This window comes from Puma concolor, chromosome B4 (assembly GCF_028749965.1).
Source record: "Puma concolor isolate L17-30 chromosome B4, mPumCon1.1.hap2, whole genome shotgun sequence".
In the NCBI taxonomy this organism is placed as follows: Eukaryota; Metazoa; Chordata; class Mammalia; order Carnivora; family Felidae; genus Puma; species Puma concolor.
Genome location: NC_141673.1, coordinates 136,489,214 through 136,633,392, shown reverse-complemented (window position 1 = coordinate 136,633,392; position 144,179 = coordinate 136,489,214). Strand labels below are relative to the sequence as shown.

Here is a 144,179-nt window from a genome sequence, read left to right as displayed (position 1 = left end):
CTGTCCTCTCTTTCCCTCCAAGTTGGCGCCTTGCTCTAGCGAAGCAGATGGGACGTTGGGGCTCCTGGCTTCAAGTCAGAGGGTCGTCTCCTTCTCCTTCTCCTCCCCCTCCTCCCCCTCCCCCTCCTTCGCCTTCCCCCTCCCTTCTTCCCTCCCTCCCCTCCCCCTTCTTTTTCTTCTTCTTCTTCTTCTTCTTCTTCTTCTTCTTCTTCTCCTTCTCCTCCTCCTTCTCCTTCTTTTTCTTCTTAAGCTTCAGTATTTATGAATCACTGCGAGCCCCAACACAATACACCAACACAATTCTGTGCATTCGGAGGGGAAATAGTTCCCAGAGAAGTGGGGGAGCTGGGCAGATGGCTTCTGGGGGACCTTCATTCTAAGCAGCTTTATAAGCGAGGCGTTTCATTTAGAAGTCTGGACTTCCCGGGGCGTCTGGGTGGCTCCGTCGGTTAAGCGTCCGACTTCAGCCCAGGTCATGATCTCACGGTTCGTGGGTTCCAGCCCCGCGTCGGGCTCTGTGCTGACAGCTCGGAGCCTGGAGCCTGCTTCGGATTCTGTGTCTCCCTCTCTCTTTGCCCCTCCCCTGCTTGTGCTCTCTCTCTCTCTCTCAAAAATTAACATTAAAAAAAAAAGAATTCTGGACTTCCTTTACTTTGCTGTCATCCACATTTGCCCAGGAGAACTTGCAGTGATCATTGGGACCCAGTGCGTTCCAGGGTTCTGGGTTATTCTCTCTATCCCAGGGCCAAGAGAGGCCATGTTCCAGGGTGCCTTGGCCTGACCGAGGATCTCATGTGACATAGCTGTGGCCAGGGGCCTCGGGTCCAGAAGGAGAAAAGAACAAATCCATAAGGCCTGGATGAGTAGACTCTGCACTGAGGATGCACGGACGTCCAAAGTCACCCACAGCCCCAAGTTCACATTTGACGGTGTTTTGTGTGCATGTGTGTGTGGCTAGCTTGGTCAGATGATTTCCTCTCCCTGCACCCCAGCGATGGGAATAAGGGAGGTGGTAGTTCCTGCTCAATGTAACTCATGAGTTTGTGTAGACATCAAACGGAGGAACGAGCTTGAAAGACACCTTGGAAACGCCAAAGTCCAAAATGCAACGCGTGATTTCCATTTTCTGGCTTTTTCAGTTTTTCCCCTTCTTAGTCTTTAGCACACATCCTCCTTTCTCTCCTTCTCTCTCTTTGCTGTGCTTACATGGCTTTTGCACACTTTTTAAAAATGCTGGCAAAACCCTTCTCACCCTTGAGCTCCAGCTGGCTTTGTGTCCCACAAAACGGAGCAAAGGACTTTGTACAAATCACGTGCCCAGTGGCTGTCGTGGCACCGAGCGGGACCCGGCAGTGATCTCGGCCGGAGGCACGTGCTTGCGACCTAAAGATCAGGACGGGCTGTCTGTCCGTCTGGACTCCGGGGCTTCCGCAAGGCAGTGGTATTCTCCAGATTCACAGCTCTGACACGAGCAAGCTCCTGGTCTGTTCTAGGTAAAGTTGTTGGCTTTACCTGCCCATTCCCCCAATTTCCTTTTCAAACATCACTTGATTAACCACAATATACAGCCTCTGCGGGAACTTCTGTGCAAAGAGCAAAGAAGCTGCACTGTCGATTCCAAAGTCAGGACCCAAAGGCGTTGGGTCAAAGGAGGAAGATGGCTTGAGCTTCCTTCAGGACACAGAATGCCAGTTCCTTTTTCCTTTTCATTTTTAATGCAACCTTTTTATTTTAGAGAGAGAAGGAGAGAGAGGGTGGGAGAGGGCAGAGGGAGAGGCTTCATTTTGGTTAAAAACAGAACAATAGCGTGAGTGGCGTCAGGACTTTATCCAGCCAATCCTTGCAGCACCGTGATTGACTCACCTCTGCAGGGAGGAGGTCAGTTCTCACGCAGCTTTTTCCCCAAGGGTTCACGCGCTCCGGAACAAGAAGGAACAATTACTCCACCAGTCATTTTTAGCAAGGCTACATTTCTTATACCATTTAACACTCAAAAAAAAAAAAAAAAAAATCCGGCACTAGTGTTCTGTTCACAGGAGAGCAAGACAGAAACCAAAAAGTTGAGAGAAGATTAATAACACGTTAAAGTCACCAATGAGGGGTGGCAGAGCCAGAATTGTAACTAGATTCCTGCTTCATTTTACGGTTTTTTTAATAGTTAATTTATCCATGTTTTAAAATGTTTATTTAATTTTGAGAGAGAGGGAAAGAGTGTGAGGGACGGAGGAGCAGCAGAGAGAGAGGGAGAGAGAGTCCCAAGCGGGCTCCGAGCTGTCAGCCCAGAGCCTGACGCGGGGCTCGAACTCACGAACCGTGAGATCATGACCCGAGCCGGAATCAAGCGTCGGATGCTTAACTGAGCCACCCAGACGCCCCTATAGTTAATTCATAAATTTATTTTGGTTTCAAGCACAAGAAGAAGAAGTTATGCTGTTCACGGTACAGAAATATTGTAATTTCAAGAGTGTAAATGCAAAGGTCCCCAAGCCTTTTCCCTCTGGCGTTTGCCTAAAGCCACCTTGGGTTCTTCACCCCATCGTTCAAAACGAGATGGGAGACGGTTTGAGTTGCTCCAGAGCTAAGCACAGGGATAGCTTGCCTGGTCTACACCGCAGCCCCTGTGTGTCAATTTGATAAAGAAGGTTCCTCAGTAATGGAAAGTCAGCTTTACAAATCGTAAGCTTTGGTGAAGTTGATGGTGATCATATGATCAGAGCAGACTTAAACATCCTGGTTTTCATTTATAAATGCAATTTATAGAAATTCTAAAAAAATTCTATCAAAATTGTAAAAAAAAAAAAATTGAGACACTAACAGGCAACAAATCCCTTATAATTGCTACAAACCGCAGGTTATGGAAGACTGGAAAGTTTTACATTTTCTTCCCGCCTTCCTTTTTAAGTCCGTAATTGGCATCACAATTTGTTTGCCAAGAGTGCTATTTTCCTCATATTAGGCTTTTTTACCCTCATGTCACTAAAAACTACATGAAAACATTTTTATGCCTTTCAATATGGCAGAACATGCCATAATTTATTAAACTATTTTCCCTGTCGTTAGTTGGTTACTTAGATTAATTCCTTTAAAAAAAAAAAGGGCACAAATAGCCAAGTCTATTTTTGCTTAGTACACATTCCCAGAGTAGGATGAATGGGACGGGGAAGGGACAATTTGAACGTTCGCCATGCAATATGTTGTCAGCAAATTGCTTCGCAGACAGGCTGGCACGGTTTGCACTGGGAAGGTGGATATTCTCCTTGTGGGGTGCCAGGGCGCCCCAACAGCGTGGCATGCACCCCTTCGGCTCTCTATGGTGATATTCCCGCCACCTCCTCCACGATCCGGTCCCTTCACCTCGAACATCTGTTTCCTGTCTGAACGGTGACACAGCTGGAAGAAGACGTCCCAGATTGCTTCCAGAAATCCGTGTCCGCTCTATAGCACAGGCGTGGGCACCCTTGTACGCCGGGCAGCTCCCCACACACCCCCCAGGACCCCGCTGTCCACATGATGTGTCTGTGCTCTGGGATCTGTCTGGCTCCCCCTCCTGTACACCTGTCTCCTGAGCAGGTGGATGGAACCGGGCACATCTCCCAAGAAAGCCAACCCCAAGGACCCTCCTCCTGGCCTCCCCCATGGACCTCTCGCTCGGCCTCGCCCTTCGGCTGTGACCACAGGGCGTCTGCCTCGCCTTACCTTCTCTCCCCGCGGTGGGACTGCCCCGATGTGTACGTAGACAGCTCTGGATTGTCTTCCTGGGGAGACCCCGTACTTTTAAACCCCAAACACCAGGAAAGTGGTCTGTGAGGCCGTTCTGAGTTCCGCCTAGGTTTGAGCTGTAGGCAACCATGTATCCGAGCGGTGAGGGCCGTCGGTGAGGTCTGCATCAGGATGAGGGCTGGCGGGTGTGGTGTGGGGTTAGGCAGTGTAGGCGGGTTACTCGGCGGGGGTCCCTTTGATCCTGTGATTGCAGATCGGATGGCAGCACAGGCTGGGACTTGGGCCTTTCAGGATTCCAGCAAAGGAAAGTGTTGGCTAGGAAGCTGGCTCTTTGTCAAGGGTCTTGAATCTAGCAGCCGGTTTGTGATGTGAATGGAGAAACTGATGCTCTGGAAAGTCTGACCGTTAAGGGACCACAGACTCAGGGTCTCTGGGTCAGTTCTGAATTGAGGGGGACGGCTTCCTCCTTGAGAGCCTTCCAGCAAGATCAGGCTGAATGGATCTGGTTACACTTGTGAGCCACCTCTTGTTTTCAGTCCTGTGATTTTCGAGGTCAGTAATATTACTTCCCAAGTTGTGGAGAAAAGGCAGCTTGAAAAAAAAACGGGACGGAATGCCAATGGCTTAATATACACTGTTCTACTGAATCACGATCCTTAAGTCCATCTGAAAGTCTCATGTTCGAATAAAAAGTCAGGAAGTGATTTTCATTCTACAATGAACAAATATGTGGCAAATTATTGATCGGATAGAACTTACATCTTTTCCAGGTTAACTGTGTCATAACCTCCGAAATGGAAGGAAATGGTACAATGACTAGGAATTAACTCTATCCTGTTGCTCCTTCAGGCAGGACGGAAGACAAAGCTGGGTTCCATGGCACTGAAAGCAGGGCCCGGTGAGGAGGGGAGAATGAGGGGCTATAAATACCCGGCTGACAGAACAGCAGATGGCTGGGTTGGAAGTGGATGTCTGCGAGGGGAATGTGCTAAGTGGTGCTAACATATGCTTCCTCAAGGCTCTGACCTGCCTGTTTCTCAAAGGCTTTATTAAACGCTCGGAAAAGTGGATTGGGAAGTCGTTACAGTGAAGGAAAGTTAGAAAAAGAAGAGAAAAAAGGAAAAAGAAAACAGAAGAGAATGGAAAGAAAGGAAGAGAAAGGAAGGGAGGGAGGAATGAAGGGGGGAAGGAAGGAGAGGAGGAAGGGAGGGAAGGAAGGGAGGGAGGGAGGGAGGGAGGGAAGGGATTTCCGGGCACCTCTCTCTCTCTCCCCATGTGATTGATTTGTATTACAAGTAAGCATTATTTATACAGAAACATATCAAAGCATCCCTTCAAATTTCCTGCCCGCCCCCCCGTCCGTGGCCACCATCCCCACTGACAGCAGATGACAAAGCCAGGACAGTGGCTAGGCCATAGGCTTGCGGTTTGACCCCCACAGGGACTTCCTGTCGACCCTCATCCTGGGAACCATCCCCCCAGGTACCCATGGTGCAGCCCCGTTGGTAAGAAGAACACCACAATTTGGAGCTGTTCATTCAATACAGAAATACATTCCCAAAGTGAGACGGCAGGTGCACTGATGTCGGACGGAGACTCAGGTTTCTGTTTGGCTTGAATCAATATCGTCTTTGACTGAGAAGTCACTGGTTGACCTTCCTGAAGTTTACCCTTGGTTCCCTGTATGCTCAGCCCTCGAAGGAAGGACGCCTCCCTTCCCTGCACCCAGCCTGGGGCTTCCAGCTCCTTATCCCATCGCACCGTTTCCGAACGTCTTGCTGGATCGTGAGTTCTCTGACGGCACGAGTCACGTTTTCTCTTTTAACCTAATGCTCGACGGCGGCTGACAGAGCAGACCACAGACACTCGCTGCTTGTGGAACCAGAGCCTGCGGTAGACCGAACGCACCGTCTTCTCTCCCCAGTGGGAGAGAGTCTCCAATGGGCTGCGTGGGGCTGTCTGGCCCTGCCGCATACCCGGGGGGGGGGGGGGTGTGCACGTCGCACTGTGAGGCCAGGGCTCCATCTGTCCGTAGACGCAGCTGGAGGGATTCTAACACATTCATGACACCCATGTGGCATGGATTGGGATTCTCTCTCTCTCTCTCTCTTTCTGTCCCTCCCCCACTTGTGCTCACGCACACTCTCTCTCTCTCTCAAAATAAATAAATAAACATTAAAAACAAAGCCAAACCACAGTGAGAACCACCTCACACCTGTTAGAATGGCTATTATCCAAAAGATAGGAAACACCAAGTGTTGGCAAGGCTATGGAGAAAGGGACCCTTTGGGCACCGTTCGGGGCAATGGAAACTGGTGCAGCCACCATGGAAAACAATACAGCGCTTCCTCAAAAAGTTCAAAACAGAACTACCCCACGACCCAGCAATTTCACTTCTGGGTATCTATCTGAAGAAAACAAAAACACGAACTCAAAAAGATACAGGCACCCCAGTAGCCAAGATATGGGAAGAACAACCTGTGTCATCGATGGACGAATGGATAAAGAAGAGGTATATGCAATGGAATATTAGTCACTTGTGAAAAAAGAATGAAATCTTGCAACAACGTGGATGGACCTTGAGGGCATTGTGCCAAGTGAATTAAGTCAGAGACAGAAAGATAAACCCATATGATCTCACTTATAGGTGGAAGCTAAAAAAACAACAACAATAAAAACCCCAAACAAAAAAACACCAAGCTCATAAATACGCGGAACGGGTTGATGGCTGCCAGAGCGGGGGGAGGGTGGGGGAAACGGGTGAAGGAAACCAAAAGGTATAAACTTCCAGTTATAGCATAAATGTCACGGGATGTCATGTACAATACAACATGGCGGCCATAGTCACAAATACTGTATCGCATGTTCGAAAGTCGCTAAGAAAATCTTAAAACCACCACAAGAAAGAAACTCCTCTCAGTATGCATGGGGATGGGGATGATATTAACCAGACTTATTGAGGCGAGCATTTCATGATATGTACGAACAGCAAAATCATCATGCTGCGTGTCTGAAACTCATATAGTGTTGTATGTCCATGGTACCTCAATGTTGAAGCGTATTTTTATATATTCCGAAAGCACATCCAGCAATTTGGAAACGCACAGGTTACCATCCCTCCGGAGGCTGTTTTCCCTTCCTGCACAGCCACCCCCCCCCCATTGTTTGTCTGATGTTAAGTATATCCCAAGACTGCTCGATACAATGTCTTGTTTCTTAGGGCAGATAAATGCACCACTTTTTAACAACATGTTGTTATAACCTTTGAGATTTCCAGCTTGGACAACAGAGAGCTGTTTTCTCCCCCATGTAGCCAGGCGCTGGATCAATAGAGTTAAAGCATAATGACTCTCCCTGCTTTATTTTAGTAGGTTATCTGATACCATTCGCTTTTTTAGTCTTAGTCAATATAGGTGTCTCCCGGGAGGCAGAGATGCTATCTTTTTCGGAAACCCATTTCTCCACAATCCCAAAGAAAAGGCCGGCCGGGACAAAGGATCCGGACGGGAGCTGGCAATTTTTCCAGAGGTTCTCAAACGAACAGCTCAGCCTAATTTGTATCATAATAATCTCCTTTGCCTCTGTGAGCTGTGGCCTTGGAGCCCGTCACCCGGGGCTCCCAGCTGCGTGGGCTCTTAGGACTGTGTTTTGTAAGAGGGTAGCACGTTCACACTGCTCCACGGAGGCACTGCGGCACATCGCTGACGGCTTGGGGACAGATTGTAAAGCTCGGGAGCAGAAATGAGCACTGCGTTATCAAACAGGAGGGGAAAGAGACGCTCTCCCACAACCCTGGTTGTCTCGGGTTTATCACATTGTGGGAACGCCCTACCTTTCCCCTCCTCGGTCCTGAAGTCCTTCACTCCTTCCTTCTTTCTCTCCCTCCCGATGTCTTCAAGGGCAAATTTGCAGTGATAAGATACATTTTGGAGCTGCCCCATATGACTGAGAAAAGGAGATTCCACCGGGAATAATGGCCCTCGGATCCCGTCTCCTCGGGATTTCAAGCTTAATCCAGTTTTAGAGAACCAGGATTCGTGGGCCATTTCTTCTTCCAAATCGGACTTCCACATCCACCACGGCAGTGGTCACCAGGAAACCTGGTCAAATGACTTCTCATCAACGATTAAAAAAAAAAAAAAAAATTCCAAGAAGTATCAACAGTATTTTTGTATGCCTTATCCTCATGCGTATATGACCATGGTCATTGTCTGGGCTCTCATTCTGTACGTGGGTGACCGAGGCAAAGGGAAATGGCCGCTCTGAAAGCCATAAATGGAGTATCTAGAATGCACTGTTGCTGGACGAGGTCCGGTATGGCTGTGACAACAATGTAGGAAGTGGGGCTGCCCTCCATTCGAATCCCAGCCCCGACGGTAAGCAGCTGTGGGACCTTGCGTCCCTCATTCACTGGAAAGGAAGAGGCTGAGTTAGGTGGACAGGGCTTTGAGGTGCTAACATTTCCTGGTTTCTGGTCGCATTTCCCATAGGACAAAGGGCATGCATTTCAACACTCTTAACAATTTGATGGGGCGCCTGGACGGCCTCAGTCAGAAGCTTCCCACTTCACCTTGGGTCATGATCTCACAGTTCGTGAGTTCGAGCTCCCCATCAGGCTCTCTGCTGTCAGCACAGAGCCCACTTTGGATCCTCCCACCCCCCCCCCTGCCCTTTCCCTGCTCACGCGTGCACACTTTCTCATGCTCTCTCTCTCAAAAATAAATAAACATTAAAAAAATAAACATACTTACAACTGGCAACTTATCTGTGCCATGAAATAAAATACTTTTCTCGTAATATTATAGTTTGCAAAAGGGGAAAACTTCTATCAGGAAAACTACACGGTGTGTGAGTCACCAGTGAACCTCTGGAGAACTCTACCTGCCAAATCATCATCTTTCGTGGCTTTTCCATGTGGACAATGTCACCCTCCTTTGTCTCTTGGTGTGAAATGATGGATGAAGAGGGTTGTTTTCTGATGCTGCGTTCTTAGCATTATCGCGTCTGGTCTTTCAAGCTGCTTTTTCTCAAACATTAAGCATAAAAGTGTTAAAGTTGCAACAGCCTCCTTGTCTCTTCGATGTTTACGAGACAGACATTCTACTCATTGGTTCCGCCTCACAAATCGGATTGTTTTAACCACTCGGAGATGAGAATTCAGCACCCAGGCCCTAGAATAAATACATTCGAAGAAATTCATTTCGTTTTAAATAAAATCTTACCGCTCTGTAGTTGTCTTCACCTCCTGGTAAATGTCAAACAACAAAATAAAACATGGGTTCCTTTACCACCTTTTTCCTAGATATTGCTGGATTAGTGTTTCTTAACTGGGGGTTTACGCATCGATCGTGTCCTGAACAGTATGAAATGGTTTTGAGTCCTCGGAATAAAGTTTAGAAGACTCATGTGTATGTCTCTACCTATAACTTTTTTTTTTTTTAACTTAGAAATTTCAGGGTTTTCATCCTATTTTTATTTTCTTATTAATTTTTTTCATATTTATTTATTTTGAGAGAGAGAGTGAGACAGAGCACGAGTGGGGGAGGGGCTGAGAGAGAGAGGGAAACACAGAATCAGAAGCAGGCTCCAGGCTTCGAGCTGTCAGCACAGAGCCTGACACGGGGCTCGAACCCACGAACCGTGAGATCATGACCTGAGCCAGTCAGACGCTTAACCCACTGAGCCACCCACGCGCCCCTTCATGCTATTTTTAAAGGAGACCATGACTCCCTCCAGGACAGGATCACTGGTCATTGCTGAGGCAGTAATTTATTGCCCTTGACTTTTTGACACTTCTGTTCTTTTTTTTCCACTTCCCTAGCTGACGGTAGCTGGATTACTTGAACTGCACTAAGGTCTTCATTTGAACTAGCGAGCGCCTAGGCTTAAAAAAATACCCACATTTCCGAACAGTCCACTTTGTAGATCAGAATTGTTCCCAGTCTGTGGAGATGGGGAATTCTGTGTACTTGGTACTAAGGATCTCTTTGCGACCCATTTGGCACAAAGTTAACATACAGCATTTACGAGTCTTAAGAAAATCCTTTTGTAAAATGAATATATACAAGACTGGATATCCTGGGGCCTACAATCCTTTTAAAACTGCAGGTATTTAGGGGCGCCTGGGTGGCGCAGTCGGTTAAGCATCCGACTTCAGCCAGGTCACGATCTCGCGGTCCGTGGGTTCAAGCCCCACGTCGGGCTCTGGGCTGATGGCTCGGAGCCTGGAGCCTGTTTCCGATTCTGTGTCTCCCTCTCTCTCTGCCCCTCCCCCGTGCATGCTCTGTCTCTCTCTGTCTCAAAAATAAATAAAAAACGTTGAAAAAAAATTTAAAACTGCAGGTATTTGGGGAAGATGGTTCTGTTCCCTCTTTTTCTCGTGACGAAGCCAGCAAATAAATATGCCACAAACCCTCTTTTTTGCTTTACAATTGAAATTATCAAATCAGACCATTTTAGGACATTATTGACACCCTTCTTTTTCTTTCTTTTTCTCTCTTCCTATCCTGCAGTTTTGAAATTCGACTGAAGTTAAGTATATAAAGTGTCTCCAAAATTCAGCACAAACTGAGTAAATATAAAAAAAAGATTTAATGAATGGAGGAGCCTGGGTGGCTCAGTCGGTTAAGCATCAGACTTTGGCTCAGGTCATGATCCCACAGTTCGTGGGTTCGAGCCCCACGTCGGGCTCTGTGCTGCCAGCTCGGAGCCTGGAGCCCGCTTTGGATTCTGTGTCTCCCTCTCTCTCTGCCCCTCCCCCACTGTGTTCTCATTCTCTCTCTCAAAAATAAACTTAAAAAAAAGATTTAATGAAATAATCTGACCTATATGATGCAACGCAATTTATAATCTATGCCAGGAAGCTTCCTCTTTCTTTTTCCACTATCTACAAAATCATCTGTGTTCTTCTAGCCTAATTAATAGTCATTTTGGACTGTATTCTTAAAAATAGTTTCCAAGTGCATACTGGGACCCACAAAAAACAATCAAGGTCATCCTGTAGAAACTATATTGTGGAAGCTTCAAGGGTACTTAATTCATGTCTTTTCTGGTCACCTCCTGAGCGGCCTACACAGGCGGAAAGACAGGAAATGGCCTGTCCTGTGACCTGTTCACTTGCATTGGTGGTTGGGAGTCTCACCGACAGAATAGCGAGGAACCAACATGTGGACGATACAGTCCAGCTGTAAAGTACACCCTGATTTAATGTACAGGAAGTCGGAAGAGGGCTGAGTTGGAGTCGCTGAAGCCGTTGAAGACAGAATTCTAAAAATATACTTGGCAGAGGCCCAGGCGGTGGAGAAAGACTAGAAGTTAGGGCAGCAACATAGGAAAAGCTCTCTTGGAAAGAGTGAGAACCCACAGGAAGGAAGGGACGTTGGGCAGGGGGATAAATCTGGGACAGATAGAGACAAGGGTCAAGTCCCGTCCTTACTGATACGACCGCTGTTAGAGGCAGGGTGGGTGATGAGGAGGGGCCCTGGATAGAGTAAGAGTCCCTCCAGGGTCAAGCAGTGTCTGAGACACCAGGGGCACATGGAAGGTTTGGACTGGTACAGTGGTGGAGAGAATGAGAGAGGATTAGGTGGTGAGGAAAGGGAGAGGGAACAAGGGAGGGAACAGAAAGGAGTAGCCATATTCCATTGGAAATGCCACTTGTGAGCAAGGCCCAATAGGGCCCACCTGATTTGGTGGCCTTTGTAGGCTCTGAAATGCTCCCGCGGGTGTGGTAGCTTCACATCCAAGTACAACCCCTCAGAGATGTGGGGATCCTCCTAAACTAATTTCCTTCCTGGGACCCAGGGCTGCTTGACATGGGCAGACATCTTCACTCGCTCCTAATCGGGGCATGACCAATAAACATCAATTAAACAGAACTGAATTTCCTCTAACGTAGTTTATAAGGATGACCTTAGTTTTTTTTTTTCCCATGTGGATTCCTTAACTTGGACCCTACTCTAAAACATGGAGTCTGTTTAAAAGGTACCCTTGAGGGGTGCCTGGGTGGCGCAGTCGGTTAGGCGTCCGACTTCAACCAGGTCACGATCTCACGGTCCGTGAGTTCGAGCCCCGCGTCGGGCTCTGGGCTGATGGCTCAGAGCCTGGAGCCTGTTTCCGATTCTGTGTCTCCCTCTCTCTCTGCCCCTCGCCCGTTCATGCTCTGTCTCTCTCTGTCCCAAAAATAAATAAACGTTGAAAAAAAAAATTTTTTTTTAAAAATAAAAGGTACCCTTGAGGCACCTGGGTAGCTCAGTCGGTTAAGCAACCGACTCTTGATTTCAGCTCAGGTCATGATTTCATGGTTCATGAGATTGAGCCCCGCATCGGGCTCTGTGCTGGTGCATGGAGAGTCTCCACTGCTTGGGATTCTCTCTTGCCCTCTCTCTCTGCCCCTCTTGTGCTGTCTCTCTTTCTCTCTAAAAAACAAATAATAGGTAATAAACTTAAAAAAAAAAGAGTATGGACCAACCACCTCACACCCATTAGGATGGCTATTATACCAACAAAGCAAAACGTGGAAGCCACCCAAATGTCCACCAACAGATAAGTGGATGAGAAAAATGTGATATATACATGCAACAGATTGTTATTCAATCTCAAAAAGGAAGGCCATATTCTGATGCGTGCTACGCCATGGGTGAGCCTCTAGGACATCACGCAGGGTGAGAGAAGCGACTCGCACAAATACAAATACACTATGATTCCACTTGTACGAGGAATCTAAAGTAATCAAAGTCAAAGCCGCAGAAAGTAGAACGCGGGTTGCCAGGGGCTGTGGGTGGAGACAAGGGGGACTTACTGTGTAATGGGGACAGAGCCGCAGTTTGGGGGCGATGAAAACATTCTGGAGATGGATGGTATTGATGGCTGGCAAATGATATGAACGTACTTCATGCCGCAGAACTGAACGCATAGGAACCGTTAAGATGGTGAGTTTTATGTTACGTGTATTTTACCAGAATAAAAAAAAATGGAAACAAACAAACAGAAAAGGATATGGTCCAACATACCTATGTTGTGTGGGGTCCAACCCAGCGGAAGGGCCCCCTCGGCCCTCTCTCCGAGTCTGACTGATGGACCAAGCATCTCAGCAAATGCCCTGTTAAGCACTTAATTATTTCTCTTTGTTACTGGCTTTTAAAAAGATCTTTTAATACAACAGTTCTACTGTCTCTGATAATTACTCTGTCTCGATAACTCTGTTAAATCTAATGAGGCGTGGCGAGCTCTGCTTAACAAGGCAACACATCATTAGCTTCCTGCCTTTTTGTCATCTTATCTCAATTACTGTACCACCAGGCGACACTAACCTGTCACTTGCCATTAGCCAAACAGTGCAAAGTGACCCACCTCGGGTCAGTTAGTAGTGGTACTTAATAAACTTCCAGGGGCCACTCACAGACCTGCATTTTATCCTGCCCACAGTGCAGGTTGAAATCGGTCTAAATCAGCTTTCCGCTTACCGTTAGATGCAGTCCTCTTGCTTCCTCACCCTCTGCATCCAGGAGGTTCTAATGCTTTGTCTCAGAGAGAGAAGCAGAGACAAACAGTGCAACGAGCCCTGGGTTAGTCAGAAAGCGTCAGGTCGCTCTTGCTGTTCACCGTCTGGGTGGCTTTGGGCAACCCGTTTGATCTCTCTGCACCTAATTCTTATCCCCAAACAGCATGCTGATGAGGGTGCTTTGAAAGGTAAACGAGTTCATTGCCGGCTTGGTTACAAAGCCACATTGGCCTGGGGAAGACAAGTGAGAGCATCCCCTTAAATCTACTTTTGAAATGAGTGACGGTATCAATCAATATGGAGCCAAGTTGCCGCCGAGCCTCTCTTTCCTCAGATCTTCCTTCTTCCCTCCCCACACTCTGTACAAGGGCCACCAGCCTCCCACTGCATCATTTCCAAACCATCTGGGGGATCCTGGAGGTGTATTTCTTTATTCAGCCTCTACCTATAGCCTAGGCAGTGTTCATGATGGCCGGTGAGGTAGACACGGTCTCTGCCTTGGGATGCTCGTCTCCTCAGTAAGTGCGTGCTCTGTGCAAGGGGAACAGCAGCCGTGGCTTCGTGCAAATGCTACAAAGAGCAGAAACCCCGCTACGTCCCACTTCTATCATCCCCCCGCCCAGAGCAGTGCCTGGTCAAGGTCAAAGTTCTAAATCCGGGACACTGGTGGCCTTTGCAGTGAGCTCAGTGCAATGAGGAGGTGGAGGACAGTGACGACACAGAGGTACCATTTGGAAGTTGTGTGTGTGGTGTGATGGAAAAGCACAACAGATTTGGTATCGACACACTCAGTCTTTGTTGGCATTATGCCCTGGACCATTATGAAAAGGGAGATGATAATGCCTCTCAGAGGATCCATGAAGACACAGACTGACGTATCTGACGATTATAGACTAGAAATGACTATTGGAAATATTTTTATCGATTGTGGTAATTTCCTTGAGTTGTGGACCACCAAAAATAATCACTGATGATAGAAAGGGATGTTTTTAAGTGAAATATGCTCCATGAGAATAATGAAGGAAACCGTCATTTCAAGAACTCTCTCCCTCCGCCATCTTTTTATGCCCATATTTGCTTTGTTTCCAAGCCCGTTCTAAATCTGATTCTACAAACGGACTTCAGAAGCAAGACCCCAGGGAAGGCTCTCCATCTTATTGGGATTACTGATACAATTTTGAAACGAATTTGAAACACACATCTTTACTAGAGGGCTGGTTTTTGCCTGAGCACGTAGACTTCTTTCATTTTTGGAAGATACAGTGTCAAGTCACTTGTCATCTGTCACGCAACGCTTCCAGGTTGTCATGTGGCGAGTTTGACCCGTTTACAATAAATATAACAGGCTACATTTTTATGCCTGCAAGTCTGGAAAAACCACAGGACTGTCACCTTCAAAAGTTCCTTCCCTTGCCCAAAGTAGAAGACCACAGGGAGTGGGTAGGAGTGGGCACAAGGTACTTTGAAAAATGTCACAGCAGTGGGTGTTCTCGTTGTCATGAGACCCGTTGGTTCTCGGGATGCTCAGGTGCCTGGAGAAAACCCACGTCTCTGTTTTCCCCACTCCTGCTTGCTGTGTCTGAACATTGCTTCCTTCTGGTCTGTCCCAATGCCCTGGGAATTTCTTTTTCCCACAGAGGGAAAAGGTAAGAAGTGTGAGATTCTGGTCCCCGCCCCCCCTCACCATGAGTTAGTATGTCCTGTTCCAAAGCAACAAAGTCCCCCTGCTCACTGCTCACAACCTCACATGGAAACTACAGCTGCAGCTTGGGTCTTGATTTCCTTATTCTTTTGCTCCTTTGTCCCCAGGACACTCGCCCAAAAGAGAGCTGGGCAGGCCAGGAGCTAACCTGAAGGCTGCTGGGTCAGGATGGACCCTAGAATCCCATCTGCCTTAGACCGTGAGCTCCCCGAGGACAGGGACCACAGCTGCCCTGTTCCCCTCTCGTGCACAGTGCTCAGTGCAGGACCTTGCACCAAGTAACACATGGCAGGCGTTTCTTGAGAGAACGAAGGGCTGAAGAATGAATGCCTGCCTCACAGTCCCTCACCTTGACCTTGAGTACTGTTCCCACCCAGAGGTGTAGACTTGGACCCACCTCTGTACCCAGAAGGTCCTCCATTAAGGACTTCTTGAGAACATTGAGTCATGAGTAACCCTCGTCCCCCCCGGGCCACCATGGCACCCTCCACCTGTCCAGCCATTTGTATTCCTTATAAACTTCATACACTCACTCAGTAATCCATTCTTTCCTTCAACATGATTAGCTTTGCACCTCCCATGTGCCAGGCACTATGGTTTTTTTTAGCACATAATACAAAGTTCAACAGGAGATAAAAGGTACAAACAGAGACGGCTCCCCCTGCTGGTAGCCCTATTTGCTTGTGTTTTATGCATAAACAAACATAAATATACAAATCTTGCTTTGTGTGTTAGGAAGCGCCCTATCTACACACTCTTTTGAATCTGGATCTCTCCGTGTCTACACACAGATATCTTCTTCAATATGTTTTTATAGCTGGGTAGTATTCCATTACTATACATTCTATAGTTGAACTTGTTTTCTACTGCTGGGAGTGTGTTCACTCTAATTTTTTGTTACTGGAGTGTAAACAAAGTCACAGTGAATTTTTTTGTGAACACACTATGGTACGTGAGCAACTGAGTCTGTAAGAATAAAGGCCCCCAAGTATGATTGCTGAGTCCGAGGACAAGTGTGTTTGCGTTGGAGGGGGTCAGAGTCCCTTCAGTAGGAGTTTATATTCTGCACCCCTCCCCGCAATGTGTAATAAGGTCCCGGCACTGTCACTGGGAGTGGGTACGCAGTGAGGACCAACACAGACAAAAGTTCAGCTCTTATGGAACATGCGCTCCAGTGTGGACAGCCTGACAACCTTCAAGTACAAATACAAAGGTAATTTCCATCTAGATGAAATGCAGTGAAGACAGGAAAACCTGACCCTAAGGCAGAGGGCTGTGTAGAGTGGTGGCTGGGGGTGAGCCATGCTCCATAAGGCCCCAGGGAAGGAAGGTCTGTCTCGGGAGATGACGTTTGATCCAAGACACGAACGCTGAGAAGGAGGCAGCCACGAGGTCGACCATGAGATCATGAACATTCCAGAACATCTGAGGGGACAGCACGGCCATGATGATTAGGCTCCTCCTGGGGAACAGTCTCTGCCCGTCTTGCCCAGATTGCCCCCAGAACAGGTGGATTAACCAGACACATGGCTGAGTTCTGAGATTCCTGTGACACATTCATCAAGGGCCACTGGATGTAGTTCTCCATATTTCCAATCCGAAGAACATGTCAAGGTGGGTGAAGTGGGGAAAAGGCAAGTTCACTCTGTGGCTTGAAATTGGATCTTTCTGTGGTTCGTACATAAGCTATTTTTCCCATCATGTTATTTAACGTTCCCAGAATCTAGTGGATGTATAAATTTTTTAGCTGTGCTCGTCAAAAACCACATAACCTAAAGTTGACCATTTCAACCATTTTCAAGTGTGGTGTTAGGTTATATTCAGACTATAGCAGAGTCTTCAAGTTTTGAACTAACGAAATAAGCGGAGGCTGTGACAAAGATGGAAAGTAGGTAAAAATAACTAGAAGGTGCAGGGGATTTATGTGTGCACCTGTGATCTCACAGCTCAAGGGAAATCCAAAGAGGGGGCAGTCGCTTGTCATCGAGGATGAAACTGGGGGTCCCCGGAAAGGTCCTTCCTCCGGCTGGTTTGGGATGAAACAACAGGCTTACACCATTCCCATCATCACCCATCTAGGTTCCCATGGCCCCCCATCTAGGTTCCCACCATCACCCATCTAGGTTCCCACTGCCCCCCCCGTCTAGGTTCTCTCGGCCCCCCATCTAAGTTCCCACCCCCCCATCTAGGTTCCCACCGCCCCCCATCTAGGCTCCCACCACCTCCCATCTAGGTTCCCACCACCCCTCATCTAGGTTCCCATGACCCCCCATCTAGGTTCCCACCATCCCCCATCTAGGTTCCCATGACCCCCCATCTAGGTTCCCACCATCCCCCATCTAGGTTCCCATGGCCCCCTCATCTAGGATCCTTCCCCCATCTAGGTTCCCACCGCCCCCCCCATCTAGGTTCCCACTACCCCCCCATCTAGGTTCCCACAGCCCCCCATCTAGGCTCCCACCACCCCCCCATCTAGGTTCTCACCGCCCCCCATCTAGGTTCCCACCACCCCTGCATCTATGCTCCCACCATCCCCCATCTAGGTTCCCACCACCCCCCCATCTAGGCTCCCACCACCCCCCCATCTAGGTTCCCACCATCCCCCATCTAGGTTCCCACCACCCCCCCATCTAGGTTCTCACCGCCCCCCATCTAGGTTCCCACCACCCCTGCATCTAGGCTCCCACCATCCCCCATCTAGGTTCCCATGGCCCCCCATCTAGGCTCCCACCACCCCCCCATCTAGCTTCCCACCATCCCCCATCTAGGTTCCCACCACCCCCCCATCTAGGTTCCCACCATCACCCATCTAGGTTCCCACTGCCCCTCCATCTAGGTTCCCACCGCCCCCCCATCTAGGTTCTCTTGGCCCCCCATCTAGGTTCCCACCCCCCCATCTAGGTTCCCACCCCCCCATCTAGGTTCCCACTGCCCCCCCCCCCATCTAGGTTCCTCCCCCCACATCTAGGTTATACAATCGCTGCCCTTTGTCAAGTCCTACAGGGCCCTTTCAGGCTTGGGAAAGAATCGCACCTTTTACTCGGCTATGGAAAACAATTAATGGCATTAAGTAAATGACTGAAATGAAATCGACTCCAGGCAGGCGGTCTGTCTCAGGGGCTCCCCTGTCGCCATGTGCCTCCTTGGATAGGCAGCCAGGCAGTCACAGGTCATAACGGCCCCAGGTTCTTGCCAAATCGGGAGGCTACTGACCCCATGGCCGAAGTGTATGCCCCTGTGTGGTCTCCGGCCTCCCGCATCCCCGGGGGCGATTGGAGAGAAGATGAGAATCGGATACTTTATAATTTCATGACAAACGTATTCGTCAAAAGATCTGCTAGAGAGGCATCCCGTCATCCTTGTAACTGAAAGGGCTGTATCCTGAGTCCTCCTTTATGGAGAAAGGATGCGATAAAAAGTAGCCCTACTACAGAGAACTGAAACGGGAAATCTACTGAGACGCTCGCAATCCAAAAGTATCCAGGAGCGCGATCCTCGGTCCTCGGCCAGGAGAGAGAGAGAGGACCCACCGTCCTCTTTCCCTTGCGGTTTTTCAGTTTGGTTCAGGTGGCCTCCCCACCCAAGTCCACTAGGTGGTGCCAGCCGCCCGTTTATCTGCAAGCTGCGCTGCGCCGGGTTGAACCCAATTTTGAGACTTGAAAGCTAGAGGGCAAGAGTTCCTTAGGAATAACTTATCAGTTAAGAAAGATAATGGATTAACTAAAGGTCCCTTTGGGCACAGAATGCCCAGCAAGATCCCAGTCTTCGGCCCGCAAGGCTCGGCTTGCCCCCCCCCAGGAAGCGAGGCACGCGAGCGATTTTGTAACATCCTGGAGGTGGACGGAAGCCATCAAGGAAACAATAGAAGATTCTCGGGAGCACCCTCTGTAAGTCGCAGCAGGCCGTGCCGTTGCCTGGACAGCCCGCGTCTGCTCTGTGAGCTTAGTTCCCCGGCCACCGGCCACCACGACGGGAGGAATCTGGCGCGTCGGGTGTGTCCCCGGGGTGGGCTCGGCTACCCCTGCGGGCCCAGGAAAGCCGGTCGTCTGGAAGTCAGAGAGCCCCTTTGGGAAACATGTGATGTCCCTTTTTGGGACCGGTGCTCATGTTTCAAGGCCCTTCCCGGGTCTGAGCCCCCGGGGCCGAGGGCCACCACGAAGCGTGCATCTCCACGTGTGGGGCAGCTGTGGCCACAAGGAGCGCGCGATCTTTTTCCGTGGGTCCCTGGCTTCGGCCCGCGGCCACCTGCACGCTCTCCTTTGCTTTCTCCTGCCTTTGTCGCCTCCCTCTCTCATCGGGAGCTTGGTTTTTACCCGTTTTGTGACCTGTGGCCAGAACAGTCTGCCCTTTCTTTCTTCTGTGATTTTCCTTTTTTTTTTTTTCCTTTTCAAGGGGTCTTCTAAAATATTTTGGGGGGTGGGGAGGCACGGGGACTGGTGGTTTCAGATTCACAAAGAATCACTCTCGCCCGTTGGGGGGGGGGGGCTCTGATTTCCAGACCCTTCGCGCCTGTGACCACCTCCCAGCCTGGAAGCGAGGGGGGTCAGGGGGTCACCGCGGCTGGGGAAGGGGTGCCGCTGGCCCCTCGGCCGATGAGATGCAAGGTGACAGCTATTCCCGGACCACCCCGCGCGGCACGTCCGCCCGCATTAATGTCAGCATCGCAACGGCGACGCCTCCGGGCCCCTCCGGGAGGCGCCTCTGACACGTTCCGGAGCCGAATTCGGGCGAACGCGCCACCCGCCCCCACTCCTGCGCGGCCTCCGGTCGCGTGGGCCCCGGCTTTCACCTGCTGAGGCAACCTTATGACATCTGTTCCACCGTTTGGCAGACGTGGCCTGAGTTTCCCAAAAGCACTCGTTTCGGTTGCTTTCCAAAACTGATTTTACTTTTGGAGTTGAAGGGGGGGGGAGGGGGAGCGGGAATGTTCCATAAGGGCAGGATTTCGCAGCCTGAGGAGGGTCCTCGCAGAGTCGGCTGAGTGTGTTCGTGTCATTGAGCCAAAGAGATGATAGAGGGAGACAGAGACAGAGAGAGGCAGAGATAGGAGAGAGAAGGACAGACACAGAGAAACAGAGACAGAGAGACAGAAATGGAGAGAGAGACAGCGAGAGAGACGGAGACAGAGATAGAGAGACAGAAATGGAGAGAGAGAGGGAGAGAGACAGAGATAGAGAGACAGAAATGGAGAGAGAGAGGGAGAGAGACAGAGATAGAGAGACAGAAATGGAGAGAGAGAGGGAGAGAGACAGAGATAGAGAGACAGAAATGGAGAGAGAGAGACAGTGAGAGAGATGGAGACACAGATAGAGAGACAGAAATGGAGAGAGAGAGACAGTGAGAGAGATGGAGACACAGATAGAGAGACAGAAATGGAGAGAGAGTCAGCAAGAGAGACGGAGACAGAGATAGACAGAAATGGAGAGAGAGAGAGGGAGAGAGACAGATATAGAGAGACAGAAATGGAGAGAGAGACAGCAACAGAGACAGACACAGAGATAGAGAGACAGAAATGGAGAGAGAGACAGCAAGAGAGACAGAGACAGAGATAGAGAGACAGAAATGGAGAGAGGCAGCGAGAGAGACAGAGATAGAGATGGAGAGAGAGACAGCAAGAAAGACAGAGACAGAGATAGAGACACAGAAATGGAGAGAGAGGGAGACAGAGATGGAGAGAGAGACAGCAAGAGAGACAGACAGAGATAGAGAAACAGAAATGGAAAGACAGCGAGAGAGACAGAGACAGAGATAGAAATGGAGAGAAAGGCAGTGAGAGAGACAGAGATAGGAAAGAGAGATGGAGAGAGACAGATAGAGAGACAGAGATGGAGAGAGAGACAGGGACAGAAAGAGAGACACGTGACTGAGAGATGCTGCAGAGCGGAAGAGGGACAGCCGGGCTTCATACTCCGGTTTATGGCTCATATCTGTAAAGGGAATCTGAAGGCACAGTTTTTCAGCTTACTTCGTAGAGAAATACTTTGTAAAGGTGAGCTGCTTGCATATTTTCGGAGAAACGAGCACTAGCTCCCCGGGCGGCCGCAGTGTCCCCGGCACCTGCCTGGGGAAGGACGTGCGGGCGCGGCCGCGGGCTCTGCCCAGACCAAGCGGGCAGTGGGAGTGGCTACGGGGTCCGGCTCTGTGAGCCGAGCGAGGCAGCAGAGCGAGAATTCTGAGCAGAAGAGCAAATACACATCTATTCTGCCTTTCAGCGCCAGAGGACTTAGGAGACTGTGTGTACCTCCTTTCGAGGCTCTTCTCGAGGTCGGGCCCGGTGTCATCCCGTGAGCACTATTCTTCAACCCGAGAGCACTCTGCTGGCCCGCCGGCCCCGGGAGAACCCGGGGGACCGGACTGACGGAGCTTTGGCCCTTTCGTGGGGGAATTTGAATATTCAGCTGGAAGTCACATTAGAAGACGCTCTCAGAAATTTCTCCAGAGGTCTTACTTGCATTCAGTGATTTATGCATCCCCGAGGTTTGGATACTCGTCCTGAATAAGCCGCTTTAAAAGCAAGAATGATTCGGGGCCCCCGGCTGGCTCAGTAGCTTCGGCATCCGACTTCCGCTCAGGTCGTGATCTCGTGGTTTGTGGGTTCGAGCCCCGCGTCGGGCTCTGCGCTGACAGCTCGGAGCCTGGAGCCCGCTTCGGATTCTGTGTCCCCCTCTCTCTCTGCCCCCACCCCACCCCCGCTCACTCTCTGTCTCTGTCTCTCTCAAAAATAAATAAACATTAAAACATTTTTTAAAGTAAGAATGATTAATTAAAGACCACCTCGTCCTATTTGCTTTTAAAAAAGGACCCCCCCCCCCCAACAACAACAGATTTGTTGTCTTGTGCATTGGTTTCGATACAATGGGCTCACTTGATTGGAATGCCACATGCTTCACATGATTGTCCTGAAACCGATCAGGCCCCAGGGAGAACCTCAGTGACCGAGGAGGTTATGCAAATGTCCCCGGGGGAGAAAATGAAGATCGCTTCAAAGGTTTTGGTCTTGTGAATAATAACAGTAAGAAAGAAGCCCCCACAGGGTCGTAGGGGACAGGTTCAGGCCTTCTGTCTTTACATCCTCGTCCACGACTTCCTACCTCGGTGAATCTGAAAACATTATCTGAAAACGTTGTGGTCAAATTCGGATGTTTCTTTTTCCTTGTCTCCTGGCATGTTTCTTTTTTTTTTTTTTTAATTTTTTTTTTCAACGTTTATTTATTTTTGGGACAGAGAGAGACAGAGCATAAGCGGGGGAGGGGCAGAGAGAGAGGGAGACACAGAATCGGAAGCAGGCTCCAGGCTCCGAGCCATCAGCCCAGACCCCGACGCAGGGCTCGAACTCACGGACTGCGAGATCGTGACCCGGGCTGAAGCCGGACGCTTAACCGACTGCGCCACCCAGGCGCCCCATCCTGGCATGTTTCAAGAAACCAAAGGAAGAGAGGGTCTGGCCAGGTTTGGCCACTTTCAGTGTGGAACTGAGGATGAAAAGAGTTCCATCCATTTCCAGAGGATTTTTTTCTCCTAATAGATTATAATCACCTTGCTTTTTGCTCCCGAACATTCCAAATACGAATGCTTCGGGGGGGCATTTTTTTCCCCAAGCTTGTCAAATAAGCTCTAACACAAAAGACGTTGTTCTTATTGCTAACTACACGTGAAAGTCAAATGAGATAAACCTCACTTTTACTTCCCCAGAAAGCACCAAACTGCAGAAATATTTACTGACTTTAACATCAGCCTATTTGTAAGACGCTGTTGGTTTCGGTCTATCGACGTTGGCCAGATTTCTGGTTTTTCCTCTGGCTTGCTGATTCATCTGAGGGTGTCTCTTAAGCTCTGCACGATTTCCTCATTTTGTGAAAATAAAATGACATTATTACTTATGAGCAGAGTTATGGTGAAAGCAAATAAAATAGAAATATCGTCTTTTAATTCCTTCTTTGAAGTCGTTGGGACAAACTTCATCATGTAGATAAAGAACCGTAATACGTATTCTATGTCCACCTCGTTCTTTCCTACAAGTTTGCCCATGTGAATGGCCCAGCTGAATGCACCTGCAAATGTGTGATGCAGAACAGGACATTGTGAACTCGAAGGGTACAGCATGACGGCGGCATTTAAGGAAACGTATTTCTTGGGGGCGCCTGGGTGGCTCAGTCGGTTAAATGTCTGACTCTCGATTTCAGCTCCGGTCATGATCTCACAGTTCGTGAGATCGAGCCCCCCGTCAGCACAGAGCCTGCTTGAGATTCTATCTTTCTCTCTCCCTCTGTCCCTTCCCTGCTCTCTGTCTCTCAAAATAAATACACATTTTTTAAAAAAGGAAACGTATTTCTTGGTTCTAGAATGACTCGAAACAAGTGATGGGAGCCCTTTTCTGACACTTTGCTGACATCTCCCCATCAGATCTTACTGAACAGGAACCCCGTTCTCTGTGCACGTACAGCCTCTGTCGCTAAAACATGCCTCTGTCCTTGTAACCAAACTTAATTGAATTTTGTACGTAAATAATATATGTAATGTATTTAACTGTCACCACTTGCAATGCAGCTGCAAACTGGCTCTCATTAGCAATCATCAATGCTAAGTGCATCTATAATTGATTCCTGGTCTTGCCCCCATGACACTTTTTTGAGCAGGAAAACCTGATGTCATGGTGATAAGCTTTTCCTCTTCCTCGATTCTCATTTATTTGGCGAATAGCTTTTGATATTAACTGAACCCATTGTTAGGAAAACAGCTCAGCCCGTTTTCACTGGATATGCTGCCTTGCGTGTTGCCTTTAATCTGGGAAAGTGGATTGGTCAGTTCCTTGGAAAGCTGTGGAAGAAACGGTGGTTGTCGCAAATGAGACAAGCGTTCAATTCAACGGACATTGATTGGGACCAGCCACTCCCCGCCAGACATTGTGCCGGGTTTAGAACATACAGAAATTAACTGGTCTCTGCTCTGCTTTTGGATTTGAGAAAAAACACAGACATCTGATTCTCCCACCCCGCCCCATCCTTCTCTGTTGATTTCTACGTATAATCAATTATACTAGAAATCTGGCCAACGTCGATATGGGAAAAGACTGGATCGTTTAAATAAAATGGGATCGCCATTGAAGAAATGGCTGCCGATATAAAGCCTTTGAACTTCTTTGAGCCAGGGAAAGAGAAGCCACACTTCCCATGGCAGAGACTCACCCATGGGACTTTTTTTTTTTTTTTTAAATTTTTTTTTCAACGTTTATTTATTTTTGGGACAGAGAGAGACAGAGCATGAACGGGGGAGGGGCAAAGAGAGAGGGAGACACAGAATCGGAAACAGGCTCCGGGCTCCGAGCCGTCAGCCCAGAGCCCGACGCAGGGCTTGAACTCCCGGACTGCGAGATCGTGACCGGGCTGAAGTCGGACGCTTAACCGACTGCGCCACCCAGGCGCCCCACCATGGGACTTTTTAACGGGCAAAGCGTATTGAAGCGTGGGTCACAGGCTCCTGTTTTTTCCCCTCTTTATTTGGTTACCCAGCGAATTTTGTCTTAGATGCCACTGTGGGAATACAACTCGTACGGCCCAGGCTGGAATTAGGATCACGCCAGGACTATTCCCGGTGGGGTTTGGAGAGGATGGTAAGGGGAGATGAAGTGCACTTTGGACAGAGTTAGTCTTTGCACCCCAGAAAGAGACAACGGTGTGGAGTTTCTGTTTACTCAGAGCTTCAGCTACATTTGCCTGGCCCTGTGGGCCTTCATAAAGGTTCTTTGTCAGATCACTGCTACTCCAGTGGTCACTTAACAATAGGAGTCCCGGAGCTAAAATGACCAACGTGCCACATGGGGCAGGGTTCACTTGCAAAGAGCACCCATCTACGCAGGGAAGGATTTATTACAGGGCGATCACCGACTCCCGGGATCGTTGGTAAGACTGGAGAAATTGGAGACACTCTAGGTGGAGTTTCCGGGAACTTCTCCCCAGAGTCGCAAGGCAGAATTGGGCCACCAGTCAGCTGTCTTTCTGTCACTGTTCCGGCCGCAGCTCTGGGAGTTCCCGGTTCCGGCCGTGTCACACGTGCCAACACAGAGCACTCCATACACCCTGCCTCTGTCCCCTCCACACCAGTTCAGAATTCAAATCCCAAGCAATTGTTTCTGTTTGGCCCAACGTAGGTCTCATTTGGGGCTCTGTATCGTCAGGGCTCTGGAGAGAAAGAGAACCAACAGGATGTGTTTACGTAGAGTAAGGGATTTCTTTTACGACCTCGGCTCGTGGGATCATGAAGACTGGCCAAGTCCCAAATCCGCAGAATGGGTTGGCAGAGCGGGAGCCCCAGGAAGGGCCGATGACGCAGATGGGGTCCGGGGGCCATCTGCCATCAGAATTCCCTTTGGCTCAGAGAAGGGTCAGTCTTTTTTTGTATTCAGGTCTTCAGCTAACGGGATGAGGAGACCCACATTGTGGAGGGCAATCCCCTTCCCTCACAGTCCGCGGACTCAAATGTCAATCTCATCCACAAACACCCTCACAGACACATCGAGAATAACGTTTGACCGCATACCTGCGCATCACCATGGTGCACCCAAGTGGACACTTAGAACGGACCATGGCACGCCCATTAACAGATGTCTCCCTTCTCTACTCGCTGCAGTATGGAAGGCGCCCCGGAAGGAGGCTGGAGCGGAGATGTGTGAGCCAGCGGGCAGAAGCTGCTAGATCATCCTTGTGCGGGTAGAATAACTCTTTCCGGTTTACGCACGGAGTCTGGAAAATCCGAGATGTAAGCGTCTGTCGCTGTCCTTGGTTTTAACGGAAGGCGAACAATTCTATTTCAAGTTCGGTCCTAGATGTGGGGACAAAAGCAGCCCCATTAGAAGCGTGGCTGTTAAGCTACCAAGACAAAAGCAAGGCCGTGCAGCAGCAAAGAAAAACTTCCAGAAAAGATTCTCCTAATCCAGTTCGCGGGTGTTCCCCGGGGCTCCCGAAACCAAGGATTTGAAGTTTCCACATTTCCCATAAATAACATAGACGTCTCCTCATTTCTGTCCGTTTCCCCAAATTAACATAAAGTGAGCGACGTCCGAGGGTTTTAGCTTCTGTCAACCTTCCCGCCAAATGCCCTCTCTTCGGGAGATCACCTTGGGTCCTCGCGCTAGAATGTAGACAGTGAACGCTCAGAGCATCTGTCCCGAGCATTGACTAGTGCTTTAGATACTCATCCACGTTTCTATTTTGAAATGTTTTCATATCTGTTGTATTCTTTGGTCTTCATGACAACCCCTGAGGGGTGTGTGTGTGTGTGTGTGTGTGTGTGTGTGTGTGTTTCAGATGAAAAAACTAGAAGTTCAGGTCCATCGAGAGCTCTTGGGAGCACGGTGGTCGGTCCCGGAGGTGGCAAAGCCCATGTTCTCCTCACTGCCCCACCCTTATAGCCTTCATCCCGCATTCCTTAATTCCAGCACTATCCATAAGACACCAACTCAGGTAATCTCAGCCTGGGTTCGTGATCTCCTATTTGAGCCTCTTCAAACTCGTTGCAAAATCTGCCAAGCGTTAATCCTTTTTTTCTTTTTAACGTTTGTTTATTTTTGAGAGAGAGACAGAGCATGAGCGAGGGAGGGACAGAGAGAGAGGGAGACACAGAATCGGAAGCAGGCTCCAGGCTCCGAGGTGTCAGCACAGAGCCCGACGCGGGGCTCGAACTCACGAACTGCGAGCTCCTGACCGGAGCTGAAGTCGGACGCTCAACCGACTGAGCCCCCCAGGCGCCCCTCCCAAGCTAATCCTAATTCACTCCCACGGAAATGTCTTCTAGGTGTCTATTCAAGTGCGCTCCAATACACTGCTCCTGTTTTAATATTTCTCCCACGGTCCCACAAGGGGGCAACAACAGTCCTCTGAGTGGACAAAAATTCCAGCACAGTCTTCCTTGTGACAGTTGGTCAAGCATTCTTTATTCACCGCCAGACCAAAAACTCAAGGAAATTTACTAGAGCTGGCTTGGCAAACATTCTGTTTTAACTCACTAGTCTGAACTGTTTTCTTATCAGAAGCATGTCCATGCTACATGGAAGGTTTATTTCCCTCGCCCGCCTCATTCTTGTCTCTGCACCATGTTTGTTTGCACCGGTATTTCTTATAACTCGGTCCCTCTGATGTGTATGAGCTCCTCTCCTGCTCTCCTCAGCTCCTCTCCTGCTCTCCTGCCTCTTCCCAGGCCTCGTGGCCTCCTGGGTGCAGCCACCCTGAGAACTAAGGTCGTAATAATGTGAATTTAATGCCTTAAGCTCCTCGGAGAAAGGGGCCTTCTTTGTATTCCCCATAAGCGCTGTAAGATGGTGCCATCTTGTGCCTGTGTGATTGGGTAGGTGTCTTCTGCACGAAGCAGGCCCTTGAGCCCTTGTCGACTGTATAGAAGGAATGAATGAGTGAATGATAGCTCTACAGGAAGGATGGACCAAGAGGACCAGGGACTCCCGAGGCCAGTGCCCGTTTTCCACGAAACGATTGTTCATCCTTGGAAGCCATGTGCGTCTCTTGAAGCCTTGACATCTCTGTAGATAATAGTCACAAACCTCATTGCCTATCTCAAGACCTCAGTGAACTCTCTTAAAGTTGCTGGAGCAGTGGTTTCCAGCCCGCAGTGTGTGTGAATCATCTCTGAAGCTTTCAAAAAAAAAAAATTCAGATGCCTGGGCCTCACTCCCGGAGATCCTGACCCAGTGAGTCCCTCCTGGGGTGACGTGTAAGCACGTTAAGGGTGTATCTGTGCACCACACGATAAAAATCACCGTCCTAAAGGAGAAGAACAAGGGGTCCAAGCGATTGAAATCTGTAATACCTTGAAAGTAGTTCAATTTTTGTTCTTCCTTGTGGTAAGCTTTCTGCTGAGAAAGATGAGTCTATTTTTTATTTTATTCCCTATGCGGAGAGTACGTTTACTACACTTACCCTCAGCCAATATTTCCAGTCCCATTCCCTGACTGAGGCTTGGCTAATTTGTAATTGCTTCCCCTGAAATAAGCTGAAACCATGTCCTCTTTGGATATTAAAGCGGACTTCTAGAAAGTTACGGAAGACTGAAGGACATTCCGGTGGATCCTCCCTAATTCAGAGCAACGCTCGCTAACACCCATTGAATGCCTCCTGTGTACCAGGGCTTGTGCTTCTCACCTGGCATTTTCTCACATAAGCCACATAACGGTCCAGTTTGGTACAGTTTCTAATCTACACCTTAAAGATGAAAAAAGGCAGCGGTCCCCAAGGCTAAGTGACTAGACCAGAGCTAAGGCATCAGGGCTCGGAACATGTTCAACCTCCAGGTTCTCAACCATTAGGACCATTCTAGTTTGTACTGAAAATTGCCTTTCAAAAGCGTGCATTTAAGCTTCCTTTAGCTGTCTTTAGAATTTGTTGCCCCTTTTTGTTGTTGTTAAGTCAAGAAGGTGGAATGGCAAAAGGAAGGAATGAAGGAAGGGAGGGAGGGAGGAAGGAGAGAATTGGGGAAGGGGAAGGAGATGATCTTTTATCGTGTTCTAGGGAGCAGATAACTAGAAACTCAGTAGACCCAGCAGTGAACTGCAAGCTGAAGACCTTTCCAGATGGAAGGGATTCTATTATTTTAGGTGGGGACTGAATACGAACTAATTTACAGTTTCCCCACACAGACCTTATCAGTTCAGAATGCCTCCTCTATGCTTGCCAAAGACCCCAGTTTTGCCCTGAGATTTTACGACTGCCTTACCTAAACGAAAAAAGATCATGAATGTTTACAATTAGTCATGGCATCGACACATCAGAACAATGCAAAAGGCACCCCGAGACCTGAAATTGGAATCTTTTTTTGTTTTTGCTTTTCGGTAAATATAGGTGTGTCTTCCTCCAAAGCCACATGTCAGACATGGCAACCAGCTTGCTGGAGAGGTTACAAGAGTCACCTCTTGGAAGCCGGCTGACGTGGATGAACCTAGAGGGCATAATGCTAAGTGAAATAAGCCAGCCAGCCAGATGGGCACAAATATCACATGATCTCATTTATATGTGAAATCTACAAACATGTGGAACTCATTAGAATGGTGGTAACCAGAGGTGGAGGGGTGGGGAGAAAGAGGAGGTATTAATCAAAAGGCACAAACTTTCAGTTACCTGCTGAGTAAAATCTGGAGGACGAAGACACAGCACGGTGACCATAGTTAATTGTGTATCGTGTATGTGAAGTCCACTAAGAGAGTCGATTCCGAGGCTTTCTTATCCCACACGCATAATTAGTCACCTACACGAGGAGATACAGATGTTAGCTGGAGGGTGGTGACCATTTGACGAGGTATACATATATCAGAACATCACGTTGTACGCCTTAAATAGATACGTTTTTTGTCAAAAGGAAATTAAAAAATTGAATTGCAAAGAAGACTTACGTAGATAAGGTTCTAACCCTGCCACTTACCTCTCTGAGCCACAGGGACAGGAAAAAAAGTTTAAATAAAGGGAAGTGGACCACTCATGCTAATGCAGCCTCAGTGGGAAACATAGCCTGAAAAACAAGTTGATTGGCATCATCGAAACTGAAAAGACAACGTGTATTCAACCAAAATGTCACTTTACCCTTACTGCCTTCTCAGATGATTTCCTGCTGGAGTTCTGGTACCAAGTAAAGGGTGGATGTGGGGTCTGTTCTATTTATCGATTACCTGTAACAGACCATCCCAAAAGTTAGAGACTTAGAACAATAATAATATCTATGTTGTTCCTGGTAGCTTGTCTCTGCTCTGCTCTCTGTCCGCTGGGGCAGCTCAAAGACTGGAGCTGGAATCTTCTGAAAGTTCATTCACGCACATGTCTGCTGATTCTCACTGGCGATGGGCTAGAACCTGGGCTGGGCTTTTCTGCTGGAACATCTACATGTGGCTTCCTCACAACATGGCCGCCAAGTTCCAGTGGTGAGTCACGACATGGCAGCTGGGTTCCAACGAAGTCACCACATGGCGGCCGAGTTCCAATCGTGAGTGCCCTGAGAGAGCCAGACAGAAGCCACACCACTGCTTATGACCTAGCCTCAGAAGTCACGCAGCATCATGTCCTCTGCCCTCTATTCGTTGAGGCAGCGGCAAAGGGAGTCCCACCCAGATTCAAGGGAAGGGGAAGACCGTATATCTTGACGGGGGCAGTGGCAACACTCTGGAATAGCATGTGGGACTAGAAGTATCACTGTGTCCATTTTCGGAACTTAAAATCTGCCTCGGAGTCCATTGTGTGGAAGTGCCCAGAGAGCCCCATGGAGGCAGAACCTCCTCTGAAGGTAGATTGCCTCATCATCGGGATACGGTGTCCCGCTGCCCTCCTCTGCTAACCTTCTGTCTGTTCTGGGAAGGGCTGTCTTCTCAGAGCAGGTGCTGAGCATTTCTCTCTCCTCTTCACTCATGCTGTCCTACCATCTTTCAAGCCTCGGCCATACCAACACCCATGCCCTCCTCGGCTTCTCTAGTTCACAATATCCTCTCCATCCTCTGAACTTTCACTCTATACACTGACCCAGCGCTACATACAATTCCTTCTATTATGTTCTTTCTTTCTCGTGTTCGTGTCCGCCTCTTAACTAATAGTAACCCCTTGGCATCTCTTACACTGCCCTCCACAGAGTGGGCGCTCAATACATGGTCTGTGATTACATTACCCATTCATGGCATCACTGTAAAGTTAGGTCTCCATGGGTTACATAGCCACACGGAAGAAAATTGCAACCCCGTGACCTATTTAAAAATGTGACATCTCACTCGACTGCCGGTTTGCCCTTCAAAGACAAGAAAATAAATGTCAGATTTGTCTTCCTGTTTTTCCGATCCTCATGCAGTCATGGCTCTGTACCTCCGGGGATGGGAAGAATTGGATCGTTTCATGACTGCTGAGATTTAAACATAAAAAGCACCGAGGCATGTCGTGGGGGTGGTAGGCAAGATTCCCAGACCAAATTAATACTGGTTAGTTCGGGAAGTAGGTGACGGTGAGCGGTGGCATTGACCTGTTTAGAAGAAATTCGAAAGCCTTTCCAACCATCCACTCCCCCTGCCTCGGCTCTACCTAGCAATGCTTGTGCTTTTTCGGAGGCCATGTCCATTGACTTATTGAGGCTCTGTTTTCCTGATTGAGTGAATGTTGTATCGCTTTCCTAACCTGAAAAGCCCAGTGGGGAGAGAAATTGTGTTCTGTTTCCTCTGATCTCTTTGCCTAACAACCCTGCTCTCAGCGGCCTTCTAAATGTTCCTGGCAGAGCGGAGGGGCAGACCCTCCCTCCCACGCCGAGGACTTGAAGAATGTGCCCTGATTAGAAGGGAGAAACAGACCCTGAGATGTGCCCCTAGAGGTGGGCACCCTGGGTGAGAGAGAAGGAAGAAGGCTGATTTCCTGAGATGAATTATAGCCGTGAATGGGTTGGGGGGGGGGTGGTCATGTCACGTATGCAAGAGTGGAGAACCCAGAATTTAGTTCTTTTTGATTTAGAACGTAATGTGCTGTTTTCGGGGTCCTGCTTTGCCTTTCAAATAGTGTTCCGTCTGTTTACTATTACAGTTTCTCTGTCACAAGGCAGTGAAAGTCTCCTGGAAGAATGTCAGCTTCAGGAGAGATGCACACTTACACCCCATATCCAAAAGATAATAGATCTTTTTTTCTTTCTCGGTTGACAGGTAATGGCTATGGTTGAGAAAAGGCGAGAGAAGTTTTATTTTAGCAAGGTGAGCGTCCTTGTCAATTCCTCCGGATTTTTTAGGCAGAGGTTGAAGTTCAAGGAGAAGCCTCACTTTATTTCAGTTTTGTTTGCACTTTTGAGGTGAGGCTCCTGGAGGACGGAGGAGGTCTGTTAGGAGAAGACCCCAGGGCATGTCAGACAACACCTTGCAACACAGAGGGCGTGGGGATGCCTGGGGGTAAGAACTCAAAAGCATCACGGGCGAAGAAGAACAGGGTGAACGTAGGACGCGGTGTGAATCCTCCTTCCGTAAAAACAAAACTGTAGATTTTGTTCAGACGAAGGCTGAACCCCCCAAAACCAGAGCTGTCTCTCTTCTCCTTGTTCGGGGTGACTGTGCCTCTACGTCTGGCCCTTGAGATCCGCAGCCCTTTGCTGTCCTGCTGGCCCCGGAGACCAGGGGGAGGGGGAGGGGGCTGTCACGCTGTTGCCGCGGCGACCCGCAGTGTTTCCACAACACGGCCCTCCCTCCCTCTGGGCAAGCCGCCTTGGACATCTGCCTGCCTGATGCTAGTCATGGAAAGGGATCCAGGACCCTTTGGGAGTGGCATTCTGGTTTTTGTGTGCGAAAGTTTAACTCCGGCTAGAACCAGGGAGGGGCGTGAGCACGGGCTCGAGGTCTAAGGGGGACGGTCCCCGAGGAAGACGTGAAGTTGCTCGGGGAGGGGGGGAGGGTATGGCCCGCACTCCTTTCTGGGGGCTGTGCGGAAAGGGTGAGCGGCAGGGGGTCTGTGTCCCCGAGACAGAGGCAGCTGCAGGGGGAGGAAGGAGAGAGAGAGAGACAGAGAGAGACGAAGGCGGGGAGGAGGCAGAGACCAGTGCACAAGCTGTGGCTGACTTTTGGGGCTTGGAGCTGTCAGCCTTTCTACACGATGGGGTGTGCCGGCGGCCTCGTCCCCAAGGCCACCCATCTCATGATCCGACGCCTCCCGCCGTCGCCTCACTCCGTCACCCAGAATGACAGAGTGTCCGAATTTTTTCCCTGAGCCTTCCCAGCTGGTGAAGGATGAAATCATCACATACTTCCTTTTCTTCCCTATGAAACTGCAAGTTCCCTGTGGACAGACACGCCTCTTGCCCATGCTTGTAACCCCTAACTAACATGTCCTGTGTGTACGTAATAAGGGGCATAGCAAACAGTTGCTTAAATCGCGTACATCAGACATTGTAACGTTCTCAGGAGACAACATCTACCGGAAAGGTACCGGACACGACGCCACGGTGCAAATTTCGGAGCCCCTTAGTCTCCCAGGAAAGTCCGGTGGCCGTGCAGATGATTACCCCCACCCCCCGCCACCCCTGCAAGGTCCCACTCTTCCCATAGAATGCATAAGACAATAATTTTGTAAATCTGTAAGCAATAGTTGCTTCTTTTCTTTTTTTAGACCCATCTTTTGACGCGTGTTTGCGTGGGGTCCTCCGTTCGCTACAGTCTGGTGAACACACTTTCACTGAAGAAACGCCGTCTTGATTCGCATATACAACTAGCAGCCTTAGAAACGTGGGTGTGTGTGCATGTGTGTGTGTGTGTGTGTGAGAAAGCATATAATGCGGGGTCCACTCTCAACAGACTGTTTGAAGAGTCGAATGAAGTTCTGTGAACGATAGACGCAACGTTGCCCAGCAGAGCTCTGGAACTTACCTGCCGGCACTGAAACGTTATACCCTTTCAGCAGCGGCACCCCATCTCCCCTCCCCCAGTCCCCGCAACCCCCCCCATTCTGCTCTCTGCTTTCCTGAGTGTGACTATTTTAGATTCCCCGTGTAAGTGGAATCATGCCGAATTGGTCGTTCTAGGACTGGCTGATTTTACTTAGTGTAAAATGTGTGAAGTTTCATCCATGTTGTTGGACGTTACAGGATTCTTTTTTTTTTTTTTTTAAATTTCTTTTTTTATTCTTTCTTATTTTTGAGAGGGAGACACAGATTCCGAGGCGGGATCCAGGCTCTGAGCCGTCCGTACAGAGCCCAATGCGGGGCTCGAACCCACGGACCGTGAGATGGTGACCCGAGCCAAAGTCATGAGTCAGATGCTTAACTGACGGCCTCCCAGGAGCCCCAGTAGTTCTGTTTTTAATTTGCTGAGGAACCTCAGTACCGTTTTCCACGGAGCCCGCCCCATTTTGTGTCCTCACTCCCAGTGACTGTATTTGCCTTTCGTGTTAGTGGATTGGGTTAGTGGTTTGATTCTGGCCGTTTACTCGCTCTGATGAAATGCCCTGTATCGAGTGCCCAACATCCGTCAGGCGTTCAGTAAGGCTGGCGCCTGCCTTTCCTGTCGCTGCTGCTAGGGACCTGGCAGCACCCACGGGCAGAGATTAGAGCCTGGAGCCTCGTGCTGGCTCGGACCCACCGCCTTGCGTGGGTGGCCATCAGGGAATCGTGTTAGCGTCTGCCATCTGCGAAGAGGCAGCGACGGCTGTTCCGGCATCCGAATAAGACGCTATATTTAAAGCCCTTGCTGATTTCAGAAGAGAAGATAGCTCAAGACCCCAGGTCATTTCTCCACTGTTTTCAACACAAGTCAGGTGTGTCTGCTACAGAGACACTCACAGCAAATCACCAGGAAAACACTTGAGGCAATGAAGACACGAAGCCCGAACCATCGGTGTCACGATGTGTCAGTGTTTGGCCGTCTGCTCCCTCGGGCACACGCCCAGCTTTTGACCCTGAGTCGTGCCTCCCTTGTGGCAGCCTTCAGAGGGCTTTGTTTCGTGGCCAACTTTCAAGAAGTTGAACAAGAAAGCTTTGCACCCCGCCCTCATTCTTCACCGTCCCTGGGCACGCAGCAGCTCGGCTGGGGGAGACACCTTCCTAGCAGCGGATTTCAACTTGGGTCTTTCTCGGTCTGAGAAAGTTCAAATTCTGCCCTCCTGGTCTCCAGGGGGAGAGAGAAGTATGAGGCAGAGTGGGTGGGGAAGGGACAGGTCAGGACATCCACGACTCGATGTGTGGTCTGAGGACAGCCGCCGGGGCTTCCCCTGGGAGCTTGTTGGGAACGGAGACTCCCAGGTCCAACCTCTTCCAACTCAAAATCAGAGCCCACCGTTTCGCAAGGTCTCCGGGCGATCCAAGAGCAACTTTCATGCTTGGGGAGACTGGCTTGGAGAAAAGCCCGAGCAGTGGTGTTCCGAGCTGCGAACGGGAATGCGTCCTTGACCGAGACAGAAAGAGTTACTCACTGTCAGCACCGAGGAAGACAGAAAGTTCCAGAAGGATACAGAAAGCAGGGGGGTAGCTCTAAAGCAGACAGTCTATTGTAGCTGCAGATTTCAGGCAGATTAACGGTCTGAGTAGGCGTGGGGAGGGGAGGCGGGGTGGGCCAGGAAGGCAGTAGTGGGCGGGAGAAAGAGGAAAGAGAGAGCAAGTTATTTTCTTACGAGTTTTAAAGCGATACACAGCCAGGATAAAAAGTGTGAACACCACGTAAGAGCACAAAGTAAAAATGGACATTGGAAACGCCTCCCTGGTCACAGACTCTGGAACCAAACTGCTGGGGCTTGAATCCTGACCCTAGCGCTGGCCTGCCATGCGATCTCGGGCAAATTACTAGCTTCTCTGTGCCTCAGTTTCCCCTGCTGTAAACTGGGGACAAGGGCAGAGATGTTGGTATGTGTGTAAAAATGCCTTCAAACCACATCTGCACACACGTTTTATGCATTGGCTATTAGGATTCTCACACTTCGATGATATTTCACATTTAAAACTTTGATCCCTTCGGTATTTCAGCATAAGGAGTAAGGAACTAAGGAATTCATTTTTCTTCCAAGCGGTTAGCTAGTTATCCAAACATCGTTTATGGAGCAATGTCTTTTTGCACATGTCTTATGGGCTGAATTGTGTCCCCACAACAGAGAAGTTGATGTCCTAACCCCCAGTCTCTAGGAATGGGAGCTTATTTTGGAGAGACGGTCACTGGGGGTGCAATTAGTCAAAGTTTTTTATTTGTGGCGGGGAGAGGCAGAGAGAGAGAGAGAGAGAGAGAGAGAGAGAGCGGATCCCAAGCAGGCTCCATGCTGTCAGCACAAAGCCCGATATGGGGCTCGAACTCACCACCGTGAGGTCATGCCCTGAGCTTAGACCAAGAGGCAGATGCTTAACTGATTGAGCCCCCCAGGCGCCCCGAAGTTGTAATTAGTTGAGATGAAGTCATGCTGGGGCAGGGTGAACCCCTTAATCCATATGACTCGTGTCCTTATGAGGATGGGAAAGACGGGGACACGGGGGTGATGGGCGGCAGTGGACAGAAGCAGAGACCGGAGTGATGGGGCCACACGCCCAGGAACACTCGGGGCGGCCAGAACTTGGACAGTTCAAGAAAGGACCCTCCCTCAGGGGTTTCAGAAGGAGCAGAGCTCTGCCAGCCTTGTTCGTAGGCGAGCACCTCTGGGTTAGTGATACGTTTTGTTTTTTTGTTTTTTTTCAACGTTTTTTATTTATTTTTGGGACAGAGAGAGACAGAGCATGAACAGGGGAGGGGCAGAGAGAGAGAGGGAGACACAGAATCGGAAACAGGCTCCAGGCTCTGAGCCATCAGCCCAGAGCCTGACTCGGGGCTCGAACTCACGGACCGCGAGATCGTGACCTGGCTGAAGTCGGACGCTTAACTGACTGCGCCACCCAGGCGCCCCAGTGATACGTTTTAATGACCTGTAGATCCAGTTTAGAAGAAAGACATCGTCAACCCTCCCCTTTTGTTTTCCAATTTAGAATTTTGGAGACAAAATTTGATATCTTGATACTGAAAGGGCCAAATCATTAACTAGTACGGACCGTTGCAAAAAGTCTCCTACTTTTCTGAGAGGCTGAGCCACCCCACCCCCCCACCGTCAGCCCCGCCGCCCGCTCCAGGGCTCCTGACACGGATTCTCTCCACCGTGACCTCGCAAACAGGGAACTGAGCACCCCCACTGCCGTGCCCCCTCCTATGCTTTGAGGGAGGTTTCTAAAACCTAGTGGGATGCTATTGAGGATTAATAAGCCCTACCGACGGATGGCACTGAAAACTATTCTTGCAAAATACGTCTTCGTTCCTCGGCTTAGGACAATGTTAATTGTGTTAAGGACTCTTGGTGGAGCTGGAGAAAGCAAACGCCAATGCCAGGTTCTATTTCACTTGAGGAAAGAAAATCAGATTAAAATAATGAATGACACTCCAAGAACTCCGAGCTTTCCTGGGGGAGCTAATGAGTGTCCGCGGTCTTAGCATGAGACCCCCTCGGTGGCATAAATAGGGATGCGTTTCACAGCAGCCCAGCGTCAGGAAATATGCTTTTAATTATCACTTAAGATGTAACCTGTCAGAGGGATTAGGATCACTTGTATTTAATGAGAATTGATTTTCGGATTGCATTACCCAGAAAGCTGAGGATAATGGAACCCCCCGGTGCCTTCCTGAGACCTTAGTCGCCACATGTTTCTGTGCCCGTGCTGTCCCGCCTCGGCAGGCACCAGATACAGGATCTGCCCGCGTGCGGCCCCAGGCGGAGGCCGACTCATTAGCCCTGGACAGATTTCTGATGGAGACTCCGCAGAGCTGAACCCGGCTCACGAGTTTCTCTGCAAAGTGGGGGAGCCCAGGGAAGATTAATTACGGGGTGAACTGTTCCCTGCAGTCACAGACTGGCCCCGTCCCCGCAGGGCTATTGTGCAGAAACCAGGACTGATGGGAGAAGCGTCTAGGCAAGCAGTGCCCACCTCTGACTCCACCTGTCCCCCGTTTCCTTTCTGAACGGGCCACGCCAGGTCCTGGGCAGGCAGGCCAGGCGCGCACAGGCAGAAACGCAGTGAGGAGGGAACGATGTCTCGTTATTCAAATGTTCCCCCCCCCCCCCCCCCCCCGTTGAACTCATTCCCCTATCACAACCCCCTTCCCGTTTTTCTTGCCATACCCTTGTGGTCCCGCCACAATGACTGACCCAGTAGCTTCTCTTAAGCTGACTCGGCAAACATCTGTTTACCTTGCAGGGAAAACCTGGAACATCTGTGAACAGATTTGGCTCCCTGCTTTGGAAAGAAAACTTCTTTGGTTGTTTTTTTTTTTTTTTTTTAATCGAACTATATTTGACATATAACACTGGGTAAATTGAAGGTGTGCAGCCTGTTGGTTTGAGACATTTCTACGTGGCAATATGATTGCCGGCATAGCGTCAGTGATCACATAATTACCGTCTCTTTTTTCGCGGTGGGAGTAATTAAAGTTTACAGTTGTAGGTGGATATTGTTGCCTGCTGATGGTCTGGCCTGTGATTCCTTTGTTCAAATGGATATCCGAGAGGTGTTAAAGGCGTAGTAACATTATCCAGGACCTTTGCTTTTTCTTTGACGGAATCAGAAGGGTTGAAAGAGAGTTGGACGGGGAGGAACTTTTTTTTCAGTGTGAGATCCCATGTTGAATTTTATGTCTGCAAAAAACCTAAAAGAATGGTGATGTGTGTCCCTATATTTCGGGAAGTGATATGATCCAGGCATAATTGTGTGGGGACCGTGCTGGCAGATTACGTAGAGGGAGGTCAGGAGAAGGTGGCGGAAAGAGCCAGGAGGCCCCGACGATCAAAGTACTGCTTCTCTCGCAGAAGAAACGGAGCTCTGAAAGGGAAAATGGTCAGACCTGAAATCAGCCTCACGTCCGTCTCTTGGTCCCTTCATGTCCCTTTTCCCGCTCGGTGTGTATTAATTTTCTCCCATGTATCAACACCGTGAGACATGCTGGAGCCATGGAGATAAAGGGATCGCTGTCCTCGAGGGATTGTGTAGTTGGATGGAGACAGAGCGGTATGTGGAGAGCTGGGTGGGGGCAGGGTGTCTTCTGGAAGTCACACGACTCAGACTCTAGGAGACAGAGAGCAGCAAAGGCAGAAAGTGGTTACTGGGGTACCACCATGATGGGGTATTCTTTTTTTTTTAATTTTTTTTTCAACGTTTTTATTTATTTTTGGGACAGAGAGAGACAGAGCATGAACGGGGGAGGGGCAGAGAGAGAGAGGGAGACACAGAATCGGAAACAGGCTCCAGGCTCTGAGCCATCAGCCCAGAGCCTGACGCGGGGCTCGAACTCACGGACCGCGAGATCGTGACCTGGCTGAAGTCGGACGCTTAACCGACTGCGCCACCCAGGCGCCCCTTTTTTTTGTTTTTTAAGATGAAATTTATTGTCAGATTTGTTTCCGTACAACACCCAGTGCTCATCCCAACAGGTGCCTTCCTCGGTGCCCGTCACCCACTTTCCCCTCCCTCCCACCCCCTCTGATAGGAAGTGGAAAGTAATCGCAACCAAACTGACACATTTTGGAAAATAGTACACAGCATCCTAGCTGCTTAGGGCCCCTGACTTTCTGGGCCAAGGGCACTTGTTCCCTAGTTCCTGGTTTTGTCCACGTAGAAGGGGAATACCGGCGCTCAACACCAGGTGGCGCCAGTGATCAAAGTTCCAGAGCCCGGAAGTGGCGATGTCTCCATGAAAAGTTGAGCGCCCAACTCCAGGAACGGTTTTGCTGAATGGCCTGATGTGATCCCCTTGGGCGTCCCCAGGGTGGGTGTTGGTCAGTGGCTCCCACTGGGCTCATTCTGTCCCCCAAGGTGACCTTTCCAAGCCAAGGAGTGGACTGGGCCGTGTCTCCTGAACTTGCCGACCATGGTGTGTGTGAAGGTGGCCACCAGGCTTGTTCTGCTCATTCTAGGCTGGACCACAGTAAGAATTTGGGTGACGTCTCTGGCCGTCCCGTGGGCCGACGGTCAAGAGAGTGGTGAGGTTTGTAACCAGACGGAGGATTGGATCTGGCCAATTTTTGGCTCCCCAGGCAGTGATTATAGGGATTCAACCAGTCATTCACACCTGAACCATTTCCTAATCCTCCAGGGGAACAGAAACCAGCCCGTTTTACTCATCTTGAAGCAGTTTTGGCGAAACACGTCAGGGCAGACAGTGACAATGCAACCTTGGTAGAGCTTCAAGGCTGGGAAATTTCATGGATTTCGAGACCTCTCTGTGCTTCCGTAACCATAATTGAGAATTGCCTCCACTTGATTTCAATGCACTGGCCCCAAACATCCCTGCCTCATTTGCTGTCAAATTGTGAGCTATCTGCTTACTGTGCAGTTTCCATCACGTTGTCTGATGACAGGAAGGAGTGCGGGGGCGGGGGGGGGGGGTTAGCTCCCCAGTCAGAGGCTGTCGCGGTGTCAGTGACGATGACCTCAAAATGGACTCTACTGCCTTGTCCTATGGTGATGTCACCCTCCCCGCTAGCTCCGGAGGTTCCATCGCACTACATCCCAGCCCCTCAGTGGAAGCTGGTCTTCATGACACTCACTGTGCCTTTCTTCGTCATCGTAGGTGGGTCCGTCATCGTAAGTGGGTCCCCGTGTTTCTGAGAACAAAATGGAGGAGCACAGCCAGGCATGCGGTCAGTACAGGAAGCTGGCGTCTGAGCCCCTCCGTTCGGGATGGGGTAGAGGCCGGCAGAGCCCTGTGTCTCCATGGCAGAGGAATGTCTCTCGAGGATTGGCGTTTCCCTCAAGGAACCCGTAAGGCAATAAAGCGATCTGACCCTTAAGTGGAGGAAAGAACCTCTGAATGTGTTCAGAGAGTGCAGCACGAGGTCCACACCAGAGGTTTGCTTTGTTTGTTTTCAAAGGATTCTCCCGGGGGCAGGGATCTCTCCTGGCTTCCTGCGAACAGCCCGGAACCTTTGGCCACTTGAATGCTGTCCTGGCGTTTCCTGTCCTTGAGATCCAGCCTCCAAAGGAAGCAGGCATGATGGCAAGTGGACACTAACATGATTGGCGGCTGTCACTGCCACGGTTCGGTCAAAGGCCAGGAAACAGAAAATAGTCTGTCTTTATTTCAACCCCAAGGGCGTCACTTATAGGAAGTAGAATGACCCTTCAGCTACTTGGAGCCTTCAGACGTTTTTGGTGTCCTCCAGTCGCTGTGGTTCTCCACCATACACAACATCCTCGCCTTTCTCCCCGAGCAACTTTAGTCCTAACGATTGAGCCCACATTCTCTCCTTACATTTCCTTAGCCGCTAGAAACTTCTTTCACCGGAGTCACATCGGATGACCAGGAACAAGTGGTTGGAACAGTTGAAAGCGAGCTGGGTAGAGGGGAGCGAACTGGAGACACACGGACAAGAAATCATAAACGCGCTCTGCCCTCATTTTCCCCTTCCTTCTCAGACCTTACGATAGACACATGCTTTACCCTCTATCACAATCCACCATCAGGATTTTACTCAACAGATCCTCTGTGTGTGTGTGTGTGTGTGTGTGTGTGTGTGTCTGCCCCTCCTCTGCTCACAGTCTGTCTCTCTCTGTCAAAAATAAATAAACATTAAAACTAAATAAAAAATAATTTCAAGAAAGGAAACAATAATCACATAAAACCTTGCCACCCAAAGCTAATCACTATTATTACTGGGGCACATGTCTTTCAGGTCTCTTTTCAATGACTTGTCTATGGCTTTCTTTTCCATGAACGTAGATGAACATTTTCCCATGTCATTTGGGCTTTGCATAACAAGACGCCCTCGTGTGAATGTATCACCATCAACGTCACCAACCCTCTCTGGTTAAACACCTGAATCGTTTCTAGTTCAGTTCCATCATCGTCCGTGGATCTCCTGCCTACATCGTGATGATGTTTACAGACCACCCCCCTTGACGCAGGTCCCCGAGTCGAGGAGTACCGAGGGTTTAAGGTCACGCTTATGGCCAGGTTGCCTTAGCCTGTTGACACCCATATTCCCTCCCGCCATCGGTGGATGAGGGCGCTGGATTTCCTGGGATGACTCCCAGGAAATTCTCTGTCTCACGGACACGAGTGCAAGGCTTCACGTGGAACGCAGAGTGGGTGGAGAAGACTCACGGGGAGGCAGGAACGCTTGCCCGTAAGAGAAGGACTAGATTCTCCAAAGTTCCACGAAGTTTGGGGGTCCTGAGTCCCAGTCCTGCCCCAACCAGCCGCACGACAGGCTTGCACAACTTTCCTTCCCCGGGCCTCGGTGTCCTCTCTCGGCAAGTGGAGCGGTGACTGAGGCAGCAGGCGAGCGGCATTGAACATCTCTGACATTCCGCTTCCTGCTCCGGGCCCCCAGCGTGGGGCAGCCACTGGGACTGCACTTGGGACTCCATGTGAGAAGCGGGTCACGAGAAGAGAGCCCCGTTCTCGGCCGAGGCCCGTGTAGAGCGTTCCTCCCCTCGTAACCCACGGGGCCGGAGCTCAACCGCGATAAGCAGCTTGGAGGGCTCTGAACACATTTACCGCCACCCCGGCAGTCTCCTTCCAGAGCCCAGGGGACCAAGTGGCCCCCGCACTTGGGACCTGCCTAAGGTTTTCTGCCTTTGGTGGACGAGACGGGGACCCACGCCTCCTCCTTCCTCCCTGAGTGCTTTCTCCCTGTGGTTGCCGTCGAGTTACACGGATTTAGGAGTGTACAGACTGAGCCATAACCACACAGTCTGGACTGAATTGTGTCCTTCCCAGAATCCACGCGTGAACTCCCTCCTCCTCAGTGTCATGGTATTTGGAGTAAAGAGGGAATTAAGGGCAAATCAGGTGATGAGGCTAGAGCCCTGATCCAAGAGGATTAGAGGCCTTGTAAGAAAGCTCTCTCTCTCTCTCTCTTTTTCCTCCATAAGAAGACACAGCGAGAAGGCGGCTGTCCGCCAGCCAGGACATTCTCACCAGGTGGGTAGTTCCAGGGTCAGACTGCCTGCTGGCGGGCAGACCAGGGGCGGCTCGGTCCCGTCACTGAACCCGGTGTTCTCCTGCCGGAGGCCCAGGCTTTAGGAACAGCGGGTGGAGACAGAGTGTCTCCCACAGGACTCAGTCTAGGAACAGAGCATCCAACCCCGTCACCAGCCCTCTCCCTCTCTGGCAGGTGGTCCAGGGAGTCACATGCTTCGCTTGCAGCGGAGGGGGAAGATGGGAACAGGATGAGGCAGCCTCCACACCCACACCTGGCGCCTTCTCCCAAGTCCTGAGGACCCGACAGCGCCCGGAAGGCCCGGCAGGCCCGGCAGCCAGCTGACCGCGCCTTGGATGCACACGGGTGTCTGTTGTGTTCTTCAGGAAGGCTGCTTGGGAACAGGTGTCCTCGGTGCCCAGAGGTACTCGTGGTGATTCCAGCCTGACCCTGGAGCCCCCGAGGGTCTGTTCTTCAGGCTGGAAGGTAAAAGAGAGGATTTTTTCTTTTTAAATCATGCTAAAATATACATAACACAATTTTCACCATTTAAACCATATTTTGTCATGCTTTTGATGCGGACTCTTAGCCGATCTTTAATTTAAAATTGTCTGCATCCGGGGCGCCTGAGTGGCTCAGTCGGTGAAGCGACCAGCTGTTGGTTTCGGCTCAGGTCATGAGCTCGTGGTTTGTGGGTTTGAGCCCCACGTCGGGTTTCCACTGACAGTGCGGAGTTGACTTGGGATCCTCTCGCTCTCCCTCTCTCCCTGCCCCTCCCTGCTCCCTCTCTCTCAAAATCAATAAATAGAAAAGAGAAACCTCTGAAAAAATTCAAAATTTTTGCATCCATGGTAGTAAGTAAGTTTCATCTATCATTTTCTCTCACCGTGCAATATGTCGGATTTTTCTATCAATGTTGTGCTCACATTTTTTGTCCGTTGTGGTAAAAGCACTAACAGTGTGGGCGAGGATGTGTCCATTTAGGCTCCGTTGTGACAACTGTCCCACTCTGTCGGGGGGGGGGGCGTTGCCAGTGGGGGGGCTGTGGTGTCAGGACCAGGGCACAGATGGGAGCTCTCTGTGCCTTACTCACAATGTTGTTGTGACCCTAAAATTGTTCCAGAAAATAAACTCTAGTTTTTTTTTTAATTTTTTTTTTCAACGTTTATTTATTTTTGGGACAGAGAGAGAGCATGAACAGGGGAGGGGCAGAGAGAGAGGGAGACACAGAATCGGAAACAGGCTCCAGGCTCTGAGCCATCAGCCCAGAGCCCGACGCGGGACTCGAACTCACGGACCGCGAGATCGTGACCTGAGCTGAAGTCGGACGCTCAACCGACTGCGCCACCCAGGCGCCCCTAGTTTTTTAAAATAACATGGAATTTACCGTCTTAACCACTTCCAAGTGCACAAGTCAGTGGCGTTAAGTTGTGAATTAGGTTTCCTGAACTTTTCCACCTTGCAGATAGGAAACCCTGTCCCCTTCAAACAGCTCCTCCTTGTCCCCTCTCCCCCAGCCTCTGTTAACCCTCACCCTACTTTCTCTGTGAGTTTGACGATTTTCAATACCTCGTGTAAGTGGAATCACACGGTCTTTGTCTTTTTTGTGGCTGGTTTGTTTCACTTAGCACGGTGTCCTCAAGGTACATCCACGTTGGAACATAGGACAGGATTTCCTTCCGTTTTAAGGCTGAATTTTATTCCACTGTATGGATAGGCCACATGTTACCTATCCATTTATCCATCAACGGACACTTTGGTTGCTTTCAGAACTCTTGGTGTTTGTAAAAATGCTTCTATAAACGTCATTGTGCAAATGTCTCTTCAAAACCCTATTGTTGTTTTTTTTAACGTGTACTTATTTATTTTGGGGGAGAAAGTGAGTATAAGCGGGGGAGGGACAGAGAGAGAGGGAGAAAGAGAATCCCGAGCAGGCTCCTCTCTGTCAGTGCAGAGCCCGATGCGGGGCTCGATCCCATGAACCGCAAGATCGTGACCTGAGCTGAAATCGAGAGTCAGAGGCTTAGGGGCGCCTGGGTGGCTCAGTCGGTTAGGCGTCCGACTTCGGCTCGGGTCATGATCTCACAGTCCGTGAGTTCGAGCCCCGCATCGGGTTCTGTGCTGACAGCTCAGAGCCTGGAGCCTGCTTCAGATTCTGTGTCTCCCTCTCTCTCTGCCCCTCCCCTGTTGATGCTCTGTCTCTCTCTGTCTCAAAAATAAACGTTAAAAAAAAAAGAGGCTTAACCGACTGAGCCACCTAGGCGCCCCTCAAAACCCTGTTTTGGCCATTTTTTTTTTTTCATACTTGAGTGTTACTGGCTTAGCAAATTTCAATCCCACAATACAGTGTTGCCAATGTGCTCACCATGTTACACATCGGATCCTCAGTCCCGGTTCATCTTATAACCGGAAGCTTGTGCCCTTTGGGTAATGTGTTCCCATCTCTCCCCCTACGCCCACCTGGCAGCCTCTGGCAGCCACTTTTCTACTCTCTCGTGAGTTCGACTTGTTTGTTTGGTTTTGGTTTTTCTAGACTCCGCATATAAGCGGTACTATACCGTGTTTTGTCTTGTTCTGTCTGGCTTATTTTGCTTAGTAGCAACGCCCTCCAGACTCATCCATGTTGTTGCAAATTGTTTTTCAAAGCTGAGTAATATTCCGTTTTCTGTAGCCACATTTCCACTGAAAGACCCTTCGGTTCTTTCTGTGCCTTGGCTATTGTGAGTACCACGAATGCAGAGAGCAGGTGACTCTTTGAGATCACAGGTTCATTTCCTTCAGGCCTAGACCCAGAAGCGGGATTGCTGGACCTCATGGTAGATCTATCGTTGACCATCTTTTTAAGGCAAAATTCAGTGGCGTCAGGTGCATTCACGTTGCTGTGCGTGGATGCTGAGGACCTTGAGCTTAAGCACACAAATTCAGACTCACCCCAATCTCCAGGACTAGAAGGGGAAACATGGGGTGCTGTGACTCTCCCTGGGGGAAGAGCTTCTCACCAGCTTGTCTGGGAGGGTTGGGCAAGGGACGCGTTGCCAGGGTTGGGGGGGGGGTCCCATCCCCAGCCTCCGGTCACCACTGGAGCTGTCTGGTCCAAGTGCTGGTGCACGGGGGCAGAAGGGGGGTGCTTCCTGCCACCCGCTCCCTCCCTCCTCCCCCCACCCCTGCCCAGGCCCCAGGGCAGCCCCCCCCCTCTGGCTGTGTACCTGCCCCTGCAGACCCATTAAGGCACCAGACCTGTACTTGAATGGCCTGACCTGAGCAAAGTTGGCTTCCTGCCTGCCCCTCTGGAAACACAGAGCGCCCCCACCCTGGGCTTCACAGCCCCGTCTCCCCGGACCCCTCCCAGCCGCCCTGCACTCTCCGCGGGGTGCTAGAGTTTCCAGGCGGGTGTGGGGAAAGTGCCTCGGGTTTATCAGAGTTCATCTGCCGGTCTAACAGCAGGCGCCAAGCTGCCAGCATCAGTGCGACTCGAATTTCAACCATTTTCTCTGCTCAACACCTCGCTGCCCCCTCCCCACCCACATAATAAGTCCATTCTTTCCAGCCAGCCCGGCGGGCCGCAAGGGCAGCCCAGGACCTCCCGCGTGGGGACACAGGCTTCACGGAGCCTTCCAGACCGTTCTCCCCTTTCGGCCCGCACATTCTGTAATCCTAGCAGGCCCAGGTAGAGGGGCGCCCGGGCCCAGTGCCCATGGCGCGGGCCTGGCCGTACTGGCTGTCCGCTCACGGGCGGGTGGCCGGCTCTCGGCCGCCACCATGACCCCATGAGCGGGAGAGAAGAGGCCTGCCTCTCCCTGACCCCCCCAGGGAGGTCTGGGAGCTGCTCTCCTGTCCCCCTGGAGGAAAGCAATTGAAGAGGGGGAGAGACACCGAAAGCTGGGCCAGGCATTGTACCCGGACTTAGGCTCTGCTCCCTGAGAGGGGAGTGGGGTCATTTGAGGACCCGCACCAGACAAGTTCGGCTTCAATCACAGCACGGGGCCCTTCGCTCGGCCCGTGCTGTGGCGGCCACCGAGATATGGTAGCCAAGGGTCCACGTCAAACAGCTTTTAGGAAGAGAGTCACCTGCAGTTAGCTCTTGTTTTGAGAGAGAGAGAGAGAGAGAGAGAGACAGATTCTGTATTTTGGCTTTTTTTTTCATGTTTTGTTTTGTTTTGTGTTTTGAGAGACAGAGTGCGAGCAGGGGGAGGGGCAGAGAGAGGGGGAGACACAGAATCCGAAGCGGGCTCCAGGCTCCGAGCTGTCAGCCCAGAGCCCGACGCGGGGCTCGAACCCACGAGCCAGGAGATCACGAGCTGAGCCGAAGTCCGACGCTTCACCGCCTGAGCCCCCCAGGCTCCCACACCTCATTTCACTAGCTGTAAGCCCTGGTGTTTGTGTTCCCACCAGGAAAGTACGCTGCCACCTTTGGACGGCCATTTAGGCTATTTCTTGGTGTCTGTGTGTTTGCTTTTCACGTTAAAAACTTTTTTACCTTTAAAAAGCAGCAAGGGGGGCGCCTGGGTGGCTTGGTCAGTTAAGCGTCCGACTTCGGCTCAGGTCATGATCTCACCGCTTGTGAGTTCGAGCCCCGGCGTCGGGCTCTGTGCTGACAGCTCAGAGCCTGGAGCCTGTTTCAGATACTGTGTCTCCCTCTTCTCTGCCCCTCCCCTGTTCATGCTCTGTCTCTGTCTCAAAAATAAATAAATGTTAAAAAAAAAAAAATTAAAAAAAAAAAAGCAGCAAGGAACATCCTGCACACGCGACTTCGCAACCCCACGGGGGCTTCTGAGAGAAGGTCGTGAAAGGAAACCGACATAAAAACAGATGCTGTGATCTGGGGGCACCCCTAGGCTCCCGACGGTGGTGGCCAAGGTTCGCATCCTTCTTCGTGTCCCTCCCCCTTTGCGTCCAGCAGCTGGGCGGGCGGCCCCCACAGAGGCAATGGGGGCTAAGCTCCTTGCAGGTCTCGGGTGTGGGTGAGGCGCCCCGGACGACCGGAGGGTGGGGAAGCAGGAGCAGGGGACACGAGGTGGGTGTCGCGGGAGACCTTCTCCGGCTACGTTGCCTTTGGGCTGTGGGCTCTTCGCGGCCCCTCCCCACCCCCGCGCGGTCCTCCCCGCGGCCCCAGAGCCAAGTGCGTGGCTCCTTCCGGGCGCCCGGACCACGCAGAGCTCTGCTCCGGCTCCCTTGCCGGAGAAACTAGGACGAGACGTGTCACCTGCGCACCGCCGTGGCCGTCTGGCCGTGGAAAGGGGAAGTTCCACAAGCCCCCGCCTCCCCAGCCCCAGTCCCGGCAGGTGCACCCGTGGCTCATTAATCATGGCCACAGCCGCGGTGTCTGGGCCTCTCCAAGCAGGAGTGACGTCGAAAAGCCACCGAGGGTGCGCGCGAGTTCTGTCGCGCTCCATTTCCGCACATCTAATGGCTGCGGGTTGGGACCCCCTTCCCCAGCCGCTCCTACACCCGAGCTCCCCGGACAGACGTGCTTCCTCGTCCCGAGCTGTTTCTAAGGAGAAGGGAGAAGGAGGGGCCCGGAGCGGTCCCGTGGCCTCCGGCTCAGCACGTCCCAGCCTGGTGCCCGGACCAGGGTCAGAAAGCAGCCCAACATTCACACCGCGGACATCCACCTTCAGAGGGAAAAGGCGATGCTGAAGTCACGGCCCCGGGGACACCCCGCACCATCCTGTCTTCTCCTTGCCCCGTGACACTCGGCTGAGCCCCACGAGCGGGTGCTGGACGCAGGGTCCCTCGATCCACCAGAGTCGCAGTGGAAGCCACCTTCGTGTTGTCCACAGCATCCCGGCAACACTGGACAAGCAAAGGCACTGTGGCCGGATCAGCCTATGCCCAAAACGCAGCTCTGTAATGAAGGTGAGACACTCAAAGTCCCTGGATTTTAGTTCTTCTGCACAGCTTATTTTCCTTTTCTTCAGTGTTTTTTTTTTTTGTTGTTGTTGTTGTTTTATTTATTTTTGAGACAGAGAGAGTGTGGGTGGGAGAGGGGGCAGAGAGAGAGGGGGGGAGACACAGACTCCGAACAGGCCTGAGCTATCAGCACTGAGCCGGATGCAGAGCTCGAACGGAAGAATGGCGAGGTCATGACCTAGGCCAAAGTCAGACACTCAAACAACTGAGCCACCCAGGCGCCCCTCCGCAGTGTTTTTATTAAGAATAAATAAGTTTTGGGCACCCGGGGGGTTCAGTCAGTTGGGCGTCTGACTTCAGCAGGTCATGATCTCACGGTTTGTGGGTTCGAGCCCCGTGTCAGGCTTCCTACTGACAGCTCGGAGCCTGGAGCCTGCTTCGGATTCTGTGTCTCCCTCTCTCTCTGCCCCTCCCCTGCTTGCGTGCTCTCACTCTCTCTCTCTCTCAAAAAGAAATGAAAACATTAAAAGATGCATATATTGGTTGAGTGAATAAGTGAACGTGTTTGTTTTGAAGCATTTTGTCTTCTGGGGAAGTTGCAGGAACATTTAAGACGTTACGGTCCATCAGTTATACACCCAGGTTTCTATAATGTTTTTATCACAAGTCCTCAAAGTACCCGATTTCAAGTTTTCCAGGCAGGCGGAGGATGAGGTTAAAAAGAATAAAGAGTCGCCTCCAGATTGCATGGGGGAACTTTCAGTGTCTAGAATATTCCTGGGCTCCAGCCTTCTTCAAAGGCAAATACACTTCACCTCTGAGCCAAGCCTTCAGACTCTGCATTGATTCTACCTTCCCCTGGAAAGGTTCGCTTTTCCTGTAGCGTCCGTGTGAACTCTCGGGTAGGAGCTGGCTTTCGGCAGCTTTCTCTCCCTCCCATTCGTGGGGCTGGACGAGCCCAGCCGTGTGAGGCCAACAGCGGTGGCAGGTACACGGCTCATACATCCATTCCCGCTCAGGTGCCGGGACTGGTGTCTTTCCTCCATTTCAAATAGAACTTATCTTTTAAAAGCACACTAGAATGTATTTATAATGTATTTTGTGCTGATGGTGCAATTTCATGGACGTATCCGTGAACTCAGTGTGTGTGAGATATTCATCTTATATAACCAGAAATTCCCAGTGAGCAAGTCAGGACACTGGGCCCCCCTCCTGCACAAACACAGCTGTTGTTTTGAGAAAATAATATGATTAACAGAGAATTTTCAGGAAGAATGCTGTGTCCGTAAAAATGCATTTTGCCTGGGTGGCTCGGTCGGTTTGGTGTCCAACTTTGGCTCAGGTCACGATCTCGCGGTTTGTGGGTTCGAGCCCCGTGTCGGGCTCTGTGCTGACAGCTCGGAGCCTGGAGCCTGCTTCTGATTCTGTGTCTCCCTCTCTCTCTGCCCCTCTCCTGCTTGTGCTCTATCTCTCTCCCTCTCTCTGCAACCCCCCACTCATGTGCTCTCTCAAAAGTATTTTTAAAACATTTTTTAATTAATTTTAAATTGGCCTCCTATGAGATGCATACACACACACACACACACACACACACACACCCCTTTATTTGCAAAAGTCAAAACAGAAAGGACTGTTGCTAGAACTTCTTCCTTTCTTCCCAGATCCTGAATTCCAAATACTTCTATTCAAGAGACAGACGCTTTGAGGATAGCAAGTTTGCTTTTATTCCTGAGTTTGAGGTGACGCCAGAAAAATGAAAGGAAGCGTCCCCAGACGAGCGGTCAGGACCTTACCTTCATTCTCAGGATCTCCCACGCGGAGCCAGAGGCTGATTCGGACGGGGTCCCCGAGGAAGAGCCCACAGGGGACCTAGGGGGAACCTGAAGGCAAGTCCGCACACAGGTTGGTAGGAGGAAAGACATTCAGCAAAAGAAACTAAGAAACCAATCGCACAAAAGAAGCAAAGGCTCCAGGATTTCGCGAGAGGGAGAGACTGACACAGCCACACTCAGAGGCGGGAATGGGTGGCGGCAATGGTCGCCAGATCCGCCCCCGTAGACGTGCCGAGGACAGAAGCGGACTGTGATGAGTCCAGCACCTAAGAGGTAAAGGAAAAGAAAAGCGAGGTTTCAAACACCGACCACCCCGCAGACACAGCACATGGAAGAGGGAAGGCCAAGAGCCGGGTGGGGACAACGGGGTCAGAGCAGAGGGGACCTCAAGGAGTGGTTTGTGGAATCAAGAGGGCAGAGCTGGGGGGAGCGAGAGTCTGGAGACTCTAGGAAGAAAGAGACAAACGGAAGCACCTGCCCAGGGGAGTGACAAAGGAGGCAGCCAGCTGCACCCGGAAGGACGGGGCGCGGAGACGAGGGCACGGAGACGAGGGCCGCGGGACGGCAGCGCCGCTGTGATGGGGCACGGAGCAAATGGGAGCTCCTGGCAGTTTTCTCAGCACGACAGGGGACAAAAAACTGGGAAGCCATGGGCGAGGTGGTCTAGGAGGCTGGAGCAGAACGGAGTGAATGCTGGGGCTGGGGGGCGCAGGGGAAAGAGGTGACCCCAGTTGGCCAAATGCCAGCGGGAGCCCTGGTGGCGGGAGGGGACCCCGTGCCGCTGTGACTCTGCCGGGCGTCCTCTGCAGCCAAGAGCACAGGGCCAGAGAGGGGCATCGAGGTGGTGAGGGACCTGGGACCGTATGGAGTGGCACCCACCGGGGCCTCAGTGACCGCTGGATTCGTGCGACAGTGGGCGGGGGGAGAAAGGTGCTTCCGTTTGCAAGATGCTCACAGCTGCTGGACATTCTAGAAAACTCCGCTGGGTGGCGGCCTCTGTATACTCCCTTCCTCCCGCGGCTTGGCGCTCTCGGCCATCTCTGGGATGGTTTCCCGGCCTCCTTCCCGCCTCCTCCAGGCGCAGACGCCAGCCCGCGGCCCAGCTCTCACCGTACTGCAGGGCTGTTTCCACCCTGGCGCTCCTTCCCTCTCCCGCCCTCAGCCGTCCCCTCCACGGAGGCCTGAACTTGGTCTTCCCCTGAATCCCCGGGTCTGGAACGTTGGATCCCCAAACACAGCGGCGTCATCGAATGAATCGTGCTGCGTTTATTGCTTGGAGGTTCAGGAAGTACCTTCATCTGCCGCAGAAAGATAAAGATCAGAGGGTCTGAGTGCACCCCTTCCTTGTGCGGACGAAGAAGCCGAAGCCCAGAGAGGCCGCCTTTGTTTCTTCTTTCTCAGGCCTCCCAGCGCCGCGTGTCACGTTCCGTGTCTCTGCTGCTTCTAACCAGGGACTGTTCCCTTCGGCACGTGGCGGAGCGCGGTGGGAATCTAAACAGGCTTGGGCAGGACCACCGGCGCTGGGGTGTGGGGGGGGTAGACAGTGCCAGAACCACGAGCCAGAAAGGCCGCTTGAAGCGCAAAACCGCCCCAGAGGCAGATGTAAGAAGTACCAGCTAGACGCGGCACGTGCACACGAGGGACCCGATGGGAAGGTGGCAGACGCCCTGGGATGTCAGAGTCCCAGAGGGATAAGCCGCTTGTCTGTGCGTGTGACGGTTAAATAAAGGGTCGGGAATGGTTGCTGCGTGTCTGCCGTTCTGTACAGTAGTTTGTGTTGGTTTAACGTGTCACTCGCTGCTCCGTTTACGGCTATTTCACGTAATCCAGAGATTTCTACAAGCAAGGGTGCGGTTGGATTCATCAAGGCTTTTTGTCTACAGCCCTAACTCCACGATCCCTCAAAACATAAACGTAACCACATGCTGTGTCTTTACGTTTCATTCTCCTAGTTTAAAATTTTTTTAATGTTTATTTATTTTTGAGAGAGAGAGAGCGTGCATGCGTGCGTGCACGTGAGCGGGGGAGGGGCAGAGAGGGAGACACAGAATCCGAAGCAGGCTCCAGGCTCTGAGCCATCAGCACAGAGCCCGACGCAGGGCTCGAACCCACGAACTGTGAGATCGCTTAACCGACTGAGCCATCCAGGCGCCCTGGTCTTAATTTTTTTTTTTTTAAGTCTCTTGAACGTGAACTATCTCGTGCCCTACTTATTAAACCGACTAAAATAAATATTTAAAGTTACGTTTCTAAGTCTTAGCCTAGCCGTGTGACTTTATTTGCTGCTTTTTTTTTTTTAGCTGGATCACGTTCTAATGGTTCCAAGTTAGTAACTGCACTGTACATGTTGTGGGTGGCTGGACGAAGAAGATAGAATTTGCATTTTGGATTCACTGTCTCAGTCGGCTCAGGGTGCTATTCCAAGAATGCCATAGGCCGGGGGGCTTAGACTGGGGGGCGCTTAACCAACAGACATTCCTCTCCCACGGCTCTGGAGGCTGGGGGTCCAGGGTCCACGGGCCTGCGGGTGCGGTGTCTGGTGAGAGCCCTGCCCCTCGTTCACAGACAGACGCTGACTTGGGTCTGTCCCCGCGTGGGGGAGAGCAGGAAGACCACCTCTGCGGTGTCTCTTCCTACAGGGGCACGAATCCCATCCGGGGCCCCAGCCTCGTGACCTCATCACCCTCCAAAGGCCACCACACTGGGAATTTAGGCTGCGGCATGTGAATTCTGGGGGGAACACAAACATTCACTGCATGCCGTTCACTTCGGCCGAGAGATAAATTTCAAGAAATAAATCCTGTCTCTTAATCCACCTATGAGGACACAAGACGCAATCAAAGACTCGGCGTGATGCCTGAAAGAAGCAGGGAGGTGGCCTGTCCCGCTCCCAGCGTGCCACCGCCCGGCTGTGATGGAGTGTCACCGAGGTTTATGCGACCCGCCCCACCCCCTCTAGCCGGAAGTAGTAAATCACCCAAAAGTCCCACGGAAGAAGATAAGGCACCCAGCACGGGTGGGTAGAGAACATTCCGTCCCTTTAATTGGGGAAATGGGACGCTTTGAATCGGGAAACCCTTAGGGAGGCACCTGCTCAGAGGTTTCTCTTCCTCAGATGAGGAGGGGATACGGATCCGGGGGCGGGGGGGCCCTGCTAAGACCCCAGTTCGTCAGCCGCTTGGACGTGCTAACACGGCTGTGGTCAGGATGCAACTCCTCTGGCTGGAATGTGGTGGTGGCTGATGTCATGTAACTGCTTACTCAGCACCACTCCCCACATTTATACGGGAAAGAAATGATGGCCCGGACGGTGAGGTCACGGTGAGGTCATGGCAAAGCTAGCAAGTTCAGCCTGGCCCTGTTTTAGGTCTTCCACACCACGTGGGGAAAAACCGCGCAGCTGCGCTCTGCCTCGGTTTCCCCACCTGAGAAGCGAATTCCTTTCTTCTGCATTTACTTTTTTTTAAAGGCTTGCAATGCACAGCACACGTGACCCACGGAAAACACTATGTTTTCCAATCAGATTACGAGGTCCTTAGCACAACGTGAATGTGGAGATATCTGGAGATACCGCGGTCTCCAGCTAAGAACGCTTAATGATAAATAACTTCCGCAATAAGAAGACGCAGACAACAGGGGCGCCTGAGTGGCGCAGTCGGTTAAGCGTCCGACTTCAGCCAGGTCACGATCTCGCAGTCCGTGAGTTCGAGCCCCGCGTCGGGCTCTGGGCTGATGGCTCAGAGCCTGGAGCCTGTTTCCGATTCTGTGTCTCTCTCTCTCTCTGCCCCTCCCCTGTTCATGCTGTCTCTCTCTGTCCCAAAAATAAATAAACGTTGAAAAAAAAAATTTAAAAAAAAAAGAAGACGCAGACAACAGAGAGGAGGAAAAAGAAAAATGGGATTTGTCTGAAGTAAAAACGTTAAAATAAAAGCTCAACCTTGAGACTTGCGTATAGGAGAGTGAGTGAGAGGGGGGGTCCCCGGGGGGATTAGTCGGTTGAGCGTCCAACTTCAGCTCAGGTCATGGGCTCCCGCTTCGTGGGTTCGAGCCCCGCATCCGGCTCTGTGCTAACCACTGAGAGCCTGCTTCGGATTCCGTGTCTCCCCCTCTCTCTGACCTTCAGCAACTAGTGCTCTCTCTCTGTCTTTCAAAAATAAATAAATAAATGTTAAAAAGATGTTAAAAAAAAGCAAGAAAGAAACCAGTAGTAACCGGGAGTTAACTGGTAACGTGTAGTAACAGCCCCTTCTGTAATCTGTTTGGTTTTTTTGGTGTTTATTTTTGTTTTGTTTTTTGGTTTTTTTTGAGAAGACTCCACGCCCATCACGGGGCTCGAGCTCACAACCCTGAAATCAAGCATCACGCGCTGCACCACTGAGCCGGCCAGGCGCCGCCCCCCCCCGCCCCTCCCCCCACCGCAGCCTGGAGGCCCAAACCCGGACGGCACCGCAGGCGCGGCCCCCGGAGAGCTCCAGGGACGTCTGCACGGCTGGGCGGGGTTTACATACCGGGAGGCCTCCGGGGAGCCCGCCCTGCTTCACACCCCTCCTCTTCCTCTGAGCCCCGAAGTACGGACGCGTCTGTCCGCGGCTGGGCTGGTGTCTTCGCACCTCGGGTATGAACTCCGGCAGCGGGTCTGGGAAAACCCGAGAGCTGGGTGGGTTCGCGCGGCGGAGAGCGAGCGGGTCCCCGAGACGGAAGGGAAACGTCCCCTCCCTCCCCCCGCCCCCCCCCCCCCCCCCCCCGGCCGCCCTCAGCCCGGCTTCCCCCCGATGACGCGACGGGCTTCACGGACGGGCCCACTCACTGACCTCTCAGGCCCCCGCCACCGATGTAACCTTTCCCTCGTGGGGTCGGACCGTCTGTCCGGAACAGCCGCAGTGCCCCCCCCGCGTGCCCACTTCCTGGCTCGGCCTCCCGGACACGTGGGACGGCTGCCCAGACTGCCAGCGCGGCTGCACCTTCGCTGGGAACGTGGGCAGCCCCATGAGGCCCGGTGCCGGCCCCACCTCCCATCCCAGTGCCGCGGGGGCCTGGTGGGTCACCTCCCCCGGGACCGCGAGCAAATGAGGCCGGAGTCACGACACAGGTGCAGGAGGGCCGAGTGGAGCACCGGCCGAGTCTCCAGCTCCGGGACGGGCCACGAAAAACCAGCCGCGCGGGGCTGTCCTGTTTACTAGCTTTACGGGAACGGACAGAAACACATCAGCACAGCCGAGCGGCCTCTTACAAAGCCCGTGGAGAGAAAGATGGTCTCTGGAATGCACGTTTTCGATTTTCAACCAAATTTTTTTTTTAATGAAAGCTCATTTTCAAGGGCAAGATATCACAGCAGAAGAAAATCCCCTCCTAAGAAAAGCCTGAATTGCTTACAATGATCACACCTACGAGCTATTTGCATGACCCGGGCCCGGGCCCACGGCAGGCTCCCCTGAGGCGGAGGGTGGCCACGCACGCGGAGGCCACGGGAGCTCAGCGAGGGGAGATTCCGAAGCGCTAACGGCAGGCGAAAAGCAGAGTGCCCAAACGTGGCCCTTGCCACCGAGGAGAGCGGCTTTGTGGCGACGTTCCTTCACCGGTTCCCACACGACAGGCCGTGAGAGGGACAAGCCGGCCGGCCTGATGCGCGCGCACCGGGCCGACGAGGCGGCGTGACCTTTCTCCTCGGTGCTACCCTCTCTCTCTATCACGGCGGCGGGGGGTGGCGGAGGGGAGGACGCAGAAGGAAAGACCACTGTCGCCCCAGCGCCCCGCCCCTACGCTTCTCTCAGGCCGACCTGGGGCCTACGCGCCAGCAGGGGTGGGTCACGGGTGGCAGTCAACCGTCGGGAGGCCGGGCGCGCGCCGGCCACAGGAGCCGCACCGTGGCGTCCCCGCGCGTCCCCGCCATGCACCCTTTTGTTCGGGCCCGGCGTCAGAGCCCCCCGGACGGTCCCAGGCCGAACGCGGTCTCTGAGTCAAACGGGTGCGCTGCTAGGTAGTCCCGGTACTCGCCGTCCAGCAGCCCGGCCGCGTTGCTCCCGGCGAACCAGCAGTCTACCTGCTCCTCCCCGTTGTAGATCCTCCTCTGCTTCCGGACCACCGGGACCTGGTGCCCTCTCACCTTCAGGACCGTCTCCGGCCCGTCGCCCGCCCTCGGGAGCGGAGGCCGGCCAGGGCCCGGGCTGAGCCCGGCGGGCTCCTGCGTGAGCGTGGCGTCCCGGCTCAGGAACTGACCTAGGAGGACACAAGAAAGCGCCGGGTGTGAGTCGAGTGCAGGCCGCCCTGGGCTGAGGAGCGTCAGGCCCGAGGAGCCCACCGGTGGCGGCCGGCCAGCGCTCGGGGTTACCCGAGGTGGGGGGCGGGGGCGGAGGAGCTCGGAGGCGGGGGGTCTGGCTGACCGCGGTCCGAGGTCGGAAGACTCGCACCTTCGGGTGTCAGCGACGGGGCGCGTGTTGGGAGGGTACGGACGGGGAAGGGGGGGCCCCAGGTGGCATTCAGAGCGGTCCCCCCCCCCCCCCCCCCCGTTAACACTGGGAGGCTGCCGGACCACTAGTACAGACGGGGAACCAGAGCTGGAAGGACAGCAGGGGGGGAAGGGCGGGGCGTGCCCTCTCCTCCGGCCACAGGCCCCTCCGGACCACGCATTCGGTGGGCAGGGGCCGAGGGTGCTGACGGCAGTCTGTTCGGTCTCCTCCGGAAACACTCGGCAGAGTACCGCAGGTCACGTGAGGGCACGGCCGAGGCCAAAGGAATCCCGGCCTGCGCCCCTGGCCGTCAGGCCGGACCCTACCCGTCCAGCTCCAGTGCCAGGAAATCCTGCTTTCTAACCAGGCCCTGGCGGCGGCCGCCCCGCACTTGTGGGCAGAGGGCCCACGTGGGACCTCGCGCGGAAACCAGAGGACACGGCCTGCCGCCCGGGGCGGGACGGGGGCCTCACGCCCGTGCTGGGCGCGGACTGCCCTCCGCTTGCAACTTCCCGAGTCAGGAGCCAGACCCCGAGAGGATTATCCCCCCAGGTCTCGGCCCCTTCTCCCAGGAGGCCAGTGACAATTCGTTTATGAACCCCTCCCCGTCCCAGAAAGTCGCCAGGAGGCAAGACGTGTGATTTCACGACTGCGCTTCTCACTCAAGCTAAAGGCACGGGCAACAGGAGCTTCGCTCTGGGAACCTGACGTCTACGCTCGACCCGGCGTGAGGGCGGCCGCCCACCTAACAGTCCGTGGCAGCTGCTGGACAGGCCTCTGCTGCTGGAGATGTAGAAGCCCAGGTGGTCCCGCTGGTAGGGGGCCGGCTTTTTGTACAGGTGAATGAGGACGACGAAGGCAATGGTGCCCTGGATGGTGACGGTGACGTTGGCGTTGGCGGACACCGACACCTCCAGCCCGCGGCGCCCCACCACCGCGCTCCGGTTGCACGGGAGGACCAGCCTGTCCCCACCGTCCAGGATGACTCTGCTCGGAGTGATCTCCAGATACGACCGCTCGGGCTTGTTGGCGAGGATGGTGATGGTGCGGAAGTAAGTGCGCTGCTTCTTGTGGCCGCCTGGGGGAGCCGGCGCCCCGATCAGCTCCCCGTTCACCGTCACGCCTCGGAGGCAGAGGGGAGAGGACAAGGGTCAGCGGACCAGCCCACCTTCCAGCCACCTGCACGCGAACATCTGATAGAATCTCCTCCCTCCTCTGGCCTTGACTCTGAATCTCCGGCCCCATGAAGTCTGACTCCCGGGTAGGTAGGGGCCGCTCAGTCCTACCGAGTGAATGAGCGAACGCGTGAATGAGTGAAGGCAGGAAGGTATGAACCTACCTCCCCCATCTTTCCCGTATCTTGGGGTGGGGGCAGCAAAGAGGGGGCGTGGGTCAAGATACCACAGAAGGAGGCGTGCATGTCTGTTTGCCTTTGTCACTGGGTCTGGTTGTAGTGACGAAAGTCCTTCATGGCCCTGACGCCCATTTCCTATCCGCTAGTTTCCGCGGATCCTGATGTGGCGATCCTGTGATGCCACGGGCAGTGTGGGAGAATGTGAAGATTAACATCTTTTCTAGTCCAAAAACTCAGGTTCTGCACCTCCTAGGTGGGTATGCCTGGATAAGTCACTTTAAAAAACAGCCTCGATTATCACATCTATAAAATGGGCACGTAACACAGATCAGATCCCAGGAGGTCGCACACGCATAAGATGTCGACTGCCGTCAAGCTGAACTCCATTCTTCTTTTCCTTCATCGTCACTAACACCACGGCGGCTTTCCTAGACTCATGTAGGCCCTACGTTTCTGCGCTGTCCCAGTGGACAGCTGACAGAAGATTCCACGTGGAGCAGCCAGGCCTGCATGAGATGCTGCCTGGTGAGGGTGTAATTGGCAAGACTCAAAGACTTCTATCTAATGAACTCTTGTCTTGCTCTGCTTTGGGGATAACCTTCCTCTAAATCTTGGCTAGCGGCTCCTTAGACATTCCAGGAGAAAAGTGCCTTCCCTGGGACAAGGGGTAAGGGGGACAGGAGAAATCCCAGCCAGGTACTTCAGCCTCAAGGCTCTAGGCATCACCTTCTGGCGGTTTCCCATCTCAGACACCACACTGAACACAGGAACGCCAGGAAGGTGGGTGGGTACCTCCTAGGAAGGTGGGTACCTCTGGGGAGGACACAGGCAGGCCCCTATCTCACTGCTGAGCCCGAGTGAGGACAAGCTGACATTTAGCTCGAAGGCTAGGAAACCTCGTGAGAGCACAGGGCGGGGAAGGGGCCCCGGGACCGCACATTATGTAATCACATCGCACGGTCACCGGGCCATGGGACGCTCTGTAACCTAGCCTTCCAGAAATGCATCCTCTCAGAACTGAGAAATGCCATGTAGCCAGCCCTCGGGCACTGTTACCTGCGTGTGAGTCGAGAGCCTTTCACACACTGACCTCCTTCACCCAGCCGCTCTACAGACTGAAGGAGATCAGAGCCCTCGTTAGCTCGGTGTTCAGTGCTCACAGAGCTGTGGGCTTCGCATCCCCGTCGCCGAGGAACCGGGAGAGAGCACTGCGGGACTCCAGCCCTCCTGCTGTTCGAGTCCTCGACTGGAAAGTCACGACGAACTCCACAGGACCCGTTCATTTACAAAACGACTTCAGATCCATTACTGACAACAGCCTGGTGGGGCTGCCCGAGGAAGTACCACTGTCTCCGTGCTACGAGGAGCACGTGTGCCCAAGGCCACGAAAGGAGTCACGTGAGAGCAGCGCTTCCAACCCACGTCGTCGTGACACCGCGCCCCACACCCAGCCCACTGCCGTCAGTGTGTGGTATGTCCCCTTACACACACACACACCCATCGCAAGGACAGAGGGGGCTGTGATACCTACCTTAACCTTGCCCAGAGGTCACAAGGGAGGGAAGAACTTACCAGAATCCGCGTGATCAGAGACGAGCCTCAGGATGTCCCCCGGCTGCCCGTCGATGTTGAAGCAGACGGTGAGATTGCTCAGGGGGAAATCCACGACAAAATGGGGGTCTCCATCCACTGCCAGGCCAGCAAGAAACAGGACAGAGAAAGAAATTTACCGGGTGCTTTTCGCGTATAAACAGTCCCCTCTGATTTCTCCGAAGTCAGTTAGCTAGCCTGTCCCTCATCCTCCGTGTCTGTGTGAGGAAGGGGCCAGGCGGCTGAGGCACCAGGGTTACCACGCGTGGAGTCTGTGAACTCAGGTCCCCGAAATCCAGACACGAGGCTTTCGCCCCACCGCAAAGATCATTTCCTTTCTCTTTGACCTCCTGTCCCGGGAAGAGACGTGGTGACAGCCCTCCCACTCCTGTGACAACGCCACGGCACTGGAGACAGCGACATACGTGGTCCCCGAAGGACAGTGGCAACGGCCAAGCCCGGTGCATGGCGGTGACCAGGAAGGGTGCAGGGTCACTGGGGGTGACAGTGGAAACCCCCACCCTGGGGCACGCCGACTTAAACGCTCTCCAAAGTTTTGCCTACAGATGAGACCACAGAGCGTGGCCAGCCCCTGTTCCTTCCCACTGTCCTCATGGTCACCTCTGCTGAACATGAACAGCCTCGCCTCGTATTGTCCAGACAAAATAGTTCCCAACAGTCCACAGCAATTCTCCTCCCTCATGAGACGGGACAGTTAGTCTCCTTCTAACTTTCATGCCAAACACAACGTGTCTGTGAACTCGTTACGTGCACGTACCCGCACGTACGTGAGCATATGGTCAGTGTTCTCAAGTCACAAGCAAATTCATGTCCTTGGTATGACTGCTGAAAACCCCTTTGTGTCCCCAGGATGACTCACAAAGGCCCATGGAAGAATCTGGCTGATCTCACCGTGCAGTGACCAAAGCATCCTATGACTATATAAACAGATACAAGGTACTGGTCTTTTACAGATGGGGGGACCCGGGACGCCCATAGCAGGTTAACAGTGCTGTGCATACTTGTGGCACTCCCTAGGTCTGAACACAACGATGTGACAGTTCTTAGAGGGTTTCTTGTGCTCAGGCCACATCACTTCTACTCAAATCATCCGGATCGTTCTACAGGGAAAGACACTCCTTATTCCAAAAAGGAGAGGGAGACGTCTGAACGTCATCACTCCACACGGCATCCAAGAGGGAAGTTCCCTCGCACTCCACAGAGCACGTGTGCATTAGGAAGCGTGCGCTCTTATCCGTCGGAGACGGCGCGCACCCCCTCCGCACGGCTAACCTCGGGGACGCTCCCAGCTTTGTGAACCTGCGCGTCCAGCACGATGGCAGCGAGGCGATGACAGAGACTCACCGAGGAAGACGTGTGCCCTTTAAGAATACAACCCTGTCTTTGTGTTGTCATCCCGTCTGGATTTTTATTATAATCCCAGAGAGCCGGCCAAAGGGCTTTTCATGGTATTTTTATTTGTCTTTCCCTTCTAAAGCCAAAGATTAAAATAATAATTAGCAGTCACAAACCCTGTTCGGGACGCCAGGAGCTGGAGCCTGAAGGCCTCGGAGGTCTGAAATGAGTACCTTTTAACTCAGTAATGACGAACACGCGCCCCACTGTCCGTCCCTCCTGCCCTCAGAGCCGCCGGGCTCCCGGGGCCGTGCTGGCCACGGTGTTCCTGCAGTGGTTTAAGGACCACCCTGTTCCTGGAGCTGCCTCACGCTGCTGCCTTTTGCTAACCATCTGAGGGTTGAATAAAGGCCGTGTTCTAGGTGCCGGTACCGTAACTGGCTTTGGGGATGCCCGGTGCCCTGTACCACCCGGTGCCCTGCATGGTACACACCTCAGCCCCCCAGGGACACACGGCCACATTCTGTTCTTTACCTGATGTTTTGGAGACTTTAATTCTTGGGGTGTATGGTTTCTTGAGAGCAGGTCCTAGAAATCAGAAGAAAGAGAACCACCCGTGTTATTAAGGAGGACACGGATGAGGGGAGAGAAAGACAAGAGGTCTGGGGTGAGTGAAATACAGCTTTCAAAGGTGTTCATGGCAATTTAAAAACATCATCTTTTTTTAAAGAGGGAGCTTGGCCTCACGACATGAGTGAGGGCGTAACACGTGGAGGCTTATTTTAATTTTTTTTCCACACTTACTTAGTTTTGAGAGACAAAGAGAGAACATGAGCAGGGAAGCGGCAGAGAGAGAGGGAGACACAGAATCGGAAGCAGGCTCCGGGCTCTGGGCTGTCAGCACAGAGCCCGACGCGGGGCTCCGACTCGTGAACTGTGAGATCATGACCTGAGCCGAATTTGGACGCTTAAACCGACTGAGCCACCCAGATGCCCCTAGGCTTATTTTATTCTTTTGTAAATAGATAATATTCTATTAAGTTCTACCTAATTCTCATATTAGCTATTCTTCCTAAGACTTCTGCCCATGTAATAGGAGAAAACATTCTATTGTATGTAAGATGCAGTTATGGGGTGGAGGGGAGCAGAGTTGTCTAAGGGAACAGAGTCTCAGATCTGCAAGATGAAACAAAGTTCTGGGGCTACATGAGTCTACTTAACATGACTGAACTGTACAGTTAAAAATGGTTAAGAGGGTAAATTTCATGTTATTTTTTTTGCCACAATTTTAACAAGCATTTAAATACAAAAGTGTAGGGGCGCCTGGGTGGCGCAGTCGGTTAAGCGTCCGACTTCAGCCAGGTCACGATCTCGCGGTCCGGGAGTTCGAGCCCCGCGTCGGGCTCTGGGCTGATGGCTCGGAGCCTGGAGCCTGTTTCCGATTCTGTGTCTCCCTCTCTCTCTGCCCCTCCCCCGTTCATGCTCTGTCTCTCTCTGTCCCCAAAATAAAAATAAAAAAAACGTTGAAAAAAAATTAAAAAAAAAAAATACAAAAGTGTAAAAAAAAAAAAGACAGTTAAGATCCACATATAATTATAATCTGAACTTTTCCATAAATTTCCAGGTCTACAGACCTCACGGCCGAGGGTGTCTAACATTTGTAGAAGGCTTACTATGGACCAAACACTTGTACATCTTTCCCTGGAAGCCCTTCAGGGAAATCGTTAGTGTCTGTGTTTTACAGGCCAGGGAACAGAAGCCCAGAGAGGGTCAGGAACCTGCCCGGAGCCACACAGCCGAGCCGAAACGGCGGTGTCTGGGTCCTGCCCTCACGCTCGCTCTCAACCAGGCCCGGGTGCTTCTCAGAGTTGAGCGCACGAGGGACAGGTGAGGCCGCACTTGTGGGCCCTGGGTTCCTGTCCCCTCCCTCTCTAGGAGATGTGAACTTGGCAGGAATGTAATAATCATGTCGCGCATAAACACCATGCTGTTTGCCGCCGAGTGGGATCACTGCGGATGTTCGCGCTCTGTGTGGGCTGAACTACTTTTCCTTTTCTTGTGCTTGTCGCTACGAATTTCCCCCAACAAAACAGCACGAGACTAAACTCTGCACTTTCTGTTTGGGCTCTGAGAGACCAGTCGAGGATGAATTGTCTCGAGAAGCGACAGCACAGCTCCTCACGTATGCTCTCAGGACAACAGAAACCATGCATCTGAGAGGAGAGTTCTCTCGCCTTCCACAAAGCCCAGTGCGTGCTCAAAGGAGTTAACGTTCTCCCGCTCGGGGCCCGTGTGCTTCCTGTCCGCACGGCTAACCTCTGGGCGCCCACGGCTTGTGAACGTGCACGTCAACACATAAAATGGCATGGTCCCGAAGTACCTAAAAATGTAGCAGGGCGGGGGCGCCAGGGTGGGTGGAGTGACCGAGCTGGGGTCACGATCCCAGGGTCGGGGCATCGAGTCCTGCGTCAGGCTCTGCGCTGTGCACGGAGTCTGCTTAAGATTCTCTCTCTCTCCCTCTCTCTGCAACACCTCCCCACTGGCTCTCTGAAAGTAAACTTTTAAAAAACGTAGAGGGGCACTCAAACCGAGTACCGTATCCGTTTATCTGTGTGTTCACCACGCTGCCCCGTGCTGCCTCATCCGTGGCGGGCCTCCAGTGCGCGAGTTACCAACAGACCGACTTCACCTGGCGGCATCATTTCTGGGACAAACGCCACCTCTGCTCTGCAGAGACGCACTGGGTGCATCGATACAAACACGAGGGTTTACCACGGCCTGTGCAGACTGGCGGGCAGGTGGGCGTCCGATTCATACAGACTGTGACACGGGAGGGCAAGGCGGACGGCCCGGGTGTGTACGGAGTGTGACACGGGAGGCCCGGGCGGCCAGCCCAGCTGACGCGGCCCACGGAGGGCTGAGCACGCACGTCGGCTCCCCACGGCCGCCCCCTCCAGGCGGGTTACCTGGCTGCGGGCTGGCGCCTCGCAGACTCTGCATCACGGGTTCGGGGCCTGTGGCCGCGGACATGCTCTGTGCGTCCTCCGGCTTGTCCGTCTGCAGCCCCGACCTCTTCAAGTGCATGGACGTGACCGGGGTGAGGAAGCGGGAGGCCACGGCCAGTGCCTGCGCCTTCTGCCTCAGCCGCTCCTTGTCCCGCTCGTCGCTGCTGTGCAGCCAGGCGCTCAGCAGCTCCTTCGTGCTCAGGTAGCTCCAGAGCCGCTGCACGTGGTTGGGGTCCCCGTAGCCACCGCCCTCGGGCCTGGCGCTTCCCGCCACGTCGTTCCCCACCTCCGGGGGCTCCACGTCGTTCCCCACCTCCGGGGGCTCCACGGGCACGTCCGCCTTCAGGACGACAAACTTCTTGCTGTTGCTGGCCGTGACTTCCACGTGCAACCGCTCCACCGTCCTGTGGGCCAGCTTCCCGGCGATGACGATCTCCGAGCCGTTGAAGTAGTTGGGGAACAGGGTCCTGGTGACGCGCTCCACCGCGGCGGGGGGGTAATCGATGCGGATGTCGGACAGCAGAGGGGTCCGGATCTCGTCATAGAACCTGCAGCGGAAGGACAGAGAGAGTGAGGGCCGCCGTGGCAGCACAGGCCCTGCTTGCCAATGTCGGGGGGAGGGATCTGCTTCTCGGGGCCCTCAGTGCAGCCCTCCCCACAGAGCACTTCCGGCAGGAGTCCAGGCAGAAGCTGCTTGAACACCCCTGGTGACAGAGAACTCACTCTCGCACTGGCTTCCCACCCGCTCTCAACTGCCGTGACGAGGCAGAGGAGCCCTGGGAGTAGACTGCCGCCTTCCTTCCAGCAGCTTCCACCCGCGATGCCCGTCCCGCCTTCCTTCCAGCAGCTTCCACCCGCGATGCCCGTACCACTGCTACAGCAACACCATGTGTACGATCTGATCTAACTCCCCTTCCGCACTCAGATGCTTGACAAACGGCCGTGAAGTGTGCGACTGCCGTGTGCTCCTGTTCCTGTGCACCTCACCCCTCCCCCGGTTTCAGGACTATCGTCAACGGGATAGGATTTCAAGAATCCCCAGCTGAGGGACCTTGGGGTAACTTCCCTCTGTACACACCCACGCTTCTCAAAGGGCCTCTTAAAACCCGGTTCCTTAGAACCCGGCACATACTCCGGATGCACCCTAACCGGCCCGCTCTCCTGGAGAAATCACCTTGATGCTGACACTAGGCAGGCATGTAACGGATGCCGCCTTCGCTTGCCTTAGCTTTTCTCCCGGTTGTTACATGGCTGCTTTTTGCTGAGTAAAGGGACAGTCAAAAACCTCCTCCCAAAGATCTAGACAGCAGAGGCGGTGGAGGCCATCTTAGCCACTTCCCGGCTGTGTGTCTTGGGACATGTGACTTACCCTCTCTGAACCGGTTTCTTCCTCTCCACGGTTGCAACGTTGAAGTAACTGCTTTGGTAGACTACTGCCCCCTCTAGCCCATTCTCCTTTGTTCATAACTGAGTTCTAACCATCCAGCTCTAAAGTACATCTCTCAGCCTCTACTGTGGCCAAACACGGCCATGTTCTCACCAACGGAACCGGAGGAGGAGCGATCAATACAACTTTTGCAATGCTTGCTTAAAATACAATGGCTTTCTCTGGTTTTCTTTTCTCTCTCCCTCTTTGGGGCTGGAATACAGAAGTGACAGTGACCTCAGCTCAGGGTTGCAGGGTTGCAGATGAACCGAAGGGAAGGACCTGGGGTCTCCGAATGACTTCATGGAGCAGAGTCCAGTGTCCCAGATATCACAGGAGAGAGCCACCTGCGTGGTTGCTTAGCTTAGACCCTAATACACCTACTCCTTGGCTTTCTGGGAGGATCGCAGGACGTAACGGATGCAGGAAAGCCTGGCACACCGTAAGTCCTCGAGAAATGCTGGGCACTGATACTGTCTTGGTGACAGGGCAGCGCAGCTGATGTTGCCACGTGATTGCTTTTGCTCATGAACACGCTATTAAATCTTAGCCCTGGTATACAATGCCCTAGATTCCCCCTCTCTGAATGTAGTTGTGAATAATTTTGAAAATATGGGAAGCAAATCTGTGTTTGTATTTAAATCTTTTGATGGAAACGCCGGTGGGGGGGGGGGGGATGGTGACTAGCCCCTTACCAAGAACCCACCTTCACTGCCCACCTTACAGACCTCCAGTTAGACTGATCACTGGTGAACGTTCCTTGAATGTGGCTATCGAACAGCTGTAAATCTACCAAAACCTCACTTTCCTTTGAGCTCCCTGCTATATGCGAAGACGATCCAAGGATACGATGTGGAACTGAGAGTCAGTACTCTCTCAAATCAACAGCAAAGTCGTACCCCGGGTGTGGCCATGTGGCATCTGAGGGAAGGCTCCGGGCGTAATTACAAGACCTAAGATCTAGTTTTTCCTCCACCTCAAAAAAATAAGCGCGTCAGTGGCCAGTCTTCACCAGCTCACAAAAAGGAGACAGCGGGACCTCTCCTGCTTACGCCACCTGTGAACTCACAGCAAATACACTAGCAAGCGTGCTGGTCCCCTGGCGACGACACGAGAAAAGGCAAGAACAGAGTCGCAACCACGAGAGCGGACTGAACACCTAACGTGCAACAGCCATCCCGCCAACAGTCCGCACGGTTTTCTCACTAAACTCTGTCAGCCGACCGTACCCCTCACGTCACAGACGAGGAAACGGGGCGCAGACTGGCTCGAATCGTGCCTAGAGTCACAAAGCAGGGCCAGGACCTGAACCCGGATCGACCTGGTTTAAAAACCCCTTCCGACGCCACCCAGTGTGATGGGTTCCGGCCACACGGCCCCGCACCCCCTTCTGAGAGCCTGAGTCTCACTGTCCAGCGCGGACGGACCCGACGAGCTGTGAGCCCGCGTCGTCCTCCTCGAGAACGTGCCGGGTGAGGCCGCAGTTCTCCAGCGACAGTTTCTCCAGCAGCTTGAAGTCCACGTCGTTCCCGATGCCGATGGTAAAGATGCAGATCTGGCCCCGGGCGGCCTCCCTGGTGTTGTTGAGGATCCTGAGGGTGTGGGTCTCCCCGACGGTGGGTTTCCCGTCGGTCAGGAAGATGACGAGGGACACGCTGCGGTCTCCGACGTCGTCGTGAGCCACGTAGTCAGTGAGCAGCCTGATGGCCCTCTGCAGCGCCCCGTTGATGTCCGTGCCTGGGGAACAGCAAAACAGGCCGGCTCAAGCCCTCGTGCTGCACACATGCACGGTCAGGCACGGACACCCCGCCACGTTCAGGCGTTAGCAGGAGTACGTGCGTGGGAGGGGGTCACCCGCACAGGCGGGTGATGTCAGCTTACATAGCCTGTCTGGACACTCGCCAGCGTTTGCCGAATGGACGGAAGCGGCACGGGACTATCCCCCCGTACAGAACTCCCGAACGTATGCTGGGGAAGGTGCCTTGGCTCGAGCCCCTCACTACCTGAGCATCAACGGCTCCCACTCCTTTCCTGGGAAGAGCTCTGTAAAGGGCAACCCCAAAGGGGTCGGGTACAGGAGTTTGGAGGGAGGGCGAGTCCCACAGGGAAAGAAAGGGCAGCTGGGGAAGGCCTCTGCTGCCTCTCCTTTCTCTGCTTCCCGCCCCTTCGGGTTACCTCTGCCTATCAGAACCCCCATGAGGCAGAGGCTTTAAAGTTTATGCCTCCCGTCCCCACCTCTGCCCCTGCCATTTCCCCTTCACACAGCTTGTCGCCAGCAGCTCCGTCAAAAGCCAGGGACAGTGTCTGCGGCAGGTGCCGGAAAGGTATGTGCTTGCTGGATGGAGAGACGGGTGGCTGGTTGGTGGAGGTGGGCATGGCCCCGAGATGAGCCTTCTGGATTAGCTAAGAATTTCATTCGGTGGCTATTGTTCTACAACCACCCAGGAAGACTGAGTGCGAACACGTATTTCTGCCCCCCTGGCTCCAGGGGGGTTGTTTTTCTTTTTCTTTTTTTAAATGTTTATTTATTTTTGAGAGACGGAGACAGAACACAAGCAGGGGAAGGGCAGAGAGGGGGAGACATAGAATCTAAAGCAGGCTCTAGGAGGGGGCTCGACGTGGGGCTTGAACTCATGAACCATGAGATCACGACCTGAGCCAAAGTCAGATGCTTAACCAACTGAGCCACCGTGGTGCCCCTCAGTGGGTTTTTTTTTTTCTTAATGACTTCGCTGAGATGAAATTTATGTACCAAAAACCTTACCCGCTTTCGGTACACAATGAATTACTTTCAGTAAATGTACAAAGCGGTGTACCCATCATCACCGCAATCAATCACCCTCACCGGAGGGATTTTTAACTACCTGCAAAATGTACCATGTTTCAGTGAACCACATAATTTCCCCCCATTGCTTCACATTCTCCAGAATTTCTGGCTAAAACAAAAACAAAACAAGCAAACAAACAAAAACAATACCCGTCTATGTCCGTGCAAACACACTGATAATTCTAAGATGCACACAGAGTCTGAAGATAAGGGAAAGTTACAGCTGAAATAGTATTTAGCATTTCTTTGGGCTCATTAACATGCCTTTCTGGAAGCCCAGCTTACTTTCACCTGGCCTCTGGATATATGGCCCTGGAAGAAAAGGCAGGTGTTTATTTTCCCTTTAATCTAGAACCTGGCAATGGTGCCCAACCTTTTATTCCACCTTAAGGCCAAGGAGCCCAGGCAAAGGGATGCACTTAGCTTTTCTAATACCAGCACCAAAAGCACAGCAGGGCCTGAACCAAACCCATGCTAAGATGGGGGGTGGGGGGCATCTCCTGCACTCTTAAGAACGGGGAGGCTCCCTCCACCAGTGGGGGGGCCCCACAGAGCTGCCCCAGCCCTCCCCCTGACAGCCCACCCAGGTCATCAGAGGACCCACGTGCACCAGCAAGAGGGACTACTTGGGTGAAATCGGCCACGTCTGACACGAAAGAGACCCTCCCGTGTGCCAGCCACTGTTCTCGGCACTTCAGATATTTTAACTGATCTCATCCTGATCACAATCCCATTACTGTCCCCATTTTAGAGGAGGAAACTCAGGTGCAGACACATAAAATGGCTCAGACACGGTGGGGCTGGCTTCAGAACCTATGTTCCTGATCCTGATGTCCCCGCTTCTTTGAGAGGAACAGATTAATCTTCTGTTCACCTATAGAGGTTGGGGTGATGGCCACATGGAGAAAAAATACAGGAGACCAATAAGGTTTCTAAGGTGTGGACTCCAGAAGGACATAATACGCATCAGCTGTCTCCTAAAGTTTTATCCCCACACCCTCTGCCAACACACACACACACGCGCGCGCACACACACACACACACACACACACACACCCCATTCTGAGAGTGAGTAGTGCCACTGAAATACATTCAATTGAGCAAATACTCGTTGAGCACGAGCTGTATGTCAGGAGCTACGCTGGGAACCAGGGGCCATGCAAAGATGAAGAGTTTCTTCCCTCAAGGACTTGACTTGAGTCTCGTCAACTTCCTGCCGTGTTATTAAATCCGATCTTTTCTCTCTCCCATCAACCCGTCAAGCAGTCCCCATATCACACGGCTGTGGAGGCAGTAGGAAGCCCCACTGCAAAGTCAAAGCCCCATCCAAGCAAGATCAAGTTCCAAACAAAGTTTGGGGAATCAGAGCTCTGTCTTGGATAGAAAATAATACATATCGAAAGATGAAGATAGAAAATAATACACATACGAAAGATGAAAAACGTCAGAAGAAAACTGAACTAAGTAGGTTCCCCAATAACCAAAACAGAATTAACCGCAACAGTCACCCCAGAAGAAGGTGTCTCTGCAAAGGCCCTTTTCAGAAAGCGGGGGAGGGAGTCGGGATGAGGTTTCATAAACACCCCAACACTGAGCGCCGGTCATGTGCCCCCTGTGCTAGGGACAGACACGCCAGCGAGAGTGAGCCCCAGTCCTGAGCCGAAGGAACGGGCATCGAGCACAGCTGGGTAATGTACTGTCCCGATTCTCCTATCTCCTTAAATCCTGTATGACTGTCTCCGTCCTCCGCACTCTTGCCTGCGCCCCGTGCCCGAGCCCAGTGTGCAAGACTCCGAGCTCGTCACGCTCCGCGTGCACAGCATCTCCCAGGCCGCCTGGGCCCTGTGCTCTTCTCGCTGGCACAGACTGGCCAACGAGGCTGTCCCGCTGACGCTGCTAACGTTCAGGCACACAAAACACGGAACCATTTCCTTGACTCGGATTCCCCACCCGAGAGCAGTGCACAAAAACGGCTTCGTTGTTCGGCTCCGTGAGATAAACCAGGAAAGGCTCCAAAACCTATCGAGTATTTCCCCCCTAACCTACTTGGCCATCTTACTCCGGGCCTGGAAGACGAGAACTTACAGACTTGGTGTCCAGAGAAACGTAAGCTTCTGGGAAAGCGCTCACCTTTATCTCCTTTCCTGTGATCGGCTTTGGCTTTCAAATCCTTGTCTCTTGGCAGAAAATTAGCTACTCACTTATTATCACGTCGAAGCCAGCGTGGAAACAAGGACTCGCATTTACCTCCGCTGGGCGACATGTGGTGGATATACACTTTGCCGTCGCGGACGTTGTCGGGGGTAACTGACACCAGATGGTCTTTCCACACTTTGATGCGGTTGGAAAAGCCGATGATATTGAAATGATCCTGGGGTCGGAGGTCGTGGAGAATCGTGAACAGGGCATCCTTGGTCTGAACAAACACAGAAGCAAAACCAGTCACATCTGATCGCCCGGGTCCTCGCGTCTCCTGGCTCGGAAACTGCATGCCAGGAACAATCCTGGGGTTAAAATTAAGTGCCTAAGATGTGGAGGGACTTGGATAAATGTCGAGCAGCTTGGTCACCTAACTGGGAAAAGCTGGCATCAACGTGTCACAATGTTCTACGAGACACAGATGTGTGTTTAATATGTGAAATGTCACACACTGCTGCGAGTCACGGTATGTCAGGCCTCCGTATTTTCACAGCGGCTGTTCTCTTGACCCGGAAGATTCTTTTCCTCTTACGCCCATTTGTTACCTGACAGGCTCCTAGTCATTCTTCAAAACCCAGCTAATGTGCTCTATCCTCCATCTGAAACATTTCCTCCTTCTTCCAAAGAGAACCGATCCTCTCTCTTCTAGGCTAGCGCTGCACTCAAAATACTCGTGGGGTGCGTAATTACCCAGTCGTGATTGTTTGCTTCGTATCTGTGTCCCTTACTGTCTTGTAAGCTCTTGGCAGGGAGGTCCCATTCATCTTCATATCGCCCCGTGGGCGGGAGAGTTCCCAACACACGGTGGGGGGGGGAGGGGGAGGGCATACGTGGAAGTTCAGCGGAGACATGCATGCAGAAACATTTTATGAACCATAAGACTAAAGGTATATATAATTAATACCCTAAGAACTTAAAAGAGAATGCAAACATAGGGCCGCAGCGAGGTGAGAGGGCTTCACAGAGGACGGGCAAGATGAGGGCAAAGGAAGTGGGTGGGCTGAAAGAAGACTAGGAAGGGCATTCTGGAAAGCAGCGAGGACAAGTGAGCTGAATGAGTAAATAGAGGGAGAGCAAGGGAGAGGTGTGGAATACAAAATACCGTTGCCGATACAAATGAAGTCGGACAGACACCCCCCTTCATCTCTGGGACCCACAGAAAGAGAACACCAAGAAGGATGGGGTGTAGGACACACAGAGCTGACAGTGTTCGAGTAAAAATCAATCAGACAGTTACAATAACCAGATGTGGGTGGAGGGCCCTAAGTGTTGACACGGACGGTGTGAGGCAGGAAGCTGGCAGAGCTCAGACTCCTCACCCTTCCTTCCACGTAGAGCCAACACCACCCCCAGCGTGAGCATCGGATGGCCCGGCAGTCTAGACCTCCGGGACGCCCGGAGGCCCACAGCTGCGCGGTGACGGGACCGCGGGCACTGTTGTCCCTGAGACAGCCCCGCCGGCCGCCCGGCTGGAAGGCAGGCACCTGGACAAACTCGCACGCTCCCCAGAGTGCGGAGCCGGCCAGGCGCCACAGGGCGCGGGTGTGGACAAGGGGCAGCTCCTGGGAACACCACGGCTTGTTCAGCAGCCAGCATCCTTAGGGATCCTTAAATAGTGCGCTGGAGACCTCGGCAGGGGCCCGCCCGGCTCCTCTGTGCCAACTCCCCTCCCCCGGCCCCTGATGGATACTCTGCTTTAGGAATAGTCGCTCCAGCCTCTTCCCCCTCCTCCGCTTGACTCGGCGGCTACAGGTTTCTTGTGACCTTGTAAGGCCACAGCTGCAGCTCGCTTATCCTCACATGCACCCAGGGGAGGTGGGCCGGCGGGCTCCAACGGCGGCCTTTCCAGTTGCCCCGGGGACTGGCCGGACGGCCTCCCTCCCCTCGTCCCGGGAGGCCCGGATGGAAGCTGCCACCGTCTACAGCCAGCTCCTTCCATTAACTCTTTGCGGCCGTGGCCCCCCTCCCCGTGTGGCCGATGACGCTGGGAGCTCTGCATTCTTGGAGGGCTTGAAAGGCAGGCGGAAGGGGAGTGTCCAGAAAGAAGAGTGAGCGTGAGTGGACTTCAGCTGACATTTCTGCACGCTCTGTTTACGAGCCGAACGTGAACACAAACCTTGTCAGACCTTCCAAGAGTACAGTCCAGAGAACTAAGCACATTCCAGGAAGCTCAGAGGAGGCCCAGAACGGCACAGAATGCGCGGTCCAAGCTTGCTTGAAGGCCTCAACTCCCCTGAAGGCAAAGCTGTGTCACGTGAGGGGCTGGCCTAAAACCCTTAAGAGACTGGAAGGTGACAAGGAAGACGACCTGTAGACGCTTCCAGTGCAGGTGGGCAGATGACAACGGTTCCCACCGGGGCCCCGGCACCCTTGCCAATTAGTGTGACCGACGGGAGAAGACACGGATATCCCAGCCTGCCGTGTTCCTTGGCCTTCCTCCCTGTCCCCAAAGCTCCACTCGGTGCCCTTGTGCCCTAGAGAGAAGCCTGCCTGCTCGAGACCAATCACTCCAAACACAGCGCTGGGAGTGACGATGCCCTCACTGAACAGGTGACCACAGGACACCATGCAAATGTCTTCCCCGGAGACGTTTAAAATAAGCACATACGACATGTGCACAGAGTGTCTGTGGAGGTTAACACAATCGGTGGCTGGGTCTGGTTAGCGAGGGAGGCTAACTGTCCGACACTGGAAAGTTACACTGAGCCTTTGGGGTCCCGATAACACGTCCAGGAAGCCACCATCGTCCATGTTTACTTCCTGGGACAAGGACAGGGCTTCTCTGTGAAGACAGGTTCAGGTCACTGTATCCAGCCACCAGGTGGTGAGCCTGCTGGGGAGGAATCAGGAGGTCTTGGGGAGAGGGGGCGGTTGGGAAGAGGCAGGAAAACCATACCCCTTGCGGAGGGAAAGAAACATAAGGAACAGTGGGGGATCTGGCTGCGGAAGAAAGCAGAGTTCTTAAAGAGGCCAGCCGGCAGCAGAGACAGCGGGCCAGCTCTGGGTCCGCGAATCAGTTCCTAGAGGCCCCAGCCCACGGACGACAGGCACCCACACAGTCCCTGCAGACGCCGCTCTGCAAACGTCACCAGAACATTCCAGAGGGCTTTCGGACTGAAGAGAGATGAAAGGTGCACAGATACAACTAATAAAATAAAAGGATGTCTCTCTTACTGTCCAGGCAGTGAAGAAGTACCTTGGCCGGCAAGGTCATTAACGATGGCTTTGTATAATCCTAGCTATCTGGAACCACGATGGATGAGGACTGCTCTCCGCTTGAGCCTGTTTTATGGGGATGAATTCCTCCTTACACACTCTCCTTGGGTTAAAAGAAGGAAGACATATTTCCCTTGGAAACAATGCCTTAGAAGTTAATTCCAGCTCTGCCGTAGGGTTACCATTAAGTCTTTTAGTCCCTGTCCTTAAAGTTAAGTACTTTCGGGAACAAGGTGGATATAAATAACTACAAATAAAACTCTCTGCTTCAGATTCTCCATTCATTCAGTGTGGTTGGCTACGGTCCCCCTGTTCTAGTGGATCTTCAGGAAGGAAGCGATTACGGTACCCTCTGATGGCGTCTGTCGAAAGGGCAGGACTGGGTCCCTGGAGTTCGAGCACGCCGCCCCTCGGGAAGGGAGTGTCCAGGAGGCAGCTCTGCCCTGTGCACATTCGTTCCCTGCAAAACGGAACCCTAGCAGCTGCAGGCGCTCGGCAGAACCCTCGAGGGGGTGAGCGTCCTCCGGGCTAACTACCGCGCCAAGAATGACCGTTCAGCATTTCACAAGCAGAGAAGCATCGTATGGTGAGACCCTCAGAGTGAAATGTCAGTGAGGCCGTGACAAACGCAGCTGCCTGCCCCCTCCCAGCTACCACTGCCATCAGGGTTCCCGACGATGCCACTTCTCTCAAATATTTCTGTGTCTGTGCCAGACCACACTCGACAGGAACCAGCTGACACAAACGGCTTTTGTACCACAAAGTCTGGGTTGTTGGGCGTAATACGAGGGGAGTCATGACATCATGGGTGAAATCCAAGTTCAAGGGTGTTAGATATTAGCCCTTGTATGTTTCCAGCAGAATGGTCACACTGTTCTCCTAAGCAGTGCCCTCACTTCCTCATACTGAGAAGTTTACCAAGACGTCGGCGTTCTTTCATTTTTCCACGTGGTCCTTTTCAAAGAACCCAAGAGAAAAATCGCCTCTGATGAACAGCTTAAAATAATCCCGCAAAGAAACGTAAGCCCGCCTCACGTCTGAGTTGGGCCCCGAACAAAAATCAAGAACAGATACACACCAGGGAAACAGCCCTGTTTCTGAAAGAGAGTCCCCGGAAGTGGACGACGTCCACTATAAACTGAGGCCGTGTGTCCGCCTTCTCCCTTCCCCAGGGGGGTCCATACAGGTAATGGGGGAGAAGGAGCAAAGCCAATTTATACTGTGCTCCTGTTAGCCTGCAGTCCTTCTTGACGCCAGCAGGGGGACGGCCTCATTGCCCACAGCGTCCCTGGCAGTCCGTCCCCACAGTCATTCTACCATTCTACGCAAAAAAGTCTGTGACTCCAGCAACGTCTGCTACACCAGATCCCCACCGCAGCATTAAAGTGCGTGTCCAGGCCCGAAACGGGGGGAATGGATACGTCCGCCATCCCAGAATCTCTGTGCTCACGCCACAGGCTTCCACGCAGGACGCTGTCCCGAGTCTCCCTGGAGTCACGGTCACGGTTCAAGACCGCAGCAGCCCCAACGTGCCAACAGATGCTGCAGTCCATGGGGATCAGCTATGCTTCAGCGGGACTATTTCAACACCGTGGTATTTCAAGATGACGAGAACTTAATCCACAAGAGGCAACAGAACCTTATATTTTTAGACACTGCAAGTCTTCCAATAATTTAAAGGAAAGTTTTGAAATCTTATTGTGACTGACCCACCAAATTATCAGATTTTTTAAAATCCCAACTTCAGGAGCAAGGCAATAAATGGGGTGAGAGAGACTTTCTTCATAACATAATTCATGCCTATATCATTGTTACATTTAAAAACAAAAATCTAGCCACAGACTGGTTTCAGAGAAGAAACCAAAACATTAAAAAACAACATTACCCCACTGACTACGGTTAAGGCGCCTCAAGAGGTTCTGTAAGCTCATAAAGGAAATCCGTGATAACACAATGCCTCTTGCCGCCTCTCTGCCACAGTATTTCCTAAAATGAACCTCATTATATAATTTACATTTTAAAATTATAAACTGTAATACAAGAACCAGAGGGTCGAAAAAAAGTGTCTCTCAGATTTGAGGAATCTTGTTGAAAAAAAACTAAAACTATTTTTCTATTGGCTGAAATGTTCTTTATGGAAAGAGCAGAAACGAAGAAGTCTGCTTTACATAAATGGAAAACTTGGAATAGAAGTCATCACGCCTTCCAGTACTTGAAACAACAGATGTTGGTGAGGATGCAGAGAAAGGGGAACCCTCTGGTGCTGTTGGTGGGAATGCAAACTGGTGCAGTGGCTCTGGAGAAGAGTATGGAAGTTCCACAAAAAATTAAAAATAGAGCTACTCTAGGATCGAGCAATTGTACTAGTAGGTATTTACCCAAAGGATACAAAAATGCTGATTCAAAGGGGCACAGGCACCCCAGTGTTTACAGCAGTGCCATCAACAATAGCCAAATTATGGAAAGAGCCCAAATGTCCATCATCTAATGAATGGATAAAGAAGATGGGGTTTATACACAATGGAATTTTACTCGGCAACCAAAAAGAATGAATACCTGCCATTTGCAACAACGTGGACGGAACTAGAGGTATTATGCTAAGAGAAATTAGTTAGAGAAAGATAAGTATCATATGATTTCACTCATATGTGGAATTTAAGAAACAACACAGATGAACATAGGGGAAGGGAAGGAAAAATAAGATAAAAACAGAGAGGGAGACAAACCATAAGAGACTCTTAAATACAGAGAACAAATGAAGGGTTGCTGGAGGGGGCGCTGGGTTGGGGGATGGCTAAATGGGTGATGGGCATTAAGGAGGGCACTTGTTGGCATGAGCACTGGATGTTATATGTAAGTGATGAATCATTAAATTCTACTCCTGAAACCATTACTATACTATATGTTAACTAGCTTGGATTTAAAAAAAAATTTTTTTTAATGTTTTATTTATTTTTGAAAGAGAGAGAGAGACAGAGTGCAAGCGGGGGAAGGGCAGAGAGAGAGGGAGACACAGAATCTGAAGCAGGCTCCAGGCTCCGAGCTGACAGCACAGAGCCCGAGGCGGGGCTCGAACTCACGAACCGTGAGATCATGACCTGAGCTGAAGTCGATGCTTAACCGACTGAGCCACCCAGGCGCCCCTAACTAGCTTGGATTTAAATAAAAATTTTTTTTAAAGTTCAGTAAATGCTAAATATGAACTTGAAATTTCACCTAGAAGCAAACGTAGAAAACGTTATTTCTTTGGTCTCTACAATGTAATGTTCATGCTAGAATGAAGAGAATATTTGAATTAAGCAAAAGCGTAAGGTTCCTATATTTAAAAATGTATTGTGTTATGCTATATAATCTCCTTTACTGTTTGACTTCTCACTTCAAATGCTCTTTCAATGCAGTATTGCACTAAACTCCGTTAGATTACCTAATTACTTCTGTGTTTACCCAAGCTGTGTAAAACTATAAGATTGTGGTTATTTCATAGGTAGAGAAAGGCCCCTTCTTAGCCTATATATCATTATTCCTTCAGGCCTGGATCTAAGAGAAAATGATTGCTAAACACCAAATTCTGTCTAAATTCAGCCTTAACCAAAAAAAAAAAAAAATCTGAATAGGTTTAGATATTAGAACATCTTTGTGATGTAAACATAACTACACTTCCCAAGTCTTTCGTGTTTGAATAACATTAATCTAACTTGAGAAGTAAATGGTCTCTCATGTTAATGCTCTGGCTAATGTTAAGATTCATCACCTAATGTTTTGACTCTTTTTGACAAATATAGGAAACATTTGCCTAATAATGTCATTGTACATTCTTCTAAAAAGGCTCCCTGCCAATAACATTAACATCTTTGATTCTTTAGACATTAATCACATCCATTTTTCACGCTCGATGTGTAAACAACTAACTCAAGACTCAAAACAGATTATGTGTTCGCTCCTCTTTGCGTGGTGGATACTCGGTCGGGATTTGTTCTCGTTGTTGATCCCTCACTCTGGCCAAGGATGGAGCTGAACCACTTCTATCTGTAGGCTCCTGCTCTAACAGGACGTAAGAGATACTGACCATGAGATGTCCACCTCCATTTACACGTCTCCTTTGTAACTGGTGTCCTTCATCCATGTTCTGACACACCTACTGACTGCCCTGATTGAGTTCTTCGTCCCCAGGGCCTGGTCTAACTTCTTAAGTTTGCACTGCCCAACTGCGTATCTGGATTCTGGAGCCCTGTTTCGTTCTAGAGAATTTCGTGGCGTCTGACTCACTGAGTGCCCTTTGACCCAGTCAGCTCTCTCCTGACGTGTCAGTCGTCATGCCTGTCACCAGGGCATAGGTCCACCCTGTGCCACCTGCTATAAACCTCCAGGGATGTGCCTTGACGAGCATTTAAGAACCAAAAGGTTGGAGAGGCTGCGAAAAAGCCATGGTAAATATGGAATAGTGGAACGGCTAGCAAGTAACCACAACACAGCAGCACGTGTAGATGGTACGTACAAGAAGATATTCGGAGGAAGTGGAGTCACCCCCCGCAGGCAGGGGCAGTGATGACGTCCCTGTGTCTCTTTCATCTTCCCATACCCTTGAAGACACCGTGAGACCGCAAAGCGAGATTCTGGTCACAGGAAGGAATAGGTGAACTTCGCTGTCGGGGGTTGGGGAGGATCTTCGCTTTTCTTCTGAGTTTTGGTAACACTTACTCTTATTTGCAGAAGGAGACTGATTCTGGAGAGTTAGAGGGTCCAGAGCAGAGAAGGCAGGAGCTTCCTTCTGCCCCCTGCCCACTGCCGTCCTTCAAGGGAGCCAGCTTCACGCAACGGTCTCGGGCTCAAATGCCCACCTGCCGCCAAATGGCACGTTCACTCTTGTCTCATGACTTTCTTCATGTTTTTCCTCAACCAAGAATTCACTCCCTCCCTTCCTGTCAAGAAAACTGCATCCCATCTTCAAGAATTACACTTGCTAGGTCACCTCTGTCATTCATCTTTTGTTGGCTACTTCAAGCCCTTGCCCTTCCCTAAAATTCTTTCCACTAACCACTTGACGCGTTGGTTTGATTAACGTGGGATTGCTCCACATTTCTTTTCCCCAGCAAAATTCCAAGGTCCTTAATTAGAGGGACTTGAATGTGCTTCTCCGGCACACACGTTTTCTCTTGCCATTCATCACCCTCTGCTGGGCTCCTCTGGACCTTCCCACCCCACCGACTTGACCAACTTCTAAAAGACCTTCAGGCTCACTGGACTACCCCTGCTCTGAGAAGTCCGTTACCCCCTTCTCCACTCCTAAAAAGACTTGACCGGCACCCGCTCTGTGCCATGACTGGACCACCGTATACCTCTGTCACAGGGAGCACTGTGCACACAATGCTCACGCGACTTTCCTTCTCCTCTGGACCTCCTGAGAGAAAAGGTTCTGTCGTACTTATCTTTGTATCCCCTATGCCTCGCACCTCTCCCACAGCACGTAATCAACATCTGTTTCATTCTCTGAGGATCTGGAGTCTGCAGTGGAAGCCAAGGTGGGACCCGGGGGCAGAGTCAGGCGTCCCGCGGGGGAGGGGGGAGCCCGCGCTCTCGGGCAGGGGTGGCACTCCGGGACCTCACCCTGGCGCAGTTCCCCAGCCCGGTCGGGAAATCCCTGATAAGCATTTGTTACCTCATTTAGCTTGCATCTACAGGATTCATCTTGTTCCTTGTAGCAAAAGTTGCCTTTCGGGCCCCGTCTAGCCCTTTACGGACAGCCGGCTGATCCGACTGGAGAGACTTGAGTACACAAGTAGGACGCCAGCAAGGAGAGGCCAGGCTTTTTGGTGATACGAGGACCAGGCTGTCAGATGCTGACCAGGAGGCCCACAACCTGAACAGATCATGCGGGAGAACTCACAGCTCTATACTGTTCATGTTTCCTTCATAGGACAGCCACGTGGTGCCTTTATTCAGAGAGCCTCAAAACTCTTTAAATGTGACCTCATTTGGGTAAATATTAAGTGCCTCCACAGAAAGGGTTTTAAATGGGTGCCTCTGATTTGTTTAAAATTATCTATATTATCGTTGTTGAGGAGCAAAAAAAAAAAAAAAAAAAAAAAAAAAAGAAACAATCCCAAGTTTTCCTTGGTGCTAGGGGGAAAAATACTTTGCCCTCTGTCCATCATTTATTTCCTCATATTCTGAGTCAGAGTCACAAACACGTTTTCCCCACTGCCTTCTGTTCCCCGCCCGAAGTCCCAGATCTCTGTTTTGCAATGTGCTTCCGAAACACGCGTCTGCTGGTGGCCATGTCTGGGCGAGAGCAGCTCAGCAGATGAGAATAAATCCTACCAACCGGAATGATCTCTAGCCATGCCAGTCAGTCACCCCTGTAGACCAGGGGTCAGCAAAGGATGGCCCGGGGGCCAAACCCAGACTGGTGCCTGTTTTCTGATAAGCACGGCTTCTCTGCAGATTGCCAATGGCCACCTTTGTGCCACAAGAGCACAGCTGAGTAGTAAGACGGGGACCACCGAGCCTGCAAAGCTTACGGTATTTACTATCCGTCGTCATAGAAGGTCTGTTGACCTTGGTTCCAGGAAACCAGAAAGGGGGAGGCTGGACATTTTTGTTATTAGCTGGAGCCATGTTTTCAGATGCTTACAACAAGGTCTGCAAGAGTACCCAAACCTTCCATCATCCATTTGTATTCCGATGACAGCCATATAGTGCCTATCTCTGAGTCCCTCCAAATTTCCTAGACATGATCTCATTTGGCCCGCTGGCATCTTTCCTCTCCAGAGCTCCTTCATTTGTTCAGGGAGCTCCAACCAGGTCACTACTCCCTGAGGCCCTTCTGGGTTCTGCTGGCCTTGCCCACAGTCTTCCCAGCCGCTCAGTGAACCTCAGGCCGCCCTTCCTTTGATCCCCATCACATAAAAGCTACTTTCGGGGTGCCTGGGTGGCTCCGTCAGTTGAGCATCTGACTCTTGGTTTCAGCTCAGGTCACGATCTCATGAATCGTTGAGTTCGAGCCCTACATCACTGACGGCTTCAGAGCCTGCTTGGGATTCTGTATCTCCCTCTCTCTTTCCCTGTCCCCCGCTCGCTCGCTCTCTCTCAAAAATAAACTTTTTTTTTTAAAAAAAAGCTAATTTCTCAGTATCTTTTTTTCCAGCATCTTCTCTTTCAAACTGTGACAGATTGACATGCTCTTGAAGAGGACGGCTGGAAGGAAGGTCACGACATCACTGGACCTCCCAGTCACAAACCTTCTCCTCTCTACACCCCCGCTGTCTCCATGCCTGCACTCGGCCTGTCCAGCCCCAATCCGAAACGGAAAGAAGTCTGCATCCCTGTACGTGCCCGTGGTGTGCTTCGAGTCGAATAATAAATCACTAGTAGTTAATTCTGTGCAGCAGGGCAGAGCAGCTCCATTCGTGTTTCGTGGCGCCAGCTGCCGGCCGAAGCCTCCCAGAGCAGCTGGCCTCCGTGTGCACTCACCCGCGACGGGCAGCGCTCCGCATCAAGTCGCTTGGCGGTGAGAACAGGTAGAGCCTGGAAGCTGGAAAGGCGGTCCAGTGTTATGGTCCATGTCTAACGGCACAGTGAAGAATGATATGGGGAAGAGCTTCCGAGTGGGAGAGACTGGGCTTGACGCTGAACTTCTCGACTTCTTTCTGTATTTCAGCACAGTGAAGTCACCTCCCTGCCCCTCACCTTCTCATTTGCAAAAAGGGAGTAACAACGTCTCTCTCATTGGATTGCTGAAATATTCGATGAAAAAAAATGTATGTAAACCACTTAAGAGTGCTTGGTATGTACTAGTCACTCAGTGGTACCTACTGTGACTTAAAAGAGCATGCTGCATTTAATGTGCACGTGCTGGTATGCTTTTCAGCAAAAATCATTACCTACTATGTGGGAATATGTACTCTCATGATCAAAAGTAGGATGGTTCCCGAATCCACGCAGACAGGCTATATGCACATAAAATGTCCACACAGCTCCTGGAAGCAAAATTCCAGACGTGAAGACAAAAGTGCTTTCCTGGAGCATGAAGGGAGCCAATGAATAAGGCACAAGCAACATTCACGTTTCCCCTCATTTTAATTTGGCAGTTACAGAGAGGGAACATTATGCTTGTTCTTTACCCTCCAAAATTGTTTACTAAATGAACTGGTCAAAGAGGGGTGCCTGGGTGGCTCAGTCGGTTAAGCATCCGACTCTTGATCTCCGCTCAGGTCATGAGCTCATGGTTCATGGGATCGAGCTCCACGTCGAACTCTGTGCTGACAGCATGGAGCCTGCTCGGAATTCTCTCTCTCTTTCTCTCTCTCTCCCCCTCCCTCCCCGCCCTTCCCCTGCTCATTTATTCATTCTCTCTCTCTCAAAATAAATAAATAGACTTTTTCAAAAATGGAGAAAGGAAGACAAACTTGCAAAAGCTACATGGAAATCTAGGGTTGGCACAGAATGGCACAGATTATGGGAACGAGTCTGTAGAAAGTTATAGCAAGAAAGACATCTGGTAAATGATGCATCAGCCAACTGCTCGGTTGCCAGATAGAGTCCGTTAGCCAAGTTCCTAATTATGAAGGCGAAAGTAGATCCAGTTATATAGATTAGGGAAAGGAAAGAGAGGAACATGTAAATCTTGGTCAAGGAAAAATGAATTTCATGGAAATACATTCCCCTTAATGTTCCCAAGGACATGTATGTTTGCTAGTTCCAGCGCTTGAAGCATGAAATTCATAACGAGAAAGAGGTCTACGCTGATCACATTTTCTGAGGCTCTTGTGAGCTCTTCTTCCCACGAAGAGGTTTTACAAGTTGAAACGGAGAGGCGGAACTCTCGCCTACCCTAACACCAGACCTGTCTCTCGACAGATTCACCAGTCAAAGCACACGGGACAGAAAACAGAGCCAAGTCCGGTGCCAGCAGCCTGGGGGAGGCTCCGTAGCTGTTCCCCAGCCAGTTAGGTCCTGGCCTCCAGACTCGCATCCCCACTGGGATGACGACCAGAACCAGAAAGTGCCAGCTGCGCACGGCTACGTGCACTTCCCAGGCACTGACAAGCCCGTTAGCGAGAATACGTTTCAAGGTCAGATGATCCTACTATGTCTATACATCAACTGTTCAAATGACAATGATTAAATACCGACTCTGTGTCCTTATTGTGATGAGTAACGTGAAATACTTCAGGCCCATCAAAGATGAGGGGAGCCAAGAACCTCCAGCCTTACAGTGACTGATTCTTCACAGGATCCAAGTGGACCTGTGACAAATGTCTGACGTTGCCAAGCCTGTTGACACATCACGAAAGCCCCGTGCTTGGAATAATTTTCCTCTTCACCGGTGGACATGATATTGTGCTCAAGACTGCAAACAGGCATCTGAGCTTTTCACTCACTGCTGTGGCCTTTGAGAGCTGCTAAAATAGCCAGCAGTTTTCGAAACACTCCGAGGCGGCAATGGGCTTTAGGAATTGTCTAGAAGCTTCTGACATGTGTTTGGCTGGTCTAGGGTGGTTCTCCTGGAAAGAGGCCACGCTGGAGCTCAGAAGCCAGCAGAGCACATGCCAGATTTTCAGTGCCCAGAAGTGATGGAATTTTAATATCCAGGAATGAGGGAGGAGGGGAGGCTGGCTCCCCGTGTGACGTCCACACTGCTCTTGCAACAGTGTGCGGACATCCCTCCTGCTGCGACACGGGTCCCGAAATGTCAACCTGCGCTCACCCTGTAGCCACGTGCGCTTCCACTGTTGCGCGCGAGAGCGATGCCCAAGCACACAGCTAACCTGCACCAGGACACTGCACCATCATGGTGGGGTTCACGGGCTCAGAGTCAGACCTGGCTTTGGAGCCCGGCCCCGCCACGTACTAGCTGACTTACCTCCCATTGCAAAGCCTCGGTTTCTCCATCATTAAAATGGGGATGACAGCCAAATTCTTACAAAGATTAAATATCCTCTTATCCAATAATTCACATAATACCTTTAGCATAATGCTCTGCATGTCGAAAATGCTCCGTGCTCTATTTTAGAAGTGCCCAAATTATTTTATCGCTAATGGTAAGTCTAGGAGACCCTGACTTAGTTCATTAGTTTTCTCTGAACGATTTGGGGCAGGATTTGTCTTTCTGGGGGTTATTTAGTTAGGAGGTTCTTGATCGTTCTCCCATCAGAAGTGGAAGAAGACACTGCGCCCAGGGACGGACTGGGTTTGAGGTTAAACCCTGATGTGACTCAAGCAGCTAAAGACAGAAGTCCTTCAAGCTACCGGGGCTTTGGGGTAACCGATGACCTTCATCAATACTGGCCACGCATTTTACCATTTTGGCGTTCCTTAATATTTACTGGGACATAACTTAAATATTATAATTGTGCTGAATTCTACCAATGCATACTACGGATGCGGTCACTGTAAGTAATTTACGTTATTTTGACAACATGAAGATAAAAACAGCATTTTGTAATTTGCATTTTCTTAGTTACTAGTACACTGGGCTCTTTTTTCATACTCTTACTGAATCTTATTTCTTTTCTGAAAACCATTTCATCTTCTCTGCCCATGTCTCACGTAGGATGAATATTAACCGACCTGGAACAGCTCTGCTATGTTAAAGGCAAACTTCTCTTTGCCGCATACGTTTTCCCAGCCTCTGCTCGCTTTCATTCTATTTCCACGGAAAACAAAAGTTTAACATTTTTATATAGCTAAAGTGATTGGCTTTTTCCTTTTGTAATTATTCCCATTGCTTTTAGGCTTAGAAGGTCTTTCCCTATTTCAGAACTCGTTCAATATGCGCCCATATTTCCTTACTTATTTTTGGGTGTGGTTCATTGGTTGGTCTTCGCTGCTTAATCCGTTTGGAATTCTTACTCGGGCAACAGTCATAAATATTAATAAACTGGTAGGGCCTTTCTAGAAAATGTGTTTTTAATATCTGTACAAGCCACAAATTAGTTAGTATTCCTTACCCCATTAATTCCACTTCTAAGAATCTAGATTACTTAAGAAAACGATTGGCACGTGGTCAAGGATTTCTACAAGAAGACAGTCAGTCATCCCAGGGCTGTTTACAATGGCTTAAAAGTGGAAATAACTCAAAAATCTCTCACGGGTGGTGTGAGTGAGTAAATGTCTTCAGCTGCACCCTCCAACACGGTGACCACTAGTCACACGTGCCTACTTATATTTCAATGTATTAAAATTCAATAAGATAAAAAAAATTCAACTGCTCAAGTTGCATTAGTCACATTTCAAGTGGTAATAGCCACGTGTGGCTAGTGGCTACCACATTGGAGACAGCACAGGTACAGAACATTCCCATTCTCATAGAAGTTTCTATTGAGCAGTGCTGCCATTAAAGTCAGCTTTTTATGGAATAGCTAATAGTATCAGATGTATCCCTAATATGAGGGTAAGTAAAAATACCAAAATACAAAAAATTTGGTGGGAACACAGATTCGGAGCGGTTGCAGTAATTTTTTTTATTTAAGATTTTTAAGTTTATTTGAGACAGAGCACAGCGGGGCAGGGGCGGAGAGGGGGAGAGAGGGAGAATCCCAAACTGTCAAGCGCAGAGCCCGATGTGGGGATCGAATTCATGACCCGTGAGATCATGACCTGAGCCAGAATCAAGAGTGGAACGCTTAACCGACTAAGCCACCCCGGAATTTTAATTACCAACATCTTCATCAAGTTGTATATTTTTCCCCCAGAGGAAACCCAAACCCCGGCCTCATGAAGGTCATTGTCTTAAAGAAAAAATAATTAAGAAAAATGAAGATTTATGGGTGCATAGGAAGTTGACGACATACACAGGGAAACCTAGTTCATGGCACCTACTCAGTAACTTAACTGTTAATTTTTCCCAGATCCAAATGAGACTTCCCAGACTGGGTCAAATACAAGATGTAATTAACACTATATTCTGTGGCCAACATCGGTCCCCAAAGCAGCCATGATTATCCTTCTGTCAGCACCTGTATTCCAGCCAACAAAGTCACAGAAACAACAATGGCACTTAAGAACCTGGAGTACATAAAGAATATTCAGTAAATATGGAAAGGCTGTGAGGCCTATCAAACACCTCTCAAGAATCAGCCACTACCGAAGAACATTTCACGTACATGTGATTAATCACTTTGGGAAATACTGCCTATAGAGAACACCTACAGCGAATCTGTACCCAACTCTCCCACTGAAAACAACTAAAAAAAGCAAACTACAAAATGAGAAAAATTTTAAACCAAAACGGTATTGAAATAGCGAGAAAAAATGATCTGCGAAAAGATGAAAATTTCAAGAGGTGGGCTCAGCATTTGGGATCACTGTTATCTAAGGGATGTCTGTCAAGGCCAAAGAAGTATCTGAGAGGCTGAGCATCATGTTAGTTCCTTAGAGGGTCAGAAGTCAAAGTCCAGAGCCCACCAGGGATAGGTGCTCAGGAAAAACCTCCATATTTTGTACCAAACAGAAATAAATCAGTCTTGAGAGGACTGTGAGCCATCTGGGCCATCCAGGAAAACCCCAGGCCCTGAAAATGGACTAAAACAATCCCAGATTTAATCCCCCAGCTACCTTACAGAAACACCCCAAATTTTCTCTAGCAGAAAAGATCATCATCCGAGGCTTTAAACTATTTCTACAAACAAATGTTTAATATGATGTTCGTCACGCAATCAAAAATGACCAGTCACACAAGAAGAGAAGAGAAACAGTAAGAACAGCTCCTCCGGGCCTCAAGTTTGGGATTATCAGATACGGACTTTAAAATAAGTATGTTTATGGTACTTGAAAGAAATCAAAAATGTTATTACAAACTTTGCAAAATAACTGAACACTCTAAAAAGTGGCAGATTGGAAAAAGAACCAAATGGAAATTCTAGAACTAAAAAACGCAATAACTGAAATAACAGGATAGACGAGTTTAACAGCATACTGGACATAACTGAAAAGAGAATTTGTAAACTTGAATAGCTTTGGAATGAAGTATGGAAAGGCAAAAGTTGGAATAAATAGAAGAGATCGTGGGAAGCAGAATATGGAGTGATTTTCTAACACTGGAATCCTAGAAGGAAAAGGAAAAGTGACCCAAAGCAATTCCAGAAATAATGGCTGAGGATTGTTCCACGAATCCACAAATTCATGAAATCCTAGGAACCTCAGGCAGGAAAAATAAGAAGTCTACATCTGAAATCATTATACTCAAACTACAGAAAACTTAAAGAGGAAAATCTTAAAAGCAGTTGGCAACAGAAGATCACCTTTAGGGGAACAACAGTTAGTAAGACTCCTGACTTTTCAGCAGCAACAATGAAAGCCAGGAGACAATGGGATCGATCTTCCAGGGACTGAAAGAAAATCACTACCAACCTACAATTCCATTCCTTTCAAAATATCCTTAAATACTGAGAGTGCAAGAAATAATTTTCAGACAAACAAAAACTAAGAGAATTCTTTACTGGCAGACCCACATTTAAGAAGATACCACGGAGTGTTCTTCAAGCAAAAGGAAAGTTAATCCCAGATGGAGGTCAAAGATGCAAAAGGAAGGAAAAGCAATCACATGGAGGAGGCAGCAGGTTGAATTCTGGACAAGAATGGGGCGTTGAAGAACTATCCAGAACTGATTTACAGGGTGAAGTTATCTTGCCCCTATACTAGTTGAAATTATATCTGGCAATCTTCTGAAAGAAAAAGAGTTCAACCTTATTTTTGCATGGAATCTCTTTTTTACTATTTTGGAGTGGAGAAAAATCAGATGCCATGAAGAAAAAAAAATCAACAGATTTTACTACATGACTTTTTAAATGCAGATGGCCAAAGAAACAACTTACAAAGTCGTAACTGAGAGAAAATATTTACAACAGCTGATCAGCTAAGATCAGGTTCCACTGCATGTGGAGTGGCATCTAGAGGTGGAAAGAGGTGAAGCAGAGGATTCTTTTGAGGTCTGAGGTACTATTTCCCTCATTAAACCACGTATTTTTAATTGCTAAAAACAGATCATGAATTAAGAAAGAAAAGCTAAGCGAACTAAGTGTTTGATGAATGTAGAGTTATTATTGGCTCTGGCAGCCAGCAGCTTTTTGTTTTCTGTTATGGGAGTTGAAACTAGATTATAAATGCAAGTTTCTGATATTTATGACACCAGAGCAACATGAGGAATAGCCTTTTCCAGTGGGTGAAAAAGAACAATTTAATCCTTGTATTTTTAGTATAATTTATAAATTTATAAAATATATAATATTTAATATTTCATGTACCTTAATGTCCCTCCTATCCCTAGAACTTTAACATTCATCCTCAACACTATAAGAATATCACTCCTGGGGCACCTGGGTGGCTCAGTCAGTTAAGCATCCAACGCTTGATTTCAGCTCAGGTCATGATCTCGCCGTTTCATGGGTTTGAGCCCCACATCGGGCTCTGTGCTGACAGTGCGAAGCCTGCTTGGGATTCTCCCCCTCTCTCTGCCCTTCCCCACTTGCATGGTCTCTGTCTCTCTCAAAATAAATAAATAAACTTAAGAAAAAAATAGTATCACTCCTGAATTACTGAGACAGAAGTCCTTTGTTCTCAGGATAGGTCAAGGGGGCTGCCAAGGACTCTATTCTATTGCTCTTCAAAGGACATCACTACCGGACAGAACGAGTCCGTCGACGATGGTGCTGTGAATTCCTGTCCCGCTCACATTATATACTCTGCCAGTTCCCTTTATTTCAAAATATTTCTATAGCATATGTCTCTGCTCTCTTAAAACTGCCATCCTGAAACGATAATGTCAACGACTTAACTGAAGCAGTTCAGGAATGTTCTCTGTAGGCAAGAAGAGCTGGATGGCAGGGCGGACATTTGGCATCCACTGCACTTATTCACAGAGAACGTCATGGCTCCAGGCACAGGTGAGAAAGCACAAATCTGGCGGCTGGCGGCCACTCACCTGCCGGAGCTTGGTTCCCACCATGGAGGCACTGCTGTCCAGCACAAATACCACGTTCTTGGGTAAAGGAGGCAGGTCTTTGGGGGCAAAGTAGTGCACAAAATAGCCATTTAGAACCTGGTGGGGGGAAGAGAAGGTCGAGATGGTAGTACCCAGGACGGGCAGGCAGACGAGCTAAAACGGCCAGTCTCCATAACTTCTAAAAGTCAGAGCACGAAACAGCTTCCACACCCCCAGCAAAAGTATCTACTGACCCCTCCGGGAGACCCAACTGCCGATTTAATCTGCATACGGTTAATATCAGCCCTCAGGAACTTCCCGACTATGCTGACTAGCTCAATTTCTATTACCCACCCCCTTATGACCCCTGGCCACTTGGAATTCCTGCTTCCTTCAGTATCTGGTTTTTACAAGTTGAGACGTCAAAGTTGTCTGCATTCTGGACGCGTGCAAATACATTTTAATATTCCCGCCCTGTCTCTAGAGCAATAAAACCTAAAGGGAAATGAGCCACTGCACCAGGCTCTCAATTAAAATTGAAGACGAACTAAAATTCTAACTTCATCTAAAACACGGCAGGGAAAATTCTATTACAGATTTCATTTGCTCTCCAGATTACTGAAGCAGGAAATAGATAGCCTCAGCCTCTAGGAAGGGAACACCCTAGTCCCCTCGGAGACCTATTCTAGGGTAAAACAAATTTCTAAGAACCAGAGAGTTCTCCCTCCCTTAGGTAAGAACTGGAATCCCTCGTCCTGAGTCTAACGACAAGTATCAAGCAACTGACAGGAAATGGTAACAATGAACCCATTACCTGGATGTCCCCAATGCTCGGCTCCCTGTTGACATCATACCTAACGATGAAATCTCCCAAAATGCCATTCTGGGCAATCTTGGCTTGTTGTACCACGCTAGGCTTAAAAATGATTTTGGCAAAAGTGTCATTTTGGTTGATAACAGTGGAAGGAGGCAGCTCAGAATCACCTGCAAATAAGACACAAACATAATCAATAACTGAACCTACCAGTATTTTTCTGAAGAGAAGCTGGGCTGTTTTCGATAGACACAGAGGGTTAGAGTTTATTTTATTGCAGGTTTACTTTCCATATGAACTTCACAGACTTCATACTGATAATGTGTCACCGTGCAAGAGAGGTTAGACATGTCACCTCTATGCCTTTTTTTTCAACTTTTACGTGAACTGTGTGACATACGAAAGCAGGGAGAACAGTAAAATAAACCTCCGTGTACCCTTTACCCAACTTTAACAATTATCCACCTCGTACCAATTTTTTTTACCCGTTTTCACGAATCCCCTCACCATCTTTTGCTAGAATATTTTAAAACAAATCCCAGACATATTTCATCTGTAGCTACTTCGGTATGCATCTCTCATCACAAGTAACAAAACCAATGTTCAGTGCCGTATCATCCTGGAATACTCCGTCTGTATTGAAATTTTCCTGATTCTCTAGAACGTGTCTTGGCAGGGCTGAGTTGTTTGAATCCAGATCAAAAACAGACCACACATCACACTGGGTTCATGCTTCTTAAATCTTTTTTAATCTACAAATATCCCCTCCCCCTGCCTTTCTTCGAATGCTACGTAACAGTGTTGTGAAACACTAGTCATCCGTCTTCTGGAATTTCTCACATTCTGCATTTCGTGATTATTTGCTTGTCTTTTAACTTGCTCCTCGATTCCCCTAGTTTCCAGCCTTAGCTCGCATTCTAACATCTGGGGGAGCTAGAAAAAAATACCAGTATCCAGGCCAAGAGCTCATTTAATTTGTCTGGGACACAGCCTAGGCATCGAGACTTTAAAATTCCCCATGTGAGTCTGACGTGCAGTCAAGGTTGAGAACCCCAGCTCCATCCTCCGTATCGTCCTGTGTTCCAGTAGGAAAGTTAGAGGCTTGGTGAGGCTCAGGTCAGGACCACTGACAAGAACGCTTCACAGGTGATGCTGAGTACTTACCGCTTTTTCAAATCGCAAGTATACAGTATCTACTTGTCTACCTTCAGTCGTAGTAAGAAAGATGGCGGGCGCCCATATGGTCAATCGGACCCCCCACTATCAAGCTCCTCATCGATCTTTCACTTCGTAGTTTTACCAGTCACTGACGAGGTTCGTCTGGGTCCACTATTTAATCAGAGTTGCAAAAGGGCGGGGTCTAGTCCTGCCATGCCTTCCATATGGGAATCTTCCACAAAAAACACCTTTCTCACCCCAATCTTTTAGCTGCCCTAACATACTGTGTGTCCGGAAAGTTTCTGGCTCTTTTTAAAGAGCCAATGTTTTCCCCAGCATAAATCTTTACATATAAATTAGAATTACAGGAAGATACATACATGGATTTTAAATGATTTATGAAAAATAACTGGGATGACAGATTAAGTACAGCCCATGTTTTACCCCTGACTCTCATTTTCTCTTAGAACAGAGAATTATTTTGCAGACTACTCACCTTTCTAAATCCAAACACCACCATGTCTATGTACTTAGCAATGGAAATTCAAATTTTTTAGCTCTGCATGCACCGAGGGGAACAAAAATAAAATGGAGAACAGAGGAACATCAGTATATGTGGAGACTTCATCCGGATACTGAATCAAAGCCAGACTTACAACTGCTGCAAAGCATCTGATTGTTTTTTTTAAATCTATTCAAGTTGATACCATAGAGTGAGCTGACCAGCCATCTCCCATCACTAATTAACAAAATAAAAAAGGAAACAAGGCATAATTTGCCCATGGCAATTTGTATTTAAAAATAAACTTCCTTCTGCTAAGCGTTTATTAGACATTTAAGTCAAAGGAAGTTTAAACATTTCCTGCAACAGAACAGAACGTTATTTTTCAGGAACAGTTTAGGTGTAACTTGAACAGGAACCACTGGGAAGAACTGATTCTTGTATTATTTGCACCCATCAAGGGCAGGAGTTTCGGGTGTGACCGGAAAGGCAGCAAATAGGAGATTTCATTCTTACAGGAGGCAGTTGTAGGAAAGACACGCTTCCAACAGACCTGCTCATCTGCAGAAGGAGCTGGAAACGCCAACCGCACATTTCCAGTTCACCAACACGGTCCAAGACACCTGAGCACCACTAAAGACGAGGAAGGAAACAAAGGCTGCAAATGGAAAGGTCCTTGACACGGAAGGAAAATGCACGCTCTTCAGAGTGGATCTCACATTGGTGATCACCGGTAAAGCACCAAGAGTGACAGGCCTGGTAACACAGCTGAGCACTTGGAATCCTGAATGAGTCAGAAGGACCTGCTTCTGATACCGGCTCTACCTCTTATGACCCATGAGACTTTGGGCAAGTCACTGAGCCTTGGTGATCTCATCCGCAAAATGGATTCATGGTCTACCAAACACACACTATTGAAAAGATTAAGTGATGGGATAGAGAGCAGTCCTCCCTTAGCCCCACCCTTATCCACATTCCAAGATCCCAGGGGATGCCTGAAACCCTGGATAGTACTGAACCCTGTATACACTATGCTTTTTTCCTGTACACACATACCTACGATCAAGTTTAATTTACAAAGTAGGCACAGTAAGTGACTAACAACAATAGCAAATAATAAAATAGAACAATTACAGCAATAGCCTGTAATAAAAGCTACATGAATGTGGGTCGGTCTCTCTCTCTCAAAGCATCTTCTGGGGCTGCACTCTTCTTCTTGGGATGATGTGGGATGATTAAGCGCCTCCATGATGAGATGAAGCGAGGTGAACGACACAGGCACGTGACCTAGCGCGAGGCCAGTACTGACCTTCTGACCACATGTCGGAAGGAGAAGCATCCGCTTTCAGGACCGTGGGTGACCGTGGATAACCGCGACTGAGGGAAACGAAATCATGGAGAAGGCAGGGGGGCTACTGTACTTAGACCCTTCTGACTCATGGTAAGCAGTCATGCTCGCTAATGTTATTGTAAGCCTTAAAAATACACAAAACAGAATAAGGGAACTAAATGCAAGACAATACAACAGATTGAACTTGGGACACTGCGTGCAACAAAAAGGAGAGAGCCGCTGTGATTTACAACATCTCACAGTCATTCTGAGTGGAAACAGAAGACACACAAAGAGGATACTCTCCACGCTTCCATCTACGTAAAACTCAAGACCAGCACAGTGCGTCCGCGGCAACTGACGCGGGACAGTGGTTAAGAATGGTCGATACCCCTGGGGGACAAGCACCTACAGGGAAAGAGTGCGGGAAATCCTTTGCGGTGGTGAAAATACTCTATGTCTTGGCCCAGAAGTAGTTGTAGTACGGGTGTACACACATGTGAAGATTCACCCCTGAGATTTATACGCTTTGCTCTACGTGTAACCCCAATTTAAAAAAAACCCAAACCCGCTGGGAGTTCGGTAGCAGAATAGATTGAACAAGCATTCCCTAGCATGGAGCGGAACGGCATCATTGGCCAAACGGACCCTATCTGTTCTTCTCCTTAGGATAAGTCTGTTAGTGTAGGCATTTATATGGGGATTAGGTGTATTCAGAGTAATTCCAGCTGGCAGAATTAGGACCGGGGTAGGGTTGCTGGGAAGCAGGCTCTGTGCAGTATGAAGAAGCTCTAGGAAAGATGCCCCGCGGGCAGAGGAGGCAGCTTTCACAGCCCATCTCACTGGAAAGGTTCCAGCAAACCCTGCATGCATCAACCACCCGCAGGGACCGGGCAGCGCAGTGCTCATGACACGGCCTGGGGCAGCAGCATCACCGGCGAACTTGCCAGAAACACAAACTCTTGGGCCCATCTGGAGACTCTCAATCAGAAACTCTGGAGGTGGGACCCAGAAAGCTGTATTTTCAGAAGCCTGGCAGGTGACTCTGTTCCTGCACAGAGACAATGGTCACGTGCCTTTTGGTGTATGTAATTGGGCGGCGTTAGATTATCTCCAACATTCAAATTCTACATTAGAATTGACCCTCTTTAATCTACCAGCATGTACCTACTTTTCCTCACTTCAAATCTCTCACTCAAATGCTCCTTACAATGCTCTGAATTAATACCATTCATGGTTGAACGAAAGCACTGAGGATTCAAAAGTATAATTTCTCCCTTCATAATTCATTTGACTAGGCTCTTTGATAGAAGCCATGAGAAAGATAGTGTATTATTATTTTGGTTTCTTAATGACCTCCGATGTTTGTTAGTTCGTGATGAAAATTCATGAGATTCCTCTAAATGGGCTTATTTTATATGCCCCAAGAGTGGGTTGATTCCCACTTTGGTCACTCACCACGAAACCTAACTCCCGAGGCTGATTTCCACCCATTGAGGATCAGACAGTCCATGTGACCCAACGAATTTTCCACTAACTATCAAAATTTAAAAAAAAAAAGAAAAGTTTGCTGGGAAAAATTCCAGAGCAACAACTCTAGGAAATAAAGTCGTCTTTTTTATTAGAGAAGGGAAAAGCCTTTTAATCAATGAGGTTAATATAGGCTGCCCCACAGTGACTGACCAACATCCCAAACCAGAGCACTGCTGAGATTTTCCTTATGTGCATTGTGGCCCGTACTGCTGACGGCCACAAAACAGCTCCCGAGCACAATGAGCTTTATGAGCAGGGCCCTGGGCGGTCACGGCATGTGCTCTAAAGATAATGAAGAATACAAGGGAAGAGGCTGGGAGCAGACCAAAAGAGTGAGACTCTGACCTACTTTTCTAATGAGAACCCACATGTCTTTTCCTCCTCTTGGTTTTCTCTCCTTCGTGCCCACTTGGTTGGGGGGAGAGAATGCAGCGCGATGACCGCGCTGATTTGGACGAAGCCGGGTCTCCTAATGGCATCTTCCTGTTTCAATGCAAGCATCAGAGCTCGTGAGCGAGACGGCCTTCTGTGGCCCACCGGGGCCTCCAGCACCTCCCCGGGAAGGTTCACCAACCACTCCTTCTCCACCCACTCTTCCGCCACCCGCAGGTCACCGGTGTCCCCGGGACGTGCTCTTTTTTCCAGACCCCGGTATTTTTGAACAAGATACATGTTCTTTTAGAAGCCACATACTACTGAGGAAAGTGGACTCTAGGGTCTGACAGACTCCCCGCGACTGACTTAAAGCTCTGAGCCTCAGCTCTACCTCCGTTTGACGTGAGTAAATCCACGTCATAGCATCGTTGTCGGAATTAAGTGAGATCACATATACAAGGTACCAAGCACGGTGCCTGGCACATAGTAGGTACTCAATACGTATCAGCCTCCAGCCTCTGCCCCTTTCTGAAGTAGCTTCTTATACTCTCTCTGGGATGAAAGGCAACTCATGAGGAAATAAAAATACTCTTTTTAACACACAGTTTACGTTTTTGCGGTGACAGGCTTCTCCACACAACTGAGAGCTTAGTAAAAACGAAATAATCACTATTTGGGGCAGAAAAGAGAAATCATAATGAACATTCCTAATAGGGAGTTCAAGAATGTTTGGAGACAGAACAATCTTCATAAAGCATAAGGGAGCCGGTAGTTTCCCAAGAGCCCCCTGAAATTATACACAGAATTTGGCATGAAAGTATACATGGATGGATTTTTCCTGGACACAGTGCCCAAAGCCTTCTTTCACGAGACTCTCCAAGGAGTCTACGTAAGGTTAAGAATCATACACGCAAGTGCTATTAAGTAGTCCTCCTGCTGATTCTATCTTGTAAGGACAAAGCACTTCATACATTTTAGAGAATGAAACGGATGTTCTCCGTTTTGTCCTGGAGCATGGATGTTATTCACAAATAAACATTCTCCTCCCAGACAACCACATGGGGAAAAACGGAAGTCAGCTGCTATGTAAAATGTCTAAAGGTGAAAAGATTTAGGAGCAAAGAACCACAGTCAAGGACATCAGCTGAAAGCCATGCCCGTTTGGGTCAGCAGGCAGAGGGGTTCCCTGCCTCTTTCCTGTGGCCCGCGGGCTTGCTACTGAGAAACACGGCAGACACCTGGTGCTTTACAAAAGGATTTCCAAACAAACACCGCCTGCTCATTTCCCCCCGGGGAAAGGGCTAAACTATCTACATTTGTTTATGTAACCTGCTCACCTGGACCCCAGTGGGGAGATTTCTTCAACAGAGGGCAGTCCAAAATATTGTGACTAATTGGGCAACCACCCTTTGACGGTAGCAATTCAGACGAAATTCAAGCAAGCTGGCGGAGCATCCGGAGAGAAGGTGATGAGGTTGTAAGGCACAGCACGCTGGCCAGAGTTCGTAATGCTGCACCACGTGGCTGAGGACAGTCAATCTTAAAAGAGTTCTCACCACAAGAAAAAACAACTCCGTAAGTGGGTGGTGATGGACGCCAACTAGAGTTATTGCCGTGATCACTTTGCAACATGTACAGATATAGAATCATCATGCTGTATGCCTGAAACTAATATAATGTTGTGTGTGAATTACACCTCAATTAAAAATACATATTGGCGAGGTCTCGGGGGAAAAGCGGTAAAGTTGCGTTGATCAAGATGCGTAGGAATTTGGTTCAATGCCTTCATAAGTCCCCTATTATCATTTTCTTACGGGAAGGGAGTTTTGTCCCCTATCCTGATAATAGGTATTTTATACCTATTTGGAAAACAGCATCATATAGACATGACAGCAACATGCGACATAAAATACTAATGCAAATTTATAGTTGGAAGAGTTCAAATTCAACTCCATCGCTTGACATTTGAGTGGCACTTGCCCAAATTTCTTAGAAAATTTGCCTTCTTCACTACTTCCCCGACGCTCTTTCTTCCTAAAATAGTACATTCCTGAGCCTCAGTCTTCCCCGTGTGACTGACTTCCTCAGAGAAACGACGTGGGAAACAAGTCAACTACCTCACACATTCTACACGCAGTTAGCCCGCAAAGCATGTGTTATCTCTTCCTGGTATCGTTTTGCGTCCATGGAAGGCCTCAAATACCAGCCACTCTAAGTATAGATGGAAAGCCTACCAAAAGCAGTGCCACAGCAACAAAGATCCAGAGATTTCTGTTAAATCCCTCTACACTGTTCTCTTGCACACAGGAGGAACATGGCCCAATCACTGGGAAAGCCTTCATGGCATCTCCTAGATTCAACCTGACAAAAGGGTTGTTATTATTCAAAATTGACAACTCTATATACCATTAGGGTGACTCCTACCCAAAACAAACAAACAAACAAACAAACAAACAAACAAACAAACAGAAAATAACAAGTGCTGGTGAGGATGTGGAAAAATCGGAACACTTGTGCACCATGACTGGGACTGCAAAATGGCATAGCCCTATGGAAGACAGCATGGAGGTGCCTCAAAAAATTAAAAAAAAATAAAACTAGAAATACAATACGGTCCAGTTATTCCACTTTGGGGTATATACCCAATAAAAATGAAAGCAGGATCTCGAAGATCCTCTACGCTATGTTTATAGCAGCACTATTCACATTAACGAAGAGTGGAATCAACCCAGTGACCTCCAACAAAACGTGGTCTATATACACAATGGAATTTTTTTCAGACATGGAAAGGAAGGAAATCCTATTTTTGCCACAATACGGATGAACCTGGAGGACGTCACGTAAGTGAAATAAGCCAGGCACAAAAAGACAAATACGGACTGTGTGATGCCACTACATGAGGTATCTAAGATTGGCCAAACTCCCAGAGACGGAAAGGAGAATGGTAGTTTCCAGGGATTTGGGGCACAGCAGGGCAGGGGGTGGGCAATGGGGAGATGCTGTTGAATGGATACAGAGTTTCAGTTCGGGAAGCTAAAAACGTTCTGGAGATTGGCTGCACAGCAATGTCAGTAAATTCAACACCGCTCAACTGTTCGCCTGGAAATGGTGAAGATGGTGAATTTAACGTGCGCTTGTTACCACAATTGAAACTTTCTTAAGTTTTAAAAATTACCAGCTGTAAGTTCGGCAAGGGCTGTGACAAGATCTTAGACGTTTCTAGGTTCCGGGCATCTGGCACAGCTGCCAGGAACACGGTCAGAACTCAGGACAGGCTTGTGGAACATTTAACACGGAGACGACTCAACATATCGGCATGTGGTTGCGCAGACGAAAAGGGGAGACTTTCAAGAAATCCATCGTGGGAGCGTTCCGGTGGGTGGAGCAGGTGCTCTCAGTAACCCAGGTCCCACACCACAGGCACATCTCTGGCTTCAGCCACAGCTAGAGTGGACAGTGCCTACGCCTGGACCACATTCCACCTCACACACCGGAGAAGAAGGAAGAAGAAAGAAGGAAGAAGGAAGAAGGAAGAAGGAAGAAGAAGGAAGAAGGAAGAAGGAAGAAGAAGGAAGAAGGAAGAAGGAGGAAGGTGGAAGGAGGTGGAAGGAGGAAGAAGGAAGAAGGAAGAAGGAGGAAGAAGGAAGAAGAAGGAAGAAGGAAGAAGGAGGAAGGAGGAAGGAGGAAGGAGGAAGAAGGAAGAAAGAAGAAGGAAGAAGAAGGAAGAAGGAAGAGAGAGAGAGTGAGGCGTCCCCGAGAAGAGCAGACTGGTCACCAATGTCAAGTGAAAGAGAGAAGGCTACCTCTTAGGTCTCTCTGAGCCATCCTGCTCACAGCTGGCCAGTGTCAGAACAAACAAGAGAACACGGTTCTCATATCAGCATTAAATACAAAACAAAAGAAAAGAAAACAAAACCAAACAAAACCAACTATGGAGCCAAATGATTCATACCTGAATCATTGCTACGCTGAACAATGCTGGAAACCCTCACATAACAACCAGATTATTATTTCCTGGCAAGTGTACACAGCCCAAACAGGGCCATTCCCTTCCAGCTGTAGAAGAGACTAGATCCCGGGGAAGAACACGGAAAGCAGGGCAGCTGGAACCAGGGGTGAACCATCAGTCACGACGCAGTGACTGGGTTAGCAAATAAAAACACGGGATTCCCAGTTAAATCTGAATCGCAGATAAACAAAAGGTATTTTAGTGTAAGTATGTCCCAGAGATGGCACGGGACATACTTGTCTACCTGAAACTCAAATTTAACTGAGCATCCTAGCTTTTCTCTGGGAACCCAGGAAGAGGAGAACAGCCGTGTATTTGCAACCAGTCTTCTGGAACCAAATTCTTTCCCCTAATCCCCACCCATGCACAGAAAATAAGAGCTGCGCCTAAATTCTGGCAAAATTACCCAACTTAAACCAAGAAGGTGTTGAAAACCTAGCAGCACATTCACTGCCAACAGTTATTTGTTCCTGAGTTCACTGAGCAGATACTTCCTGAGCACCTGCTCCACGGCAGGCACCACGCTGGGTGCCTAGAATACAATCCTAAGAGAGCCTGCGCAGCAGAAGACAGAGTCCTGAGGTTAACAGACCAAACAGAGAAAAAGATAAATGGGATTTTTTGACAGATTCAATCAACCCCTTATTGGGTGTTTACTGATCTACAAGACCCTGTGCGAGTCTCCGGTCGGAGGTCACTCGATCTTGCAGGACGTAACCTCAAAGCCTGCTGTGGGCCAACCTCCCGCCCACACCCACACAAGAGGTGATGAGGCTCGTTTCAAGTGGTTCTCTTCTTTCTAACTAAGTCTCCCCGGTTCTTAGGCTTATTTGAGGGTCAAAACTTTATCGGATGCTTCTCACGTGGGAGGACGGGATTAAGAAGCAGGCTGCCCGGAAGCGGAGTTCCACTGAGCCCTACCATCTGTCTTCCGGGACACAGAAAGGGTGCACAGCCAAACGCTGGAGGGCACAGCAGACCCTGATGCCCAGGACACTGGGGCGAGGTAGGATTCTAACAGGTAAAGTCAACCAAACATAGAATGAACCTTTCTGAAGTGCACGATTCACTGGCGTTTGGTACATTTACAATGTACTACCCAGTTCCAAAACGCTTTCATCATCCCCAAAGAAGCTCTGTAACCACTAAAGCAGTCACTCTCCCTCCGTCCCTTCCTCCCCAGACCCTGGCAATCATCAACACGCCTTCTGTCTCTCTGGATTTATCTATTCTGGATGTTTCATATAAGTGGAATCATATGGCACATGACCTTTTGAGTCTGGCTTCTTTCACTTGGCATAATGTTGTCAAGGTTCATCCATGTTGTATTTTATCCCTTACATGGCTGAACAATATCCCATTGTATGGCCATAACCGGATGCCGACCATCCATTCACCTATTGATGGACATTTGGATTGTTCGCACCTTTTTGCTACTGTGAATAGCGGTGCTATTCACATACAAGTATTTGAATACTAGTTCTCAATTCTTTCGTATATACATCTCGAGAAACTGCTAGATCTTAAGGTAATCCTCTGTTTAACTTTCTGACGAACAATCGAATAGCTTTCCACAATGGTTACACCATTAACATTCCCACCTGCAATGCACAAGGATCTCTACATCTCTGCCAAAAGTTGTTGTTTTCCATTTTTGTTTCTTTGTATTATTACAGCCATCCTAATGGGAGTGAAGTGCTATTTCATTGTGGTTTTGATTTGCATTTCACTAACGACTAATGGTTGTGAATGTCTTTTCATGTGCTTCTTGGACATCTACATGTCTGCTTTGGAGAAATGTCTATTCAAAACATTTGCCCGTATCTAAATTGGGCTGTTTATCTCCTTTTAATTGAGTGGTAAGAATTCTTTACATATTCTGGACACTGGATGCTCAGACATATGATTTGCAAATATTTTCCCCCATTCCGTAGGTTGTCTTTCCAGAACATACTTTCACAGCACAACCCTGGTACTCTAGCTTTCTTCTGTGCTCTTGAGTATGGAGCCCCAACGATGATGAACCAGATACTGGAAGAAAATGAAGATAGTTATGTTGGTCTCTTAGCTCCTGAAACTAAAATTTCCTTTTAATGTCAGATTAGGGTGACATCACATGAGTCCATCAGTTTTGGCAAAGATGAGGCGTTGGGATTACTTAGGAACTCCAGCTGGGAGGCTTAGAAACAGAGTCAGCAGCCCACGATCCCAGTTTTAGGGAACAAAGAGGTAGGAATTAAGCCAAATAACACTTGAAAACAAGCTTTCACCCCTGGTGACTCTAATTTAACTGGCATGGCTTAATAGATCTACAAAAGCTCCCGGTTGATCCTAACGTGCAGCACAACCTGATGTTCGGGACCCACTGGGCCAGGAAAGGAGCTGTGGGAGACAGGAAGGCTGAAGGTGGACACGCTTCGAAAGGTAGGAGCCTCTGCTCTCACTGTGGTGTGGGGAAGAGTGGGGAAGAGCAGGAGAGGTCTAGGAAGCCACAGTAGGAATCAAGGAAAGGAGAGAAGCTCTTTTGACTCCCCCCCACCCCTGCCCGCCAATGCACTGAATGATCACGTTTGTCTTTTCCAAGAGAAGATGGGCTACCCAGTTTAATAAGCTCAAGACTATCCTAGAAAGACTGCACCAACCCATTGGCTTGTTGGTACTTTTCCATTTCCAGCTATGTTGATGAGCAGAAGAAACTGCTTATGGAAAGAGGTTATTTTCCACCAACTGTGTGAGTAATCCTATGTTGGCCTGTATCCAACAGTAAAAACATGTTAGTGGAAACGAGGGACGATGCACATTTTAGTAAGGGTCAAAAGTCAGAGTGTGCTGAGGGTCCCGTGAAAGTACAAGAACAATCTTACTTATTTTCAAAGGTGTTTCTGTAGGTCAAGATCTTGACCAAACGAATGTTCCTGAAGTCTGCTAGTAAGTTCAAAGTAAGGGTTCCTAACATTTGCAGAGCATCAAAATCACCTGGGCTGCTTCTGAAAGTACAGCTGTCTGAAGACACACAGCACGTAGATTAGCGGCTGCCTGGGGCTGGGGCGGAAACAGGGAGTGACTGCAGATACGTGGATCTTTCTGGGCGAAAGAAGTGTTCTAAAATTGGATGGTGGTGATGGTTGCACAACCCTGCAAAAACTAAAAATCTACGAGTCGTACACGTACAATGACCAAATTTTATGCTATATAAACTAAAACCTCAATGAGACTGCTTGTTAAAAAAGTAAACAAGATAAAGGGGAAACCATGGAAGTCACAGAACCAGACCCGTTCCGTGGTAGAAACATACGCAGCCTCATTCTTTAGCTTTACAACTAAACGAACACGTTAAAAGCACTCCTATGTTGTTTGGCTTCTCGTATAAATTTGTAAAGCTACCACACCCAGAAATCCAGCCACCTAGGGCTCACCCTGGTAAATTCTGATTCAGGTGCTTAAGGCAGGGCTCAGTCATCTCTATGTTTTTTGGGTTTTTTTAACCTCTCCAGGTGATTAAAGGGTAGAGCCAGGTTTGAGGGTCATTGATGTAAAGCAAAAGGGAATAAAACAGGCAAGCTACCCTATTTCTCACTTTGTTTATCTCATTCTGTTTTACTCCCCACTATCAGGGATCTTATCATAAATAAAAATTTTCTGAAAAAAAAAAAAATTGGAATCATGGAAAGGGCAGTAATTTAGGTGTCATGGGACAATAGGAAGTTTGGGTTTAACACAGAAAGTGAAATAACCAGACTCGAACAAGCCACATACACAGAATATCCATCTTGGCGTGTGCCTTCGGAACATCACACATCCCATCATGCTCCAGGAGAAGTCTCAGTTTCAAAGACTCTTTCCCACTGAGCTCATAAACCATCAAAATATTTTAGGGGAGGAGAAACTGCGGGTGGGAGGCATAAGAGAGGAAGTCTTGTCTTTCACTGTAAACCAATTTATAATCTTTTAGACTTTGAACCACATACAGTTCACTCTACTTTAATAATCCAGTAAGTGTGATGCCTTGGCTTCCAAATTACATCTCACAAGATTCGTTTTTACACTGAGAAGGAACACTAGCTATGGGCCCAATCCTGACATACCTGATATATGAGACAATGAAACCGAGGCCAAGATAGGTTGTACTGCTTTGAGCCTTTCTTTTTCTTCTTACATAACTGGGGAGCCATCTGGAATTTGAGCTCAGACCCTCAGTATTTTGCCATTTCTATTTACTAAGGAGGCAGTACAGTTCAGAGGGCAAGGGCATGAAGTTGGGAGTCAGCTCTATGCCTAGAGATTCTGTTTCTAACAGTAATTAAATATGAGTCCTTGTTCGTATTATAAACTCTGTAAGCCTTTTTCAGAAATAAAATGGGATAAAAAATACAACACAAGAGGGTTGTTGTGAAGGTTGAATGAGATAGCGCACGCAAGTGCTGAGTCTAGGATCAAGCACGCAGTCATCCCAATCCAGAAGTGTATCCCCAAGGATGCAAACGGGTCCAGTGGTCACAGATTTGCTTTGAGAAATTCCAGAAGTCTGACCTCTTCACGGCAGCCAGATCTATCAGAGGAATGTACTGGCTCGGGTCCACATTCACACAGTTACAGCTCATGTTCTGGGGCAAGCCCAATTCTAGTTTGATCTCTACCCTGGATTTCTTTGGGTGACACGCAATAAGGTCCAGACAAATATCACAACATCCTGCGCATTTCCATGTCGGGGCCGCCATTTTGCAGGGACTGTAACAGCTGAGCTCGGAAGGATGGGAACGAGGAGCCAAAAGGGAACTGGTCCACTGCACCTGGCTTGGATACGTGCTTGTGAAATCTCCATGCTTTGGAAGGCAAAATATCCGCTTTGGTACAAAAAGCTAGGAAAACAACTTTCTTAAAAATAAACAGGTCCCAAGAGATCAATGGTCTGGAAAAACTCCTCTGAGGTTCTCACAGGCCCAGAATATAAACAGTAAGCAACTTTCTTGACTAACAATCCTAATCCATATGGCCTCCACAGATAACACATGCATGCCACAATTCACACACTAAAGAGTCACAGCGGTTCTGGAAATTCGGCAAAGTGCACACATTTCATTACCGCAGCAGGACTACCCCAGCATCTCCAACGAGCCCCTCCACATGGTGGCTCCGCCCTCTCTGAGACCCCAGCAACTCCTAAAGAATTTTCCTTCTCCTGAAAACATACCTCCTTCACACAGCAGTACATAGGAGAATTTCCCTATAAGTTATGATTAGGAAAAAATGAAATTTTAAAACATTCTTTACTAGCTTTGGTATATATTCGTTCTTCTTTCCTCACTGGCAAGCACTTAATTAGCTATCTACAGTTTAAAAGGCATTGAGTTAAATACCATAAGGAGACAAAGCATTTTCTAGGCCTCAACATCACAAATACTGAAATCTAGAGATTCCCAGCCCTGTGCAGCTTTCTAGCACATCTGCCTCGTTATCTGACTTGACACGAAGGCTTACTGGTCTGCTTACAGCACAGCCCAACACAGGTGAACATTTAGGGGCTCCTGGGTGGTTCCGTCGGTTAAGCATTCACCTCTTGGTTTCGGCTCAGGTCACGATCTCAACGGTTTGTGGGATTGAGCCCCACATCAGGCGCTGAGCTCACAGCATGGAGCCTGCTTGGGATTCTCTCTCTCTCCACCCCCCCTCTCACCCCCTCCCTGGTTCACGTGTGCACAGATGCACATGCGTTCTCTGTCTCTCTCTCTCTCAAAAACAAACATTTAAGACAAAAAGAGGTATAATGGGGTGCCTGGGTGGCTCAGTCGGTTAAGTGTCCGACTTCGGCTCAGGTCATGATCTCACGGTTCATGGGTTCGAGTCCCACATCAGGCTCTGTGCTGACAGCTCAGAGCCCGGAGCCTGCTTCGGATTCTGTGTCCCCCTTTCTCTCTGCCCCTCCCCTACTCACACTCTGTCTCTCTCTCTCTCTCTCTCAGAAGTAAATAAACATTCAAAAAATTTAAATAAAAATAAATACATAAGTAAAAATAAAACAAAAAGTGGTATAAGAAAAACAAGTGAACATTTACATGTAAACTCTCAGCTGAAATTACTGTAATTAAAATTATATTATACTGAATTTATCATTATCATTTCAACAAACAGGGTGCTATTTTAAAAATCAGATTTTAAGAAAAACCTAAACTAAGAAGTCCAGGTTATGAACCAAAATGCCCATGCCCTCAATCAAATGTATAGTACAGAGTTTCCACTACTTAATTTTAGAAAGAGTCTCACACGTTGTTGAAACGTTTATGTTAGTGTTATATGTTTAATGTTTCAAAAATGGATTTTTAGAAAAATAACCATGGAATCCCTCATCCTCTAGTATAAAATGATTACTTTATATAACTTTCTAGCCTTTTGTCCACTTCACATTTAACATAATTTTTAAATTATAATTAGTTAAAAATTAATTTTAATTAATGTTTATTTATTTTTGAGAGACAGAGAGCATGAGCTGGGGAGGAGCAGAGAGAAGGAGACACAGAATCTGAAGCAGTCTCCAGGCTCTGAGCTGTCAGCACAGAGCCTGATGTGGGGCTCGAACCCACAAACTGTGAGACCATGACCTGAGCCAAAGTTGGACACTCAGCTGACTGAAGTACCCAGGCGTCCCTCATTTAACATTATAGAATGTGTACAAATGCGTCTTTTTCCCCCCAATCACATGCTGAATTGTTTTCATAACCATATTTTACTAATCACGTTTGTATGGTTGAATATTTAGGATGATAGAACATTTTTGCTACTACAAATGTTATCAAATAGGGTTATGCAAAGGGACCCCTGGGTGGCTCATCAGTTAAGCAACTGACTTCAGCTCAGGTCGTGATCTCACGGTTCGTAGGTTCAAACCCCACGTCGGGCTCTGTGCTGACAGCTCAGAGCCTGGAGCCTGCTTCGGATTCTGTGTCTCCCTCTCTGTCTGCCCCTCCCCCACTCACACTCTGTCTCTCTCTCAAAAATAAATAAATGTTAAAAAATAAGGAAAATAAACAGGGTTATGCATGTAACATCCCCAATATTTTAGATGCTTCACTTGGGTTAGATGCCCAGAAGTGAGGATTACTGTATCAAATGATTTAAACTTAAGTCTCCTGATAGAACCCTGGTTTAGGAAAAAAAAAAAATACTCTACGAGGGGGCGCCTGGGTGGCTCAATTGGTTAAGTGTCTGACTCCTGATTTGGGCTCAGGTCACGATTTTGTGATCGGGCTCTGCACTGACAGCACAAAGCCTACTTGGGATTTTTTTCTCTCCCTCTCTCTCTGACCCTCCCCTGCTTGCACACACGCTCTCTCTCTTTCTCCCAAAACAAATAAATTAAAAAACCCATACAGGGCATTGCCTTTGCTTCGCTGTCTTTCAGATTCCCACAAACTCTCAGAGCCTTTGTTGAAGGGGAGCTGTTTTATAGGCTTCTGTAAAGCCAACACCTTCCCCAAGCCAGCAACCACACTCACCTTCCCCCCTCACGCTGCCCTTCTGCCTACTGTGCTGTAACCGCAGCACCTCCAGCGATGTGATGCCGGACCTCTCCAGAACATTCACTTCCACCGTCAGCCTCCCCACCAGCTGCTGGGGCCGCACGCTAATAACGTGTTCATACTTCCCCAGCCGCCTCTGCAAGAGTTCTTCGTAACTGAGGAGGAAGGCAGCTTTGTCCTTGCTGGGAATCACGACAGAGGCTCTGAACGTTTCAGTCCCCTTTTCCCTGTTAGAAAGAGAAAAAGGAAAACCTGTTTCCCTCAAGTCCCTTCAGGGCACTGGCCACTGTCCCAAGAGAGTCCTTGGGAAGAAAAACAATACGTTAGTTTTGGGAGGGGAAGCCAAAGGCCTGAACTAGAGGAAGGCTACAAAGGATCAAGGAATACTGAAGAGACAGAATTCCAGACTGCTGAATGTCCTTACCTCTCCCCAAGTCACGCCCAAGGGGCAGACAGGAAAGGGCATTTTGAAATAGGTGGCCTGCTGGAAAGCACAGCTTTGGGGTCAAGATGTGAACTGCATCCTTCTCTTTACAGGAATGGCCAAACAAGCCTGACATCTGATGTGACTTTAAAATGCCTAATATATCGGGGCGCCTGGGTGGCGCAGTCGGTTAAGCGTCTGACTTCAGCCAGGTCACAATCTCGCGCTCCGTGAGTTCGAGCCCCGCGTCAGGCTCTGGGCTGATGGCTCGGAGCCTGGAGCCTGTTTCCGATTCTGTGTCTCCCTCTCTCTCTGCCCCTCCCCCGTTCATGCTCTGTCTCTCTCTGTCCCAAAAATAATAAACATTAAAAATAAATAAATAAATAAATAAATAAATAAATAAATAAAATGCCTAATATATTAGGTTTTTACACTTGGTAAAGTTTGGTGGATGTGGCCAGGGGTAAGGGTAAAGAATAAGGGATTACAAAGCATATAAAAATACAAACCATTCCAAATGTTTTCAGTGCTTGCAGTGAAGGTTCTCTGATTCAAGATGGCAGACTGACCATAAAAGGGATCGGATTAAACCAAACGAGTAAGAGTGGCAGGGGCAACCATTAGAGGGTACAACACTTCAAACATTTCTGGAAGGTGGGAAATTGAGCAGAACAAGAACTCTACAGCTCAGTCTACGTGGGAAGAGGCTGCAGCAAAGGACCAAGATGCAAACCATCCACAGAATGTCAGAGAGATGGCAGGCTCTGGCTCAGCACAAGCTGGGAGTGAGAAGGGGGCCAAATACGGGAAGGAGACCTCCAAATCCATGTGTGAATGAGTGACTAAGGTGAAAGGCTTCCTACACTTCTCTTTCCCAGAACTAAAAATGGACATACATACTAAGATGGAAAAGCTTCACTGGCAGTTGGGAAGAATGGCTGAAGAAAGACGGACACCTAAGCCCATTACCGTAAAATCTCCAAACATCCAGTAGAGAAGACACAGAAAAGGAATCAGGTATTAGAGCACATTAGATGCATCACCAGCAATGATGATTGTTATAAGATGCTGGGATGATGAAGTATTCTGAACCTTCAATTCCATATACAGTCAAAATGTTAATCAAGGTCTCAGAAAGTTTGTCTCTCACATACCCATCCTGAGGAAGTTATTTCAGAATATACTCCAGCAAAGTAAAAGTGAGAAAGAAAGAGGAAGACATGGAAGACCAGGAGAAATAAGACCAACCCAGAAAAAAATGAAAAGAAATCCCAGGGCAAACATTGCCCACAAGGCTGCAAAGCAATGACAATATTCCTTGGACCTGGAAACACCATTCCTCCACGACTGACAGCTCTGAAATCAAGATGTGCCTCCCAATCCGCGATGCCTTCCAAATGCTGTTGGCAATAACGTGGATGTCATCACTTGTCACAGCTGTTCATTTAGTCACCATTTCAAATGACTTATGTGTCTTGCTAGATGTTAATAATGACAAAATTGAGTTGTACCTCATAAGAAAAAGAAAGACAATTAAAAACTCCAGGAAAAACAAAAATGCATATGTTGTGATCCAACTAAACTGTGGCATGATTATGAACAATTTATGAATGGTAACAAAAGATATTCCCCATAAAATTCTTCTGATAAAGACCACTTGGGACCCACCTACAGTCCAACAAAACTAGGTTTTAATAAACTGCTGCAGTAAGGGAGACTATATATCAAAGGCATCAAGGAGAATTTTGCCAAAGGAGAACACAGGGCAATACTGTAAGACTGGGGGGAAAGGGGAGTGTAGATAGTGTTTGGAGCATTTGGAGGCTTAAAGAACAGCAGGCTGTGTGTAAAGTGGTTAATATCAGACTGGACTAAGAAGCAAACTTGAGGTTCTCTGTCCTTAGGAACTATAAAGCTAAGATAAACGTGGACTTTTGTGTCTAACAATGCCTTATCTGAAGCTTATACCTCAGCTGCTTTTTGTATCAAAGTAAACCCATGATTCACATCTTCCAGGCAAGAGTGAGATGTTCCGTTCTCGCTAATAGGACTTCCAGCACCAAAGTTTCTGACAGTCTATGATTTTAGAGATCAAGCTTTCTCAAAACTACGTCTTTTTATTAATGAACAAAAACAGGTTCACGTGTTCACACCAACCTATCTAGAGACCGACATCAGTTTTCTTCAGAGGGAACAGATCACTTTTCTTCAAACAGGCTGGTAGAGAGGGAACCAGAATCTGAGTATACCCAGAGGCTCTGCAGTTAATGCCATTTATGTAATCATTAAAAATCAAATGCTAGTTATTGGCTTTCAGTGGTTAGATTCAAGTTATAAACCAAACAAAGAAAATAAATTTCATTAAAGATCAGAATTTACATGTTGGTAACACTGACAGTGCAAAAGTAAATGATCAAGTAGAAAAAGGTGGACACTGGAAATGGGAAAGAAAAGGTACGGTTTCACTGAAGGACAGGGACTATTACCACTGAAGATAGCGTACGGCTAGTCTAGGACGGCATAACACTGCTTACACTGATGGAAGAAGAAGAGGGAAGAAAAGAATCTAAATATGTGGCCCACAGAGGGAGGATGGCCGTGTTGTACACATGCCACACTCCTCCAGAGCAGAAAATCAACAGATGAGGTCTCATTTTTAACATTGCTCATCATCAGGGAAATACCAGTCAAAACCACAATGAGATACCACCTCACACCTGTCAGAATGGCCAACATAAACAACTCAGGCAACAACAGATGTTGGCGAGGATGCGGAGAAAGGGGAACCCTGTTGTACTGTTGGTGGGAATGCAAACTGGTGCAGCCACTTTGGAAAACGGTATGGAGGTTCCGCAAAAAATTAAAAATCGAACTACCCTATGACCCAGCAACTGCACTCGTAGCTATTTATCCAAAGGATACAAAACTGCTGATTCAAAGGGGCACATATACACCAATGTTTACAGCAGTGCTATCAACCACAGCCAAATTATGGAAAGAGCCCAAATGTCCACTGATTGACAAACGGACAAAGAAGATGTGGTATATATTTATTACACACACACACACACACACACACACACACACACACACACACAGTGGAATACTACTCAGTGATGAAAAACAATGAAATCTTGCCATTTGCAACAATGTGGATGGAATTAGAGGGTATTATGCTAAGTGAAATAAGTCAGTCAGAGAAAGACAGATATCCTACGACTTCACTCATATGTGGGATTTGAGAAATAAAACGGGTGAACATATGGGAAGGGGAGGAAAAATAAGATAAAAACAGAGAGGGAGACAAACCAGAAGAGACTCTCCAACACAGAGAACTGAGGATTGATGGAGGGGTGGTGGGTGGGGGGATGGGCATTAAGGAGGACACTTGTTGGGATGAGCACTGGGTGTCCTATGTAAGAGATGAGTCGCTGGGTTTTACTCCTGAAGCCAAGACTACACTGGATGTTAACTAACTTGAATTTTTTTAAAAAACAGAAATCTTTAAAAAACAAGACTACCGTAAGTTTTAGAGTTAGGGAGGTCACTACAAAGAAACTACAGAAGTATTAGAAGTGGATGTTTCTAGGGGCGCCTGGGTGGCGCAGTCGGTTAAGCGTCCGACTTCAGCCAGGTCACGATCTCGCGGTCCGTGAGTTCGAGCCCCAGGTCACGATCTCACGGTCCGTGAGTTCGAGCCCCGCGTCAGGCTCTGGGCTGATGGCTCAGAGCCTGGAGCCTGTTTCCGATTCTGTGTCTCCCTCTCTCTCTGCCCCTCCCCCGTTCATGCTCTGTCTCTCTCTGTCCTAAAAATAAATAAACGTTGGGAAAAAAAATTAAAAAAAAAAAAAGTGGATGTTTCTAGGAAGTGAGACCCGGAGAGCAGTGGTGGTAAAATGTTCCTTTTAATTATAAACCCCTTTTCTGCTATGTTGTTAGCTATATATATTTATTTATGATAAAAATAAAAAGCACGTAAGTACTGAAGGAAGGGAAGGGACAAGATGGGCAGGCAGAGGAGGAGAAGATGTGTCCCTTTGTTGAAATGGATTTTTTAAGCGGCACTTACCCGTCGTCTTCTGAGGTTTTATTCCTTTTCTCTTTGACTTTATCACCAGTTCTCTTTTCTCTCTCTCTAATTTCTCCCTGATACACCTTGTCTCCGATGAGCCTGAAACACAAGAGACAGCCCTGCTACCGGCCTCCAGTTCCAAGTCAAATTCAAACATGGATCTCATAACCATGACATCCCCAGAAAATATTTTTATGTGACTCTCAGATATGCAGAAAGAACGCATTCCAGGCCGGGGCTCTACCTTGAATCATTCATTTCATTCTGGGGCAATTTCCAACAGGTCGAAATAGGCAGGTCTGGCCCATGGCGCCTCTGGGATTCTCCAGGAGGACATCAGACCAATTTCCACGAAGATTCGCCAGCCTGAATCTTACCCAGGCCCCAAATTAAACCCCCAAACCTACTCTACTTTGCATGTCTTTACCCCTTAGCTCAGAAGAAAAGAAGAAATACGGTTTATGTCACATATCAGAGGGTTCACACTGCCTCACTGTTCAGATCTCAACTTAAACATCGCCTCTTGTAGGCCGCCTCCCTGATTTCTCCCTGCCTACACAAGCCCCTCTCCGTCCTTCCTGCCGTCCCTAAGCACTCGCTACGGTCTAAAATTGTCTCATCCACTGACTGGTTTCCTTATTATTTCTCCCAAGGCAATTTCTGCAGCCGAACAACACTGCCTTTTTCTCAGAAATCTACTGATCACTTTGAAGAGTTCCTGGCCCAGAGTGGGCACCCGTTTGTTGGAGGGAAGGAGAGAAAGACAGAGGAATGGGGAAATGGAAGCAGGGAAGAAGACAGGAACAGAATGAAAAAAGGGATCATGGGAGGGAAGGGGGAAGAAAGGGTGGAAGGGAGAGAGAAAGGGGAGAATGAAGGTAGGGAAGGAGAGAGAGGAGGGAGTCAACCTGCTGAGCCGTATACATCTGCTGGGATAAATTCTCACGCCAGAAGGCTGTGGACCCCACATCCTGGCAGACTCACCCTGGCCGCTGCCACCCACCCACACACACACACACACACACACACACCCCTCCATCTCAGCGTCTCCGATCAGAGTATCGCTTACATAGTGAAGTTGGTGATGAATGCCGCAGCCGGAACCTTCATCTGAAACTCAATCTCCTGGTCCTCAGAAGCTCTATTCAGCATTCTACAGGAGACCGTGGTGAAGGCGTAACGGGAAATGATGGTGGACTTCACCGAGAATTCTGTCATTAAGGGCTTGGTTTTCTGTTGGAAGGGAAACACGCAGTGTTTTCAGTGCCGTGTGAAAGTGCGAGAAATACTCTCTAATTGAGGAGGCTGTGGCGTGTGATTCCCTTCTCCTTTCCTTGTCTTGTCCTGACTTTCCCACTCACAAAGTAACCGTGGTTGAACAACCAGTTGGTGACACGGAAGCACGCTTTTAACCTAACTTGAAGAAGTGAACACGGGGCACCTGGGTGGCTCAGTCGGTTAAGCGTCCGACTTCAGCTCAGGTCATGATCTCGCCGTTTGTGAGTTCGAGCCCCGCGTCGGGCTCTGGGCTGACAGCTCAGAGCCTGGATCCTGCTTTGGATTCTGTGTCTCCCTCTCCCTCTGCCCCTCCCCTGCTCACGCTCTGACTCTCTCTGTCTTTCAATAATAAATAAATGTTAAAAAAAAAAAAAAGAAGTGAACACAGTTAGGATTTCCAATTTAACAGAGAATATACATGGCTTAACTAGTCCAAAAAGTAGTGGAATTTCAGAAATGAAGTATATACTGTTATCCACTTTTAGATCACATTGACAGGATCATGAAGTGATGAAAACGTCAGAGGCTACCTAAAACAATTCTCATATTTTCAAGTTAAATTCAATATCCTGCTTTCCTCCTGAGACGACAATCACAGGACTGCAAAGTGGGAATCGATACCGAGCTCGAGAAAGTATTGGGGGAACGAGAACCCAGAAAAAGGAAAGTGTAGGCTAATTAAATTTGTCCCCAAAGTCTCTGATGAGAGTGCTCGCTACACGGAGATTGAAAAGCTGGTTAAACTTTTCGGTGTATTTCTAGCCTTCCCAGCAGCGCTCCATCTGACCACAGCTGGAGCTGAAGAGGTTAAGGAAACATGAATGGGGAAAGTTGGCTGGTGGCAGAGTGGTTCTCTAACTCCAAGAACTGGCTGAGCAACTCCCAGGCATGCTATGGACTCCGTGTTTGAGTCTCCCCCAACCACCCCCCACCCTGCAGATTCATGTGGTGAAGCCCTACCCCCCAATATGATGATACTTGGGGATGTGGCCTTTGGGTGTGATTTGGTTAGATGAGGTCACGAGGACCTTCACGATGGGGTTAGCCACGGGAGGGCCCGCTCTCACTCTCCACGCGTACACCAAGAAAAGACTGTGTGAATGAGAACGTGGCCACCTACGAGCGAGGAAGAGAGTCCTCCCCAGGAAATGAACCCTGACAGATACCGATCTTAGACTTTCCAGCCTCCAGAACAGCGAGAAAATAAATTTCTGTTGTTTAACACCAGTCTATGGTATTTTGTAATGGCAGCCCAAGCGGACCAAGACATCATCTCATGATAGGCTTGGACACACATGCGAAGCAGGCGTTTTTTATTCCCATTTCATACGTGAGAGGAAGTCAAGCCTGTGAGTCGACCCTCTGGCTCACCAGGCATTAATGGAAATGAGACTTGAACTCCACCCCGCCTGCTTCAGGCACCACCATGATGCGAGGCTGCCTCTCTGGATGGGTCTTTCTATCTCGGTGTGCTCAAACCCCAGCACGGTCCTCAGTGTGCAGCGGGCTGTCAATAAATGCTGAATGGAGCCAGGTTACTCTGCTAGGATCCTACTTTCCCCTACCGGCATCGTCCTGCCCAGTCGATGTGTACTTCAACCTTCCTCTGCTCTCTCGATTGCTTTCCAGCGCTGAGCTAGTTTTCAAAATAAATACAAGATGATGGCCTGCTGATATCCAAGCATATTGCCCCGTGAGAGACAAAGATAATCTTTAACCCCATTTCAAAAGAGTTTCACAGAGTGTTGTTCTGTTTAAACGTATTTAAAGGGCATGCCCTTCACAGCAAACCATCCAAAGCTGGAGAGGTATTCCATATGATATGTTAGAGAGGTAAGACTTTGCACTCTGAAACAAAGCACATTTGAGAACACCCACGAACACCCACAAGATGGGGTGCTGCATGGAACAGAGCCACACAGGGGCCCGGCCAGAATGGGTGACTACTGGGTGCAGAGGTCAAGGGGTTATTCGTCCTTGTGGCTGAACTTCGGGTCCTGGTGACATAAAAGGGTCAAAACAAACGGCACGAGGTGCAGGAAAGATGTTACGAGAGCGTGTAGCTGTCTTAGAAAAGCAGAAAAAGATAAACATATAGGTTCAGTGAAGTGATCATCGGGTAGAGAAAGAACTCTAAACATACTTGAAACATTCTTCCCCTGCAAGAGGAAAGGAAGGTCTCCGACCTGGTCTGAGAAGGAATGACGTCAAAGCAGGTGGTTCCCAAAGTGTGGTCCCAGAACTACCACCATTAGCATCGCCTGGAAACTGATTAAAAATGCAGAATCTCAAACCCCGTCCCACACTTGCGGAATCGGAAACACAGGGGACGGAGCCAGAAACCTGTATTTTGACAAGCCTTCCAAGTGGTCTGATGGTCGAGTCTGAAACCACTGATTTATTTATTTATTTTTTTTAACGTTTATTCATTTTTGGGACAGAGAGAGACACAGCACGAACGGGGGAGGGGCAGAGAGAGAGGGAGACACAGAATCGGAAGCAGGCTCCAGGCTCTGAGCCATCAGCCCAGAGCCTGACGCGGGGCTCGAACTCGTGGACCGCGAGATCGTGACCTGAGCTGAAGTCGGACGCTTAACCGACTGAGCCACCCAGGCGCCCCATGAAACCACTGTTTTAAATAGGAAGAAGTGGACCTCTTCATATATTTCCTTATCTATAAGAGGGCCTGAATAAGTCACTAAAATTACACTCGCCTCTGAGATCCAAGAATCTGAGGCAAAGCTAACTTGAGGAACAGGGACATGTGGGTGGCTCACTGGGTTAAGCGTCTGCCTGTGGCTCAGATCATGATGTCAGGGTTCGTAGGTTCCAGCCCCGCACTGGGCTCTCAGCTGTCGGCACACAGCCCACTTCAGATCCTCTGTCCCCTCTCTCTCTGCTTCTCCCCCACTGAGCTCTCTTTCAAAAATAAATAAACATTTTAAAAAATCTTGAAAAATAATGGTGATACTCAAAAAAAAAAAATAAAGTAAGGAATAAAACACTGGGTTTTAGGAAACCATTCCTGAACTTAGAAATACTTGATTGTAAATAGTCTTCATGAAAATTTAGTCTCTTGGGGCACCTGGGTGGCTCAGGCAGTTGAGCGTCCCACTTTGGCTTAGGTTGTGATCTCACAGTCCATGAGTTCGAGCCCCGTGTCGGGCTCTGTGCTGACACCCCAGAGTCTGGAGCCTGCTTGGGATTCTGTGTCTCCCTCTCTCTCTGCCCCTTCCCCACTCATGCTCTGTCTCTGTCTCTCAAAAATGAATAAGGTTAAACAAAACAATTTTTTTTAAAAACAAAAAATTTAGTCTCTTTAGGACACTATTGCTCTCTCCTCAAGTGATTTGGATTAAAAAGAGATTCTAGGGGGGCGCCTGGGTGGCGCAGTCGGTTAAGCGTCCGACTTCAGCCAGGTCACGATCTCGCAGTCCGTGAGTTCGAGCCCCGTGTCGGGCTCTGGGCTGATGGCTCAGAGCCTGGAGCCTGTTTCGGATTCTGTGTCTCCCTCTCTCTCTGCCCCTCCCCCGTTCATGCTCTGTCTCTCTCTGTCCCAAAAATAAATAAAAACGTTGAAAAAAAAAATTAAAAAAAAAATAAAAAGAGATTCTAGGGGCGCCTGGGTGGCGCAGTCGGTTAAGCGTCCGACTTCAGCCAGGTCACGATCTCGCGGTCCGTGAGTTCGAGCCCCGCGTCGGGCTCTGGGCTGATGGCTCGGAGCCTGGAGCCTGTTTCCGATTCTGTGTCTCCCTCTCTCTCTGCCCCTCCCCCGTTCATGCTCTGTCTCTCTCTGTCCCAAAAATAAATAAACGTTGAAAAAAAAAGTAAAAAAAAAAAAAAAGAGAGATTCTAGATGTGGTTTAACCAAATGCTTCTGTTAACATGTACCATGTTTCAGTAAAGACAATGTGAATTAGGCTGGGGAAGGTATTAATGACGATGAACCTAAGAGCACAATAACCTGCTGGGTTTTCTCCTAATGAAAATTTGTATCTTCTCCTCTTTCCAAAATGGAATTTGTCTTATCCAAGATAAATTAAACCGTAAATTGAGAAGCAGTGTCTTACTTTGATTTAGGTTTCCCTGGAAATAGGTTTTCTTCCTAAATAGTCCATGTTTCAACATATTCTTTGATCTCCAATATCCTCATATTCTCATACAAGTGAATTTGTGAAGAGTCTAAAATCCCACTGCACACAGCTCTAATTTCTATAGATGCACTGGATAAAGGAACCAATGTTAAAAAAAATCCTGTGAACTCAGAAAATTCTAGCTCTCATTCTCCACTTTATTTGAAATGTAAACTAGGGGTGCCTGTGTGGCTCAGTCGGTTGAGCGTCCCCCTCCTGGTTTCAGCTCAGGTCATGATCTCACGGTTCATGGGTTCAAGCCCCACACTGGGCTCTGCACTGATGGCACAGAGGCTGCTTGAGATTCTCTCTCTCTCTCTCTCTCTCTCTCTGGCCCTCCCCCACTCTATCTCTCTCTCCCTCAAATAAATAAAAACTTTTTAAAAAAGTTGACAAAAAATTTCAACATTAAAAAAATGTAAACTAGTTTTTAAAAAAGTATCAAGTAACATCTGTACATGGTAAAAACTTCAAATTACACAGAAAATAAAAGGAAACACAATGGTCTCCCTCCCACCCTGGATCTACAGTTCTGTTCCCCAGAAGCAATATGTAGATTAACAGTTTCTTGGTGTATCCTTCCATAAATACATGCTGTATTGATTTGCTTTAATTTCACTTAATGATACAGTGTATTCATCTTTCTGTATCTGTGCATGTTCCAATTATCTAATGCTGCACATCCGACCACTCTAAAACTTAGTGGTTTAATAGCAACCATGGCATTTTCTCCTGTGGTTTCTGTGGTCAGGAATTCTAGAAAGGCTTGGCCGGTGGGGGCGGGGGCAGTCAGAAGGTGGCTGGGGCCGAAACAATGGGCCCCTGAAGCAGCTCGGGACCGAATGGCATCTGTCTCATGTCGTCCCAGGGCCCCTCTATGCGATCCTTCCACATGATCAAGTTCAGACTACCTCACACGTCAGTCAGGCTGATGGCATGGTAGCTAGAGGCTTCATGAGTGTGCATTTCCCAACATCAAGGTGGAAGCGACATCCCCTCCTTCGCTCTCACCCTGAAACTCACGTGGCATCGTTTCCACCATACTCTACTGGGCAAAGGAGTCACAAAGGTATGTTCTTTTTGTTTTGTTTTTTTTTTCAACGTTTATTTATTTTCGGGACAGAGAGAGACAGAGCATGAACGGGGGAGGGGCAGAGAGAGAGGGAGACACAGAATCGGAAACAGGCTCCAGGCTCTGACCCATCAGCCCAGAGCCCGAAGCGGGGCTCGAACTCACGGACCGCAAGATCGTGACCTGGCTGAAGTCGGACGCTTAACCGACTGCGCCACCCAGGTGCCCCGGTATGTTCTATTTGAAAGGGAGAGAGCCCAGACCCAATCTCAATGGGAGGAGTGGAGTCTCAAAGTGCCACTATCTTTGAAAAATGCAATCTGCCACCGTCCAGAACGATCACCCTCATTCTTTTAACAGTTGCACAGTATTTTCTTTTTTACAGATGCACTATATTTTATTTTATTCTTAAATTTATTTGAGAGAGAGACAGTACACACATGAGTGAGGGAGGGACAGAGAGAGAGAATCCCAAGCAGGCTCCACACTGTCAGCACAGAGCCTGATGCGGGGCTCAATCTCACGAATCATGAGATCACAACCTGAGCCAAAATCAAGGGTTGAACGCTTAACTGACTGAGCCACTCAGGCACCCCGAGATGCACTACATTTTAATTAACCAGCCCCTATTTTATCCACCAACCCTTTATAATTATTTTTCATGATTGTTTGAAATGCTCATGCTCTGATTCATCAATACCAGGGGTCAACAAACTATGGCAGGCAGGCAGGCCACAGGGGTTTTGTACATAAAGTCTTATTTGAACATAAATTCTTTTACATCCATTCATCTGCATACCGTCTGGAGTTATTTTCATGCTACAGTGTAGAGCAGTTACGCAGTCACATATCTGTGACACGCTACAGCCTTACTTACAAAGCCTGAAGTACCTCTTACCTACTCCTTTAAGTAAAAGTTTGCTGATGCCTGGTCTGCACTATTTAAAAAAAATTGCTTAACATTTATTTATTTTTGAGAAGAGAAAGACAGAGCATGAGCGGGGGAGGAGAGAGAAAGAGGGAGACACAGAATCTGAAACAGGCTCCAGGCTCTGAGCCGTCAGCACAGAGCCCGACGTGGGGCTCGAACTCACAGACTGCGAGATCATGACCTGAGCCGAAGTCGGATGCTTAACCAAATGAGCCACCCAGGCGCCCCTGGTCTGCACTATTTAAAACAGGTAAAGCCCTGATATCAGTCATTTACATACCTTTACTGATTGGTGTGTTTTAGGAAGAAATCTTAAATTATACAGACCACACTTTTACCTGACTTGCACAATCTTTTAAAATTTTTCATGTAGGTGACAACATTTAAAAATTAGGGGCGCCTGGGTGGCTCAGTGGGTTGAGCGTCCAACTTTGGCTCAGGTCATGATCTTGCTGTTCCTGAGTTCAAGCCCCCTGTCGGACTCTGTGCTGACAGCTCAGAGCCTGGAGCCTGCTTCAGGTTCCGTGTCTCCCTCTCTCTCCCTGCCCCTCCCCTGCTCATGCTCTGTCTCTCTCTCTCAAAAATGAATAAACTTAAAAAAAAAAATTTTTAAACTGGAAAGTTCACATAAAAATCCAGAACTCTCACATCTCTTGGAACAGATGCTGGGGCAACTCTGGATGTACATTCCCCCATGACCGTGACTAACAGTGGCTGTGGCTTTAGATCAGACCCAAATCCCATAGTCCCGGCTCCCCACGCCTACTGACTCACGGACACTGGCCCTGAGTAGCCACGTTCGCTGTGTTTTTACTAGAAGTGTTCTTATTCCAAGCCTGTTTTGCTCGCTAGTCTCCTCTGTTCTACTAGATTAAAAATGGCCACAACTTGTACACCTATGTTGAGAGCACCATTTTTCACAACAGCCAACGTGTGGAAGTTACCCAAGTGTGCACTGGCCGACGGAGAGAGAAACAAAATGTGCTTTACGCACACGATGGTGTATTACTCAAAAAAAAGGGAAGGAAATCCTGCCATACGCTACAACACGGATTAATTTTGACAGCACTATGCTAAGTGAAATAAATCAGCCACAGAAGGACGAATCTTGTGTGGTTCGCTTGTATGAATTACGTGCAGCCACCAAAGTCACCGAGACAGAAAGGAGGAAGGCAGTTTCCAGGGGCTGGGAGGAGGGGGAACGGGGAGTTTTATGCGAGGGTACAGAGTTTCGGTTCTGCAAAATGAAAAGAGTTCTGAAAATGGACGGTGGAGCTGTATGATGCGTGAATATACTTCATACCGCCGCACCGTCCACTTTATAACGGTTTAGAAGTTAAATTTTACGTGATGTGTATTTTAATACAGTAACAACAAAATGTTAAAGATTTCCTGATGGCCCAAATTCTTGGCTTTTCTTGCCATGGAGAGGTGCGTTTTAATTCATTTATCTTTTGATTCTGGGTCTTAGTGGCTTGTTTCACTTACAGAACACACACCAGAAGCGATGTTCTGGGACTCTGAGGCCAGGCCACAGAGAAGCCTCGCCGCTTGGATGCAGGCGTTCCAGAACTCTCCTCGAGGCCCTGAGTCACCAGGTCGGACGGAGCCCGTCACGCCGGAAAGGCCGGGCGTGACCACTGCAGGCGACAGGAGCAGCCAAGGCCAACTGCTGCCCAGGGGCACAGAGGCCGAGGACATAAACCTTCCGGCTCGGCCCACCTGCCAGCTGAGCGGCCGCCATTGACATCGCGCGGCCAACACAATCATCAGGCTGAGCTCTACCTCAGTCCCTGCCCCACAAACAGTACGACAGAGTGATTGCTGCTTTAAGCCACTGGGTTTGTGGAAGATCTTTACGCAGCAATAGAAGCTGAGCACCTGATCACTACGCATTTTTTTTGTTTTCTTTTGTGAACTTGTGCCTATTAGAAACACCCCTGAGATGGGGCGCCTGGGTGGCGCAGTCGGTTAAGCGTCCGACTTCAGCCAGGTCACGATCTCGCGGTCCGTGAGTTCGAGCCCCGCGTCGGGCTCTGGGCTGATGGGTCAGAGCCTGGAGCCTGTTTCCGATTCTGTGTCTCCCTCTCTCTCTGCCCCTCCCCCGTTCATGCTCTGTCTCTCTCTGTCCCAAAAATAAATAAACGTTGAAAAAAAAAATTAAAAAAAAAAAAAAAAAAAGAAACACCCCTGAGGGGCACCTGGGTGGCTCAGTTGGTTGGGCGACTGACTTCAGCTCGGGTATGATCTCACAGTTTGTGGGTTCGAGCCCCACGTCAGGCTCTGTGCTGACAGCTCAGAGCCTGGAGCCTATTTCAGATTCTGTGTCTCCCCCTCTCTCTGCCCCTCCTCTCCTCACGCTCTGTGTCTCTCTGTCTCTCAATAATAAATAAACATTAAAAAATTAAAAAAAAAAAAAAAAAAAGAAACACCCCTGAAACCCTACTGGAGAAAGTCACCGTATAAATTATAAACACAAAATATAAAGAGTAAGAGTCCAGCCCCCTCGCCTGACCAACGTAGGCCAAAACAGGTTCCTTGCCTCGAGTCACACGGGGAGGAGGCCATCAATCCAGCGCGGGAGCCGGGAGCCCCTGGCTTCCGATCCCGCCTCTTTCGCGAAAGGACCTAGAGGAGCCTGGCCATTCGGGGCTTTCCGCAGCCACCACCCTCAGATGGCCACTGCAACCCAGCACTCCAGACACGTACTAAATACCAGTTTTTGCGGCTGATTCAAAAGTGACCTGGGAACCTCCCCTCACCGTCCGTTACGGGGTAAACACTTGAGACGGAACATTGAGTCGAATCCGTTCTGCACTGCTTTCACATCCCGGCATTTTCCAAACGTTAGCAACCCGCCGCTTAACTCTTGCACGTCAAAGTAGAGTCGTAGTTGGGAAAAGAACTTAGGAAGTGTGCAGCTTAGGGAAACAAAGGTTACAGATGAGCTGCGGGCCTTTCCGCGTGAAGTCCGGCTCCTCCGCGGACAATCCTTGCCCAGCACTGTTCTGAAAAGAATTTAAAATTTTCTTCACTTGGTACACCGGAGACTATTTGTCATGCTGATCTGTCCTTATTCGTAGTGTCAATTATCATTTCATGAAACTGAAAATGTGACATTGGAAGACACCTCACAAAACACAAAGCCTAACTATTATGGTATTTCTGTTTTGCCTCAAATTAAGATTATGGATGTGGTAGAAATTTTCCACAATATTACATCAGAAATAGGAGGCATAGTTTACGGGCCCAAGAGACAGATTGAGAAAAGTTTCAAGAAGCTATTTTAGTTTTACTGCTTCTGCCCAGTTACTACTTTCCCACAGAGGCCCCCACTGTTACGCCTCGTGGCCCTTGCCCCACCGGACAGCACCCTCCGTCTACAACGTACGGGAACCTGTTATGTGCAGGCCTACCCCCGCCCCCAGGCTGCTCACGCCTTCCCCTGTCCCAACTAGACAGGACACACGTGCAGAACAGGAACCGTGACTTCGTCCTCGTGCTTGAGTTTTCTTCCCCACAGCTCTCAGCATAAAGTAAAACTCAAAAACATTTGTGAAACTGAATTTTTGAATCTTGACAATTAAAGAAAAATATATATTCCCTCCCCCCCGCAAAAAAAAGAAATGGTAACTAACTAGAATTTGTTAATCACTACCATAGATTAAATTCCATGAAGGACTGAGAAGGTCTATTACACACGGTTCCTTCTCTCAGGGCACTTATGATCCCATTGGGAAGAGAGTGCAAAAAACATAAAGAAACATAGGGAGATACGTAGAGACATACATTTCACTCATTGGCTGGAAGACCTGCCAGAGTTCAGAAGAAAGAACAATCAGTGAGATCTGTAAAAGTAAGAAAAGGTTTTATTTTTTTTTTTTAATTATTTTTTTTTCAACGTTTATTTATTTTTGGGACAGAGAGAGACAGCATGAACGGGCGAGGGGCAGAGAGAGAGGGAGACACAGAATTGGAAACAGGCTCCAGGCTCCGAGCCATCAGCCCAGAGCCCGACGCGGGGCTCGAACTCACGGACCGCGAGATCGTGACCTGGCTGAAGTCGGACGCTTAACCGACTGCGCCACCCAGGCGCCCCAAGAAAAGGTTTTAAAATAGACGTAGAGTTGGTATGTGGTGACAGAGAACAAAAGGAACATTCTGAAAACACAAAAGACACGGAAGCAGGAATGAACCTTAGCTCGTTCCTGGAACAAAGAACAGAGCGGTTTAATTAGCAAGGGGGGCACAGTGTGAGGAGAATCCTGGACGGTCAGGAAACAAGAGCCCAAGGCCAAGCACGGAACTCGGAACGGCAGAGCTTCATGAAAATGTGTCCGGAAAGGAAGGATGGGAAACCGTTGCTTCAGTTCTTCCCAGTGCCCGGTTCCTAAAAATCCAACGTGTTTTCCATATTGATATTTAACTCATTATTTTATCTGGGGACGTCAACTGGAAAACAGGAGGCAAAATCCAAGTCTTCCTGTGACAAAACAGCTTCCCTATTTTTCTTACAAAGGCTAAACTACTGGAAAAGCAGTTTGAGGCAGGGAGGGTCTTAATGAGCTGCTCGAGGGACCAAAGTCTTGTGTGTGACTCATGTGAGCCACTTAAAATCAAGCCACCCAGAGGATGTCCTGAATTACCCAAGATGCCATCTGGAAATGTAACGGTGCAGTGTTTGTGACGGCATCTTCCAGCACCAGGACTCTTCCCAGATTAACCTTTTGTTGTTTTATTCTGGTCTAACGGTTCTCCAGTGACCGTTAGGAGAAACGATTCTGGAGATGGCAGACAACCTCAGAAGTCATGCAACTCGGCCCCCCCTCACTTTGTAAAGGAGAAGGCTGGTGCTGGGCAGCTGGCCGACTCTGGGTCCACAGATCGGTACTGACCCTTCACGTCTCTCCTTTCTAGGAGACAGACACACACCTAACTAACCCTTAGTGACGTTAACAACCCCCAGGACCATGCTCCCTGTGCACGGACTGTATTTTCTATCTTCCTGATGCTCTGGCATTTGGGACCTTGCTCCTGGAGAGAAAGTCCCTCCCAGGGCAAGCTAATTCCTGGAGACAGCAAACTCCCCTTGTGTGAGCCTACCTTCGATACACGAGCAGCCAGCCCAGAGCCCGCACCCAGCCACCTCCTTCATCAGGCTTTCGCACGCCAAGCCGATATTGCCCTTTCCCCAGGTCACCCCAGGGCCAGGTACCAGACAGCTAGAGACCATCACGGGGCCTCCCGTTCCTAGGGATCTGGGAGCATAAACTCCTTCCTTCGTGGTGACCACTTCCAGGTCTCCGCGTCCTCTCACCACATCTGCTTAAAACAAACCCCAACTACAAATCTGAAGATGCCAAGCCACGGTCCTGCCCCTGGGAGGTTAAATGATGGCAGTGTCTGTTAGGGGCCACGGATCTGCGGGCACAAAGATACCCCTGCTTCTTAAAACATCATTTTTCTCTGCGTACGTGTTGCCAGAGGGAGTCATAAAAAGGGTATCTAATTAATTCAGAAGAAAATCAAGCAAATCCTTGTGATTCAGGAGCTGGCAGTGATGGGAAAACAGCAGCTGTTGCCACCCACACTCCATTCATTGGTCAGGGAACATTCACAGACCTTCAGATTAGTGTGGTATGGCTAGAGCATAAAATAGAAGACGCATGGGGTAAACTGAGGCTAAAGAGGCAGGCCACAGCCAGATCACACAGGGCCTTACATGTCTTTGGAGTTTATCCTATAGACAATGTGGAGTCACCAAACACATCTGCAAAAGAGAGTGAGGGATCAAGTCGGCCGCTGGAAAGATCATTCTGGGACCAGCTGGAGGTATAAACAAAGTTCATTTTAAACAGGCATGACGCATGTGAAATTAAGACTTTTAAAATTCTTAAGAGATTTTTAAGAAAATCCAAGTGATTACATAAATATTCTAAGTTTAAGGGTCAAGAAAATCTTGGAAACCAAGGATGAAAACTCAGCTATTTTAAAAAAAGATAAACTTAGTTTTTACTAACAGACTGAAAACTTTTGTACGGAAAGCACAGCATAAACAAAGTTAATCGACAAACGACGCATTTAGGGGGGAATTCTTCCAATTCAGAAGACAGAGTAGCTCTGGCATAGAAAGATCTCCATCATACCAACGACTAGGGGATAAAAAACACAACAGAAAGAGGTACAAGACACACACACCCCCACTTCACAAAAGAACCACTCTAAATGGCCAATAAATGTACAGAAAAAAGTCTACATTCACAAGTAGTCACGCAAATGCTAAAGGAACAATGAGACAAACAGCGTATATCTAAGAGACTGACAAGTCAAAAAGTAACACACATCTGCTGGCAGAAATGTGTGTGCTGATCGATGCAGATAGAAATGCAATTCATACAGACAGTACTAAGGGCACGAGTATTCGAAAGCAGTCCAGCGACATCCACCCATATGTAAAATGCCCATGCACTTTGATCCAACAATCCTCCTATTGAAAATCTAGCCATAGAATAAAAAGCACCCACATAACAGAATAAAGAAAAAGTTTTTTACAGCATTTTTTCCAAGGACAAAAAACTGGAGAGAAATCTAAAGCTCATCCATAGCAGAATGCTTCGTAAGTTACGGTGTGCCCACGACATGGAATATTTTTCACCATCGAAAAGAATGGATACGGTTAGGCCAAGCGAAATACTGTGGATTGAGAAGAGTAAGAAATGGAAAAAAAGAGACGTAGTTGAGAAGGCGGGGTGCTGTGTTCGGTAAGAGCACACACAGATGCCAGACATGGGCCTCAAATCCCGGCTCTGCCCCACCTCCCCAAATGCGTGGGTCTTGGGTGAGTTACTCAGTCCCTCTGAGTCTCTGCTTCGTCATCTGTAATGTCTCAAAGAACGGGACAAGAGCGACTGAGTTATGACACGTGGAGGCACACTTAGTCCTCGGTCACCATTAGCCATCATCATATGATCCCACTGTTTGAAAGCAATGATCAGAAATCTCCTATCTGCAAATGTCTATGTTTCCCCCATCTTCTCTGGCGCGTTCTTTTTCTCAGTGGCACCTGTCATCTTCTCCATTGCTCATACACTTGTCATTTATTTATTCACTTTGTCTTTTTTTTGTCTATCTCTACCCCACCTTAGAATTCAAGCTCTGTGAAAGACAGGGGCCTCTGTCTGTCTTGTTCATTGCTGTATTCCCAGTGTCTACAGTGGTGCAGGGTAGACAGTAAGCATTCAAAAAAACGCTTACCCTCTTAGTTGGAATGAACGTATGCATGGATGTGTGCATGAATGAATGAATATGTGTACAGGTCTCGCTAGGAGACTATTTTCCATGAGCCTTTGCTATTTCTGCACATTTTTCAATTAGGGGCACTAGCTACCTTTGTTTTGAACCGTCTTTTCAAGGATGTTTGGACAGTGAACAGATTTGGAAGAGGGAGTTGGTATCTCCCCCAGAGCAAAGGGGAAGCTGGATTAAGATCTAGAACAATAAAGAGAACGTGCCCCTCGAGGGACAAAGATCAGGCAGGTTTAGTCCTCATAAGAGAGTCCGGTTCCCCAAGCGCAGAGTTCCTCCCATGTGTAGGTGTCGTCAGGCCCTCTCCGTGTGACCATATGGGAACTGCGCCCGGGAACGGTACAGACTCTGACTGTCACAACACCGCTACTCTGTGAGCAACGATCACCCTCTGTCTCTGACCCAGGAGTCTCCTGTACTCTGCCGGCATCCATGCAATGGCACCAAACTAACTCCTTGGCTTGTAAACCGGGGAAAATCCAGACTCCTCACAATTCTGGATAAACAATGTTTATGTTCATCGTCTATCTGTCTATAATCACGCGAACATGGAGACAAACATGAAAGAATGACTACGAGATTAATAAACTTGGGAGGATCAGGAGAAGGAAGGGGGAGGAAGCCAAGCAAAGAATAACAAGAACACAACACCCCAGTCCGGCAAAGATGGGAATGATTGTGACGGTGGTCGTGCTAAAGCTAGAACTGACTCACACAGCACCAAAGTGTAGAGAGGCCCTGGATAGATGCCTACCCACTGAGGACCTGTTGCAGAATCCACATCCCAGAGCCGGGAGGTGTGTCCCCACATCCCAATATGGCCCTGCACCCGCAGTGGTAAGGAAGAACCGAGTCTGGGTTAAGTAAGCTCTTAGGGTTCCTGATCACGTGCCCAAATTCCAACCTGAGAGCCCCAACATGCGCCGAGAGCCGTGCTCAGCTGCATCACAGGAAGCTGCCACCTACAAATGTGACTTCTTGGCTTTAGTTGTTTACTTCACAACAAAGCCTTTATTTCTTGTGTAAGAAAGCCATTAAATGTGTAGGTTAATTTAAGTTTTGTTTCTTTTTTTTAAAGGCTCTGAAACCCCAAACTTTGTCCTCAGAGCCCTACTGAAATAATCAGGTCTCTTTCCGGAAAGAAAAGTTCACTTGCAGAAAGGCTTGTAAAAGCTACGCTGTTTCATGTCAGGATTCTTCTACATGCAACTTTACAAGCTTTGGAAAAGCTGCCAGCAGAGCCAGGGCCTGGTTCAAAACACGCAGAACAGGAGGGGACGGACATCGAAGATGCACCATGAGTATACGTACCAGCCTCTGCAACAGTCTGACCTGCCTCGGTCCCGTGAATCCAACCTGTAAGAAGAAAAAAGCCATGAAATAGGCTTGTGAGGCCATTCTGAAATGAATTACCTGAGGGGGGTTAAAACCGATCCAAACCTACAGAAGGGATTACGCATCCTGAAAAGCAGACTGAAAATTAATTAATTACTCACCCTGAAATTAAGATTGGACCCTTAATTAAGTCACTGCCAGGCCAGAACTAGAATTCATCCCCCAGAGTCCTGGTTGACTGCTTGACCCATGATGTCACTACCTCCTCACCTGAGAGTTCTTCTATCTGTTACAACAATAAGTATGAAATGATAAAAAGAAAGAATTCATCAGAATGTCTGTGCTCTGTTTCACAGTATTCCTGGCTTGAAAATAAAGCTCTTTTTGTCTATTACAATGAGTAAATGTATTCAGTTCTACTCTGATGGGCTCAATTATTCAACTCAAAACTTGAGGAAACTCTGCAAGCAAAACCGAATTTACCTTGAATTTTCTTACTGTATTTTTTCTGGCTTAACCATACTTTCTCACATGTGGAAGAGGGGCATGAGAAGGTGATAAAATCCTCATTAAAAATTGTATTAATTAATCAGCCACTCTGGACTAATTTAAAAGTCTTATTAGCTGCTTGTGGAACATCATTCATAGCAAATCACTGCTTAAATAAAGTGTTAATGACAACTGCTGTGAGTAATAAATCATCCTTTCTAGAGGACAGTTTGATAATGTAGATCAAAAGCCTGAAAACTATGCCTAGACTTCATGAGTATCTTTTTTTTAACAGCTCTACAATGTGTAATTTACAAATATAACTCATTCACTTAAAGTGCACGGTTTAGGTTTTTTTTTTTTTTAGTATATTCAGAGTTGTACATCCATCACCACCATCAATTTAGAACATTTTTATTATGTCAAAAAGAAACCCCGCACCCCTTAGCTGTCACCTCCCAACCACTAATCTGCTTGGTCCCTGTGGGCTTGCCCATTCTGGACGTTTCACAGGAATGGACTCATACGATACACAGTCTTTTATGACTGGCTTTTTTCACTTAGCGTCATCTTTTCAAGGTCATCCCTGTTTTCTTTTAATTGTTTTAATGTTTTATTTATTTTTGAAAGAGAGAGAGGGAGAGACACACAGAGTACAAGTCGGGGAGGGGCAGACAGGGAGACACAGAATCCAAAGCAGGCTCCAGGCTCTGAGCTGTCAACACAGAGCCCGACATGGGCTCGAACTCACGAGAGATCATGACCTGAGTCGAAGTTGGACGCCCAATCGACTAAGCCACCCAGGTGCCCCGAGGCCATCCCTGTTGTAGCATTTATTAGTACTTTATTCCTTTTTGTGTCCAGATAATATTCCTTTGTATGGATAGACCACATTTTGAGTATCTGTTCGCCAGGTGATAGACATTCAGGTTATTTCCACTTTTTGGCTATTGTGAATAATGCTAAATTTACATAAACATTCACACGCAAGTCTTTGTGTTGGACATAGATAGCCAGGAGGGGAGTGCCTGGGCCATAGGGTAAATTTAAGTTTGACTTTTTAAGAAATTGCCAAACTGTTTTCCAAAGTGTCTGCAACATTTTTACATTCACACCAGTAGGCATGTTTTTTGATTTAGAAACCCTACTTAACAGAAAAGTCCCATGAGAGAAAACAAATAACAGAAAAAAAATAAGAAAATTGTTTGCAACTTTTAAAACAATTGCTAATAATTAGAAATAGCCTAAAATAGTCTTAAAAAGAGGTCTGGTTAAGTATATTATGATACACAGATCAATTAGAATACAGCTACAGAAAATAATGATGTGTATCCATACATCAATAAATGTTCATTTTACTGAATCTTTATCTGCAGAAGTACTGCATTTCCTCGGTCCCTGTGGGGAGACAGGACCATGTGACGAGCTATTGCCAAGAAGTTATGAATGTAAGTAACATTTGTCACTTCTGGGTTAAGTGATTTAATTACAGTGGACCATCCTACAGAACTGCTTTTTCTTTCTGGCACAGTGAACAGCAGTGTTGGAAATGGTAGTGGCTCCATCGAGCCCAAGTTCCCAGTGGCTCCCACCAACCCAGGACAGACGAGCTGTACAAGCAAGGAATAAATGTTTGGTATCTAAGACACTGAGATTTTTAAGACATCGTCACCACAGAGTGACCTAGCCTATCCTGATTAATAAATCCATGATGCGTTTTAAGTGATTAAATCTGGTAACAAAACATCACATCTAACATGATCTCGTGTGTAAGTCATGTGTTTGTATGTGTAGAATGTATACTGAAATGTAATGGCTGTTACCTGTGGGTGGCTGAACTCTTTTTCTTTATACTTCCCCGTATTATCTCTCATTTTGACAAATTCACGTTTTACTTCCGAAACAGGAAAAAAAAAAAAAAGCAATAAAGATATTTCCATTTAGGAAACTAAAGTCATAACAGTAACTGTTTTAATCCCTATCCTCTCCTGATCACCCCTGAAAAAAACAAAAATATATACATGTATATATATATATATATATGCTATATATGCTATTATAAATTATCATTATAAGCCATTATAGAGCCTCCTACTCTACAGAGCATGGAACAGAAGAAATACCACAGGATTTAGGTTGACACCCACCACCCTGACTCCAAATGAGAACCAAAGAATTAGTAGGATGATACTGATTTCTCTTTCTACAATGAGGGGTGATGTCTGAGCCACTCTCCAAGGGAAGCTTTCTGGGCAAGGTCTCCACCAGTTCTGCAGGTTCATCTCAGGTCTTTCCCTTCCTCAAACTGTGGAATAGGCTGGGGACCGCTTAACATAGCACCGGTCAGAGGGAAAGCCCAGCCCCTCCCAGGTATTATGATCTGTGATTGATCTAAAGTATTTTCTTTGAAGTTCCCTCCTTTGTAAAATAAGTTCTCCAAGAAAATAAACAAGCTTTAAGGAGAACAAGAGAGGTTGGTTTTTCATTTTTGAGATGACTATCTTATGTCTCAGGGGATCGCTATGGAAACACTTCAGTCCAAGTTTAAACGAGATTGAACCAGAATCAAAACTTCCCGGTACACAGACTCCTGGTGCCAACTAGGATCGGCTCTGGAAATCACACCAATGTCATCAGCATTGTTTTTACCTAGGGATTCCTGATCCCTCTTATTGTTCAAGTGCTTCCCTGGGAGTGGGGTTCAAGAACAGATATGTAACTGACTCCAGCTCACTGTCAAGGGCTGCCACGAACAGTAATCTCAAGAGCTTGGGGCTCCAAATCATAGACATGCCAGAGAGCTCCAAAAAGATTCTTTGCTCCTACGGAGCTGAGCTTCCTTCTCAAGCATCAGAACAGAAGATTTCCAGGCCACAATATTTACTGAGAAACATAAGCCAGGATCCTTGCCATCGAGGACCATACCATATAACTTGAAAGAAAGAACTGTGCTCACGACAACTTAACAGACAGGGTCGTTTTTGTAAGTTACAAAGGAAACGGAAAAAAGTCGAGTTTGCTAGGCTGCAAGTAACGATGAGAAGCTTTACGATGGAGGTACGGTTGAACCAGCCAGGTAGGGGTTTGGGGAGGGAATGAAAGGACAGGAGACATGGACGGAGAATCAGGTTCAACAGGAACTATGCTGAGAAACAGCTTCAGAGATCCACCACTGCCTCTCCAATATGTATGGACCAAGCAGCACTCACTACCAGGAGGTGGGGGTAGGTGAAGATTTCCTTTGTGCAAAGAATATAGTACTAACAGTCACGGCTCTGGAGTCTAGAATCCCCCATCTACGTCATCAGTTAGTCTAGCTCTAGTAAGATGGCAGGCACGGCTTAAATGTTCACAATTTGACTAAGGACTGTATTTGATCCCCAAGATTTATCACAGTGTTGGATCACGATTAGAAGAGAAGAGAAATGCCCTTAGAGCATTCCAAGAAGTCCATAAATGGGAAGAGCATGGGAGGAGAGGAAAACGCAAAACCCAATTCTAACCAGGGTGAAAGACACTCAGAATATGTAGGACACAGACATTCCCTCTTGGCATGGATGTTTTAATGACCCAGGATGACTGAAGAGAGACGTGAAGACAGAGTTCATTCCCTCTACTCTTCCATTTGAGCTCTATCACTGGGTCTGTGACCCCAGATCCCATAACAGATCCAAAGGACACTATATTTGGGCTAACCTCAGCCACACCGCCATCAAGAGACTGAAGTTGTGAGTTCCTACAGGGCTCTGTGCTAGGAACCGACCTACCAGGTGGCCCGCGTCCCCTGAGGATGTCTGCAATCCTGAAACCAAGATCCAGGAACTCAGAAGTCAGTGCCTCAGAGATCTGTTACAGGGCCTGAAACAAAACGTAGGCCTACGGGTTGGAAAGGCACTGGAGTCACCATCTGTCACCTGGGCTGAGAACAATTCGTGTAGGTAACTCTGAATGACTCACACAGAAGTTTTACTCCTTCCGAGTAATGTTGCTACAGGCTGCTCAGCTATTTGCAATTCAGGATGCCTATAATCTCAGCCGTGGAAGAAGAAACTTTAGTTTGGGGTTACAACTCCAAACCATTTCCAGGTAGGTTTAAAAAAAAAAAAAAAAAACCGGCCACTGGCCTTAGGCAAGTCACTGTTTCTTTTCTTCACCTGTGAAAAACAAGGGAAATGGACTTTGCCTCTAGGAAAATAAGGAGGGGATTCAGGAGCCCCCCCCCCCACCACAAAAAGCTCAGGTCTCCATCCAAGGCCCCACCTTCTTAAATGGAGCCAATCCCTCGTTAGCAACAGAGAACTTGCTGGGGTCTCCGAACCAAACCCTGAAAACACGGGAGGCCAGATCGCTTTCTGTGGAGCATCCAAGGTTTGGGAAGAGTGCTGGTTAGGAAAATGACCCGGTTCTCTATACATCCCTATCCTCCCTCCCCCTCCCACTCAAGGAAACGAGAGATGGCTGGTTCGGGAGCGAGTAAATCTCTGGACTCTCTCCCACAATAACCTCCTTCCGGTTCAGCCTGACGACTCCAATTCTCCAATCACACCCGTGCACATAAAGGAGACGGTACAGAGTGGCCTGGAGCTCACAAAATCCTTTATGGACTTTACTTGTTAAAGAGTTAAGTACAAAAACAAGAACAAAAAAATTTGTCGTCTCGATTCTTGATTTGTGTTTCTAAGTGCAAAGGTTTGGTTGCTAGCAACAGATTATAAAAAATTAACACTCCCAGAAATTCTCATTTCGGGGGATCAGAGCATCCCCACACTCGATGTGGTCACCACAAGCCTATACTCAACACCATCCCTATTCCAGGAGCCACAAATAAAAATCACATTGAAACAAATTCTATTAGGTTATAAATATGAAAGTGGCTTTGCCTTTGAAGGAGTCCTTGAAAGCCTGGCCTTGGCACTCAGCACACCTGGGTTCTACCCCGGGCTCTGCACGTATCACTTGGGTATGTCACTTCCTCTGGGCGGATTCCCATGGTTCTCCTGGAAAGTATGCACACGGAGACTTTCCTTGCGGTGGTAAGTCAGAGATTCAACCAGGCCGTCCAAAGACAATAAAAGTGGCTCATTTTACTTTGGTGCTTACTGAATGCATGCACTTTGCCTGGATGAACCCACTTAATCCTCACAATAATCATAAGAGCAGAAGCGGGTTTATTATTTTACTATTACTTAGAGGCTAGTAAAACGTAAGCTTCAGAACCTCTCGCTTGTACAGTCTTAACAACAGGAGACACCCGCAGCGTTTGGCAGCCTATAAAAATGAGGCATTTGTTGTGATTTATCATCCTAAATAAATGTTCACTTTAGCACCTAATTTGGTTGTCATAATTTGATATACTTTTTCTTTAAGAGGGCCCTGCCAATTATGTAAACTTTATTTGCCTCTAAAAATGTAAAACTTTAATTGCAGATGAGAGTAATGATCCTATTTGGCAGATGATGAAACTGAGATCCAGAGAGGTTAAGTCACTTGCCCAAGTACACACAGCCAGTTAGTGCTGGGAATGCACATTTGAACCCAGGCAGTCTGGCTCGGAGTGCTCTTACCCATATCCTTTACTGCTTCTTATTTTTACACAGAGCCACTAGCAAACTCTCTGGGACATTCTGAACATGCAATAATTAGTCGCTTTCATTATTTTGTACATGAAAAACTGCTTTTGTAATAAGAGGAATACAGCCCTATCCTGATTTAAAGAAGCCATATCAGTTTGAAACTTGGGAAACAGATACATGTGTAACCGGCTGACTTTATACAAGAGACTTCCTTTTTAACATTAATTTCCTGGAAGGTTCTTCTAAAGCCGTATTATTCTAAGTGTGGTCCACGGATCATCTATAACAGGATCCCCGGAGCCCCACCCCAAACCTAATGGATCTAAATGGATGGGAGTGGGGGCTCAGGAGTCTGCGTAGTTAATGAGCTCCTGAGCTCTATTTGCACACCAGCTATGAAGACCACTGCTGATAGCCCTCCCCCCCGCTATGGGTAACAAATGGGGCAGAGGGCCCCAGGGGAGAAAGGAGCTTGAATTTAAGGCGTCATTAGTGATATTGACAAATGAAGGTAATTAACAAGTAGCAGTTGCAATGGGGTCATGGTCACGTAAGTTGAAATTTACATAAAATTCACATATTCATTTACATTTAACAATTAAGTCTGTATGTAACTTTGAAGACCATAATTATGGAGAATAAGCACCAACTACACGCCCACGTGCTGTTGTTTTAAGTATGTTAATTCTTTCAATCTTCAAACTCTTTTTAAATTTTTTTTTTTTCAACGTTTATTTATTTTTGGGACACAGAGGGACAGAGCATGAACGGGGTAGGGGCAGAGAGAGAGGGAGACAGAATCGGAAACAGGCTCCAGGCTCCGAGCCATCAGCCCAGAGCCTGACGCGGGGCTGGAACTCACGGACCGCGAGATCGTGACCTGGCTGAAGTCGGACGCTTAACCGAGTGCGCCACCCAGGCGCCCCCAAACTCCTTTTAATTAAGTAATTTCATCATTCTCACTCTCGAGATGGAGATGGGTAAATAGAGACTCCCAGACAGACAGTAAGTAACTCTCCAGTACGTGCAGAGCCAGGATTTGGACCCAGGAAATCTGGTTCTGGAGCCTGTGTTCTTAAATCCCACATCACTCACACACACACACACACACACACACACACACACACACACACACACACCTTTTAATAGAGATAAAAAGGTAAAATTGCAAACTTTCATAGAACTTCGTATCCTGCAGTTTCTGTCTGAGTTAGTCATTTTCAAGATGAATAAACAGTGCTGTGGTTTGAGGCAGCAAGAATCCCTAAAATGGGCCAAAGCCATGTCACTCCGTGCAGGAAAAGTCTAGAGTGCTAAGCCCACTTGCTCTGGCAGATGCTGGCACTTCCATCCCTCCTCCTAACTCATAAATATAATCCTTGTTTCAGTTTCTCCCACACTTTCCTCCCTCCACCCCCCCCCCACAAAAGTTTCAAGCTCTTTACCCCAAATTCCTTCCCTCTGCGCTTCAGCCGTCCAAGCCCAGCAGCAGGAGCTAATGTAAATGCGGACACCAGGCCAGGCACTTGAGCCGTATTCACTGTGCAATCTTTTACACCCCAGTAGTGCCCACATTTTAAAGAATTGGAAGTTGAAGCCCCCAGTGACTTGCCCAGGATCACAGAGCCGGCAAGTGACAGGACCAGGAATCAAACCCAGGCAGCCTGACACCAAGTCCGTGCCCTTAACCACTTTGCTAACACGTCTACCATTTACTGAGTGCCCACTGCATACCAGATCCTTTGCACAAACTAGCCGCTGAATCCTTACAAGCATGCTCGAGAGGAGGTGTATTCTCTGCTGCGACCAAGCAGAAAGCAAGGCCCAGAAAGATTACACAGCCTGTCCAGGCCACACAACTGTAAAGGGCTAAGTGAAGGCCAGATTTTCTTTTCTGGATCCAAAGCCTGCGCTTTCCCCACTCCACCTCTCCCCCTCCTGGAATTTTTACTGGTTCCTCCTCCTGCCTGACAAGCCTACAAGAGAAGGATCGCCTAGTTTATTTTGCAGAAATCACATCCACGTGCAGACTCAACCAGAGAGTAACCACCTTCCAGATCTGCTCTTCAAACCACAGTGCTGGAAAAGGAAGAGGACAAGTAAGCCTACTTATCTCCTGTTCCCATCGTGTGAAACACGCTTTAAGCTACACAATTTTAAAATAATTTAAATGAGGCGTGTGTGAACAGCACCCAGAGATGCAGGTAAGCACTGCCTGCTTTAACTAGGGCACAGCCACTTCCCCCATGAGGTCTTCAGGCTGATATCTGTCTCAGTTCGTCGTATGTTTTTCAATAGGCTTTGCTGTTCCTCAGACATGGCATTGAGCGTTCATACATGTAGGACTTAACCACCTGTGAGGTTAGGCCTTTTGAAACACGAACTCCTGGCAGACGCACAGAATATTAACTAGGGGAAGTGAGCCTTGGGTTCTGGTCCTCCCTGTCAGGCCACCTTTAAACGGCTAACCCACTGATAGGAACCTGATGGGAAACGTGTTACCCTGGCTTTCAGATGGGGAAAGTGGAGGGTTCTGGGAGTTTGGAATTTCTCCTAGATTGTGCTTTTTCCCTGAACAATTAGGAACGACGGTAGTTAACACACTACCCCCACATGCATCTTGAGGAAGAAACTTTGCAATTAACTGGGGGCTCTCTCTCAACAATGAACATCACGCAACAAACTAGGAGAAATCCGCGCAGATAACGGGAGCCAAGATCTGGTTGTGCAGGACTTTCAAGTCCCAGACACAATTCTGCAGGAAGTTCACCCTCCGGGCGATCGCCAAGAGTGACCAATAGAGGGGGAAGCGCAGGAGAAGACTGGGGAACGGAGAGCAGAAGGGGCTACGATGTGACAGGAGGTGGAGGTGATCCCTCCCTTCCTCGCGTCCAGGACCCATCCGAGGGCGTCTGTCCAACAGCCACGCGCCACGAGAAGCCGGTGGGAAGGGACGGCAGCCCGCGCCCGGAGCCATCCCTAGGTCCTCCCACCTCTACTTACTTGCTCCGAAGTGTCATCCCGGGGCCAGGCCTCTCCCAGCGACCCCGCGCAGAGCGGCAGCCCCAAGCACAGCCCCAGCAGCAGGAGCATGGCGGGGGCTAAGGCGCGGCGGCAGGGACCAGGCGGGACGCGCTCAAGGGACCGCTCCCGGGCTCGGCTGCTGCAGAGGCGCTCGGCCCCGCCTCCGCGCCCCCTCCGGGCCCCGCCCCCCACGCGCCCCGCCCCCGGCCCGCCCCGCGCCGATCCCGGTCCCAGGCGGGTCTCCACCGCCCCAGGGAGGAGGCCCCCGCAGGCCAGCCTCACCGCGAGCCAGCTCGCCCCCCGGTCCCCTCCGCGGCCCGCCCTTCAGCTCCGCCCTCCTCGCCCCGTCTCCCTCAGTCGCCTTCTGCCGCCACCTTCAGGGCTTATGACACCTGCCACCCCATCCCCAAATCTTTCTCTCCAGCAAGGTGTGAAATGCTTCTTCCTGGACTAGCTAAAATTCCTGTCGCAGGAGGATACGGGAGTAGCCAGCCTGGCCCTCAGCATACTGCCTACCGCCCCCCCCCCACCCCCTGCTCTATATACCAATACCCCCCATCTGTTAAATATACTCCCTCCCCTGCTCTATAGCCACAACCACTCCCTCCCTGCTAGCATGAAGCCAACAGGAGACCTTCTGACTTCTGCCCAGAGAATGGCATATGCCCCTTGGCATCCTGCACTGATGCATAAAAGTCAAATTAAGGGACGCTAATTAGTCGTCTGATGCAGAGAGTACTAGCAATGTTGTCCTCTTTTATGCAGTTCTGGCATAAGGGGGCAGAAAAGGAGAGGCCAGAACTGGCCCTGTGTAGAGTCTCTCTAAATTTTTGGTTATCAATCATGAAAATCAGTATCATTGTATATGTCAGTGACAAACTATTGGTGATTATTCCGTTCCGCCCTAGGAAGAATTACCTGTCAACCACCCACCCGCAGGCTTGATAGCCTGGGCACCAACTTTTTACCTGGTAAACACACACTGTAGCTAGAGCTGCTCGTTTATTTCAACTTTCAAAAGACAATCACTTCCAAGACGTTTTCTCTGTCTGTTAAGAACTGCATCCAAGTCCATGAGCTGAATGATACTGAGAGGCTGGCAACAACCTCAGTGGCTAAGAACTGGGAAATGGCTAACTCAAATAATGGAACATCCATCCTGTGGAATCTTATACAGCCAGTAAATAGTAATCACAAAGTCTGTGGAAACAGGAAAAAAGCAAACAAACAAACAAACAAAAAAGGTTTACAGTATAATCTAAAGGAAAAACTCAACAGTATGGTTATAATTAGGTAAAAATACAGATTCATACACATAAGAACTAGGGAAAAAACATGAAAAATGAAAAGAATGGGTGGTTAGTTTATGGTGATACCTCTTCTTAAAATACTTTACCTACTCTTTTTTTTTAAATTTTTTTTATGTTTATTTATTTTTGAGACAGAGAATGAACGGGGGAGGGTCAGAGAGAGAGGGAGACACAGAATCTGAAGCAGGCTCCAGGCTCTGAGCTGTCAGCACAGAGCCCGATGCAGGGCTTGAACTCACAGACTGTGAGATCATGACCTGAGCCAAAGTCAGTCACCCAACCGACTGAGCCACCCAGGCACCCCTACTTTATCTACTCTTATTGAAATGCTCTTTGCTCAACAAAGACATTAGGAGAAGGGAAAAAAACGTGTTGCCATTGTAAAACAAAGGAAAATCATTGGCATTAGCAGCTACTCATTTCTAAGCCTAACCACTGGCGCAGTAAAATACACGCAACCAACAAGAAGCAACAGCAGCTGGCCCAGCAAGGTTTTACAGCAAAACCACTAGTAAACAAGAACTCTGAAGAAGGGTCAAAGCATTTTTATTTTTAGTTCTTTAACACAATCTACCAGTGAGGTTGCCAATGTACCCTGTACCCAGGCTGACTCGGAAACCTCGCAGCATACAAATTATGTGCACACCCTCCCCTCGTTTCTAACTAAGGAGGACAGTCCCGGATCTTCTGGAATCAAAGCTTGCCTATTCCCCACTCCCCTCCCAGAAGAAAAATACCTACTATATAAACTGAAGTTGAATTGGGACAGAGCCGCGTTTTTTTTTTAATTTTTTTTAATATGAAATTTATTGTTGAATTGGTGTCCATACAACACCCAGTGCTCATGCCAACAGGTGCCCTCCTCAATACCCATCACCCACCCTCCCCGCCCTCCCACCCCCCATCAACCCTCAGTGTGTTCTCAGTTTTGAAGAGTCTCTTATGGTTTGGCTCTCTCCCTAACTTTTTTTTTCCCTTCCCCTCCCCCATGGTCTTCTGTTAAGTTTCTCAGGATCCACATAAGAGTGAAAACATATGGGATCTGTCTTTCTCTGTAGGACTTATTTCACTTAGCATCACACTCTGCAGTTCCATCCACGTTGCTACAAAAGACCAGATTTCATTCTTTCTCATTGCCACGTAGTATTCCATTGTGTATATAAACCACAGTTTCTTCGTCCACTCATCAGTTGATGGACATTTAGGCTCTTTCCATAATTTGAGAGCCGCATTTTTTGAAAGGGGACAATAGCTACTATTATTTCGATCCTCCGACAGAACTGGGACCACATCTTTGTCTTCCCCTTCCTTTATCCCCTCTCCATCTTTTCCACATTTGTCCCGACTGGTCTCTGCAAAGGTCCAATGTCAAGAAAAATGACTTTTACTTTTTTCATCTTGTGGGACTCTCCTGTTGTCCTGCAGGCCCTGGTTCTGCTGCATGGTCATGCTTAGTTCAAGGACAGCTCTGCCAGCTGGATCAGAAATGCCTGGGGGAAAAGCATCTCCCACAACTTCTAGCACCGGGCTAAATACATGGTTAGCACTTGGTGAACATTCGATGAAGGACATTAGGAGATGGGAGGCTGCGGGGTGGGAGCCCCAGCTGGCTGTGCAGGAAAGAAGGCTGGGCTAGCATCCCAACGTAGCCACTACCCAGCTACACGACTTGGGGAACTTTCAGAAATTCCTAGTATCTGCAATACCGTAATAGCCCAGGCTTCTTCGTGACTTCTGAGCATCTGCATGACTGAATAGGGTCGCTCTTTACATTTTTTTTTAATGTTTATTTTGAGAGAGAGAAAGACAGCATGTGAGTGGGAGAAGGACAAAGAGAGACAGGGAGACACAGAATCCGAAGCAGGCTCCAGGCTCCAAGCTGTCAGCACAGAGCCCGACGCGGGGCTCGAACTCACAAACTGTGAGATCGTGACCTGAGCCGAAGTCGTATGCTCAACTGATTGAGGCACCCAGGCCCACCGGGTTGCTCTTTGAAAACTATGTCGGTGTAATAAAAATAAGACCCAGCGAAAGTTTTCCAAAACTGTTCACAAACATCGGTCATGATTTATATTGGCCTTATAAAGAAGGATGAAAAAATTAACTGCCCCCCCAAAAAGGGGCTGAAGTGCGACCCCCCACATTTGTCTTTTGAGGTCATGTTTCTCATTTCACCTCCAGGGGAGCTGGTCTTCCAGTTTGAGACTCCTGAGCTCTTAGAACCTCAGAGCTCACAGCTAAACCTCAGAAGACCCTAAAGGACATCCTACCCACTGCTCATTTTTTTCAAGACACCTCACAGGGCTTGCCCGGGACCTCACTCCAGTTAGAGAGAAATCTCTGGCAAGGTCCCAGACATTCATTGACAGAATCTAGTGTGGGGTTCAGCAGCAAGGGCTTCGGAGAGAAGGACCCGCTGGGTCAGAGAGTTCCCGTGTGCCAGCTCTTGCTAGGAAATGGCTCCCCAAATAACCGAAGGATGGGCCAAGGCTTCCACAATTTTAGCGCCAGACTCATAGAGTTAGGGGCTTTATCCTGGTCTCCCACGAGACTGCCAACCGATGGGCCTGCAGCCGTGGCTAAGCCTGTCACGGCAGTGCCTGAAGAGGAAATGGCAAGTTGTTGTCTCTTCCTCTCCCTGAATCTGTGCCCTGAAGCCCCAGGTTCCTCTACCCAGCTTCTGTGAGAATCGGGCCCTCCCCAAGTCCCCTGGGCTCCCCCTTCGGTCCCTCCCGTGCCCCATGCTCCCTTCTGAGTATCTGTGAGGCCACTGTTCTAATCTGGGCCAGCCATTTCTCCTCTCCTTGGTCTCACCTTTTTATCTATTTATATGGCCTTGTGTTTCTCTTGGATCCCTGACAAGTTTGCATAATTGCTACAGTTTCTTATAACCTTGGCCTTTTTTTTCCCCTTAATTAAAAGGACTGGGGAGGAAATGGAGTCCCTTCAACCCTGGCTCCATACTTTCAGGAGCTCAGGATATCCTGGGAGTCTAGTTGCACCCACTTCTTACCTATTTCACCAACCACTGGGTGCGGTCCAGGGAGAAGACTTACGGAAGTGGAAACAGAGAATGCACATTTTCTGATTTCTTCTGACAACTTGCTGAAATTACCAACTATTCACAAAGTGTATCACATCAGATTCTAAGTACCCGCACACAGATCTGACTCTGTGTTGGCCAAGGATCGGCTCGTGCTCATTTCTGTATCCTGGCACATGCTCTGGAATACGGCAGACACGCAGTTCGTCCGACGGATGCGTGAAAGAAGGCGTATCTGTCATCATGCTCCCCATGCTAGCTGTGTGCCATACAACAGAAGTTGCAGACATGGTCCATCACCTGGAGGAACTGACCGTTTGGATACGAAGGTGGCACTAACAAACGACATCATCTGAGCTCAAATCGTGAGATGGTAATGTAGACGAGGGTGAGACACAGCTGTGGAAGAGGGGAATTAGAGAAAGCTTCACGAAGGACGTGGAAGTTATCGGCGTGAATCAGATTTTGGAAGTCAGCTGGAGAAGAGGGAGATTAAGGAGACAGAGAAAGGAGAGGATACAAGAGTGGGAAAGGCTTTGATGTCAGGAAAATGACAATGCAAGCAAGACACAGGACAGAAAGGTTCAAGTTTGGGGAATGACTTGTAGAGTTTTCTTGAGCTGAATGGTGGGAAAGGAGTGTTCAGGGATCCCCAGGTACAAATCCGCTGATCAGTGGCTCATGACAATGTTTTCTCCAGCTCCTTGCAACAGGGGAAAAAAGAAGGCATCGCAGTCCACCTTTTTCATAAGGCTAAATTTTTCTTTAAAGAACTGTCTTGTGCTCTCAAGGTCTTTGTTATTCCCATCAATGACAGTGTCTCACTGGGGGCCCTGGGGGTGGGAGAGTGAAATGAGCATGTCCCCCGGGGAGGTATGTATCCTGTCGGGTGAGAAGAATGGTAAACCAGAATCTTAGGAAGGTGTTTGGGGTGTTGGGGGGTGGGGTGGGGACATGCCATTGCAAAACCTGTCCATACACCCCCAAAACACTGTACCATATCCCTAGAAGTTATAAAGATATTCCTATTTCAGTCACCCATGCTTGCTCCCACTATTGGTACTATAACTTGAGTAGGTGAATGAATACAAGTACTTTTTAGAGACGTCAGTGTTAGTGACTCCCCACCTAGGATTCAGCTGGCCAAGTGACAACGAGCCCAGTCTGTATGTGCAGAAAGCTCTACAGATGTGTGTGATATGCCCCAGAGTTGAAAGCCAAAGAAAAATCTAATCTCTCACAAATCTGCATATTCATCTACGCTTTGACCCATCGAACCCATTTTGAGCAGTTTATCATAAAAATAAACCTGCTCACATACAAAAGGATGTAGATACACAGTTATTCATTACAGAATTGTTTTCCATGCCCGGAGTCTGGAAACAATCCAGAAGTTCATTAACAGGAGGAGTCTGGTTAAATATAACGTGGTACTATGAACCTACAGGAAAGAATGAAGAAGCTTTCTAGGTACTGATATAGATACTGAACATATTATATAATTAAGAAAAAAAGCAAGTGTGGTACGTACTGAATGTGTAGTACAGGATACACTGTCTTTAGTGTAAGAAAGGAAGAAGGTAAGATACCTCACTGCTGAAAGGAATTTGCACGAAGGAATCCCAGGAAGGACAAACAATGAAGAGAAGTGTCTGAGGAAGGCAGAATGGTGAGAAAACGGGAACAGGACAGAATCTAGCACAAGGAAGGGAGAGATTCTGTTTTCACGTTTAATTCATTTTTTTTTTTTTTTTTTTTTTTTTTTTTTTGCTTTTGAGCACCATAAATGTACTACCTCTTCAGGATTAATCAATGAACTTAAAAGTGTAGCTACAGGGGCGCCTGGGTGGCACAGTCGGTTAAGCGTCCGACTTCAGCCAGGTCACGATCTCGCGGTCCGTGAGTTCGAGCCCCGCGTCGGGCTCTGGGCTGATGGCTCGGAGCCTGGAGCCTGTTTCCGATTCTGTGTCTCCCTCTCTCTCTGCCCCTCCCCCGTTCATGCTCTGTCTCTCTCTGTCCCAAAAATAAAATAAACGTTGAAAAAAAAAAAATTAAAAAAAAAAAAAAAAGTGTAGCTACAACAACAACAGCAGCAACAAGAATGGAAAAGCTGACTCCTGAGGTTTCTCTCCCATCATTCATCTCTATCGCGACTGTTGGGTAAATACTGACCGCAATAGCATATGGTGGGAGGGGACTGTACTCCCTACCTCCAGCTTCCCCCAAACACACACACACACACACACACACACACACACACACACACACACACACCCATACTCAACAACTTCTGGTTTCCTAAACACTCTTGGTCATTCCTGCCCTCTTGCTTAGCATGGACTCTTCTCTCTTCTGGAATGCCTTCCATGGACTCCCCACCCAATCCTGCAAACGTCACTTCCTCCTCCATGGTCCCGGTCAAGTTGGTAAGTGCTATCGTGCACACCTCTGATGGAGCCCTCATCTCTTTGTTTACCTGCCTGTCTTTCTCACTAAACCACCACCCACTGAAGGGTAGGCTCTGAGTTTTGTACGTCTTTACATGTGCACTGTCAGCGTCCAGCGTGTCATCCAAGCTTGAGAAATATTTATCGAATGAGTGAGGAAGGCTCCGTTAGAATGGTATGCTTTCTATATTGTACGTTTCACTGAGAATTTCTAGAACACCAGCATGCAGGGCACGCAAGACCTTAGATGAGCACAGACGTCCCTGGAGGTGCACATTTTCAAAGAGAAACATAATACTGTCTCCTCAATTGCCAAAAACATTTAGCCCACAACGATCCCTCTTCATCATGTATTTTTGTAAGAGTTATAATTACAAGAACCGGGGCAACACAAGGGGATTTTAGACCCTCAATATAATATTCTATGTGATGCTCAATCTTCTCTTAGATTATTAGATTCCTGATAGACCTGAATTCTACATGGTGACAGAAATCAAGTACGAATCCAACAATTCCCCGCTTGTACGTCTAGTTTTCTATCCCAGACACCCTTGCCCCCCTCAAAAAATCTGCTTTCGGAACCCTGTACAATCTGTCTCCAAGCACACACATCAGAAGCATCTCTCTCCCTTGAAAAATGTTACGGTTTATATGTAGTAATGTATTTTTAATATTCTTGAGGTCATCAAAAGGCACAGTCACTGCTAATGTTGCCTTATTTCCTCAAGTTGCACACACACACACAAATCAAAGCCGGTCCTTCACCCCTTGGCATTAGCCAGAGATGGCTGCCTTTGTCTTCTGCATCTGCATTAATATGGAATTAAAGCCAGCAAATAGTTCTGAAGAAATATTTGACGGCTGAACAATGCTTTGTCTCCACAGAAGTGCTCATTAAACAGCGAACCATCTCAGTGCAAAGCTAAGGATCATTTTCATTTTCTTTTGGAGGGATGCCCAGGGCAACAAGCTGTGTCCTAGTTTTCCAGGCTTTAACCTGCGACCACGGAACACTTGAAATAGCACAGAGGAGCCAACGATGCTATGATGGAGATGGACATCCAGTTCAACCTGCCTCAGTGCCCGAGGTTAATGCCCCTTCCTGCTACTGTCTGACTCCAGGGCACAAAGACAGAGGAGCCAGCAAAGCCTGCGCTTGATCCACAGGGTGCGTTTTCTCCCCAGAGACCTGCCAGATCCTTTCCAGACAGATGCTGGGAGACGTCCGGAGAACTTTCACCGAAAGCCACAGGTGGGTCTTTGGAAGGCTTCTGAATAAAACAAAACAGCGTTGGCTTTGTGGTTGATGCCGAGAGGTATCTCGTACCCCGTGAATCAGACCTAACAACCAAGCTGTCATCAGGGTCTTTCGGTGGCACTCGTGGGCTTGCTGCCTGCTGGCAGGAGAGAAAGCCTCCATCTGCGCAACACGCGCAGCAGGTTTGGATCTCACGGGTTTAGCAGACTTGCTAAACAAAACAGGTAATCCTTTTTTCCCTACATCTCAGGGGTTCCCATACTGAGTTCCCATTCTCCCACACAGAACAAACTTTACTCTTGCCAAATTCGTGATAAAACACCAATATGGATGTTTTAAAAAAATATTGTTTTCTTGGTCAACTTGGGGTTCTTTGCCTTCTTAACTATCCACTGGATTGGTTCTAAACTCCATTAAGTCATGAGGTAGTGGAGTGGGGGTACAAAGGAGGGGCCACTGGTCCATGGTCACCACCTGTGTTATGCACTGAATGTTTGGATCCCTCCAAATTAATATGCTAAAGCCATGACCCCCAATGTGATGGTATTTAGAGGTGGCGCCTTGAAGAGGTAATTAGGGTTAGATGAGGTCACAAGGGTGGGGTTCCCACGGTGGGATCCGGGACCTTATGAGAAGAGCTGCGTAAGGACACAGTGAGAAAACGACCATCAACAAGCCAAGAAGAGAATCCTCACCAGGAACTGAATTGGCCAATACTTTGCTCTTGGGCTTCCAGCCTTGAGAACTGTAAGAAATAAATGTCCTTATTTAAGCCACTCAGTCTACAGTATTTTGTTGCAGCAGCCTGCCGCTGACTAAAACAACCCGTCCGCATTGCTATGTGCGCCATCCCATCTGACTTAGGGACATATGTCTGTCTGCCTCTGTGCTGGACTCC

At 48.9% G+C, this 144,179-nt stretch overlaps 1 protein-coding gene and 2 long non-coding RNA genes across 3 annotated transcripts; 1 reads left to right on the top strand and 2 right to left on the bottom strand.

The window, feature by feature from the left end:
- Positions 1-49,881: 49,881 nt before the first annotated feature.
- Positions 49,882-51,530, bottom strand: LOC147579539 (uncharacterized). The gene is made up of 2 exons (XR_015254056.1): positions 51,306-51,530; positions 49,882-50,279 (listed from the first exon to the last, which is right to left on the bottom strand). It is a non-coding gene; the product is annotated as an uncharacterized LOC147579539 (long non-coding RNA).
- Positions 51,531-55,281: 3,751 nt separating this feature from the next.
- ITIH5 (inter-alpha-trypsin inhibitor heavy chain 5) lies at positions 55,282-135,374 on the bottom strand. The gene is made up of 14 exons (XM_086715002.1): positions 135,203-135,374; positions 126,114-126,158; positions 111,153-111,316; positions 110,081-110,182; positions 105,564-105,814; positions 89,167-89,336; positions 88,353-88,469; positions 70,265-70,433; positions 66,618-66,927; positions 63,726-64,312; positions 61,294-61,347; positions 59,386-59,502; positions 57,205-57,582; positions 55,282-56,229 (listed from the first exon to the last, which is right to left on the bottom strand). The coding sequence occupies exons 1-14, from the start codon at positions 135,290-135,292 to the stop codon at positions 55,928-55,930; spliced, it is 2,856 nt and encodes a 951-aa protein (XP_086571128.1). The 5' UTR covers positions 135,293-135,374; the 3' UTR covers positions 55,282-55,927.
- On the top strand, positions 57,577-62,075 carry LOC147579538 (uncharacterized). Its single transcript, XR_015254055.1, has 2 exons — positions 57,577-59,284; positions 60,274-62,075. It is a non-coding gene; the product is annotated as an uncharacterized LOC147579538 (long non-coding RNA).
- Positions 135,375-144,179: the final 8,805 nt, after the last annotated feature.

What these genes read in the sequence shown, in the direction of transcription:
- ITIH5 (XM_086715002.1), bottom strand. Translation starts at nt 135,292, where the DNA reads ATGCTCCTGCTGCTGGGGCTGTGCTTGGGGCTGCCGCTCTGCGCGGGG. An exon ending in GCGGGCTCACAGCTCGTCGG is followed by an intron (nt 64,313 to 66,617) that starts GTCCGTCCGCGC and finishes CTTCCGCTGCAG; the next exon opens with GTTCTATGACGAGATCCGGA. An exon ending in TAAAGTCTCCAAAACATCAG is followed by an intron (nt 59,503 to 61,293) that starts GTAAAGAACAGA and finishes CTGGCCTGGCAG; the next exon opens with TGGATGGAGACCCCCATTTT.